The sequence below is a fragment of the Epinephelus fuscoguttatus genome, linkage group LG15 (genome assembly GCF_011397635.1).
Source record: "Epinephelus fuscoguttatus linkage group LG15, E.fuscoguttatus.final_Chr_v1".
Lineage (NCBI taxonomy): Eukaryota > Metazoa > Chordata > Actinopteri > Perciformes > Serranidae > Epinephelus > Epinephelus fuscoguttatus.
Genome location: NC_064766.1, coordinates 27,379,913 through 27,523,471, shown reverse-complemented (window position 1 = coordinate 27,523,471; position 143,559 = coordinate 27,379,913). Strand labels below are relative to the sequence as shown.

Sequence of the window (143,559 nt, the reverse complement as noted above, 5' to 3'; positions counted from 1 at the left end):
GACAGTAGGTTGTCAAACTGCCCCCGAGTCATCCTAAAATATGCCTGGAAACGGCCATCATGGAGGCGCAGCTCCTGGACCAACTGGTGGTACTCCCGTGATCCACCCTCTTTTTTAGAGTCTCATGTACCCACAAAGATCTCCATTCCCCTGTGTCCAACAAACTATTTGCTTACAGCCCCTTACCCTCAATCAGAGCTACAACAAGTACCCTCTGCCTGTCCAGTTTAGGAACTACCTACAAAATACTGTGAAATAAATAAATAAGAAATTAATAAATAAATGAATAAACGGTAGATTAATTATGCGGGAAGGTTAGGGTAAGAAAGTGATGGGGCCTTACAAAGTATTATTTTCTTTAGCTGTTTTAGCTAATGTGTGACCTGCATGCTAGCAATGTGGCTAACTGTCACATTGTTTTAGGTGCAATGAATGAAATCTGATGTTCAGAAAAAGTCCCCTCATTTGAAGCCTCTAGTTTGGTATTTTGGCCTTCGCCATCTTGGATTTTTAGAGCCAGAAGTGACCATATTTGGACAAGAGGACTAAGCTAATGTTAATCCTAATGCTAGCTGCTAGCTTGGTTAGCATGGTGCATTTACAGTTTGTGGTAAACTGTGATAATGCTAATGCTAATGCTAATTTTCGCTAGCTAAAAACAGACTTAAAAGCATTAAAACAAGGTGTACTTACAGGAAAAACTGAACATCTGACTCCGTAGAGAACCTTTAGAACAACTAGCTACATCTGGTTTAGCGCTCCACCAAATTTATTAGGGATAAAATTATGTAATCTTGTGGTTCTTCTGTACTTTCCAAACAATATTGGACCTAATGGGTCAAATCTCAAAAGTGAAATGAGTCATTTCAAGCGGTTGTAATGCTCGGTGCAATGCATTCCTTCACTCAGTGGTCTTGTCCTTGGGTGACTTGAAAGGTGCTTCTATATGAAATATGTTATTATTATCATCATTATTATTACTTTTTTTTTTTAGCACTTGGCCTGGTAATAGGTTGCTATTAGGTGGATATAGCGTCCACATGTATTTCAGTTTAGGAAAGTTAAGTTTCTACCCAGCAACAATAGGTTTGGCTAATTTAGTTAGTCTTAATCTGCTCCAGTGCACGTGTGCAATTTAACACCGGAATACTGGCCCTGTCTGTTGCTGTCATACATGTAGTTTTAGCCTTGCCTCACTAATTTGCAGCGGTGTCTGAACTGGTTGCCATCATAATGTGGCTGTAGCACATCTCTACATCTGTCTTTTTCTAAATATTAAAAATAACATTTTCAGAAGAGAATTCTTTTATTGGCAAAAATAATTAGTACAAAACCAGAACAAACTACAAAAATATCAACGCATCGGCTGTCGGTCTGATGACAATAAGCCTCTGGGGAAATGGTCGTTATTTTTGGGATTTCCAGAGTAGCAAGTAGAGAATCAGGCCAAAACTTCCTGTTCTGTGTGCCGTTTATTTCAGCTAATCTCTTTAAACAGTTGCAGATAAAATAAAAAAACAAATAAAAAGCAAAATTGTCATCAGTCAATAGTTGATGGGTTCCAAGATTGCATGTCGGCCAATGTTTTCCACCTCTCCACATGGACTGCTTACCTCACGGCTCAAATGTGATCCGTCAATACTACTCTGACTATAGCTGGAAACACTTCTGATACCAAAATCTTGAACTGTTGTCTGGAGACATTGCATACATATCTGTGCGTAGAAATTAGTCGGTAATTATATTAACATATCATTTGATCATTTGAACAGACTGAAAATTTCACACATGAAGGAGAAAAAGAATGATACACCATAGATTCAAAGAGATGCCTTACATGCCTATCATTTCCACGTCAGTGTGTGCGTCTGTCTCAGAGATACCACTGGGGGCAGGAGTGACGTGACCTTTGAATCGACAGTCAGGAATGCGGTTGCTCCCAGTGAGGAATCCAGAAATGCAAGACTGCAAAAAGATGTTTGCCAAGCTGCCAACCCAACAGACATACAGTGTTACACACACAGAGACAGCTGACAATAGAGCAGTGTCACAGTTTAATATCAACGTGCAGCTCAAAAAGTCAGCAAAAATTTAATATAATGTGACATTGTTTGCTGTTTGACATGTATATTATAAGATGTCATTTATAGAAGCTGTCTAGTAAAAAAAATGTATTATTGTTAGTATAAGTTGCAGTACCATATGTGGCCACTAGTTAAAGTTGGCATGGTGGTAGACCCTGCCACATACCTTCTTTTTTTATTCATTAACCCCAAAAACAACAACAACAAAACCCTTTAACCTGAGTTCGTTCTGGGTCCTGCAGTTTCAGTGACCACTCTTAATCCTCACACTGTCACACTGGCTGCTTTTACTGCAGCCATTTTAAGTCACTTCTATTTCTAGTTTCATGGGGTCACACTTGCACACACACCTGTTGAATCTTGCACCACCAGCAGTGTGTGTAAACAGATAAACAATTCTACTCTACAGCCAGGTATATGCACATTTGTATGCACCACCATGTTTGTCCATGTCTCTGCCAGAGGGTTTGGATTATTTGATTATATACCTCCAGCTTCATGATGCTGCCTTGGAACTTTCTAACAACATCCACACTGTGATGTATTTTGAGCTCTCAGAAGATGCAGCTTAATTTGTTTTTATCCAAACTTTGTGTCTTTGCTCAGCTGACAGTATCTAGTTTTATTGGGATAAGAAGTCTCCAAGTTTGTGGTCAATAGGAGGGATATAATTAACAAGGCATGGCTGTAGTTTGAAACTCTTATGTGAGTTTGATTAAGCCTGATGTTCAGCGGATAAACTTGCAGTCTAAAGGTGTTTTGGAGCATTTTGACCCAGAAGATGAAATAACCATACCTTAAAGCAGTGGTTCCCAACTGGTCCAGCCATGGGGTCCGGATTTCTCCTTAGTTATTATTTCAGTGTCCACACAATTTAATACATTCAGTGTCATACTTGAGGTTTGCCATGTGGTCGAGCTAGTTTGCTGTCTCTGTCAAGTGGCTGCCCATTAGCAACTCATTCTACGACAGGAAAGGGCACTTGAAAATAAAGGTTTTGCTTCGAAGTTCCCTGTACTTAAAAGTTTTTTAAAAAGTTGGCATGCTTGGAAGTCACTTGCGGTCCATTCAGAATGGACCCACAACCCACTTTTGGACCTCGACCCACCAGTTGGGAACCATTGCCTTGAAGGAATACTTCTCTCACAAAATGATCATTTGTCAGGTAACTCAGTGTGTGTTACCTTGAATTGGTGAAAAAAACTTTTTTCGCATGCCTACATATGGTGAACGAAGAATCCAATACTGGCACACTACTAATGTATTGAAGTCAAAGGGCGCTGCGTTTAATAACAGCAAAACTATATCGAAACATCAGGTAACAAGCTCTCACACAACTCATGCAGTATAATCTAAGTACTTCCCAAACACGTGCATTTTTACTAAAACCATGCCATTTAAAACACTTGTGCATAAACAGTCTCATGTGCTGACAAGTAGTGCAACTGGGTAAGCATGTGCTTGTTTGCAGATGTGTTTTCAGTAGGTTTTAGCAAAAATGCATGTGTTTGGGAAGCACTGGGCAAACGACTGGATGACTTGGATTATACTGCACAAGTTCTATGAGATTTTGTAAACAGATGTTTGCTTTAGAGAAATGTGGCCCCCTTCTACTTCAATTCATAAAGAATTTTCTCAGTTTTTGGATTCTCCTTTCACTTTGAAGGCATGCGAGAAACACAAAGCTGTCTTCAAAATTTCCATGTAACACGGGGTGACTAATTGATATACAGATGATCATACAGTGGGTGAAATGTTCCTTTAATAGAGGCCTTGTTTGCTCTAAAATCAGCTCGGTTAATGCATATTTCTAACTGCACACGTCACACAAGTTTTGCTTATTTTCGTGCAAATGTTTTGTAGCGACTACTATCAATGAGAAAAGCTGCTAAGAGGCTGAGTAGGCTCTTAACTGTGACTCGTTTAAAGAAATCTGCTGAAGTCCAGTGATGCGTTTTATGATTTATTTAACAAACAACTGGATAACTAAAGCAACTGAGATGAAGCAAACTTATGTGATTACATGATTGCGGTCAACAGAAAATATTTGAGTCAAAACTCACCCTCTTGCCTAAAAAAAAACGCCACGCCAGTGAATGAAAAGGTAAAATAATGTGAAACCACACCTGTGGCAATTACTACCTGAAGTGACAGCGACCAAAATGACGTGTGCAGCCAAAACAAATAAGGCCCATTTCCACCGCAGGAACTTCGGGGTAAATTTACGGGGCCGGGGCCGTTGGTGCGTGTCTCCACCGCAGGAACCACCCCCGAAGGACAGAGTTCCGGAACTTTTACGGGGGCTAAACAAGTCCCTGCCTCGGAGTAGGTACTCAGAATGGCCCCGAAAGACTCCTGGTTGTGGCTTGCGGTTACTTGGTGCACATCCCTCTTTGGATATACTCAAAGAGGGATGTGATGTCAACAGAAAGCAACAAAATAGCTGGCATTTTTAAAACTCAGCAGACGAGGGTTAGCTCGTTCATATAGCTTCCTCCGCCATGTAAAAAACCTCATTAAATGGCCCGTGAAAAAAATATTTTTTTCCAGCAGATATCTTAGTTACAACATGATTGAGCTAGCAAAGCAGTTTTGTGTTGCTATGTGTGGTATGTATTCAGTTTTGGGAAATCACGATGTCCAGAAAGCATCAGTGGCTGCCGCTGACAGGGACAGCTAACAGCAGCAAAGCTAACAGCAGGACGTCATCTGTTAAAAGCCTCCCGTTGTCCGATATGACATGAAACTACTCCAGTTAGCTCAATCATGTTGTAACTAAGACATCCGCTGGAAAAAATATTTTTTTTCACGGGCCATTTAGTGAGTTATTACAGACACTGCTAAGGGCTAACAGCTAACGGCGTCTTTACGTTGCCCCAGTAAATGGTCGTGCAACGATTACGTCACATCCAGAGCCTGTAACTTTACAGGAACCTTCTCCTACTTCGCTCTCTCAGCGGAGATACGGTGGTTGAGAGGACCGAGCGAGAGGACGTTCCTGTAGTAGTTCCTGCCCCACAAATAGTACCAGGAACTTCTTCAGTGGAAACGGCCTATAATAAACAGTGAGGGTGAAATACACATTCTGGCTCCTACATGTTTAGTCTGAGCTGATAAATTTTTCACAGATCTGTCTATCTGAATTCATAATTTCTTCTTTTTCTTTAAATAGGAGTTTTGTTTTACCCACAGAAATAGAATGAGAGTACGGACCTTTCCATTCAAATCAATGTAGCAGGATGGTCAGAGCGGCGACCATTTTTATGGGTACTGTTGCAATTGCAGCCACTAACTTCCGCATAAACTTCAGCATAAAGAAATCAACTCACTTAGGTGAGGCTTTGCAGCAACGTCCAAATGAGCAGTGGAGTAGCGCATTTTCAAATAAGAAATCCCTTGCCTTTAAAATATTTTTGTAATTCCCTGTGAGAGTGAGAGCAGATGAGAGGATGAAACCTTGGAGACAAACAGCATCTGTATTTCTATGGTTTGACCGTATAAATATATTTTTGCATCAGCTGATGTTTGAGAATGGAGGTGGCTCTGGTTTCTCTAGACTACTCAAACGTGGATTTGTTGGAAGAGACCTAACTTTAAATCATTCAAAACCGTATAGGTCACAAAATACAGTAATAATTTAAAGTTTCTTTTGTTTAATCCCCTCCTCTTTTTTAACCTTGTAATAATCCTCTCAGTAGCCCTGTCAGTCAAATTTGAAATGATCCTTTGTTTTGTTTGGCTTTAAATTGTCAGACTTCTTATAAAGTTGAGATTACAGGAGGGGTCGTTAAACCCCACCCTGCTGCATTTCTGGGCAGGCTCCAACACGACTCACTCAGCTATTGATTCAGTTAACATTTCAGCCATTTAAGTTAACCTTTAAGGTCTGTAACAGAGGACCGTCCCACAACAAACACGACCCCTCCACCCCCCTGTGTGTCCAAGTGTCTAAAGTTAGGCCGGCCCTCACCCTGAGGCACCCCAGCACCCACTGTAATTCAATCTCAGGGTGTTAGTGTGTGCTCTCAAGCGCATCAGCATATGGAAAGTAGGTCTTTACTTAAAGTAATCATAAGGCAGCCTTCTCGCGGCGACTGCATTTTCATCACGCTCTGATGGCTGTCAAATGTTTAGACTTGCGGTGACAGCTTCACCCTGAGACCAGCGTGACCTGTGACCTCTGAGGAATGGACAAGCCTGGAAACAAAAACAAGCGGCCTTTTGTGCGGGTCAAAGGGAAAACATCTGCTGGGCCGAGGACATGGAGAGAGGAGGGGGGATAAACTCTCGGGGATTCATCATCTCTCTGCCACCTCTGATGAGAAGTGCCTGATGGGAGCATGCAGAAAGCCACTGTACGTCGCATCATTACGACCCAAATCCCCCTTATTTTACCCATTAATGCCCCCGCTGCCTCTGGGCTCAGCAGGAAAAAATGATTTAAAAAAGCCAATAAATAGAATATGAGGGAGAATTTCTTTGATATGAATGCTGCAGTCTTTCTTATCACATCACCACAGGAGCCACTGGTCACAGCCAGCCTTTCATTTCTGGATTGAATTTGAGCCTGAATAAATGATCTGAGAGGAATGCGCATGGCAGTGCCTGTTGAGAAAATTCATTTGAACAATTCTGGCTTTGATATCATCATGCATTGTCAGGATAAATGAGTGTCTGAAATTTTTAACCCCACTGAAGCAGCGGAGTATCATTTAAATTTGGCTGACGGGGTGTTGCCCACTCAGGAGCTGCGGCGCAGATAACAAAAGAAAGCATTCTTGTGCTCTTCCTCCTCTTAACACAAACTCAGCACACGCAGATATTTAGCACCACATTGTTTATTTGTCTTTGTTCTATCTGGCAGGCGACTCAGGTATTTACCACTTCCCTCCGTATCTCTCAGAAACAGAGAGCTCTTTCTTCAGGCGAGTCATCTGATACAGCACACGGCTGTGATCTGGGTAACCACATCCTTCAGAGCAAGTTACCAATTAGCCAAGCATCCCTCTGGAGGGAAATCTCATGGTGTGACTCTATGTGTTACTCAGGCACTATCATCAGGAGGCCTGTTGTTCTGTTAGGGCAGGTGAAACAATACGGCAGGTGGGTGGAGTGAGAAGAGCTGGAGTTGGATTATTTTCCTTTAAAGGGGTAGTTAGACATTTTAGGAAATACACTTATTGAGCAGTTGCCAGGCAACTACAGGAGACTCCAAGATTTATCGCCCCCAGCAAACAAATAGTCCAGTAAATAACACACCTCTGTTCATATACAGATTAAGTATGTGAGATATAATGTGTTAGTGAGAGCTGAGAGTTGGAGAAGAGCAATAGCACTGTCATTGGAGTGTTCCAATACCCATACTGCCGTACTATTTATTTATTTATTTTTTTAATTGAATGACATGCAGCAAAGGGCCACAGGCTGGAGTCGAACGCAAGCCTTGGGGAGGACATGGGGTGCCTGCTCTATCCACTAATCCACCGACGCCCCACTGCTGTATTATTTAGAATGCCTGAAAAATATTTACTGTATATATCAATACATAGTATGTTGAATGCAGTATCCGGTCACATTTTGCATGAATGTGTAAAGACAGTGTTGGAAGTGTGGCCCCATTCAGTCATATGAAAGTTGATCAGTGGCACATTAAGCCAGAAAAGTTCAGGTATAAGGGTGTTTTCACACCTTTTCAGCCCTCTAAACAGACTCAGAGCAGTGACTCAGCATTTTTTGCCCAAATGTGAACACTCCAAGAGAACTCAGACGCCTCTGAAGCGAACTGAACTCAGACCACCTCAGGGAGTCTATGGGAAAAAATAATTTTGGGCCCAATGGCATCACATGACGAACCCAGAAGCTGTTTGGCCACTGTGAAATCGACTTCAGTGTCCGGCGTTTCCAAGTACTCGTTATCTTTGTTGGTTGGGTTGGTTAGGTTTAGGCAAGAGGAGCTGGATTGGTTCGGGTTAAGGTAAGAATGTCAGGTTAAACCAGTCAGAGGCAGAGTAAGGTAGAGGAGGGCAGTTGGGCCTTTTCTGTCCTAGAAAGCCTGCATTTGACCCACAATCCACTGTGCAGTGGAACATACGTCACGCTGATTGAGCTGCATACAGACAGATGACAGCTCACTGACCTTTGACAGATGCCACAATGACTACAGTTAATCTGTCAGTCACAAACAGTCTACACAGCAAAGTAACAACAGCAGAGCTCTCCAGGTGGATCTCCATCTCTGGCAAGCTCAGTGAGAGGCGCTTTGTATCTTCAGGGTACATTAAGTGATGATGTTAAGATCTCTTGCATTCCAGATCTCACACTTTTCTTTTCAAGTAAAATTTTGAGCTTCAGACTGCAACGGATATATGAGTAAGAGTCAAGGCGCAACCTTAAAAAGATACAATTATATGCGTACTCCATGCAAGAGTGCACACTTTGTAAGGGCAGCAGCTGTGTGTGTGTGGAGGGCGGGTGTTAATGGGTTCAACGACGAATCGCATTGCTGATTTATCGCATCACATGATCTGGATATTGTAACGTGGACCCAGAATAGACCCTGCACATATAAAGTTTGGTGTAGCCATAGCAACGCCTTTTATAAACAACAAGCCTGCCAATAGAAGCAAGTGCTGATAGTGGGTTAGCTTCCTACCTTTCGTTTCTAACTGAGGGGGGTCATCAACACAACGTGAATTAGGAACTGGCTCGTTCACTCTAAAGAGCCGGTTCACTCGTTCACTTCAAAGAGCCGGTTCAAAGACTCGGCTCGTTCGCAAACGTCACATCACTAGAGAATATGTTGGAACAGGGAGCCGGAGGAAATAGCTATCTTGGCTGTGTTCATGGGTAACAAAAAGGACAACCAGAAGTTGCTGTGCATGGTCAGGAAAATGTTTGGTACATAACCCATATCTAAAAGATGCAGCTTTTTACACTTCTTTTTGCGTACAGTTAAAAATAAGAAAGAAAGATCATTTGTGAGCTTTAGAGGTGCTGGTAGGCAGATTTTGTTAGAGCCTGGTTTCCGTGGTATTGATTTTCTCATTTAACTCTCGGCAACAATTATGAAATATTTATTTGAGAAACAGAATTGACTTTGCTGTGCATTCATTAACCTTTGGCCTGACACTTAAAATAGGCCTACAGTTATATCTAGCATGTATAAGACAGGCAGTAGTTTATATTCAGCCAGATTCTAGGCTAGTTTACATTTTTTATAGTGGAAAGATTTTTCTTAGTTTAACAATTCAGGAGCACAGACTGCGTGTAAGACTCGCTCCATCAAATATTGAACAGAATAAGATCAGATCTAAACAGTCAAAGCCATGAATAAGTGAAATGCAACTTTTTTAACATGATGTATACAGGACACAGCTGTCTGTAGTGTCCCTCGTGTGCTTCCATAGTTTCACTGCTTTACTCGGGAATTATTGATCTCTGAAATCTGCAGTCACATACATTCACCACATCTGTTGAGGAATGGAGGAATGAGGCAGACTTCAGCTGCAGTTATAATGATCACGCACTAGATGGCAGTGTTCCATGACATTTTATACTCAGTGTGTGTGTCTTGAATTTATCACCCCAGATGCTATACCATTACTGTCACTACTGTAATTATTTAAAATACACTTTTACTTCTGTCACACAGCAGAATTCAGATTACTGACCAGCTGCATGTAAATGAGATTTTTCCAGTAACCAGGTAACAGCAGAGAACATGGACGAATTTCCTGTCTTTCTCCATTAACAGGGCTTCATGTGAGCATGTGTATAGCCTAGTATAAATGTATGTATATGTAACAATTTAAAAACATGATTATCAGTTTAAATACATTAAAGCCCTTACAGGCTTATCTTATTATCTAGTTGTTCGATATGAAAGGTGAGACACCCTAGGAAAATCGGGTTAACGCCTTTAATATTACAGATACCATTATGAAACTTCCCCAGCTGATTACTCGCATTAAGACAAATATTTTTTGCATTGCAATTTAATGAAATGTTATGTTTAAATATGAGAATGAGGGATTATCTAAATAAATATGCACTCATTTGCATACATTTCCAGAACAAAAATCTGAATATTAGCTAAAGAGTTCTTGTTTCATTTTGTTGACAAATTATCAGGGTTTTTTTTTTTTTTACAGAGGGAAGTTTAGATATTTCTTTTTATCACTCACACACATAAATCAGAAAATACTGTCAACAGCCATTAAAAAGATCAATTTTCACCATGTTTTTAGGGATAAGATGTTATAAATCAGACTGTGAGTGATCTATGAACAAACCTGTCTGTAAAATCCTTCAGGTAGAAATGAAACTATAAACTCTGTTGTATGTAAGCGCTACTAAAATGGAGATTTCTGGCCCAAAGTATAAGAAAAAAAAAGTCAATTTTGAAAGTGACCTTTAAAGATATGTTTGTGCGTAAAAAATTAAATTGCAAGATGCACTTTTTGCAGACATTTCCAGAACAGAAATCTGAACTCACATAAACACCTAGAGGCATATTTTGGATGTTTTCTTCCCACTAGTCTGAAAGAGACATGTTATGGAAGCAAAATAGCCCCAAAATCTCAAAACTGATCTGTGCATGACAAAACTAAGTATTCACCTGTAGTGTTTTGCCTTAAACTAACAAAAAAAGTTAGCTTATGTTTCAATATATACCAAAATTACAAAAGAATGCATATCAATATAAAAGTAAATGTTTGGCAGAGCCCTACTTGAGGATAAACCTCACTGTATGAATAAAGCCATGACAGGACCCCATCATGTAGTAAAGACAGATGTTTGTAATCTTAATGAGTGTGTAATTTCCATCTGATAGAGGTCCCAGGCTTTTGGGATCCATGTATTGTATGTAGGAGAGCCTCAGCCATTTGATGCTTACACACTTAAGGCTGCTGTAAGTAATCTATGTCAGATGTATTTCTTACCCCTCACAACTTCGGACATTACCAAAATATATGGGTGTAATTGGCAGTGCATGTTCCACAGTTTCTCTAACATAAGCTGGGATGTGTTGGACCCATTTTAGATACTATCAAATTATTATTTTCCATTTAAATTCCCTCCATGTGTTGGAATTTGTGACCAGATGCGCCCCAGTGCACATGATACGACCATGCTCATCTCTGCTTCCCATCTCTGCTTTATGTGTAAATAGATGCATAGATATAGATAGAATTTCTTGTCTTCATTTCCCATTTGTATTTCTTTTATAAAGTTTTTCATGGGTGGAGGTTTCATGAGTTTACCCCACTCATTGTTTATCATCAGAAAAGTTCTTAGCTGTAAATTTCTGTGTGAAGACGAGGTGTGTGGACGCAGTGTTGAGCAGAGCCAGGTGCTTTGCCACCACCTTGTGTTTGCACAGAGGTGTTAAACGTGGTGCACACGTTAAAAGATTTTTCAAGACTCAGTTTGTGTCACCAAGGGTTAACTGTGTCAGTGAGAAATTCAAATTTCATGTGCTGGTCTTTAAAAGCAGCAGTAATTTGCATTTTAAGCCAACACAAACTGATCTTAGTGGATTTATGGTGGTTGTATGTTGTATGCAAGTTCAAGGAACGGTGGTACAGCTTTGGCTTGTTTGTCCATGAGGTGCTGCCAAATTAGGCTGTTACACACCCACATGGGCAGCTTCTGATAACCCTTTGGATAAAGAAATAAACAGAATATCTGGGTGGTTCAGATAAACACTTATTATTGGAGCTGGAACAAATATTAGTCACAAACAGCTTCGGTTGTAGCCCCATTAAATTATTAATTAATTAATCGATATGAGGCTGATAAAAGTCTCACTTCCATATTGATCATTTTATTAATTAAAATCACATTATTAACATTTTAATAACTAAAAATGAATAAAATAGACCACTTTGCAGGGTCACATAATCACAGAGCATGTTTATAATTATGTCAGCTTATATTCTGAGTCCTTAACCGGTCCAAAAGGGATTCATAAGATGCTATTTCCACCACTGCATTAACCCATTCTTTCAATTCACTGCCTTTGCTGTCGTCCAGTGTCTCAGAATAACTTGACAGACAGTTATTAGACCCACAGTAATAACAGAAAATGCACACTTGGATACGTTTGGTATTTGTGACCAATCCATATCTAGTACTTTAAGAATCCTGTGCAAAGGAAGAACGCATGTGTATTTATTTGAAGGACTAAATCAGATTTTTGGGGGGTATTCTCATAACCTGATCTTGCTGTTTGCACACTTTTCTCTTGCATATTTGTGGATGTTTTTAAACTGCTGATATTTATAAAGGTGTTTAGTGGCGTGGTCTAACCTTTCAGAACAAAACAACAAACAACAACATGTGCGTCATGGTGAGTGTCTCTGACAAGGTAGGCTCTCATTTTGGATTTTGATACAAATAATCAGAATATATTTTAATGATGGAATGAAGCCACGTGACCTAAATAGATGACCCACCCCCACCTTCGGTGTTTCTCATCATACAAAGTGCACTGCATCCCCCAGGATACAGAAACCGTTTAAGGGTTAAAAATACCATACATTTGCCTACTTATATATAAGTAGGGATAAGTAGTCTTAATAAAAAGCTGTTTAAAGTGAGGTTTGTTATTCTCAGGAGTAACCCAGACATTTTCCCTGGAAAGACATCCTGCTTTCAATTTGTTAGACGTCATCTTTCAGCTCTTTGAGCAGCACTGACAAAACGGCATCAACCTTTCATTGAAAGCTTTCCATATTTCAGAGGCAACTATCACAAACCTCAGCACAATCAATCAAATGTGCCTGCATGACTAAGTACCACTCAGAGTTTATGAGTAAATATATTTTTGTAATTTCACTGAGCCTATAACACAGTTTCCAAAGCATTAGAGCAGCTCACAGTTCACAGTTCCAGCGTCTCTCTTGCTGAGACGTACACATTGTAAGAAGCTTCAGACTCAAAGTTCAGGAGAGCACAGTTGGTGTGAAGAATTACAGCGCTGCCACCCTTTAAACAGGATACACTTACATCCTTTCTATACTGGATATATCCGTTCCAGACACACAGTAACAGTACACGCCGTTAAACCTTTGACCATACTCCTACTTGTTTTTGGAAGTAGCTCACAATGTGAGACATGCAATGACAGTTTCATGCTAATTTATTGATTTAATGACCAAACCTGAATTTGTTCTCTCCTTTTATTTATTTATTTTTTGTGTTCTAACTATGTAACTATTAGTTACTATGACATTTTTATTATGGCAGTTTGGGAAAATTAGTACATTGATACCACTCTTGTGTTTGTCTGCTGAAATGTGAAGATACAGCCAGCAGCTGGTTAGCTTAGCTTAGCATAAAGCCAGCTAGCATGGCTCTGTCCAAAGGTAACAAATTCCTCCTACCAGCACCTCTAAAGCTCACTAGTCAACATGTTATAACTTGTTTCTTTACTCTGTACAAAAACTTAAGATCAAAGTGGGATTTATACTTCTGCACTGAATTGAGGCCGTAGCCTGACATGCACCTCCCCAGAAATGTTACTACGCGTTGTCAGTGTTGCCACCTTAGTGACTTTGTCGCTATATTTAGCGACTTTTCAGACCCCTGTAGCGACTCTTTTCAAAAAAGCAACTAGCGACAAATCTAGCAACTTTTTCTGCTGTTATTGAAGACTTCTGGAGACTCTGTCGTGAGAGCACGTACCATTCTTATTCTTCTCAATGAGCAGCAGATGCTGCCATGGACTCCTCTCTTGCCCCAAGCACTCAAAGGCGGCCCAGTCCTCCCTCCCAGCAGCAGTCAGAGCAGGAGGTGTTAACCCCTCCACGTCCAGACTGCAAGTGAATCATGCATGCGCGGAACCGCCGCTGGCTGATCCCGACATGGTTTACAGTCAGGGCGGGATGTAAAATTTTCTTTGTCTAATATAAATCACTGAAAGAAGGTTCATTTGTAGTTGTAAACATATTCAGGGTGTTTTTTTACTCAATTTTTGTGTCTCCCACGGCGTTATTCCTCTCTCCTACAGCAGCCATTAAAATTACATGCATAATGGACAATTATGCAAATTAGGCGATGATGTCATTTAGCGACTTATAGTGACTTTTAGGACAGCCAATAGCTACTTTTCTTACTGAGGAGTTGGCAACAGTGCATGTTGTGGAAATGCAGACCTCCTGTCTATTTCTGTAAGCTGAAACCATTTCCCTCAGTGGAAACAAAGCTTTTATTTACTTTAATTTCAAAGATAAGAAACAGTAAATAGTGAAGACAATAAAGCCTCCACTAAATATCATTTTAAGTCTTGTGTGTGATTTATCCTGGCTTCCTTTGAGTTGAGGAAATTTCCGCTAGTTGCTAGGCTAATTTATACAAAGACTTGTGCTAATAATGTTAGCATGTTGTATTTGTTTGGTAAACGTGTTTAGTATAAGACAGTTGTTTTGTCAGTGAACCCTGTGAGTTGTAAGCCAAATTTTGCAGCATTACTTTTGTTAAATGTTGCTGTTGTCCCTGACTTCATCTGAGTAGAGGAAAAGTCCGCTAGCTGCTAGCCTAATTCATACAATGTAAAATGCCATAGGCTTGTGCTAATAACATTAGCATGTTGTATTTGTGGGGAAAATGTGTCCAGATAAAGACAAGTGCTTTGTCTGTGAATGCTACGAGTTATAGTGAAGCTGATTTGTGTACTTGTGTTTGAAATTGTCTCTATTAAGCCATGTTTAATGTGTCATTAATGTGTGTTTAGTATGTGTTTTGGATCAAGTAAACTTTACAGCATTTCACAGAAAGCCCGCTGCCAACTACTGTTTTTGGGGTTCAGTTATTGTTGTCATTGAAATGAAACCCTCACACAGCTTGTCAGTAAATAAAGTGTTGGGAGTGCTTTTTTATGAAGCGTTGGGATGAAGTGCTCCCCAGGGCCCTGCCACCACTTTTCTGCCAAAGAGAAACCCTATGTGGACACCAACCCTCAAAATGCCTGCCAACCTCAATGACAAGATTCCAGGCTCGCTGATTACTGTTTCCAATCAACCAGCTGCTGGCTGTAGCTTCATATCAATTTGGCAACTCAGCTAGCAAACAGTGCCACAAGTAAGAGGAAAAGTAAGTGTTTTTGATTTTTGGGGGTTGAACTATCCCTTTAACTTCTTTCTCGTGAGGTATTTTGGCTTTCAAAGCTCATTACACAGAACTGATAACAACCTCTGTTTCAGTATCAGCGCCTGGTTTTATATCATGCTCAGTTTTAAGTCTGCTGTAAATGTAAATGAGTAAATATGATTGGATTTCCCTCTCTATTTATCAGAATTATATTTTTATTGCATGAAAACTGCTACAACAGAACTGTGTCAGCCACGTTGGCAACACCCCATGACTGCATCCAAATGTGTATACATAAAAAAAAAACCCTCTTCCTTACCCACAGTGTTTAGAAGTGATGATAAAAACAACCCCCTTCAGATTCAATCAAATCAACACTGTGACTGTTTATTTCTCGTATTTGTCTCTGATTTCCTGCGTTTCTTGGTGCCTTTTTATCTTGGATCTCATCCAGAACGTTGTCGCAGGTTTGGCCATCAACAGTTCCTCTATGAATTACTGCTTCCTGTCAAGATGACGCCTGGCACGACAACAATGCTTGGCAGGAAAAAGTTGTGACTGTTAGTGTCAGGCTCTTCTATTTCATTTTCAATCGAGTGTCTCTCTTTGTGTGTGTGTGTCTGTGTCCTGTGAGACAGAGGGCAGCTTACCCACGTCATTGTGTTGGACTGAGACTTGCGGCATCAAAGAGCCACCGAACGAGAGCGTCAGAAGGACAACATGAGCCATTGTCCTCCTGGCCTGCTGTGCACCGGAAAAGACTGCTCATGATCCCATAAAGATATTTGGGAGGGAGTCCGGTGAGGTCTTTATGGCCTGTTGGTTTACGCAACAGAGAACAGAGGGTGTTGTCAGTGTAAATGTCACCTAATCAATAACATTTAGGCACGGCAAGTTTATTTATGTAGCACCATTTAGACACAAGGCAAGTCAAAGTCCTTTACAGGGGCATAAAAGGACATTTAATACAATCAAGAAAACATTCAAATTACAGTCAAAAGACAAGGAATAAATGAATTGGTAAAGAAAATGAGAAGAGAAAAAAAGGCAAAAACATTAAGGACAATTAAACAAACAAAAAACAAGCAAATAAATAGTTGCAGATTGAACAATGATGTTTTAAGCCCTGATTTCAACGAGTTAACAGTTTCAGCAGACATCAGGTATTCAGGGAGCTTGTTCCACAGGTGGGGAGTATAGAAACTAAAAGCTGCTTCACCTTGCTTGGCTTTGATCCTGGGAATGCTGAGCAAACCTGCCGCCCCAGGTGACTTGAGGGGTCTGGATGCTTCATATCATCCGAGTAAATCAGACATGAATTTAGGCCCGAGACCATTTGGTGCTTCATAGACAGATAAAAGGATTTTAAAAGCTATCCTTTGACATACAGGAAGCCAGTGAAATGACTCAAGGGCTGGTGTAATGTGCTACACCTTCTACAGACTTTTCTACTTTGCTTTCAAGCTTCATACTAATTTTTTAAACCGTAAATGCTAATGAAATGAGGTTTTAAGCTGATTCCAAACATCACAAATGTTTTTGCTGCAACAGTGTCAACATTAAAATGGCTTAATTTATCAAACATAAGGGAATGGTGGAGTGGAGTGTGTGTGCACTAGAGTAAAAGAAAAAGCAAAAGCCATCGGAGGCACCGCGGTTTGGATATGTGAAATGTTGCTGCGTGGTTTGTCGGTATTTCCAGGCAGCAACTATGGATGTATTAAGAGACCTGGATACAGTGCTGGAGGCGGGGTCGCGTTCATTCCTATGAAAGTTGTTCAGTGGCACATAAAGCCAGAATAACTCTAAGCAATTACCTGCATGATCGCCGCTGTCATCGTTGCTCCGATTAGACCTAGCACACTCAAGACTTCTGCTGCCTACTTCCGGTTTAACGCTCTGCTAACTTGAGTGGAGATAAAATGATTTAATCTTGCAGCTCCTCTAGACTATCCAAATGTTATTGGACTGAATGGATCAAATCCTGATAATGAAACGAGTCATTTCGTGGGGGTTGTGACACTCAAAAAAAATGTATCCACTGCATTACAGATGTCTCTTTCACAATGTAATTCCACTATTTGACCATGAAAATTGGCTTCAAAGCCTGACACACAGGAGTGAGATGGTATATAGTTCATAAAGTGTGGGTGTTGGAATGACCTATTTCACATTTTGTACCACTTCCTGTGTCCACTATGTGGCACGGGAGAACACACTAATTATATGTCATGTTGCTGTAAATCAACTGTAGACCCCACCATGTAAATTTCAGGTAAATCAAAAGATAATTGACTGACTGAAGTCTTACTTCCTGTTTCCAGTCGGTGGCACAATCACCATGACACCTAATGTGCATGTAGTAGGCTTTGGGATCGGAGCCTTATAAAACACGTGAAGTTTGGGGCAGATTCAACGATGTATGCTGGAGTTACAAACCACTTCCTGTTTGGTGGCGAAACATCAAAATTGGACTGCTTGCCACGGAGACACAATTTGACAAAAACTGAAGCCTTAAGCAACTTTTGATGTCCAAGGTCTTCAGATGATACAGGCACAATTTGAAGTCGATCAGATTAAATCTGTAGGGGGAGTTTGTTGAAGTATGACCATTGGAAATGGCCAGAACTGCACAAAAATTATATATAAAATTCAAAATGGCTGGCTTCCTGTTGGGTTTAGGGTTTGACTTCAGAGGCTTTTTGTACGTCTTGAAGTGTTACATGAGCCTGCCAAGTTTCGTACATGTCGGTGAAGCCAGCTTCGGGGCCTGCCTCGTCGAAATTTTGAAGGGGGTGCTACTGAACTGTTTTCTTGCACCCCAAAGTTCCATGACTTTTCAAGCACCTTTAGGCCCTCAAAATGGAGGACGAGGAAGAAGAAGAAAAATTCCTAGGATTTCAGTAGGGTCCTCACACCATGTTGTAATAATATTTTGGGATGTGGGCAGTGGAAGCTTTCCTAAGGTCCTAAATATACTAGGTCCAGCACTGACCCAGGGTCAAAAAACATGGGGGAGTGTGTGTGTGTGTTAGGGTTGGTTTGTACTGTACATACATGCGTGCTGGCCACGTTTGTGTCTGTGTGTTGATTAGCTCTGCATAGGGAGGGGCAGCCACCAGAGCGCGGAGATAGCTAAAGGAGGGAGGGGACTGAGGCCAGGACAACTTCCCATCATGGGAAGTGTGTGGCTGGAGTTTATAAATTCTTACCCATGTTTACACCTCACACACAATCTGATCAATTTCCAAGCTGTCAACACTGCTGGTAGGAAACGTCTGGTCAGCGTCGTTAGTGCCTTTGGCTTTGTTAGAGGAAGGTTGCACAACTTTACAAGAAATGGACTGAATCATCAGGCTGCACTAAAATAATTCAGCATTGTTTTATTTGTTCATTTGGCTTGCGCTTGCGAGTGCTGAGGAGGAACGTGCCTGTCTTCTGATATAGAGATGAACTTAGTTTGAACTTGGCTTGCTGCTCGTAGTCATCCTCAAACTTCACCACTTCTTACTGACCCTTTGTGTGGCCATCAGCACCCATGTACAGCAGCGGCTACTCTCACGTCTCCAAGTCCAGCCCGCATGCCCAAAAGAAGATGCAGTACCGCTCAAAGGGCAAGAGCTGTGGCTACTACATGCGCATTGTCTTCTTCTTCTCCTCGCTCATTCAGTCTCTCATCATAGTCAGCCTGGTGCTCTTTCTGGTCTATGGTAAGTCGCAGGACTCGGCGTCCATGTCACGGATTCACGACCTGGAGGAGAGCTTCAGCCGACTCTCCATAGAAAACGTCTTCCTGAGACAGCAGAGGAAGAACCTGACCAACTTACTCAACACCACCCTGACAGAGAAAGCCCGTAATGACTGGGACCTGGTCAACCTCCGCTACTTCTCCAACATCTCAGCCATTCTCATCCAAGATATGGACAGGAAGATGGTGAGAAACTGAGCCTTTTTTAAGCCTTTTGGATGCACGTTCCTGTCTGTAATATTGCCTCTATGTCTTATATGGTATTGAACTGCTAACCTTTCAGCAGCCATAGAAATGAACATGTGGATGTGTTTGTGTCACTGTAAGATAAGATACGGATGAAAGGAAAAAAGATTCAATGTACCTGCAAGAAAAACGCTTTATTTGTATCAAATGACTGCAGATAGTTAGAGATAGAGATAAATAGAGTATTTGAAACCCTTCAACCAGAGGCATAAATATAGACAGTGCAGGCAGTGTGGTTGCACTGGGGCCTGTGAGGTGGAGGGCATGCAAATGATTGAGATTGCAACCTATATTGTCATATACAGGTATGCAATGATGATTGTTGGGTAACACGTATGTTGATGTTGACTAACGTCAAGTCTCTGTTTGATCATGTGACAAGACGATGCAATACCGTAGCTAGTCTAGGTGCAAAATCTGTCAAGGCTGACAAGCTGAGCAAATCTACAAGCCCAGCGAGCAGTCATGTCTTTTAGACTGAAAAGTGGCAGTAAGAAAGGACAAGAGAGGAACCAACAGGAGGCAAAAACTGGACTCCTTTGGTGTGTGCGTGCACTCGGGCCTGTCACAATAGTGTGCACTGAGGTCCGTAACTATGCCATTGATATCAACAGCTTACTAGGTGAGATTCAGCAGTTCAGAAGTTTAGCTGTTTCTGTGGGTGTTTAAATGGGAATGCCACCTAAATTGATAATTCCAGTATTTTCGGAGCCTGATTTTGCAGAGCCACTGACTGTTTTATGTTTTTATACCCAAATGAGTTTTATTCTATTGTAGTGTTCTCAGTTCTGAAACAGAAAATGTACCCAGAGATGTACTCAGTGCTCTCTGTGTCATAGTAATAGTTTGACTTCATACTTGATGACATCACAAATTGGAGTTTTAGCATTATAGTTTTTTTATTTGGAAGAGAGTTGTTAATGTTTATGAACATTTTTGGATTGTCTTAGAATAACGTATGGATTTTGAAAATGGGCGTAGTTCCCCTTTAACAAATCATCGATAGAGTATAAGTGACAATTCATGAACACACCAGAATAATTAAGTTGAGCATGAGCTATTTACTCAAATCATGCAACAGTTTAAGTTCAACTAAATTATTCTGAGAATATAGAAATAATATTAATTATGATTTTATTTATTTAGCACAAAATGCTCACCCCCTGCTGTAATGAATTGTCACATATACTCAAAAAAAGTGTTCTAACAATCTAAAGGGCTTTAAAAGCCTCATATTGGTTTCAGATACTGAGTATATTTACACCACTGATCACTGTCTAAACGTAGTTATATTTATGTCTATTTCAATGTATGGGATTGTAAAATGTAGTTCTGAGATATTCTTTTATAGTTATCAGAACAAGAGGCAACCCAACAAATTATTTTTTAATATCATTATTACGAGTCAGAGTACTAGTAGTAGTGTTGATGTTGACAGTGCTAACATAATAAACTGTAAATGATCAGTTATTTTCCTTGTTTGTCTGATTTCACAACTAGTTTAGACCAAACCACTAAAACATTACTGGCTTTTCTTTCTCTGATACGAACAGCAACAGTGCTACAGCGAGTTGATCCTTTGCAAGAGCTCAGGACGCTACAACTCCCACTGCCAAACCACATGTAAGTATGACCTTTCTAAATGTAAACCCAAAAATAACCACGTAAATAAAGGAAACAGCCGCTATAATGGAAAAGATGTATGTGTTATCCACTTCTTTTCTCTTGTTTTTCTGAGCAGTACAACTCCCTGATACCTGTAACTGTGGGCTGCTGGTTGAACGGCTGAAAGCAAGGCTTGAGCTTGTTGAGTCCAACTTCACGCAAACCACACAGAGGATGAGGATGGAACTGGACCAGACCGCCAAAGAGAGGGACAACCTTAACTTGGAGGTCATCCGTCTGCGGAGGGAAAGATCCACACATGAGAAGGAGGTGGACTTCTTCAGGCAAAAATGCAAAGATGACTTCACTCAGTCTTTGAGTGGTATCTCCAACGTCTCCAAGGCTTTCCTAGACAAGATCTCTTCCCTCGTCCCCTTGCACAGCCCCTTCCACCTCACCTGTCCCAGACAGAGGGAGCACCTGGAGCAGATCCGCACCAACTGTACCAGCCTGTCCCTGGAAGTGGAGGACAAGTTCCAGCGTTACCTGAATAATGTGGGAACACAGGTGTCAAAGATCCAGGGTGAGAACAGCCGCCTGAAGGCAGAGAACTGGCGACTGTCTGAAGACTACCGCTGGTGCAGCACCAACCGCACGGGCCTGATCCTGCAGAACAGACAGAACTTGGACAAGATGCAGCGCAAATATGATGAGGAGAAAGAGAGACTCCTGATAGACAAGATGAGGCTGAATGGAGAGATAGACGTCCTGAAAAACAACATCAAATATAAGAGTAGAGAGGTTGATCACATGAGCGAGCAACTGAAGCAACTCAACATGTCCTGCATGTTCAAGGTAAGAGCAAAAGTACACTAATTACACTGGTGATTTCATGAACATGTTAACAGCTCTGCAGGGGTGTAAGCGTGTGTTTTGTCCAGGCACTTCAGCTTCCTCCCACAGTCCAAAGACATGCAGGTTAATTGGTGACTCTAAATTGCCCGTAGGTATGAATATTAGTGTGAATGGCTGTTTGTCTCTATGTGTCAGCCCTGTGATAGTCTGGTGACCTGTCCAGGGTGTACCCTGCCTCTCGCCCAATGTCAGCTGGGATAGACTCCAGACCCCTCTGCGACCCCTAACAGGATAAGCAGTTATGGAAAATAAATGAATGATTGAGTTCCGAGAACAATCTTGTAAACATCTTGAACAATGGTAACTGTTGATCTTAGTGAAGCTGTTTTCCAGTCAAGGCGGTTAAAATGACAAAAGACAATGAAAGTTTCAGTCAGTGAACTAACCACCAGCTGTAAACAGCAGCAGCAGATGTTACGTACATGCAGAGAATGCTGGTGGAGATTCTCTAAATGTAGTGTATACACTGGCACACAGGTGGTCGTCACATTTCTGTTGACATTAACTATAAAACCTGTTATATGTAATGATCTGTATACATTTGTGCAGCGTTTTGCACACGAATTTGAGCTTTGCTGCCAATAATACTCCATCTGTGCAGTATCAGTAGACACATTTGCTTATATAACACCTGTAGAAATACCAACAAAGCCCGGATCTCAGTGCTTTGAGATCTTAACATCTTACATAAGGTGTATGAGATCAAAGCAGCCTGACAGGTTGTTGGAAATGATCCAGCTTTCAGTGCAGATGAGGAGGTGGGGGAGGGAAACTGTGTGCCAGTAAAGAGGGCAGAGGGGGGCAGTTATGTTAAAGGTGTAGTCAGCAATTGTGGAGAAAGATTGTTGATGTTTAAACTCAATGACCAGATGAAAACACCTATCCTGTCAGTGCCCCATCAGAAGCTCCGCTGCCTTTCTCTTTATACATCAGTGGTCTTTCCTCTGCTCTGTGCATGAGCATGAACACCTGCTGTTGCTGATTGGCTGGAATAATGTTGTGCGGCTCAATCCAAGCCACTTTGTTTCCTATTTACAGAGCCAGGGCTGTGTATGAACACCATTTTTTTTTCAACGCACATGCAAAAAGGACAGCTAGTGGACCATGAGGCGATGGATGTATTATTAGAATAACTGACTGCACCTTTAAATGCCTTTTTGTTGAAGAACAAATTGAGAACCTGGACATGGAGCTTTATGTTTTTCAAATCAGGGGCTTGCATCTTAAAGAAGAACATGTAATTCAATATAGTCATATGTTGTATCAATTTAAAATACTTTGGTTGCATCACATAATGTTAAACAGACAGTTCAACCCAAAACAAAAAATACATATTTTTCCTCTTACCTGTAGAGCTATTTATCAGTCTAGATTGTTTTGGTGTAAGCTGCCAAGCGCTGGAGATGTCTGCCTTCTCTTGAATATAATGGCACTCGGCTTGTGGTGCTCAAAGAAATCGTGAACTCAAATCAAAACCAGAAATCATGACCGGGTTATTCAAGATAATCCGCAGACCTTGTTGTGAGCAGTTTCATAAAGGAACTATTTTCTTCCAAACAAACTATACTCGCCAACCATATCAAGCGCTCATCTACCACTAGCTCACTTAGCACAACTGAGCTAGCTAACGTTATAGGTCAGCTGAGGAGGACGCCATTTATGTTCATCATGAGCACAAGCCTCTCCCTAATCCTGAGTAGATGCACACTTCTTTCTGCAGATTGATACAGTTGGCGGGTGTAGTTGTTAGAAAATAGTTGTGACATGAAACTGCTCACAACAGGGTCTGTGGATTATTTTGAGTAAGCATGTCATGATTTCTAGAAAGAGACATTGCTGTGGAGTTTTTCAGATGTATTTTTGGCGCTTTGAGCACCACAAGAGAAGGCAGACATCTCTACGGCCGATGAATAGCACTACAGATAGGAGGAAAAATATGTAATTCTGATTCTGGGGTGAACTGTCCCTTTAATGCTTTTTTTTTTTTTTTTTTTTTTTTAAAAAAATGGTTAAAGTCAGTTTCCACATATTAACATTGGTCTCATTTTGTTTCAGGTAGGGTTTGGTGGCTCAGCCTCTCGGCCAGGCACACAGTCCCAGTCTGCATGGGGCTCCAGCTCTTATGGTATAAGTCAGACTAGTAGGGTAGGGTCAGGTGGGTTGGGTTTAAACTTAGGCTCCTATGGGTCAGGTATCAATAAGCCATCAACTGGAGCAGGCTCTTCAAGCTCATCCCTCTTTAACTCTGGGTCCAGTAGCTCCAGTGGATCAGCATACAATAAGCCATCAACTGGGGCAGGCTCTTCAAGTTCATCCCTCTTAACCTCTGGGTCCAGTAGCTCCAGTGGGTCAACATACAATAAGCCATCAACTGGGGCAGGCTCTTCAAGCCTGTCCCTCTTTTCATCTGGGTCCAGTAGCTCCAGTGGGTCAACATACAATAAGCCGGGCTCATCAAGCTCGTCATCTGGGTCCAGTACCTCCAGTGGGTCATCAGTCAGTAAGCCAGCATCAACTGGGGGACTTTTCTCAAGCTTTGGTTCATCAGGCTCAAGCTCTAGCTCTAGTGGGACAGCAAATAAGCCAGCAGTGAACACGAAAGTCACATCACCCTTAGGGACATCCTCTGGGTCAAGTGGGTCGAGTGGGGTAGGCGCAAATAAACCAACAACAAATCTGAAAACCCCTACTAGCCCTGGGTCATCCTCTGGGTCGACTGGATCGACAAGTAAAAGTGGGTCAAGCGGCTTATCTTGGTTCGGGTTCGGGGGCAGTAGTTCAGGGCAAAGTAAGACAGGAACTGGAACAGGGAAAGGGCCATCAACTGGGAATAGTTATGGTGGATCCGGATCATCGTTTGGTGCAGGAAGAACGAGTGGAGGTGGCTCAAGTAAGAATACTTAAAGTTTATCATTCCTATTCTGGGACATTTTTTAGTTACTCACAAAATGACACATGCACATCAGTTACTCACCCTGTGTTATGTTGAATTCAGGGATGCCTCCACGGTGAACGAAGAATCCAAAAAAATGAGAAAATTATTGACGAATTGTAGAAAAAGCGGGCCACATGTAACATCTGTTTATAAACTCTTACACAACTTGTGCTGTATCATCAAAGTCCTGTTTATCAAGTCGTATACAAACTCTGTACTTTGCAAACTCGTGCATTTGAGCTAAAACCTTGAGTAGTCTGCCTAGGAGAGCACGTGTGTTGAAACTCTGCTCATGCATTCCATTGAACAAAGTCCCAACACATGTGTTTGCCAGTGGCACCTGCAAGAGAAAGGCCGGGGGGCTCTTAAAGACATTACTGTCTTCAAGAGACTGTGGCATGTTCAATTTTTTAAGCAAGCCTGAAGACAGTGGTATCTTATGAAACTAGACAGCATCCATTGGTACCATGTCAGCATAGCTTGTTGAGAAGGGTGCTAAATAACCCTGCAGTGTCCGGCTACATTTTGGCGAGGGAACAACAGGGATGGCCATTTTAAAAGGGATCCCTTAAACTCTCACCTCAAGAAATCAAAGAAACCAGCCTATTTGAAGACCAAGACATGTTAACTGTACCGGTAATGACATAGTTTTCAACTAGCCTATATACTTCAACAGCATAATGTTATTCCTGAAATTCAGTTATGGCTTTTGGTGTTGGTTTGCCAACCGAGGACTGTCAGAGGCCCCATATGGCCACACAAATTTCTTGGAACTCAACTGGTATTTGCTGTTGTTAAGTGTGGCCCCCATTTACTCCAATTCATCAAGTATTCTCTGTCTTTTTGGATTCTCCGGTCGTCATGGAGGCAGGCAAAAACAAAACATAGTTTTCTTCCCAAATTAGAGGTAACGCGGTGTATTACCGATATACAAATTATCTGAATTTTGACAGTGAAGTATTTCTTTAAGTTAAGGCATGGTTCACTCAGATTACAAAGAAAACTCGCACATACCATTGGTGGTATCCATGCGCATAGTTTTTTGCTTTTATTCACCCAGGTCTTGAGATATCCATCTTTGATATTTATGCCTCTACCCCAATACAATAGAGATGAATGGAAATGTATGTTGTATGTATTTGCAGAAGCAACTTTTTTCAAATCTGTGTCGTTCCTGAATAGTTGACAGGGACATCTGTGATTAATCCAGAGTCACAGGAGCATGAGCTATTGTTTAATTCATTTAAATTTACAGTGCTTTGAAAAGCACAAATAAAATTCTATTGCTCCCATTCTCAGGGATGATGGATATCTCAAAACCTGGGTATATAAAATTTAAACTACTGGCATTGACAGATATAGATAATATGGGTGAACTGCTCCTTTAAAGAACATCATGAGTAATCTGTTAATCTGTCTCTTTGTATATAAGGTATGTTTTTGATTCCAAGCTATATATTACAGTACCGCCACGACTTCCACTTCAGTAGAAAGGCGTATTGTTAGTGTTATGTTTAATTACATCATGGCTACGTAATGACTAATCACTGTTTTCATGTGTTTTACCAACAGTCAGCGTCGCTCAACACCTTAAAGATCTGCAACGCCTCATCAACCCCTCTGGCCCAGAGTGAGTATTCAGTATCTTTTGCTGTAGGTTGTGAGTGAATGTAAAAGTGCTGCTACTGTTCTCTGTTGAACAGTGTGTGCACAGGAGCCGTATTCTATTATTTTTTGTTTTTGTCAACAACAAAAAAATCGTGAAAAAAAAAAACAAAGCCAGCAACACAGTCTGTCTCTCAATACTTGTAGTACATATTTACTACACGTACTTAGTATGTTGCACTCAGCCTCAAACCCACTGGCTCCCACTGATGATGTAAATATTTAAAAACAGGTCACAAATATGCAGTTTTATTTTTTCTTAATGATTTCCTGAAACAGTTGGGCACTGTAGTTTTTAAGCAGCCAGAACTAAATAGTGCATTTATTTGGGACTACTTTCAGATGTGGATTAACACACAATAATACATGACTTAGTGAATATTTACAGGATGATTGCTGCAAAATAAAAACTACAGTGCCCACGTTTATTGTAATGAAGGAACACATCGCCCAGTGCAATGGTATGGCCCATTGATGTGTTTTTAATTGTTTTTGGAAAAAAATTAAGCTTACTGGGAACAGGCCCAGGGGCTGAAAGTGTCGGAGCTCACCTGGCTGTCACCTACAAAATGTCTCTCAAATTAACACAAACTGAGAAACTGCAAAGAGACATAAAGTTACTACAAAACAGGCAAAACAACCACAAAGAGACACAAAATGACCAAAAAAAGACACAAAATTAGCCCAAAGACGCAAAACAAAACCAATAAAAAAAAGAGACAAAACCACCACAAAGTCTTCAGCCCCGTTTCCACCAAATACTTTCAGTATGGTACCTTTGGAACCAAAAGTAACCCTTCAGACATGGTACCTAGAGCCCAGCATTTCTACCTCAGACAGTACTCTTTCATGTGGGTCCAACATTCACTGTATTTCCTCATTACCAGTGACACAGATGGAAGTCTGTACCTCGTTTATCATCCACAGAACGAGGCTGCACGCCAACATTTTCCGAACAAAATAAAACAGGCTGCAGTGAGAGTCTCTCTCCATGGGATATTCAAAAATAGCTGGTTTGTGCTTTTAGTCCTTCTCAGGCAAGCTCAGGGGTTTAGTGTTGCCGGAGCCCACAGGAACAACACTGCTGCAGGGCACTTTATTTTTTCTCCAAGTGAGGGTTCGAATATATGCTATTTGCATAACCCGGTCGAAATTAATATATATGAACACGTGAAGATCCACTCATTACTAAAACTGTATGTCATATAGAAACTAATGGAATGGTCAGAGTTGTCACATAATGTGAAAAGCGTATCGAACTGAACTGAACCGTACTGCTCGGTGGAAATGGGGCTTTTGTGTCTTGCTCTTGATAGCTTTCAGCTTGATAAACTCATTAATCAGCATCAAGAAATAATGTTTAAACTTTTCCTCTCTTTCCTCCTTTTTCCAGAGAGAAACAAGATCTCTCCAGAATGCTGGGCTAGTCCACCTTATAACTTAAAAGAGATTTATCTTCAACTGCATTTATTCTGCACACCTAAATCTCACGTTGGAGTTCACATATTTTATATCAATAAATGTACCATTTATGATGCTGTGACATTTTATACTTCAATATGCATTTAGATTAGGAATTTGAATATCTTTTGCACTTTAGAATGTGAAATGTGAAGTTTGTGTGTTATGATTTGTATCTCCGCAGTATGATCAAGAACATAATGTATTTTTAGACTGTAAATAAAGACAAATAAAACCTTTGTTTGAACGTAAGCACATCAACTGCGCCTGTCTCTTCTTTATAAACAAAGCTATTCAAGATATTATTCCATGCAGACGCGGAAATAACTGTTTGTTCCCGTGTGCGTCACCTATTGTGTGGCTAATTATCTATAAATGACTCCCCAGCCCCTCCTGTGATGTTTCGGGGCAAGATTTACTGGCAAAGCAATTTAATCCCTCCACAGTGTTTATGTTTACCTGCCAAACTGTCAGCAGGCCCACTGAAGCAGATGGGAGGAACTTTTGGAAACACTCTTGTATACATGCTGTTTTTAAAACAATGTGCCATCAATTAACTGTAGAGAACACAGGTATCTACAGACTAAATAAAATCCCAATATATCTCTCATAGGGAACACAAGAGGGGAAAAGATGGAGCTTGTCTTGGTATCTGAGTGTTCTGACCTTTCTGAAACAGCGAAAGTGTAAATATTTTATTTTTACTCTTTGCGTGGTTTTTATAAAGTAAAGAGATGGAAATTAAATTAGAAAAATATAAACGGTAGTTGTTTGAACATTTTTCTTTCTATATTTAGTTTAAATAAATGTTTTAAATATTAAAGTATTAGTTTTAAACATTATTGCCATGGATCATAGAATTTAAGCTCATTTTGAAAAGTACAACATGGTCATGTAGCAGGGAAACAAACCATCCACAGAACAGACAAACATCCTGTTCGTTGCACTGGGAAAGGATGGGAATGTACCTTTAATTCAACAACCACCAGCGTATTGTGTTTGGCGCCAATTAATAAATACAGCACTTAGAGTTGAGCGGAGGGAGCGCTCTTTCCGGTCTAAAGGATATCCTTTGTTTAACATCAAGTGTTTTTCCACATTTTGGATGTGTTGCCCAGTGCAGGGGAGTGACGATATTAAAGGTCAGCTATGGTTGGATGGTTCTGGGAGTCGTTTTATTAGACTGACTAAGACACAGGACGTATTAAAACTGGTTCACAGAGGTCTGTGTAAATGTGTTTCCTGTCGCCTCCATGGATTTTCCTGTCGACTCATGTCATTTCTTTATTCCCTGTGCACAAATGTAGCAGTTGACCATTGTTTTAACCGACACAGTGGACAATGATTGCTAGAACTGAATGATTTATTTTTTACTTATCATTTCACTTGAATTGAATATACTTTTTTTATACTCGGCCTTTCCCTTGGAGGTGCCACTGGCAAACACACGTGTTGGAACTTTGCTGAGTGGATAGCATGAGCAGAGTTCAACGCATGTGCTTTCCCAGGCGCACTACTCGTATGCGGAAGTGTTTTAAGGTTTTGGCGCAAATGCATGTGTTTGAGAGTTTGTGTACGACTTGATAAGTAAGACTTTAATGATGTAGCACAAGTTATGTGAGAGTTTGCAAACAGATGTTTTGATGTAGTTTTGCTGTGGTTACATGTGGCCCCCTGTTATCCCGATTCGTCAAGAAGAAGGTCTCTCTATTCTACTCTAACCCACCAATACTTACAAATTACATCTTATTTCTTTCTCTCCTGCAAAATACAAATTACAAAATAATTAAATGAAATAATTAAATACCTATTTTCAAAACATTTAATTGAAATACTGCCCACCTCTTTCCATACTTGGTCTTATTTTTCAAGTAGGTCATTATTTAGGCCACATGTGCCACTGGGATCAGGATCGTCCATCCATGATTGAGGCTAAATCACAGATTATTAAACTCATCGCTGGTGGTTCTTTGGGGCTCTTGACTCTCAGCATTGTGGACAGCACTGATGAAGACTTGGGGCCATTGTGTCGCAGTCTGCCCGGCCACCTCCTTCCCCGTCCTGATACAGGAAAGGGAACGGGTGCTTATGATTACGACCTCCTTCCTCACCTGGGGTTGCAAGGCTGTGACCTCTTTTGTCCACCGCTGCTAATGTTCCTTCTTTACTGTGACTTCTAATTGCATTTCCTATCCCCTCAGTCCCATGGCTGCCCAGGCTGGTAAAGACATCAGTGGGCAAAACCCTTTCTCCTGTGCAGATACTATAGAGGGGGAGGGCGGTCAGCGCTGGAAACAGCTGGGAGGGAAAATATACCCCAGCACTGATGGGCTTTTGCACAACTCTGACTTTAACCTTGACCTCTCGCTGCAGAGCAGTTATGGAAAGGAAAACAGTGGTCAGTTTAATTGCTTAAAGAGGATGTGTTTGACTTCATGTAACCTGTGTTTGAGCAGACCTAATGTAGCCTTAGTTTTATGGGCAAATCCTGCCGTCCTAAAGTCGCACACGTGATGTCAACATAAAATACTGCAGATACAGCTGATGTTTACTGTAGTACCACATACAGCCTCCTGTTAAACCACATATCCAAAAGTCCCATTCCTTTGTCCCGTAGATGATGTTACAGTTGGAGTTACAAAAAATTTGGTTCATTGATAAAAGCAGAAGACGTTTGCCTACCTAAACATTTTCTGGGGAGAAGGTAATTACAACTCCCAGTGTGTATTTTGACGAGAAAGATTGAGTCATTGATCGTAAAATATTTGCATGTGCACTGCTAACACCAGGCGGAAGCTAAAGATTAAGCTATTGCAAAAACTGATGTTATAATTTCGGCTTAAATTTAAACTCTATTTTGCCGTTTTTGTTATGTTTTGTTTTACAGTTGTAGATTCCAATAATTTTGTTGCATTTGTGGAATATTTTCAGCCAAACTGAGCAGTTAGAATGAATTGAATGAGTGTAATAAAGTAAAATTAGCCAATTAAAAAACCTAAATCAAAACTGTATATTTAATGTATGTGAACTTGTCTAATGTTCCCAGTCATGCTAGTAGTCCTTCGAGCCTGTATTTAGGCATGGTGGTGCTTCACTCTTAGTGCTAACACCAGAGCTTGCTAACATATTTACAATTGCGATGCTAACATGCTAAGATTTGCGAATTAGCATTAAACACAGTACAGCTAGGGCTGACGGGAATGTTATCTTAACATAAACATAACATAAACCTGGAGGGTATCATACGTTTGGTTGTGTGTGTATCTGTCGGTCTGCAGCTAATCTGGCAAACTACTAGACCAATCAGCCTAATAATTTGTGTGCACATTTATGACTGTTTGTTCAAGGACCTTTCCTGGTTGCAGCGATTCACAATGTTGAAAAACCTGTCTTACTGAGCGTTTTATACCGTTACTGACTGCTGACTCCTCACTCCTCTATACCAGCTGGTAGAGGGCACAAGTTTTGCAGAAATCGGCTCGGCTGAAAACAAAACAAGCCTTACCATCTGTTGCAGGCCACGTTTTAACCTCCATCATGGCTCACAAACTGACATTCATAGAAGTTAGGAGGGACAGTTCCACTGACCGTAGTTCTCCATGGTCTGGCTGCGACCTGGTTTTGTAAAGTCTGCCGCACAGCCTCATATCATAGCGGGCATGTTTCAGAAAGTGAGCGTTTTGCCTGCCTGATTTTTTTGTATATTTGGTCATTCCTTCTTGATAGTTGTGCTTCTAACCTAAGTGATTTTTATTAGCTTCTGGGATACTTTTAAAAGATGCTGTGCTGCGTCTACTGGATCAGAATTGTCTTAAACAACTGGGTGGCTGCCTAGCAGAGAACTACGCTCTACTGAGTGCACTTTTCTAGTTAGTATTGCTTGAGGTTAGGTCAGAAATCAAAGTACTGGGTAAATAAAATTGTTAACCTAATTATGCCGGTAAATGAAAAATCAGGGAGTCAAATATAATATTTTGAATATAGATCATACAGTGAATTCACAAACCATTTTGTGACCAATGTTAATTCAGAGGAAACTCCAGTTCACCAACATTTTGTTTGGAAAAATAATGAAACTAAAATGCTATGTTTTTAACCCCTGGTCTGTACGTGCACCTTCAGTATGTACCAAAGTAAAACTAAACAAACTGTAAACAAGAGGCTTTACTGAGGAACCAGTGACATTTTCCTCAAGTGTCATTTGTTGTAAACATGGTGTAAGTCATGAGCTGAGCTGCTGTAAGCCCGAACCAGCTGCAACAGTGTCCCATTTATCTATGTCATTGATTATCTATCACATACTGAGAGCCTTACTGGTGTTACACCACAGGCTGGGATATAGGGAAGATTACACATCATCTAGTCCGCTAAGGAACAACAACAGGGCTAAAGCCACTGAAGTTATTTGGTTTCAATCCCTTGTGCCCTCTAAGACACATCAGTGTAAACACACGGTGACAGTCGTGAGGTGATGGGGAAAACCTGGCTCAGCAGGAGGATGTTCATTCTCTGACCCTGTGATGATAAATATTTACACATAATTCTAAGTGCTATATTGTAGGCAACTGGACGTGTATGAGCAGTTAGAGTTACCATGACCTGGATGACTGAGAACATTTACTCATACACAGTTTGGAGTGGCACCAAAAGTCTGTTTCCAGGTACTTAACAGAGGTTAGAGGTTATCAGTCCTCTTTATTTAGAGTAAAACAGAAAGTAAAAACCAAGAGAATTAGAAATTCCCAGGTTCATTTCAAGGTCACTGATGATTTATGGTCAGCAGACCTGAGATTGTGCGAGGGCATGTGCAAGTGGAGGAGCTCAGACAGGTAGGGGGCAGCCAGGTTGTGGAGGGCTTCATAGGTGATGAGGAGGAGTTTGAAGTGGATACGCTGGGGGATGGGGAGCCAGCGGAGGTTATGAAAGACGGGTGATGTGGTCATGGGTGCAAGAGTGTGTGAGAAGATGAGCAGCTGGATTCTGGATATATAGAAGTATATCAATAAAGATGTATTTGTTTCTCAATCATTTAGGAGAAGCCTGAATGTTGACCTTTAACCTTAAACCTTTCTGTGCTGTACGACTCTTAAAATAATTTAATCTCTGATTTACAGAATTCTTATTCACAATGTAATGCGGGTGGCTGTGGCTCAAAGGCAGAGTGGGTTGTCCACTAACCAGAAGATCAGTGGTTCGTTCCCTCCTCCCTCCTCCAGTCTGTATGCCAAAGTATCTTTGAGCAACATACTAAACCCCAAATTGCTCCCGATGGCTGTTCCATTGGTGTGTGAGACCGTGTGAATGGTAACTGAGTAGCAGGTGGCACCATGTATGGTAGCCTCAGCCACCAGTGTGTGAATGTGTGAATGTGTGAATGAGACATGTAGTTTAAAAGCACTTTGAGTAGTTGGAGGCCTCGAAAGGCGCTAAGTGCACCCCATTTAACAGTTAAGTCAAACGTATAGAAAAATAAAGTTTTTATGGGCTCAATAATGTTCAATCTGAAAACATTGTGCACGCCTCCCTAATATCGGCTGATTGACAGATCAGCTGATAAAGACAAGTCACAACCACCACCAAGTGACACTTCTGAGGAAGGTGTAAGTTTCCGCCGAAACATGTCAAGGTATGTAACATCCTAACATGTCTGAGGTAAAAGAACAACTAAAGTCATTAACAATGTGCACTGTTTTGTTTCGGCTTCTGAGTTGAACATGTTTCCTTGAAACGGTGTGCAACAGGCTTTGAGGAAAGTTTTCTGTCATTTGGTGGGTGTGTCAGAGGTGTTACCCAATCAGCAACAACTTGTATATAAACCAAACTCTAGTACATCTTACCTTGTGCAGGTTATGAACATTTTTTGTTTTTATTTCACATTTGCTTTGGCAATCTAAAAATATGTTTCCCGTCCCAGTATAGACCCTTTGAACTGAATTAAACTGAACTGAATTAAACCCTGTCGTATTAAAAAGTGGTGCACTTGCTTATCACAGCAGGTTGTTCAACGCACCCCCATTTCTGTTTCAATAAACATTGTGCTATGTTTTGCTGGGGCTGAACGCAGCCGAGTTCTCTTTACTGCCTTTTTCCTGCTAAAAGATTGTTTTAGAGGAGATTTTGCTCATTTGATCACAAGCTATGTGTCATAAATATTGTAAAGCAATCCGAGACTGACATTTGTGATCTCTGGCCATATAAATAAAATTGCTTTGTCTTCAAACTGGGCACCTTGGGCAACAGGGGGGATGATTTTCTACTTTAAGGTCCACATCTTGAAACTAACAGACATATAATAGTGGTCAAATTTCAGTGCTAGGGTTGTAATGATGTAGGTTATTAACATTTGAATAACCTGGCAGCAGCTTGACTCTCCACTGGTGCCTTCAAGTGTTCAACTGTCTGCTGCCTCCATCTAGTGTCCATAGCAGTGTATTGTTACTGCATTGGTAGAGTCGGGGGAAATTATGTGAGTGTGATTCAGTGTCTGTCTGGTTCTACTTCTTTTTACAGGTTTAAAGGGTTCAGTAATTTACAAAGCATTAAGTTAATACCACTTACAGATATTTATGATTATCCAATAAATTCACCTTGTCTATAATACTTAGAGGAAGTGAAAGCTTTATGATGTGTGGTGAGCGGCCTATTGGGTTTCCATTTTTGTCTAAATTGTATATTTACTTGCAAAGCCTTATGTTAAGGAAGTTCATAATCAGTCATTATTTTAAAGGGTGTGATTTCTCTTTTCCTCTCTCAGACCTCAGCTTACATTTGAATCCAGTCCACAGTCCCAGTTATCTATCCTCCTGTCTGTCTGCTAACTGCGCTCGAAGCAGTGAAACACCTTCTCCCAACAGACAAATCTGAGGGGGAGCGTGTCCACGTCCTGACATGACAGTGAGAAACTGTGACAGGCAGACAGACGTGCCTTTGGGTGACGGCCCTAGCAGAAGGTGTGAATGAATAATTGATCCCAAGAAATCAAATCAGTGTCTCTCTGACCCTGTTGGGCAAAATGTTTCCACACGAGTTTTTATCATTACTGTTGCTGGAAAATGAGACATGCACATTTAAATACAGCACCATATGGTATTATAAACTCTCCTAGCTATTTACCTTTCAGAGTGTTTGTTTAGAATCTGCTGTGAAGGGGTGGCTGATAGGGCTTGTTGACAGAGTGATTTATTTAGACATGAATAAAGGCCTAAAGAATATTTATATAAGTCTTTGTCTTGTGTTCTGAGTAAAACAGAAAGTGAACAGTTCATTGAAGCAATGGCGCTACCCCACAGGGTTTTATGAGAAACTACAAATATGGGTTACTGAAGTTACAACTTCTGTTGATTTACTGTTGTAGTCACCTGCAAGGCTGGATTACCAACCAGGCAAAGAGAGCAACTTCCCCTGGGGACTGAAAAAGCCAATGATCACTGCATGTCTGTTGGTTTTGGTCATTTAGTTAGTTGCACGTGTTGGAGAATTTGCACCACTGAGGCAGGCGACATTATCATCTGTTAATACTTTAATTAATTGTTTGAAATTTGGGGGAAATATTCTTGTTTGCGTTCGTGCCAAGAGTTAGAGAAGAAGATTGACACCACTCGTGTTAAAGGTCTGGTGTGTAGGATTTAGTGGCATCTAGTGGTGAGGTAGCAGATTGCAACCAACTGGAACTTCTAAGAGAACTGTTGAACTTACAATAATAGTCTTTGTATTTGTTTTGATTCATGTTTAAGTAATGGTGATGACATGTAAATAGATCAATATAGGTAGTATCCACCTTATTTTTCACGGAAACACAGAGGCAAAACAGAACACAGCCAGCTTCCGTTTTTTTGTGCGACACTTCCGGTCCAGCGCTCGTACCACTGTGTAAATGGGAATCGCCTTGTTGTTTGCCTTGCTGAGTTTAGCTATATATATGTATATATCACATTTTCACGTCACTATATCACCGTTTAGACTAATCTGATGTTTGTAAAGGCTATAAACACAATGACTGAACAAACATTAGTATTTTCTCTGTGTAATTAATAACATGGTTATCGTAGATTAGCTGGGCTAACCGTTAGCTGTTAGCCATTAGCTGTGTCTGTAATAACTCACTAAACTCACAAAGTGGCCCGTGAAAAAAATATTTTCTCCAGCGGATGTCTTAGTTACAACATGATTGAGCTAACTGGAGTAGTTTCATGTCGTATCCAACAACGGGAGGCTTTTAATGGATGGCGATCCTGATGTTAGCTTTGCTACTAGTGTTAACGTTAGCGTCCCTGTCAGCTGCAGCCACTGATGCTTTCTAGACATTGTGATTTCCCAAAACTGAATAAATACCACACATAGCAACACAAAACTGCTTTGCTAGCTCAATCATGTTGTAACGGCTGGATGGTTGATGCGTACATGCTCTTTTGGGTGCTACCAGAGCCGATCCGCGCATCACTATGGCTTAATGATCAACTCAGTCAATTAAAACAACCTGTCCTGTGTTAGGAGTGTATGTCGCTGACAGAAAGAATGAAAGAAAAGGGGAAAAAAGATAGAGAAGCAGTGTACACCTCACATATTTATTTCTCACAGTTGCGCACACGCTTGGCTGGCATGCAGAAACACCGTCTGTGTGTTGAGGGTGTGAGCCGCAGCTTCAGCTGCTCAGGTAGAGAGGCTTAGCCCGGTGTGTTTTTTCGCTGATTCGGTTCTGCAGGTTCTCTGCTGGTACACTGGAGACGGGGATCAAGCAGTTTGTCTCACTCAGGATAGATTGTGCTTTTTTGGTTCATAGTTTATGATTGACGTGCGATTTATTCGCGTTTAGAGGGAATAAATTTCCGTTATAACGGAAACGCAGGCACAGTTATCTATACAAAATACACAGACTAACTAACTAACTGATTGACTAACATAAACAACTGAAAATTGAAAAAAAAAAATAGCTTGCACCGTTAGCTCCGGTAAGGGAAAGCATGAGGGAAAGCGGCTGACCGGAAGTCACGCACAAAAAAATGGAAGTTGATCACTATTTACTTCCGTGTTTGAAAATAAGGTGGATAGGTAGTGATGAGCAGGAGGTGTGTGACGGGGGAGGCAAACAGTTTCATGACCGTGTAAGGTGTGGCAGCATGGAAAGTTTGTGGCGTGTTGCACTGAAAATGATGAATGGAAACTTACCTTTGACGAACACTGGACTGTTGAATGGACACTTACCAGTGATGGACTCTGAAACTGTTCAGTGGAACCTTACCTTAGATGAATTATGGACATTCAATGTGTTACCTATGTGAAGGTGAGCACGTGTTAAAATAAATGGGTCACCGCACTCAAAGAAGTCATCACACAACCACGTTAATGGCCCTATTTAGTGCCAGTGTTTGGTTTGTCCATTCTGGACTAATGTAGAAACAACAAAGCAGACTCTATGGCAGAGGATTGGGACGCTGCTCAGCCTTGCGTCCAATTTTTCCCAGTGGCCACTTGCAGTATTGCAACAAAACATCCCCTGCAGCCCAAAAAGCATTTTCCACCTTGAACTGCAAACAAGGTCAATTATGACTCTTTCTGTTACTAGTATTAGATAAAAAGCCAAAGGATTATCATCACTGTTATATCCTGAAAAAATATAATTTTCTTGACATTGACAACTTCTTATTTTACTCTGACGCATGCCTGACATTTAAAATTATTCATAATCTCACACCCCCTCCCCTTAGAGGATGCCTGTCCTACCCCAGCAGTGGCAGTGCCAGCAGGACTAGAGCATCTACTTGGGGTGACTGGGTCCCGCAGTTCAGAAGGACAGCTTTTGGTAAATCAGCTTTTTCAGTTAAAGTAATAAGGAAGTGGACTTCCATACCCACAAACATCAAAGACTCAGGAAGCTCTGTAGTGTTTAAGACCAGCCTCAAGCTTTGGCGAAAGTCAGCACAAAAATGTCAACACCAATGATTACCTTCCATGTATTTATTGTATTTATCATACTGATTTTATCTCACACTGATGGATTTTTATGTATTGTGTTGTTTTTATGTATCTATGTATTTGTTGTTTTGAGGTTGTTGTTTTTTGTCTACCTGCACAGGGACAACAGATGTAAAGTAGCTGCCAGCTAACTCTGGTGCAGTTACTTTTAATTGTGTGCTGTCCCTCTAGAAAATACACAAAATAAACAATAATTAAAAAACAAAAAAAATTATATTCTGATTTTTTTTATCGATGGAAGTTTAATAGTTGTAAAACCTTCTTCAAATGGAGAGAAATGATTTCATCACAATGTAAAGTCTGTGAGCTGAGTGGGAATTTGCAGAATTTGGCCAAAAATAAAATTTGCACAAACTGACCCCCATACATGACAAGAGTGAAAAACGGAGGCTTTTCTCAACTCCAGGATGTTGTCTTCAACGTTTCACTTTCAAACATTCAAACATCAAAGGATATATTTTAAAAATTTAATAACTACTTAATGGTGGTGAGAGGGTCTTTGTTTTCCCATCAGTCATTCAGGGAGGCTTAAGGAAAACTTCAGAAAGGGTAAAACAAACAAACAAACAAACAAACAAAGTCACAACCCAGCCACCCCCCCTCCTCTCTGCCAGTGTTTGGTTTGTCCGTTTTGGGCTACTGTAGAAACAACATGGTGGACTCAGTGGAAGACGACCTTCTCTGTATGTAGATATAAACGGCTCATAGGGTAATAAAACCCAACAATTCTTATTTTCTTATTTTTTATTTTCTTATTTTCAGACCTTTTTATATTAAGCTACAACCAGTGGCTAGTACAGTTAGCTTAGCTTAGCTTAGCTTAGCACAAAGGCTAGAAACAGATGGAAACAGCTAGCCTGGCTACCAGCACGCTTTAGATAAAGTAGAGAGGTTATGTGCCAAATTATTATGTGCAGCAACTTACTATTATCACGTGGCTGAAGTTGGCACCTTATTCACAGCCTCTTATTGGAATTTTCCGGTCCACCTTAAAAGTGTCATTATGCCTGTAGATGGCAGTATTCAGTCTTCTTCCAACTAATTCATGAACTGACGACACTGAAGTTAGCTTCCGATTCGCCAGCTTCCGATTCGGCACTTAAGGGGAAAGTTAAGTAAAAACCAGGATCAAGATAACAGTAAAAAACTGAAGATGAAGAATGACATTACGAATTCACAGACAGTGTGTGAAAACATGGATGCTCCACACAGTGAAGATCTATAATATCAGCACAGTTTCAAGATTAGAGTCACCAATTCAGTATCTGACCAAATGTCTCCCCTTCTGTTCCCGAGATATAGCGTCACAGTAATGCTGACCTTTGACCTTTTGGATAGAAAATGTCATCACTTAATCATTTTATTCTATTAGACATTTGTGTAAAATGTTAGCAAATTAATTCTTGCGTTACAGCCACGAAGATGTTTTATGAGGTCAAGTGACCTTGACCTTTCACCTTTGACCACCAAATTAAATTAATTAATGTCCAAGTGATTGTTCTTAGTTAATGTGAATATCTGAATAAATAAATTGTGTATTAAGCCATGAAAGTAAACACCTGCATAGCTTAGAACTTGACTTTTTTTTTTAAGGTGTTTTGAATGTTTGCCATTTTTAAAATCCAAAATGGCCACCATAGTGAGTTCGAAAACAATGGAAACATCAGTTTTTATATTCCTCATGTTCTAACAATTCCAAAAATGTATAGTTTATAGACTCCCTACGAGTTTAGAACGAAACTACATTAGGAACTGGACTATTTATTAAATGTTGCTGTTGTCCCTGCTTCATGTGAGGAGAGGGAATCTACTCCAGCCTCTAGGCTAATTTATACAATGTAAAATGCCATAGGCTTGCACTAAAAACATTAGCATGTTGTATTTGTGGGGAAAATGTGTCCACATAAAGACAAATGTTTGTCTGTGAATGCTGTGAGTTATAATTGAGCCAATTTGTGTACTTGTGTTTGAAATTGTTTCTATTAAGCAATGTATAATGTGTGTGTTTGAAACAATTAAACTTTACAGCACTTCACAGATACTCCATTGCCGACTAGTGTTTTAGAGGTGTAACTGCAGAGCGACACAGACACACCACCGCACAGGTATAAAAGCTCACAATGACATAGGCACAACATAAATATGTATTTAGAGTCCCGAGGGTCAAGTTCAGATTTTGAGGAAGAAGGTGAACAAGGAAAATCTCATCACTTTCTGCAGTAATCTAGGCTGGACAGGCATAGACTTAGCTGGTGTTTTAGTGATAAGATATACTACTTGCAATTTAGTACGCAGGAACATAATGGTTTACTTTGCATGGACAGTAATCACAACCCAAGTGGTTGTGCTAGTCTTTAGTGTAAAGCCACTGCAGTAGTTTCCCCACTGCTCAGGCTGCGTAACATTATATTAAAAACCCTTTTCAATGTTTAATGATTTCTGGTCAGGAAAGTTGTTCTGATTGACCCTTTTTCTTCTTCTTCCTGCTCTTGAAAATGCCAAGCCCTGACCTATTGCTGTGTAGCAGCTATAATTATTTCATTTCATTTTTATTCTTAATGTTAAGTAAACTCTGCAGTTTTACTTTCAAATCCTTTATTTTTAAAATCTGGAACTACTGTCACCTGTAATCAACCAGAAATATAACAGTGAGAAGAGAATAGTTATAAAAGCCATTTACATGTACTATTAGATTCCTTCAGACCAAGACGCCATACTGACAAAAGGAAACTCATTATGGGGCCAAGCTGTAGTTTATTTTGTTTCAGAGGGTTAGGGGAGTAAATATATGTGGGTATGCTAAATTACTCTCTAGGTTTCCAATAAGCAGGCTAACAGAGTCAGGATTAAGCCAATCTGGTTCAGTCACTCACAGACTGAGTGAGTGAACCAGCTGACAGAGTGAACTGTAGAACTGCTGGTCGCAGCTAAAAACCATGAAGCAAAACACTTCTCTCAATTTCCAACAAGTTATGCATGAAAGGACTCAGCAACTACTAAATCCCACCATTATTTATTTTATTCATCTTTGCTGAGCAAGAGCTGGAGGTCACTGTTCGATGGGGCTAGGAGGACCACGCCATAACCCTCCGGGCTGGGTACACGTTCTCCTGTTGTTATCAATCATGAAGGGTCTTTTGAACCGTTCTTCGTCTGACCCTTCGCCCAGAACCAATCTGCCATGGGAAACCCTACCAGAGGCAAAATGCCCCCGACAGCATAGCTCCTAGGGTCATTAGGGCACTCAAACTCCTCCACCACGATAAGGTGACGGTTCTTGGAGGAGTAGGCCTATTATTATTGCTATTATTATTATTACTATTAATATTGCTATTATTATTACTATTAATATTACTATTATTATTATTATCACTATTATTATTATTACTATTAATATTGCTATTACTATTATTATTATCACTATTATTATTATTACTATTAATATTGCTATTATTATTAGTAATATTACTATTACTGTTATTATTGCTATTAATATTAATATTATTATTATCTCTATTACTATTATTACTGTTATAATATTGCTATTGTTATTATTACTATTGATATTAATATTATTATTACTATTACTATTTTAACTGTTATTATTATTACTATTAATATTACTATTATTATTATTATTACTATCAATATTACTGTTGTTACTATTAATATTATTATTACTTTTATTATTATAGCTATTTGTGTGTGTTTGTAGGTGCATGTGAGGAGCGCCATGAATCCACCAGTACAGAGGGAGCAGTCACATAAAATGCCATCATGGTGTCCAGTTCCATTGCATTGTCGATGATATCCAGCTCCTAATCTCCACCAAGACAGTCTCCACTGCCACCCACTCAACCCTGACAAACTGCATCACTGAAATAAAATCCTGGCTTCAAATCAACTTTCTCCAATTAAACCGCCACAAATCCTAAATTATCATCACTGTACCAAAAGCAGTCACCAAATCCACCCATAACTTCACCCTCAACATTGACGGCTCCACAGTATGCACCTCACTCACATCCGAAATCTTAGCGTCATTTGCGACTAATTCCTGTCCCTTGACTGGCACATCAAACACATCACCAAAACAGTTAACTGGATTCAACCCTGACATCCCAAGTAACTTCAGGCCAATCTCCAACCTACCCTTTCTGTCCAAACTACTGAAGGATGCTGTAACTTCCCAACTGAAACACCACCTCTCTGTCAATGACATGTATGAAACATTCCAATCCTGATTTTGATCAAAACATAGCACTGAAACTGCCCTGCTTAAAATCACTAACGACCTCTTTCTCTCCTCTGATGTCAGAAACCTCAACATCCTCATCCTCCTCAACCTCAGTGCCGCCTTCGACACCATCAGTCCCTCCATCCTTCAGACTTCAGACAGACTTCAGTTCATCTCCATCAATAACTGCAAATCCCCCACTGCTCTCCTCCTCCAAGGTGTCCCCCAAGGTTCAGTTTGGTCCCCTCCTCTTCATCCTGTACCTTTCCCCCCTTGGACACATAATCTGCCGTCATGGTGTCCAGTTCCATTGCATCGTGATGTTGTGATGATATCCAGCTCCTAATCTCCACCAAGACAATCTCCACTGCCACCCACTCAACCCCGACAAACTGCATCACTGAAATAAAATCCTGGCTTCAAACCAATTTCCTTCAATTAAACTGCAACCCATCTGAAATTATCATCACTGGACCAAAAGCAGTCACCAAATTCACCCATAACTTCACCCTCAACATCGACGGCTCCACAGTATCCACCTCACTCACATCCGAAATCTTAGCGTCATTTTCGATTAATTCCTGTCCTTCGACTGGCACATCAAACACATTACCAAAACAGCCTTCTGTCACCTCAGGAACATTGCCCGCCTCCGTCCATCCCTCTCCTCCTCAGCTGCAGGACTTCAAAACTCTCCTTATTACATACAAATACCTGTCTGAGCTCCTCCACTATCACATTCCAATGGCACACTCTGCTCTGCTGATGCCAACCTCCTGTTCCTCTTCCATCAGGAACAAAACACAAATCCTGGGGGGACAGGGCCTTCTCCATCACTGCTCCCATCCTCTGGAACTCACTCCCCAAATCCATCCAAGACTCCCCCTCTCTCTCCATATTCAAAAAAATCACTCAAGCCTCACCTGTTTAACGCTGCTTTTATTAAATCGCTGACAGTTTCTTCTCCTCATCCCTTATTTGTTCTCTTGTTTGTTCCTTGCCTTTGTCTGTTGTTGTTTTGTCCCTGAATTTGTAAATCGTCTCTGAGTGCATTGGAAAGTGCTATATAAGTATAATGTATTATTATTATTAACTCAAGACTGGAACATCCATCCAGTGTCATCAACTATAAAAAGTAAAATGTAAATAAAAAGCCCTGGTGCAAGACGCTACCGAGGGCTGTGTTAGCCTCGCCAGACGGAAAGGCTACATGGGGCTTTGCCCAGTCACTGGTAAACGCATCCACCACCACCACCAGCTATTACTCATAAGTAAAATGTAATTAACCAGCTCCGGTGCAAGGCGCTACCAAGGGCTGTGTTAGTCTCGCCAGACGCAAAGGCTGCCCGGGACTTTATCAGTCCTTCCAGGCACAAAGGTTTCCCAATCACTGGTAAATGCATCCAGCAATATCAACGATAATAAAAGAGTAAAATGTAAATAAAAAGCCCTGGTGCAAGATGCTACCGAGGGCTGTGCTAGCCTCGCCAGACGCAGAGGCCGCATGGGGCTTTACCCAATCACTGGTAAATGCATCCAGCAATATCAACTATAATAAAACGCTACCGAGAGCTGTGCTAGCCTCGCCAGACGCAGAGGCCGCATGGGGCTTTACCCAATCACTGGTAAATGCATCCAGCAATATCAACTATAATAAAACGCTACCGAGAGCTGTGCTAGCCTCACCAGACGCAAAGGCTGCATGGGCCTTTATCAGTCCTTCTAGACACAAAGGTTTCCCAATCAGGGCTGTCAGTCTTCATCGGAGTCGCTGTCATCAGGCCTCCTTGGGTACTGGAAAGAACTCGGCCAATATCTTCTGGGCATGGAGGAGCTGGAGCCGGAAGTGGAGGGTGCAGAGTTCCTGTAGTCCTCTTCTCCGCTTCTGTGTGTGGAGGAGCTGTGGCCTGAAGTGGAGGGTCTTGGCTCTTCATCACAGTCCTCACAGGTCTTCCTCTGCCTCTTCCCACTTACCTGAGGTGTATCACTGTCCTCCCTGCTTCTCTTGGTGGATGAGCTGAGGCCGGAGCCTGGGGGAACAGAGTCTTCAGACCGAGGAGAAACTGGGGGCAGATCTTCAGGATGCTCCACTGGCTGTGCAGGAGGCTCCTCTTCATTCTCTACGTTCTCCTCTTCCTCCTCGCTCATGGACCCGTACCCGGAATCTTCTTCACTCTCCAGGGCTCTCCAGTCCTCATCGTCAAAGTCTAACATGTCATTGTCTTCATCCTCGGTGTCTTCATCATCAAAGTCTTCCTCGTCAGTGTCTTCATGGTAGTCCTCCTCAGCCTCAGCCTCATCCTCTTCATCAGAGGAAACTGGGGGAATGAGGGCATCTAACCGTACATCACCTACCTGAAACTCACCTTCATCATCATCATCGTTGTAGATCCAGATGACTTCAGGGAAGCCATCTGCCGGACGCTCAATGACGACGGACACACCATCTGAGGCGGGGAAGAAAATCAAATACTCAAATTATAATATTGCCGTGACTATTTGCACCCCAGTACAAATAAATCCTGAACTCTACCCCCCTCCCCACACACCCGCCCTACTCCTCAGGAGCCCCCACGGCCCTCCTCCCTCTCTTCACATCAATACACACACACACACACACACACACACACACACACACACATACACACAGTACTAATGGCACTTTAAGGACTTGGACTTTTCTTGCACAAGTTTTATATTTTATATTCTTGATATTGTGCCCTACGAGGCCGCTGGCCAAGTGCCGAAGACAATCACAGCCGTGACGATATCACAGTACAACATCACAAGCTCGAGTGTAATATTGCTTTTATACAGCAGTTCAACAGTTAAATAAGCAAGGCTGATTAGGAAATGTTGAAAAATGAAGACAAAATAGATAATTTAAGAATTTTATTTGTCTTCCGCCAACAAAAATAGTTCCCTCAGGACTCCGCTGTCACCGTTGCTATGTAACGCAGACATGGCGCGCCAGGCACTTACTCTTTATACACGTTTATCTGCATGTTTCCATTAATTGTGCAGCCGGTGAAATAAATCTCTGATGACTGCATGAAGGACTGTCGCTTCACAGGCACAGCCGACTCTGCCTTCTGATCTGACAGTATGTTGCTTATCTCCAAGTCATTGAGCTCCGCTGCTGAAACACTGACAAACCTAGATGTGTGCTCAGATGGATTCAGCTTCTCCTCTCCCTCATCTTCCTCTGATGACCATTCATAGTTCAATTCAAAACTTATTTTAGGAAATAAATCCATATTTTTTGCTGTTTCACAGTGGATGAATTAATTAGCCTACAACGCAACTGCTGACCTAACTGACACTAACCGTTAGTTTTGATTTGATTGTTGATTGTAATCAGCTGTGAGGCGGAGTGATACATACAAAGTGAAATAACCGTGATGTTGTACTCCAATATCGTCACGATTTTACTGTCTCTCGACCAATCAGATTGCAGGGCCGGAACTAACTGTTGTATGATAAAGATTATTCTTATTCTTATTCTTAGCCTTGGCCTCTTAGCTGGGCTATTTTCACCCCTGTATGACATGTGACAACAAACTTTGCGCGTACAACAAACCTAACTGATGCAGACCTCCTGTCTGTTTCTATATACTGAAACCATTTCCCTCAGTGGAAACAAAGCTTGTATTTACTCTTATTTCACAGATAAGAAACTATAAATTGTGAAGACAGTAAAGCCTCCACTAAAATAGCATGTTATGTCTTGTGTGTGATTTATCCTTCAGGGATTTATACTTAGGGATTTATAGGTTTCATATGAACAGAGGAAATCTCCACTTGTCACTAGGCTACTTTATACAATGTAAAATGGCAAAGGCTTGTGCTAATAACGTTAGCATTTTGTATTTGTTTGGAAAACCTGTTTAGTATGACAGTTGTTTTGTCTGTGAATCTTTTGAGTTGTAATGGAGCCAAGTTGTGTGCCGTTACCTTTGTTAAATGTTGCTGTCGTCCCTGGCATTATATGAAGGAGGAAAAGATCCCCGGCCACTAGGCTAATCTATACAATGCAAAATGCCATAGACTTGTGCTAGTACGTTAGCATGTTGTAGCCTATTTGTGGGGAAAATGTGTTCTGATAAAGACAAGTGTTTGTCTGTGAATGCTTCAAGTTATAGTGAAGCTGATTTGTGTACTTGTTTTTCAAATCATCTTTATTAAGCCATATTTAATGTGTTTTAAATCATGTAAACTTTACAGCACTTCACAGAAACCTCCGCCGCTGACTAGTGTTTTGGAGGTGTAACTGCAGAGTGACACAGACACACCACTGTAGAAGTAAAAATGCTCCTGAGGTTGAGGTTGAGAAGATAATAGTTTAGTTGTACAAAATGAGAGTAGGCTACAAATGTTTGCACCAAGGTGGGTATAAGCAGCACACATCACTATAATCTGGTGTACGAATAGCATCTGCTTCTAATTGTACCCGGTACAAATAGCAATATGTTGATATTTGCACCAGGGTGAAAATAGCCCTTATCTTATAATATATTATCCATATATTATAAGGATTTCTGATTAAGTCTCTCTTTAAATATTTTGGATTAAACAAGCAGCAATCAAAATTTAAATTGGAAAACACTACAACATACACATATACTAGGTAAATACAGCTGCACTACATCAGTATCAAAGTTCACCAACACACAAGGGGCTACACCTTCTAACAGTAATATCAAATACTGTGCAGCTCAGCCTCCAGTTTGAACAGATGACAGCATGACAATCAATTAATGCTGCATTATATAGCATCACATAAAGCTGCAGCAACATTGTGATCAATCCACATCACTTCAGTGATGACAAAACGCCCCATGGTTTGCAATAAACAGCGTAAATGTATTTCACATGCGTCGCGCTACATGCGTCATCACGTACAGTGCACCAAGGCTACATAAATCCAAAAAATACCTCGGTGAGCTCTGTGCAGACCCAACTACAAGTTTATAATACAATACCATACTAACGAGCGAAGCGCATTTCAATATTAAATATTGAAAATATGTTTATTTAATATGATATAGCCTACTTTGACACTAAGAGAACCAGATACAAAAGGCTTCAACAATCAAAACAAACGAACTCAGGAGACTGAGCCCTGGTCTGGTTACATCTGTGCGTCCTCACGTCCTGACGTCCGCTCCTAATAAGTGCCATCGTTGCCATGGCGCACAACATGATAACAATTTTTATATTGTTTAAAATTCGGCCCGGTCGCCATCTGTTTTAGTAGTAGAACTGATCACAGATTGTCAAACGTCGATAATTTGATACCCTCAAATAAGCAGTGTTTTCAAATCACTACATTAATTATTAACACATTCCGCACCTGTCCCGGAAGATTTACCATCCTGTCCATCAAAAACATCAACTTACTCGACAAACCGTGCATTAGTGTGATAACTAGAATGTGATCATTAGAAATTAGTGTCTGTTTTCACCAAATCTGGAGTTTCTGACAGACCTAATAACATGCTGTGAACTGTTCAACTTTTAAACCCAAACATTTACACTAATTTATTCACTGATAACCCTTTTAACAATTTCAGAGGTCGTGTCAACCAGTAAAATGCTAAAATAAATCTAGAAGTTGTCTTACCTGGTAGCTGTAAGTCCCTGGGGGCCATCTTCGGGTTTTCCACAAAGTTGAGTGGTCCGAAAGGCTGAAAAGTGTTTTCCAAAAACTTCTGCTTTCTGCTCAAATCTCAGAGTGTAATCTTTCCACAGGTTGGTTCTGGTCCAAATGCAAGTGCAAAGTGAGAGATCACAATGATCTGAAGGCTTTATAAACGTGACCTACCGTTCTGTTTCTATGACATTTGATGTCATAGAAACAACGCGCGTGCGAGTGACTGAGACAGAAAGACTGACACTATTCAATTAGGCCTGTATTTTCACATTTGTTCATATCTCAATTTTAGTTTCAGGCTACTTGTCTCTTTTATGTTTCACTGATTTTCATCAGCATTTCTCTCTCTTTTATGACAGTGTAGCTGCTGCTTCTGTGTAATTACTGTCATTATTAACCCATTATTAACTAAAAACATTATAAATTAAACCATAGCCACCCTTAGCTTTATAATGCAACAAGGCTGTAGCCATAGAGTTAATATTGTGGGAGAACAAATCTACCAGGTGCCCCCAGTGTTGACACTAAACTGAAATAAATAAATAAATAAACAAACTCAAGCTCATTTTCTATTAGTCTATATTTCATATCATTTATCAGAGCAAAGTACATTAATGACTGACACTGTAACACCCATAGTTTTCCATTTTATAACACATCTAAAAGTAATGACAGCACAGTGTGACAGTTACTGTACCTACCAGCAGTTCAGTAACAGCTTCTGCTGAGGTACGGCAACACCCCCTGGACAAACCACACGCAGAACTGCAGCACACTGTAATACCAGAATACCAGTAATAATATTGATAATTAGTCTACTTTATATTCAATCGTAATTACGTTTGCTCGTGATTATTTTAGACAGCAGTACGGTTGTCTGTTGTAGCATAGCAACATTTTTTGTTATACTTGTCATAAATATACGGGGGGCGCTGGAGGGGGCAAAGCATACAGCAAGATAAATATATAGATAAGTGATATTACAGACATCAGAGCCTCCCCCCAGCATTCAACCATCATTTCTTGGTCTTTGAAGTGGCTTCCAGATAATATTTGATATTCTAGGTCCTGCAAAATCAAGGAATGGTGTCCATATATGATGAAATACACCAAATGTACCTCTAGACCAGTATGTCACATATTCCATGGGTAGGAGTGTTGGTGGCTTGTTTGAAATCCATTTCAGTGATACACATTTACGTGCAGCATATGTTAACACACTCAACACTTTCTTCTGTAAACCCTTTGTAGGTGTGGCATTCATAGCAGATGGCAAACTGGATCTAATTCTTGATTGAAAACCAAATTTAACTTTGAAACAGCTTTCAACCAAAACCTCTGAATATGTACACGTGTCCATATAGTGTGTATAAAACCAACCTCCTTGCTACACTTCATACACAGAGCTGACTTCTTGGGGTCCATCTTGTGTCTCAGTTGAAGAGATATGTGGAGGCAATGCAGCAGCATGAACTGTTGTTCCTTTGTCCTTTTGCATATGGACATGTTATGAGCATGCTTGGTCCTCTGCTTTTCATCCTTTACATCCGCTTAGTAATATCATCCGCTGATATGGCCTCCATTTCCATTGCTATGCGGACGACGTCCAAATCCACCAAATCCATCACTACAGCAATCTGCTCCACACTTGAAAATTGCCTCACTGAAATGAAATCCTGAGAGCAAACTAACTTTCTTCAACTCAACTGTGACAAATCAGACATGATCATAATCGGCCCCAGTTCCCTTACTAAAACCATCCAGATGGTTAGCACTGTCGCCTCACAGCAAGAGGGTTTGTGGTTCGATCCCAGGTGTGTGAGCCTTTCTGTGTGGAGTTTGCATGTTCTCCCTGTGGGTTTTCTCAGGTACTCCGGCTTCCCCCCCACAGTCCAAAAACATGCAGATTTGGGGACAGGTTAATTGGTGACTCTAAATCGTCCATAGGTGTGAGTGGTTGTCTGTCTGTGTGTGTCAGCCCTGCCAGGGTGTACCCCCGTCTCTGCCCAATGTCAGCTGCCCCCCGCGACCCTCAAGAGGATAAGCATTTAAAAAATGGATGGATGTTGCAAATTCTACACTTTCTCCATCTCCACATCTGCGCAACCTCTGAGTCACTTTCGACAGCAATGTGTCATTTGAACCGCACATTAATCATATTACCAAAACCGCTTTCTTTTAACCATATTACCAAAACCGCTGTCTTTCATCTAAAGAAACATAGCTCGGCTCCGCCCCTCACTCACCTTCTCCACTGCAGAAAATCTAATTCACGCATTCATCACATCCAGACTCGACTACTGCAATAGCACTCTGGTTCATCTTCTAAAGTCCTCAATAAACTACAGTACATTCAGAACTCTGCTGCCCGTCTCCTCACCCAGTCCCACTCCTGTGACCATATCAGGCCCGTCCTTCAGAACCTCCACTGGCTCCCAATACCTCAACACATTCAGTTCATAGTCCTTTCCTCACCTTCAAAGTCCTCCATAACCAGTCCTCATCTTACCTCACTGACCTGTTGCACCGTCACACCCCCTCCGCAGTCTCCGCTCCTCTGATGCAAATCTCCTCTCTCTACCACACAGGACCAAGCACAAAACCTGAGGGGACAAAGCCTTCTCCACTGCTGCCCCCTCCCTCTGGAACTCTCTCCCCCAACACATCCGTAACTGTTTTCAACTCCTTCAAATCTTTGCTCAAAACCCACCTGTTCAGGCTTGCATTCAATCCCCATCCTTGCTCTTAACTGTGTTTTACTGCTCTTATGTTGTTGTTTTTAATTTGTTCTTTCTGTTTTTTGTAAAGTGTCTTTAAGTGTTTTGAAAAGCGCTATACAAATAAAATGTATTATTGTTGTTATTATTATTACTAAATATCTATCCCTGTAGCTTCATCTATCTGCAGCCCAAGGTCCTGAGCCCATGTTTGCAAGATTGCACAGTTCACTTTGCTGGACTTGTACAGGGCCTCATAACATCGCCTTACTATAAACTTATTGCTTTGTCTTTTATTAAACTGTTAAAATCTTTTTACTTTTTTTCAGTTAGTTGGTCAAATGACATCATACTGTCTCTTTCAAATAAGTTTTTCAAAATTGTAATAGCTGCATTTTTCTACATAGAAAACCCATTATCTGTCATCCCTGGAGGATTTTTTCTTTATTTGAGTGATTGGTGATAAAACACAAGTTCTTTTATTCCCATTTCCTAATCATATCCCAAAGCTTTAGTGTAAATTTAACAATTAAAGTACCACCTGTAATCTCTAATTCTTTCTAATTCAAAATAAATAGGAGACTAGTCAGTGTTAATGGTTTACTCAGACTGAATACTTTAATATCTAACCAGACTAAGAATCTGGATCATTTCATACCCAATCTACCAGACACTGAAAACAGGGGTGGGGCTTCCATGGTGGCACCTAGAACTGTTTGTTCTGGTTATTCTGCATTTATTGATTGTCTTATACACAAAACACTGAGATGTTTATTAAACAGAGCTGAACTCTAACTACTGGGTAAGAGTATAAGATATGGCCGTTCATTGTGAGAATCTATTGTGTTGCTTATTCTGTTAAGACTTCTTGTTTACAACATAGAGTGGATTATTGATTGATTCTAATTTCAATGTTGACACTGACAGTGGAAAATGAAAAGGACATAGGCATCTTCCTTACAAGGGCAAAGGTTTAATGCGGCCAACAAAAGCAAGATGAAGACAAAAACAGGGTGTAACTGTGCAATCTAAAGAAAGTAGTTGTTTGTACCTAACAGTCAAAATATTGAAGAGAGACATCAGTGGTAGCCTTCATTTTTGTTACTTTTGGGTGCTTGCCTGACTTCAGTAGGTAATTTTTTAATTTCTAACATGGGGGATGGACCATTATCTGTGCCCTCAGTGTGGATTTGAGTGGGTATGTTTGCTCAGCTGGATTTGAACTGCCCATGGGATTTGTAAAACATGCCATGTAAAATTAATTTCTAAGAATAAAGGTTTCACAAATCAGAAACTGTATTATAATGAATGTTTAGCCTCTGTAGGATAATCTAGGCCAGGTTTGAGAAGTCTAGGTACAGTGGTTTTTGATCTGGACCTGGTCTAATGAGGTCTAGGTATAAAACAAAAACGGTAAAATCTCCCCTTTAGCATTTTCACAAATAAAATAAATATTTCACAAATACAATAGTGGGTGTCAGGCAAAGTTAATGTCTTACCTAAAATGTCTAAAATGTTTTCACATCAAGAAGTGTCACAAAAAAACAGACAATCAGTGGACAAACAGTCACACTGCACATTAAGGAAATTTCCCCTTAACTTTCCCCTTAAGTGCCTAATCGGAAGCTAGTTGGAAAACGACTGAATACCGCCATCTACAGGCGTAATGACACTTTTAAGGTGGACTGGAAAATTCCAATAAGAGGCTGTGAATAAGGTGCCAACTTCAGCCTCGTCTATTATCTATGTTTTTAGCTTTGGACAGAGCCAAGCTAACTTAGCTAGCCTTTTTCATCCTGTTTCTAGTTATTATGCTACGCCAAGCTAACTGTCTCCTGGCTGTAGCTTCATGTTAGTGTCGTATAATTAATATGAAAGTTTTTGTCTTCTGATCTAACTCTTGGCTCTCACCAATTCATATTTGATTTTTAAATTTGCACACAAACTGAGGTGTAAAAGCAGCAACTTGCAGCTTTATGGGGTTACTAATACTGGGTGTAGTGACTTCCTGGAGTTTCTACTGGTTTCCTCATTCTTTTTCTTCCTGTCGTGTGGGGAACGCCCGCAGCAGCTTCAATCAGACCCTGCTGAGGTCAGGGGCAGACACTATGTCACTGTCAGTCATTTCATATGAAACCAATATGTGAATCATTCTCAGCCATTTCAGTGGCATAGATGGATTTCTGTGTGTTGGCCCCATCCATGTTGATTTATTCATTTCAGTAAATTCAAACACTGTCAAACTAGGTTACATATGATTGGAGAAAGTGAAAGGATGGTGCATCTAAAAATGTGAAGGCACTGAGGGGCATGTAGCAGTGGTGTAAGGCAGCTACGATGGGCCTTAGTGCACGCCTAATACTAGTTACGAGGCAGGCACATACACACACATACATACACACACACACACACACACCATTAAGCGTATATATTTTATTTTAGGGAGCTTTGCAACCTTCTCCTCTTGTCTTTTCTTACTGCCGCTTTTATGTTTAAAGGGCGCAGCTGCTCGCTCGGCTCACAGTTGTGCTCATCTTGTCAGTCTTGACACTGGGTAAAGCCATAAAGAGAACTGAATGTTGGAGGCAGAACCTGCTGATTCTTATGAAAGTTGCTTAGAAGTACATGAAGCAAAAAAGTTTGACCTCTGGGCAAAAAAGCACCTGGATCCTCTACACTGTGAGGCCCATAGAGCAAGAACACAAGTGTGTCCTTTAACCCAGCATCCAAACTGCTCAGTATCAGGCTCATTCATATGAATAAGATGAGTCTGGATTTGGCTATTAGTGAATTTTACAACTTTTAGGACTAATTATTTTGAATAAGGGTTTCCAGTTTTTGTTCTGACAATTGATGTACCTAAAACAATGTCTCTGCTGATTTACAGGCTTCTCTTTCACAGTGTAAGGATATGGGAAAAAGTATGTTTAGGTCCATGGTATCATATGACAGACCCAGAAGTTGTAATTCCACAGATGGCCACTATGTCAAACTGGCTTCAAAGCCCATGGCTGATCTTGCGGTCTTGGTCTTGACAGATTTCGCGCCTAAACTAGCAACTGTATCTTACTGTCTCATCACATGACCAAATTGAGACTTGACATTTGACATTAACATACAGATTACCCAGCAGTCATTGTTATGTCATATATGACAAAAAATATCAAATAAAATAAGAAATTATTCATTTAATTAAATCCTTTTTCTATAGGTTGTTCAAATATGCATTTAATTCTCTGATAGTTTGCTACAGACTATTTTGGAAAAAAAGAAAAAGCATGACAAAGTTGGGGTTGTGTTTTTGAGGGCACATATCAAATGGCACCAATTTAATTTTAAAGGTCCAGTGTGTAGCATTTAGGGTCTGTACACAGTTTCGTCTATTTCTGAAAACGGATATTTGTCTTTGCGTTTGCATCCTTCATATACACATAACCAGCGTTTTTCTCAAAGGAAACAGAGATTTTTAAAAACAGCTTCCAAAGTGAAAGTTTTTAAAAATATCTGTTTCTGTGGAGATGTGTAAACAGGATAGATGGAGATTTTGGAAAACGATGACGTTGCAACCCAGTTTGCGCATGCCCATGAGGCGCACGGTAACCACAACAACAATGTTTGTTGTTAACGTTTTGTTAGCACTTTTGGGACTGCTTACGAGCTTACAAATGAACTTAGCACTGCTGCATCAACATCACCACTACATCGGCGCACAAAGACGTCTGCTGTGCCCAATATTAGTAAGTGCATAGCAGCTAACTATGCTACATAAGGTTAAGATTTAGTTTATCATTGTTTTTATCACTAGTGCTAAGAGGAAAACAAATCACTGTGCATGCGCAGAACGTTCTTCTATGGTGTTTGACGTATGGTGTATCACCACCTACTGGCCTGGCATGCTAATTGCAGCAAAAAGCTGCCATTTTTGCGTTTTCGTATAAACAGGGATATTGTTTTCACGACTGATTGTGTAAACCTGCAACTTTCTTTATGCGGGATAAATAAAAATCCCTTTTTGTTTGTATCGGTATCCAAGGCCTTAGGGGAATGTATTGGCAGAATTAGAATTGCCATGTTTTCGTTACCTTCGAATGAGCTGTTTATATCTACATAGGGAGCGGGTCCTTGTTTTCTACAGTAGCCCAGAACAGACAAACTGAACATTGGCTGTAGATAGAGCCATTCATGTTTTTGTGTTTTTGCAGTTTTGCATTTTTATGTCGACCACCACAGGTTGCAGCCCCCAGCAATGAGCAGCACTGGAGATAAAACACAGATTTTTTTTTTTATGTGAAACGGCTTTATTCAGTATTTTTATTGGTTTTAATCACCGGATGTTGATTGTTGCCCTCTGTGGGCAATGCGGCTCCTGGAAAAACCTCCTGAACAATGAAAACTTTAGTAATTCTAACTGGAAGAACTTTCAGCTGGTTGCTATCTGCAATCCCAACACATTCATATCCCAACTTGTCAAATATTGCTGTTCTGTCAGTGGACTTTCACGTCTACATATGACATGCTAGGCATGGTTACATGCTTTGTGTCTTTTTAAGATACACTTACATTGTCACAGGAAATGTACAGTTTCTGTCCGTTAGATGCATGCAGTCTTTTTCAAAATGCACTTACAACGTTGGTAAAACACCTCATATTTATAGTCATTTCCTTGTGCAACAAAAGCATGTGGTTCGGTTTAGAAAAAAAAATCATGGTTTGGCTCAACATTGACACGAGAAGCGAACACCGGGCTCTCAAGTTGGAAGTCCAGGGTTTGCTGGATGGACAGGCTGCCCATCTTCACCACTAGATGGCACTAAAGCTCCCTAAATCTTACACACTGCTCCTTTAACATGAGTTCCTCAGAATCACTCCCAAGGTCCCATTTTCTTCCCAACACACTGGGTGAGGGCCTACTCTCTCTACAGCCTCCCCCACCCCGCAGGCCCCCAGTACTTCCTGCCCTGTGCATATTTTTACGCCCCTGTCATATAGACCTGCAGCGTCAGATTTGTCCAGATCAATATAATCGTGGGCATGGGCGCCTGAATCACCTGCAGCTCTGCATGTGCAGCTCCAACACATATGTCAGTGTTTATAGACCTGTAGCCTGCGCGGTGTTCCCCTCAACTGTGTCGTCACCACCCAGTCACGACTGGTGCGCGCGTGTACAGCCTATTCCATGATCATGTTCCTCCTCCTCCTCCTACTCTATCAGATACACTAGGGTTTCCCTTTACATGCGACGGCCATGCAATAAAAGCAGAGTCCTCCGTGCAGTGCGGTTTTGCAGCTCCTCCATCACCACCTGGAGTATTCGTGCACCACCACCATGCAAGCGGCGGGCACCGGAGCAGCTGATACCGACGCTACTGTAAACGGTAGCAGCAGCAGCACCGCAGACGTCGACGACAGCGACGGGGCAGGGGAGAGGATGGAGAGGACGGTGCCAAGCGAGCAGCAGGACAGGACCAACAACCAGCAGCAGCAGCAGCAGCAGCAGAAGACGTCCTTATCACCATCCGGAGTGCTCGGTGAGTGTCACAGAAAAACGGTGAGAATACTGACTGTGTCCCGGGAGCGCGCAGCGGGGATGTGAGGAAGATGTGTATTTGTGTTCATTTGCAAAAAAAAGAAAAAAGAGAGATGGGGATAAAGAGATTAAGCTGCTGTGCATGGACAATATGGTGCAGTCACTGACGCTTGATAGACTTCTCTCCACTGAATGAGTCACAGAAGGGGTCAATCGTTTGTGATTGGGTTTTGATGTCGGTGCGTCTTTTCGTTTTCCCGCTACATAGTGCGCATTCCGATTGAGGCAGGCCCGGGAAGAGTCAGGCTGTAGTGGTCCACAGGTGCATGCAGGAGTCACATGCAGCCAGCGGAGGTGCATGTCCCGGCGGCCTGTGCTACACTTTGAAGAGAGTAAAGATTGTGTTGCAGGCTCAGATGTCAGTGTCCGGTTTGTCTCAGGTGTTGAGGACTGGACAGGAGGAGTATCTCAGAGGTGAGTAAGCAGATGACTGGTTATTTTTGGAAATGCATTAAGAGGATTATGAAGCAGCACTGAAAATTAATGTTACTTCTGGGGGCTCTGAGATTACACGTTATGTTCCAGGGCCCCTGTCCATGTCTGCCCGCCCCCCTCCTGAAATGTTGAGTTTATGCTCATCCAGCATTTCTGACAAAGAGGACAGACTCAGGCAGGGTCTGGTCATCTGGGTGTGATCTTATAACCTTTACAGTCTCAACCTGAGCAATGTCACTGCAGTGGTCGCTTTCATTTGCATCTTGACTTCAAGCCAACCAATGTTAACACCCTGGGCAACATCTCAACCAAACTTTTGTGAATCAGGACAGGTGATGTAGGCGTACAAAATATAATATGCTCGTAATGACACTTTCATGCCCTCTCTTATCATGGGTGGATCATAAGACACTGGGCCCCTGGGCACAGGTAGACAAAAGGCCGCACCATCTCTACTACACAGAGTGTGATGGTTTTTCCTCTTTTTTTTCAATTTTTTTGAGTTTTATTTGTTGTTGTTTTGTGTCTCTTTGTAGTCACAATGCATCTTCTTGGGGTTTTGCATTTCTTTATGGTCATATTTTGTCTCTCTGAGGTAATTTTGCATTTCCTTCTGGGCACTTTGTTTCTCTTTTAGCTAATTTCGTATCTTTTTTTGGTCATTTTGTGTCTCTGAGGTAATTTTGTATCATTTATGGTCATTTTGTGTCACCTTTAGGTAATTTTGTGTGTCTTTGAGGTAATTTTGTGTCTCTTTCTGGTCATTTTTGTGTCTTACTGGTCATTTTATGACTCTTTCAAGTGATTTTGTATGTTTTTTGGGTCATTTTGTGTCGCCTGTTGGTAATTTTGTGTCTCTATGAGGTAATTTTGTGTCTCTTTCTGGTCATTTTTGTCTCTTACTAGTCATTTTATGACTCTTTGAGGTAATCTTGGGTCTCTTTCTGGTCATTTTGTGGTTGCTTTGCCTGTTATTGTAGTTATTCTGTGCCTCTTTGCAGTTCCTTTGCATCTTCTGTAGTCAGTTTAAGTCTCTCCCTGGTTGGTATGTGTTAATTTGAGTGACATTTTGCAGGTGAAGGCCAGTGGGCCCATTCAGTAATCCATCTAGGTCTCTTGCATCTGCCTCAACAACATTAGTGCGATTATATGCTTTGTGCCTGTGGTTTACTTGAGCGAGTGATCATCATGCAGATAAATGATTATTCTAGAATAGATATTTAAAGTGCGAAAGAAAACAGGATGTTTTTAAAAACACTTGTTGGTGTTGTGTGATGAACTCAGTCTGCCAGCTGTGACATGAAGTGGAATGCACTATGTTGGATGAGATGACCGTGTATCAAGATTAAAATATCAGATTTACCTTGACATAGTCTTTCGTATAAATTAGTGCACTGATTTTCTGTTTTCTTGTTGGCTCACTGCGACATAAACATTTTTGTTATTACAGTGTGACTGGTTAAAGACTGTGGGCTTTTTGTTGATTGGTTGGTTGAACTTCTGGGTAGATTGATTGTTCAGTAAATTTAGACACTCAGACATTATTGAAAAATGTGATATGAGCCGGACTGGCAAGACATTCATAATGTTGGTAATTCAATAAATGAAACCGAGTGAAAAAATAAAATAATGGATGTAGCCTCTGTGATGTCACGTGTTGGTTTGTGGACTCCCATTTTGAAGCTTGAGTATGGCATTTCGGCAGTCACCATTTTTTTTTATTTTTATTTTTTTGGAGCCAGAGGTGGCCATGTTTGGACACTTGGCTGGAGCTGTGGAGGAGCGAGGGGTGGATTTGACTCATAAGCCCTTTTTACACAGAGATAGTGCTATAGGGCGCTACAGTATGCCAGCATTGCAGCATTGGCCTCTAGTGTGACATATAACATATGCATCAGCAGCGCTCTATAAACAATAACAATGACATGGCATGGCAGCAACATTACCGTCCCTGTTAGATGGCAGCTGATCTCGTCCTCTGTTCGGAGGGTAAGGAGCTCTCAGACCTCATTGTCTTCCTAAAGTGCGGACACTCTCGGCTGTTCTTCTTCTTTGAGTTAGCTGCTAGCTGATATCAACTAGTTTTTAAATCTCCCGTGGCGGGCTGTACGTTTAACACATCATCAAAACGTCACAGCAGTGCCATCCTGGCTGTCCCTGTTACACAGACATTTTTTCAGCACTGTTACTACCTCCATTCCAGACTCAGAGGTAGGACAAGTCTGTAGCCTCTATTCCACGATCATACCTTTTATACATAATGGTAAGGCAGCAAAACGGCATGATATTCCTGCCCCGAACAGGCAGTGTTAAAGGGGCTATAGACTGAAATGACACCCCGTGTGACCAGTGATTCCCAACTGGTGGGTCTTGGTCCAAAAGTGGGTCTCGGGTCCATTCTGAATGGACCACAAGTGACTCACGAACGTGTCAAGTTTGTAAAAAACACACTTTATTTTCAAGCACAGTAAATTTCCGGCACAGAGCTTTTACTTTGAAGAGCTGTTCCTTGCTGTAGAGTGAGTGATTAACAGACAGCTACATGACAGAGACAGCAAACTAGCTCAACGACATGGCCAAACGCAAGTATGATGCTCAATACGTTGGACTGTGTGGACCAGTTGGGAATCACTGCCGTAGACGGCCTGTCATTCAAAGTGGCCCCATTCTTAACTTTGTGTAACTTAAGCTTTAATTAAATCTGAACAGGTGAGTTATATAAAAACTTAAAGCTATAGTTGGTAATCCTGTTCAGAAACACTTTTTGTTATACTGGGTGAAATGGTCCTTCCATCCTGAGAGTAGTCAATACATAATGTTTTCAGAAAAAGGAAAGAAAAAAATCCGACCTCTGTGGCAGCTGCAGGCCTGTAAAAACAAAGAGGACAAACCAGAGTCAACCAACATCGCAGCTTTTGAACGGTGGAGACAACTGAGGGAGCTGAAGGGCGTGAAAAGTGATGCAGAGGTTGCTGTCTTTCTGTTAGACAGGTAATTATTTGTTTTGCTTTGGGGGATTTGTTATTTTCATGAAATATGTAACGTTAGCCAACTTAGCTACTTTTGTAGCTTGTATTAGCCCAATGCTAACATTAGCTTCTCTGTCGGTGTACTGCAGGATGTGCATTCAAGTTTGTGGGGGCGTGGCTTTGGACAGAGCACTGAGGAGAGGGGGAGGAGGGGGTGGAGCTTAGAGGAGGTGCCACTTTCAAATCTTGCTAGCTCTCCAACATTACCAGCTATAGCTTTAAGCTTCTGTACAGTTGTCATGAAGGGGGAATTCGTTGTAAGACCAAAACTGTTTATTGTACCAAGCTGTAAACATGTTTATTTCTGCTGTATATTTGGGTATTTTAATATGAGGGTCTGTGGGGATTGACTGGCTTTTGGAGTCAGCCTCAAGTGGCCATTCGAGGAACTGCAGTTTTTGGCACTTCCATACTAGCTTAATTTACAAGCCCTGGAGGTTGCGGCTTGGTGCTTTTACCGTTACATGCATATTATAAATATCATGAGCAAAGAATAAGTAAGACCTGCACACTGCTGCCACAAAAGTTGAATAAAGATGTTTGATCCAAGTAGGACTGAAATGTTTGTATGTTTGTTTATGGCAAATTATATGTCAAGCCTCACAGCTGATGTTCTCAGTGTTGGACTGGGTCTGACTTAGAAACAGCTTTGTATCATAAATTCCGAAGCATGATTAATTATTAATGATATTTTCTGAAAAATCCATGACGCAATTAAAAGCAATAACAATTGATTTATTGCCTAGCCTAATAGGAGGCTTCATAGATTGCGACCTAGGGCAACGAGGAAGAATAAAAAAGACATCTAGTATTCAGCATATCCAAGTTCTTTGGTCTGAACTAGCTCTGCTGCAGAGTCATATTAAATCATCTCATCATAAATGGGAATGATGTGCTGCTGCCTGCATGTCAGATATATCTACACATCTTGTGGCCTTAATGAGCATTGATGTCAAAGAGACAATCACTTTGAAGTGTTCGAAACATACAGCAAGTGCAAGACAAAGAAAAAAAAGCTGTCAGTGTTGGTGACTTGGCTTCTATTACACCATTATGTGACACACACACTTTGGCACACACACACACACACACACACACACACACACACACACACACAAGCAGTCAAACACAGTTTAATCAGCAGAATTGCTCAGTGATTTATACATCTCATTATATTTCTAAAAGCATCTCCACATAAACTCTGCTGCACAATAACACGGTAACACGATCCTGCTGAATTGTTCCCTGACAGTACATTAAGTGTTTAATACTGAGTTGGCGTGTAGGTGTCAAACACAGTACAGGAAGAGAGATGTGACAGAAGCAGCTCTCTATAGGAGGGATAAGGCATGTTGAAAGTAGGTGATGTGATAATGCAGTTACGCCACAGAACGTGACGTCCTGATCACAGACACGTACTGAAAGAGTGTCACAGGGCGATTTGGCAAACAATAAAGCTATCAGTCACTCACTGCCGAGGTCTATTGTGGCTGTGTGTGACGGAGAGTGCGACTTTTAAGAGCGAGAACCAACGTGTGAAAAAGGAAGCTGCAGAAGTGATGACTGCAGAGCTGTAGTGTGGGGTAGCACTGCTGCGAAGGCCTGCTGCTTTGTCTACGTTTAATGGTTTTAGAGGCTGACTTGAAAAACTAGCTTGTTAATATTTACACTTCACCCGATTTACAGATCTGTTTGTTTACAGCATATGCAGCGCAGTCAACCTTCACGCTGGCAGAACAAATATTTTGAACATTTTGGTCCTTTTTTCTTATCCCCCATCGTCTCCATGACAGAGCAAAAAATAGGAAAGGACGGAAAATATGGCGAGGAAAATACATCAGTGATGAATGGCAGAGCGATGCTAATGACTAACCTGTCATCTGTGTCCTTGATCACCCTGATGAAAAAATATCACCATCTGTCTGTCCCCCTTTTTCTCTCACACGCACTCAGTCTGACCCTCTTTGTCATTTATTCTCTGTAATCATTTTAAACTTTATTAACTCCTGCTGCCCGTCTTTTTTCTTCTAGATAAATTGTTCGGGAAGCGCCTCTTGCAGGCCAGACACTACATTATGTCTCGTAAGTCCTGGCTGAAGATGGTGCCCACTGAAAACTGTGATATCCTGATGACATTCCCAGGTACGTTCGTCCTGTGATGAATCCCTCGCTGTAGAGAGAACGGTGCCTCCTCATTAAGTGTCTTTGGCACTCAGACGCATGACTGGGACTTAAAAGGATCCCTGGGGACAATTAGATCTCATCCATTTACTGTACCTGTATCTACAGATCTGCAGTGTCTTTTAAACTGCGGTTCTTGGCATCAGCGTGTGACTTGGACGCATTTCATCAAACGACACTGAACAAAATATAAATGCAACTCTTTTGTTTTTGCTCCCATTTTTCATGAGTTGAAACAAAAGGTCTGATAGTTTTCTATGCACACAAGCTGCACACATTTGTTCACAAAACCCGTGCTAGTGAGCACTTTGCCAACGTAATCCATCCACCTGTCAGGTGTGGCATATCAAGGTGCTGATTAAACAACATCATTTCCTCCACAGGTGTGTCTTAGTCTGGTCACAATAAGAGGCCGTTTACATGTTGCCGGCTATTTTCATAAATGGACGTTTCACCGTCTCCGTTTTCAAAAAGATCTTCGTTTACACTTACCCGTGTATATATACACAAGAGCATGCCAAGCCTGTAGGTGGCAGTGTAACGAGAAGCTCAAGCCTTCCATGTATCCATTGTCACCATAGCAACATAGGTCGCACTTTTTACACAGGCGCAAGTTCCGGCGCATACTGTGACGTGGGCTGCCTATAACTCCGTTTATCTCCGTTTACCTCAGTTTACATGCAAACGCGCAACCGGAGTTTTCCAAAATCTCCACTCTGGTTGGAGTTTTTAGAAAGATTCGTTTTCAGAGGAGAAATCTCCGTTTGCATGTAAACGAAGGAAGATGTCTCCGTTTATCAAAATCACCGTGTACGTGTAAATGGCCTCTAAAAGGCAGCTCTAGAATGTTCCTTTTATCGCACAAAGCAGTGACACAGATGCCGCAAGGCTGGATGTGGAGGGTCTTAGCTTCAGTGGTTACACATAGTCTGCGGTTACGAGGATGGTTGGATGTACTGCAAAATTCTCGGAATCAACATTGGAGTTGGTTTATGGGAGGAAAATGAACATTTAGTTCATGGCAACAGCTCATGTGGACAGTCCCGCAGTCGGCATGCCACTGGCACGCTCCCTCAAAACATCTGTGGCATCATACTGTGTGATAAAACTTGATATTTTAGGGTGCTGTCAGACCTAGAGTTGTCTTGCTTATGTCCGAATCGGGGACTAATTTTGTCACAAAGTTGTATCATTTCCTAGAGCTGGTTTGTTTTCCTTCAACCGTATTTACAAGTGGACCAGATCAAATGCCTTGCACGAGAAAGCTGCTCTTGATTGGTCAGAATTTCCATGTGGGAAAAATCCAGGAAGTAAACCAAACGTTGAAGAAGAGTACACTTGCAAGCTAAATGTGACACTTTCTAATGTCACAATGGAGGGACAACTACGCAGGTTGATTTTAGCGCTGCTCATCGTGGACTATATTGCTGTCATTGTTCATTTTAGTCAAACCATACAGTTTGAAAATGAGGCGCGGCTCCAACTAGAAAACAGTGTTTTGATGCATTGGATGTGCTGAATGTGCATATTAAGGCGGTACAGGAGGAGGTGCACATTAATAATCCTCCAGGACTGTAATATGCTCATGTTTAACCCAAACAATGTGTCATGTGACTGCAGTTGGTTCAGATCCAGGTCGGAACACATTCTCACCATAAACGAACCGCACCAGAGTTCATTTGTAACCGGACTAAGACCACCTCTTCAAGAAGGTCTCAGTCCGGTTGTTTTGGTGCACACCTGAGTGTGATTGCTGTGTTCACACCTGCCCAAATGAACCGCACTTAGGAGACAAACAAACTTGAGTTTGATTGAACCGAACCAAACAGGGCAGGTGTGAAAGCACTCTTTAGAGTGGCCTTTTATTGTGACCAGTCCAAAGCATCATCAGTCTATGGAAACAAAGGGATAACAGATAGATAGATAGATAGATATGCTGCGTGCAGTTGGCTGAATCTGCTGGAATCAGTCTGGGTTGTCACTCGCCTTCTCAACCTATAGAAAAAATGTTTGTGATATATGTAGACAGGGATTTAATGGCAGTGACCTTTTCTTATCACCAGCACCCCACTGCTTCTGGGCCTTTCTGTCAGGGCCATGAGGGATGGCTTAGGTTCAGCCTCTATACGCAGCAACAAACTCATCATTTCCTGCCTTTGGCAAACATGTAGGGCTGAACCAAATGTCATTTCTTTTGTGTTCAGTGCTTCTATTGATTGCTGATCGATTGTTTTCGAATGAAGCTCAGAATGTCTGTCGTCATATTTTATGTCGTCAAACCCCCTAAAAAATCCTTAAACAAAATTCTCAATTTGAATAAAGTGATTGATTGGATGAAATTAGTTTTTGTTAATTAAATCAACTTTCTTCAATGGATAAATGTAATTTATATTGCTGTTAGACCGCCCCATTAATACAGGTGCATGCCTTCTTTTGTATGCGGCTAGCAGGAGATTTGTGATCGCAGTGAAAATATTGTTTTTTAAAGGCCAAACGCCAACAAATATGGTTTTAAGCAGAGTATTCTGTCAGACAAAATCATGTTGTGAGTTCTGGAAATGATTATCTTGAGCTTTACAACTCTCTCAGATATTGGAAACGCTTGGATCACATGAGTTGGAAACGATCCTATCCTACACAGCCAACACTCAAATCTAATTCTACAAATAGTATTATACAAACAATATTAGTGTAGTCTAAACTTCATCTGCAACTATGCAGAAATACCAAGTTTAAACAGAATGAATAGACATGCAAAAAACTGTGCAGTATTAGAATGTTGATTTAGAATTTGAATTTCATGTTATGAACGAAGCATCAAACATTCGGTGCATCCCTACAAACAAAGCAATTTAAGAGAATGTTGACAAATAAACTGTTGTTTTAAAGTATGTATTTGATGCTCATATTTACCGTGGAACGTAAAATAAACAGTTTTTTCTCCCTCCAGATACAATCGATGATCACACTCTGCTGTGGCTCCTGAATCAGATTCGTGTCGGAATCCCACAAGTCAGCATTCAGGTTCGGCAGCACAAACACACCCAGGCACACGCCTTCTTCATCACGACAACATTTGAGAAGTAAGACTCCCAAACTCACTCTCTGACTGTGCATGCATGTGTGGGCACTTGTGTTTCTGTCTTTGTTTGGACTTATTTAAGTGAAGACACTTAGCTAGTCCTTACTTATCTGAGTGACTGATCAATGCTGGTACTTTATTTTAGGTCTGAGGTCAGAGTAACGGTTAGTCATGGTGATTTGAATATTATTCCTTGATCAGTGGAAACATTTCACGTCAGTATTAAACTGCATCGAGGTGCAGCAAAACTGCTTGATTGAAGTCAAGTTAAACCCAATTTTACAGCTGTAAATGTCCAAAACAAACATAAGCATGTGTGTATTTGTGTGTATATTGCATGCGTTTGGCAAAAGGCAATACATGGATATGGTTATGGATGTTTTTTAAGACTGTTAAAAAGTCTGGCAAATTAAAGAACAGTTCAGCATATTAGAAGATGAGCTTATTCACTTTCATGCAGAGAGTTCAATGAAGAAATTGATACCACTCTCATGTCTGTACACTCAGCATGAATCTACAACCAGGGTTGGGCAGCATAGCGTAGCATAGAGTGGAAACATTCAAAATTCAGCAGTTTCAGCATGTTACATTTGTGTTTTTGCACGGATTAGACAAATTAGTTTTAATGTGTTAATCAGTGAGCTTTAGAGGTGCTGGTAGAGACATTTTTTACCTTCGGTCTGTTTCCAGTCTTTATGCTAAGCTAAGCTAATCAGCTACCAGCTCTGACTTTGTATTTAATGCGCAGACATGAGAAGGGGTGTAAGAAAATACTGATATGCTTGAGTATCGCGATTTTATGTCTTATGATATTGTGATAGATTCTCAAAAACACTGTATGGATTTTGAATGAATAGTTTCATGGCAGTGGTTTATCTTGTGTTGGGTTTAAACCCAATGTAACAAGACATTGCTAGTGTTTGGTAGGGAGGGTACAAGGAGTGCTCTGCTTTAACTGCATAAAAATGTAAACTTTTTAAACTCACATTTTATGCAGATGGTGGTGTGTTTTATTTTTAAAAAATCGCATCATATCGCCTTGCTTACAGAACCGCAATATATTGCAAAATATTGATTAGAGATGGACCGATTTATTGCCTAAACATCGGTATTGGCTGATATTTGCCTTGTTTACTGTCATCAGCCTATTGGCAAATAAGATGACATGGCCGATGTTATTCTATTGTGTCATGCTAATTTTGCGCAGGCTAAAAAGCAGGGCTTGAGACTAACGGCATCCCATCGCCTGGGGACAATAGAAGACATGTTTAGGATGAACAGAGATTCTCCTGAACAGAAGCAGTAAACTCACCATCAGCGCATCAGAGGACACACCCTATAGGTGCCAGTTCACCTCCTGGGCACTGCCGAGGTGCCCTTGAGCAAGGCACCAAACCCCCCAACTGCTCAGGGCGCCTCACCCCCTCACTCTGACATCTCTCCACTTTGTGCATGTATAGGTCCTGTTTGTGCATGTGTGTGTCTTTTGGACCTGTGTGTAATTGACAAGCAAGAGTGAAAACATTTAATTTCCCCTCAGGGAGATTAATAAAGTAAATAAATTTAAACTTCCCTGATAATGCTACATTCATTGTGAACAACAAATCCTTGTTAAAATCAGCAGGAGGAGAGCTAGTTAGCGTGAGCTGTTAGCAGCCAGTGGAGCTAACAGCTAATGGAGAATGCACTGAGTTGATGAGTTCAAGCTCTGTTAAGTTAAAATAAGTATTTGGCGAAGGTAGATTTTAACTTTTTTATGATTAGCGGTGTAACGATACATGGATCTGGATCGATATGATAATGATTCAATGATCAATGATCCAATATCATCGATGCAAGGTGAAAACATCGAAACATATCACCATCTTAAAGATACACCTTCATTTTGAAATTCCCATGTCGCGCTTGTGTTACCATCTCTGTAAAAGTGTACCGTCTTCCAAAACATTAAAACAGGACAAGCAGCTTAATGCCAGGTAGATAATAGCGAACAGCCAAAAACAAAAAAACAATGAGGATATTTACTGAAATCATTGTATCGTGGCAGACTTCATGATATCAGGAAAATCATATTGTCAAAAAGAATCAATGTATTATTGTAGGGTGATGACACTTGTGATTTACACCCCTATTCATGATGTGTTCAAATGTAACCTTGTAAAAGGTAGGCTTTGGCGAGAAACTTTCAGTGCATCCCTTATATTGAATCATAACCCCTCTACCATGATACATATTGTATCGCCAAATACTGCCAATCCACAGCCCCACACATGAGAGACGTATCAACATTTGGTCTCCCAAAATGTCAAACTGTCCTTCAAGCACGCTTCAGAAAATTCTGAATGAGTTATCATCCCGTTACCGTTGTGCGTGTGTCACAGTTTGTTGTGTGCGACTTAATGCACTTAATCTTCCAAACATCTGCAGTCCAGCAGCTACACAGTGTCGGTGCTCCATCAGGTTTAATCCTGCTGCTCTTTTACCCCTTTCTCCTCACCCTCAGCTTACTGCGGGGAGCCGAGCAGATGGGCATGCACAAGGCCGTCAAACCGCAGTTTGGCGGCGGGATGCGGCGCTTTTCCTGCGAGGAGGACAACATCTATGAGAACATAGAGAGCGAGCTCTGCTTTTTTACATCGCAGGTTAGAGGTCTAAACTGTGGAGGGTGTGAGCCGTATGTAAAAGCTGTTTTAATGAGATACATAATGTTACTTTGGTTATTAAAGATTCTTTTTGTCTGTCTTATACTGTTATATTTCAGGAAATAAATATCTACATTTTACTGTCATCTTTTCTTTCTCTCTCTGACTGTAATGTTTTCAGGAGCGTCAGGGCATCATCAAGTACTGGCTGGACAATCTGCGAGCCAAACAGGGGGAGGTGCTCCACAACATTCACTTCCTGGAGGGACAGCCAATCAGTAAGCTGTCATCATTATGATTATTTAATGCTGTTTTTTTTCTCACTCGTATATCTTAAAGCCTCAGTGCTTTGTGCAGGAGGTTTCATATGTAACGTTATATGTCCAGATATCACTTTAGATACCATGTGAAAGTTTCATGATCTGTTCTCTGTAGTTCCAGAGCTGGAAGCTCGAGGGGTGATCCATCAAATGTTTCCTCTCCACGAGCAGAGGATCCTCAACCAGCTGATGACATCATGGGTCCAGGCTGTGTGTGAGAGGCAGCCCCTGGGTGCGAGACTGTTTATACCAAGTCACATTCATTAATGCTGTAAAATAATATGAGTGTGTTGTTAATGTAACTGTTTGAGACATGATCATTTTCTTCTCAGAGTCTAATAAGAGCTGTTTGCATTGTCATCTGCTGTGTAGACGATATCTGTGACTACTTTGGAGTGAAGATCGGCATGTATTTTGCCTGGCTGGGTTTCTACACTAACTCCATGCTGTACCCTGCTGTCATCGGCTTTCTGCTCTGGATACTCGCTGAGGCTGACCAGGTACCTGACACGTCTTCTATAACAAGATTAGTTATCTTTCTAAGCACATGAAATATTGCTGAATATAACTGTGTCTCAGTGCCCTGCATAATAAGACAAAGGACAGAGAAAATTATAAGATAATGAACCCAAGGACAAGACGTGGAGCAGCATCGACAAACAACACGGAGGCTCTGTAGTCGGAAATAAGACAAGACAGCAAACTTTATTACTCCTTTTAACCTTGACAAAGGCAGCGCATAGTGGATCCACTCCTTCAGTTCTTACCTTTCACAATAAAAGCCCTCGACATATAAAATGTGTAACACTTTACTCATACACTCCACTCAAACCTTTTATTGAACAAGTGTTGCCTCTGTTGCAAATTCACATTGCTGCAAATATGAGTAGTTTTGATGTAAAATATTCTTAGGTGAGTATTACAAGTTTTATTCATTACGGCTTCAGAGTAAAGGCCCTAAGACTAGGGGTAGAGGAAAAAAATTGATAAAGCATAGTGTAGTGGCTTTCAACAAAACTAAATGTTTAAACAAGCAAGCAGGGGCAAACGGGTGAACTTGTTCCCAACATGTGTTCTGAGCTGACAAACCAATAAATATACAATACAATATACACATGCTCACCATTCAGTTTTACATGCCAGTACTTCATGCTTTTCGACCAAAACACGGTCAAAGTGTTTGCTTCCCATTCCGCACACCTGACTCTGACTATTAGAATAATATAATCAATTGCTTTTCCAGTCCACTCGATACATTTTACTGCTGCAAAAACTGGCTGGGGTAAAATGAACAGACTGAAAACTTTATCTTATTAGTTAAAACCATTGAAGTTTTTTTCTGGTGACATAATTTACAGTTGAAGAAAGGTTATAAATGGCAATATATTTTATCGGAATACTCAGCATATCGCAACACATTTAAAATCCCAATAATACAGTCCCGTGACTTAAGTATCATGATAGTATCATATAGTGGATCCTATGGTGATCCCCACCCCATACTCAAAGATATAAAACAAACCTAAAAAGTTTTTTTTAAAACAAAAAAAATCTGTAACAAAAAAAAAAAAAATTTAATCAGCGTATGCTCAAACACAAAGAAGCTCAAAGCCAAAAATATTTTCTTAAGCACAGGAGTGACTGAATGATGATTCTGTGTGTGTGAACACTTCATTAATGAAGCTTCCAGACTTTGTTCTAAACTTCAAGTGCTTTCCGTATTGCATACTTTTTCTTTTTACTTTCAGTATGTACTACAGCTGCTCTTAAAATGTATGTACTCTCATAACATTACGCCAGAAAACCATGCTCAGACCAGATGTAGTAGAACATTCTGGTATTTTTGGCATACTGCATTTGACATACTGTGTATTGGGACATACTAAATATTTCTCTGGCATACTATATAGTATGATAGTGTAGGTATTATAACGCACAGTTTGTTTAGGATTATACTGGCATTTATCTGAATCTTCAGACTCTTGAGAGAACAGAGAACACACACAGTTACATGGAGTTTTCCTCTGTTCTCTTGAGTGAAAATGTAATTAGCTTTGTTGCCTTGTTTTCTTTTTAATCTCTAAAATCCAGATTCCAGCACAGATGTTCTCTCGTCTTATGTCAAGATGATGATTTGTTGATTTGGTGAATTTGCAGAAACTAATCAATCAAAAAAAGGAAATATTACTGAAAATCACTGAGATTTTGTCTGTTTTGATGTCTGTGCTCGTACATTTTATATTATTTCCTTTGTGTGCTTTGTGAAGACAAGAACAGAGATTCACAGCACGTAGTACCTACACAGAAAAACAGTACCGGCTTTGGCAACTGAAAACTGCCTGGCACGATCGTACTCTCAAAGGTTATATAAGTATCTTTTGATTCTCTCATGCTCGCTCACAGACCAGCCAGGATATCTGCTGTGTGGTTTTTGCCCTCTTCAATGTTGTGTGGGCGACGCTGTTTCTGGAGCGCTGGAAGAGGCGAGAGGCGGAGCTGGCCTACAGGTGGGGCACCCTGGACACCCCCGCAGAGTCCTTGGAGGAGCCCAGGCCGCAGTTCAGGGTGAGGATTGTTACTGAAATTTGAGCATTGAGCGTGAATGAACAAAGCAGCTGCTGTTTTGCTGTGGTGTACAAAAGGTTTTGTTCACCACCAGCTGTATTTGTTCAGATCTACTCCCAAACATTCACAGTCACTTGTCAACAGAGCGGCAGATTTCTCACCAGGTGTCCTGCATCAACTGTCACATTACATAGAATATATTCTCATATTTCAATATACCAACTCCACTGTCCTGCAGTGTTTGTCAGTCTGGCTGAGTGGTTTATCAGCAAGCAATTGCGCAACTCTACTGTGGCTGGAGCAGCTCACAATACCAGGAAATGTGATCGTTATGTTTACAAGAGGAGTGTGTCTTCACGCTCCACGTGCTCTCAGAGAGGAGGGGAGCAGGCGGCCTCTCTCCCGCCCCCCACCACCTCCTGTAGCATGGAGTGAATAGAAAATCAGGGGGAGGGGATGTGGGTGACCTGTTTGAAAAGGCATGTGGAAATGGGGTGAAATATGCCCGGCTAGCTCAGTCGGTAGAGCATGAGACTCTTAATCTCAGGGTCGTGGGTTCGAGCCCCACGTTGGGCGATAGTGTTTTGGAGAGGGACTTCTAGCCAGAGCAACATGGTAAGTAAGAGTATGACTGATAGGAAAGAAGATGTGGTATGTGGTCCACCACAATCACATCCTGAATGCATGTCAGCTCCTAAAGAAAGCTGAAAAGACAGAGCAGCTATATCGATGTAATACTCCAGACTATAAAAATGATTGTAGCCATGTTGTCACCCACTGGTTTGTAGAATCTTATTTGGAAGCCTCAAATTTGGCATTCTGGCTGTCACCATCTTGGATTTTTGGTTTGGTCCACATTAATTTATTTGTGGTGCACCACCACAACATTAGCATGTGCTGCCACATATAGATTTTCTAGTTTTGGAGCTGCCTCCCTTCCTCTCTCTCAGCAGAGCATACTGTGGGCACAGATGGCATAGCAAAGCATCACGCGCAGTGAGAGCGAAATTCAACGATTTGTTCTGCCTTTTTTTTTTTTGTCAAAGCTACTTTAGATGACACTAGCCCCTTTGACACTGCCAGATTTTCCGCGAATGTTGGGCCATTTTGCCGGCAAGCTGCGAGCGTTTAGACACACAGAGCCGGATTGGCGAGTTGATCGGAGGTGCCCAGTTTTACGCCTCGTAGGGTAGTCATATTGGTGGAATCTTTTTAGTTTAAACAGACCAAGGCGGCCTTCCGCAACAGGAGGGGCTGTTGATGACGCCGCACGTGTGACCCACTGGCGGCGGATAAACAGGAAACAGCTGATAGCAGGAATTAGCGAGCAGCTAGTGGCAAGAGGGAAACGCAAACCTGACAGACACTGTAGGGGCAGACTTACGAGAGAATCGCCAAAGGACTGACCAGCCGCGGCTTCCCTCCAACGTCATTGTTTATGCCACACGCTGAACTACACGTTTTGTTACTTGCTCATGGCCCATAGCCTCAAACCTGTGTACCAGCTGCACAATAAATTTTGCTTTAATTACCTCCGCAGCAGCTGCTCCTCTAATCCATCGATCCAATGCTGCTCCGATCAATCTGACCACAAACTGATCGAAGGAAGGTTTTAAACAGTCAGAAAAGGTTCCACTTGCGCTGTGTTCATGGACCTGCAAAGACATCTGACTTTAGAGAAGGGGCACAGAGTGATCACAAAGGAATGCACACTAGGAAAAAAAAAAAAGGTTTGCCCCGTGGACATCAGCTACCGCCACACATAGAATCAATTGCTGTGGGAAACATGAGAAGTGACCATAGTTGGACGAGATGGTGGCGATAACCCCAACACTAGATGCTAGTTTGGTTAGCACTGTGCATATGCACCTATGGTTAACTGTGATAATGCTAATGCAAATTTTCGCTAGCAGAAAACAGGCTCAGAACTGTTGGAAAAAATGTACTTATCAGAAAAACTGAACATCCAAGTCCTTAGAGGGAGTTTTAATACAAACGCTGAACAATACTTTTTAGGGTGACCAAAATGTTCCTATTAATTTGCGTGACCTGAAACCCCACTGATACAGCAACAGCTACAGATTTGGCTTACACCTTTACTCTGTGAATCTAGGGTAACAAGACATTCACTCGACATGATCAGTGTTGACACCGTGGTAGTGACCACCTGTCACTTAAAGCAGCCATGCCATTAATTATGAATAACGTCAAGCCTTATTAACATTTAAACAGGCAAGGTAAGGTAAGGTAAACTTAAATGTCCTTGTGAGGCAATTTGAGATACAGACCATAGTCATGAGTACAACAAAACAGACAGTACAATATGAATACACAGAATCCAGCATCACCTACTGTCAGGGGTAAATCATGGACAATTAGTGGTCACTGCTGGTTAAGATAAGCGATAGACGAGACAAAGGACGATCTGTAATGCTTGGTGCTACATTTAGGGAGGCAAAACCTCTGGCCTGATGGAAGCCTCTGAAACTCAGTTGTTGAGAACAAGTGTCGCACACTCTGCCTCCATCTGCATTTCTTTTATTTAGTTGACGTTTTGGCCTTTGGGTCTTCTTCAAGGTCAACAAGCTTGTCGTTGACATTTCGGCCTTAGGGCCTTCTTCAAGATCAACAACCTTGTTAATCTTGAAGAAGGCCCTAAGGCCGAAATGTCATCTAAATAAAAGAAATACATATGGAGCCAGAGTGTGCAACACTTGTTTCCTACAATCAAGTCTATTGCTAGTTTTTGGTATGTGTTACTTTTATATTTTAAGCATCTGAGACAATAGACAGAGTTAATATTATATACATACTGACCCCTGGAAATTGTTGTGAACAGAGAAATTAGCTCTAGAGACCAAACCGTGTTTGCAGCAGGCTGTAGCATTAAGGTCTATGGGGACTGACTTGCTTTTGGAGCCAGTCTCAAGTGGCCATTACAGGCACTGCAGTTTTTTGCTTTTCGGCTTCATTTTTCAGCCCCTGGAGTTTGCCGCTTGTGTAAAACACACCAGACAACCTGAAAATATAAATTGGTGTTTCAATTGTAATGTCAGATGTTTTCTGAAAACTGACATGTAACCTGAGACGCAACAGCAAAAGCAGAAATGCAATCAGGCAAACGAGCAGTGATTATGGATTATGGAGCACATTTTGCAGAAACGTTTCCGATCCATTTTCCAGTGAAGATGATTACAATCATGCACAAAACCAAACATCCCTAATGCTCTCCCTGGTTTCTGGTTTTTCCTCTGCTGTCCCCACAGGGAGTGAAGCGCTGCAGTCCCATAACGGGTTGTGAGGAGTTCTACTACCCACCTTGGAAGAGAGCTCTGTTCAGATGGCTGGTCAGCCTGCCCATCTGCCTTCTCTGTCTCTGCTTTGTCTTCCTCGCCATGCTCCTCTGCCTGGAACTGCAGGTTTGAACAGATAACACAGCAGAAATGGAGCTGATACAGTCTGGAGCTGATAAATGGGGATGATATTCTATAAATGTAATTATTGTGAAGACTTAAAACCCAAAAACATCAATAAAAACATTTAATCAGCACCAAGACAGAAAGAGTGGAACTACAGTTTATCAGAAAAACTCAAGAGGTTAAACAAAGCACATCCAAATACATCTTGCCAGTTCATATTAATTTAATAGTCTCTTAAAAATAGCTTTGGGAATGGATATGAATGAATAGGACTTATTAAATATTTATCATGATTCTAATGCACCTTGCAGGAAGTGGTGATGGAGATTCAGGAGCTACCTGGTATCACAAGATTCATTCCTAAGATACTTCTGGCCATTACTGTGACCATATGCGATGAAGTGTATAAGAAGATCGCCTACTGGCTTAATGACATGGGTAAGAGACACCACATGAACTCTCCAGGCACAAAATATTATCTCTGTGATATATAATAAAGGAATTACATTACAAGACATCAGATTAAAATGGAACATTTTTGCCTGTGATAATAATTATTGGGTAGGCACTCTTTAAGTATGTATGAGTATATTTTAATGCTGGCTGAATACTAATGTAGGGAGCTTTTAGCTATGAGATTCCTGTCCTTTGCATTCTCTATGAGGCAGTTAAAGGAAAAGCAGTCATGTGGTCACTGTCATCCAGCTGCACATTAACAAATGCTTCCCTTTATTTCGTCATCCAGAGAACTACAGACTTCAGAGTGCCTATGAGAATAATCTCATCATCAAGATGGTTTTTGTAAGTCACGCATCCTCCTCTGTTTGTGGCAGATTGGAGACGATTCATCATGACTGAGCATCTGTTTGACTTCCTGTTTGATGTGCTGTGGTTGTTTTGCAGTTTGAATTCATCAATTCGTACCTTAGCCTTTTCTACATTGGATTCTACCTCAAGGACATGGAGCGACTGAAGGAGGTAACAACAACAGTTGGCAGAATCACAAACAATTAGACGAAATATTGGCATCAAAATGACAATATGTAGCTTGTGCTGAGCTGTGGCGACTGGGGACAAAAGTTGCAACTGACTGCTTGATAAGCCTCCTACCCTCCAAAGCTACTATGCCCCTTTTTACACAGAGATGGTGCTATTGGGGCGCTATTAAGTCCCTTCTCCATGCCTTTACACAGAACCAAACAACAGCAGTATCATTACGCTCTGGTGTGTGATTTTGCTTAGTATACCGGTATGGCAGAACAAAAACAGGCGTGACAGGCTTGATGTTTAACACAGCAGCGTCAGTCTCACGTGTGTTGTCGGCAGCACTTTATAAGCAATAACAATGGTGCTAATGTGGTAACACCAATTATTTATCCTCTCTGTTATATCCTCCTGAGACCTGAACTTTTGTTTGGTATGCATTTTTAATTTCTCCTAATTATTTGGGATCAGTAAGACCTGTTAGTATAAAAAACTAAACATTGTCAACAATAATAAAGTCACAGTGTCCTCAAACAAGACATTAATAAAGTTGAAATGTCCTTTAACAGGTTGAATATTCCCCAGTACTTTCTAATAAACAGCGTCTTAGCTCGTAACTGTTGCTAAAATTGGTCAAATTTTGTATTGGCATATCAAACTACAAACATTTTTAATCATAAATAAACAAGTTTCAGTCACTAAATTTGATCAGGTTTTGGACCTTGTCCACTTTTGTGATGGCATTGGCAGCAGACTGACTTGGCAGAGATGGCTGCCATCTTGTTTTTACATGGATTAGTGTATTGTGGTCTTACTACCACCACATGGCACAAAAGAGTGTCTAAGAATGAGGACAAGAGGTCTGAGTTAAGTAGAATGAGGTATAAGGTCAAGTAAACAAAAAATGTAATGTCCTCATACGAGGACACAGAGTCTCAGGAGGATATGGCAGCTTATCTCCTCTGCTCAGAGGGGTAAGGAGCTCCCAGACCTCATTGTTTTCCCAATCTGCGGACATTTTCAGCCACTGTTCTTCTTTGAGTTAGCTGCTAACTGCTATCATCTACTTTTTTAAACCTCCTGTGGTGGGTTGCACACATCACGTCATCAAAACATCACACCCATCCTGCCCATGGTCCCATTCTGCTGGCTGTCCTGTTTATACAGACACACTTTCAGTGCTGTTACTACCTCCTGTGGCAGCTTAAAGGCGATTCATCTCTGCCCCCCCATTCTGGTGGCATAATAGCGTGACATTCCCACCTTGAACAGGCAGTGTAAAAGGAGCTTATGTCTGCCTGGTAAGCTTTCCACTGTCACATGGTTTCTTGGTCATTTCAAAACAATTGGTCCTTGATTTCAGACAGAGGCAGATAGAAGCAGTCTTCTCGATTTTGGTTTGAATGAAGCTAACGTTAGCTATATTAGTTGACTGGAAATGCTGCCTCTGGTGGACTATTGATTTTTCCAGCTGACTCATTTCAAAACAAGAATCTTGTAAACAGGCTCTTAAAGGGATAGTGCACCCAAAAATAAAAATTCAGCCATTATCTACTTACCCAAATGCCGATGGAGGCTCAGGTGAGGTTTTAGAGTCCTCACAACACTTACGGAGATCCCAGGAGAGAGGAGGTACACTTGGACGAGCAGTATGGAGATATTTTGTGGTTTTATGTGTTTTTGGATGTTTGAATCTGGGGCACCGTAAGCCTGCATTAGGTGGAGTTGTGCTGCTACCCCCTCTCCCCTTGGATCTCCTCAAGTGCTGTGGGGACTCTAAAACTTCACCTGAGCCTCCCTCAGCATATGGGTGAGTAGATAATGGCTGAATTTTCATTTTTGGGTGCACTATGCCTTTAAGTACACACTTAAGGCTAAAGCTGCAACAGGCCAAAAGTCAGCATCCTCACCAGTTGGTGATTCATGTAGACCAGGGGTTTGGAACTGAAGGCCCACTTCTGATTATCAAAATATTTCCAAGGACCACCTTCCCAAACAAATGATAAAAATGTTATGCTAGTGTCAGCTGTGAATGATGACTTTCTGCTGTGTCTGCAGCCTGTCCCTCTTTACTTGGTAAATATTCTTTTGGCTTCTCAACACATCCCAGCTGCTTAGTGTTTAAGTGTCTCTGGAGCTTCTACGAATTTAGCGCCTCATTTGACAGCGCCTCAGCATCACTGCCTGTCATTATGAATCCAAATTGAATGCATTTAGGATAACATTTCCTCACCACACACTTTAGCCAAGACCACTAGTTTAGAATCTCTGATGTAGAGGACAAATAGATAGCATCGATCTTTCATTGCAGTGTATAGCAAATTGGTCCTAGCATTACAAGTATGACAAGGAAAAATGTGAGATAATTTCATTATTACCCTGTTTGGCTGCTAAGCTTACCTACTTGTTGCGTACTCATAATTTCAAACATTATTTTACTTTTAATGTTCTAAGAGAAAAGGCTTTTTAAATGCTGCTGTGTAATGCTATTTAAGGTAATGTCGTAGGAGTCGTCCAAGAAAGAGCAGTATAGAGCTCCTAACATTACCCTAAACATGGATAGCATCCAGGTTCAGCTACACAATAATAAAATACTACACTGTACATAATGCTATTCAGCTACTACAGTTGGTTAGCTAGTTAGGCAGCCCACAATAGCATCTTAAAAATCAAAGCTTGACTGTGTCCTAAGGAACAGAGCCAGTTCCACTGAGTGAAGCATAAGACTTATTCCCATTTCTTTTGGCCTCATGTGTCACTGAGCTCCAACTTTTGTTGGAAAGAACAGGGCTCTGCCTCAAAAGGTGTATCCAGTTCTCTTTGGTGGATGGTGGACATGATTGACATGATTGGACAGTCACTGTTCTGGGGGAGGGTGTAGCAAATGATGATTACAGAAAAGTGGAATTAAAATCAGCTACTATACCAGACCATGTAAGGCTTCAGCAGCAAAACCCCTGAGTGTTTTGAATAGGTGCATTTTATCACTAATCAATTATACTTTTCATTTGTAAGAGGAAGAATATGATATTTCGTCTTTGAAGAGTTACACAGTACACCTTAAATGTCATGTGGTGTGTCACATGCTGTAGGTAACGGGGGATCATGTCAGGTAGTGACCTGCATTTGTACTTTCAGTCAGACTGAATATCTACATCAGATGTGCTTGTTAAACACTTTTTGAATGTGTGCATGTGTTTCCTGTTTTGCACTTCTCACATTCAGCACAGTAACAGATGTTGTCCTGCTCTTCACAGATGCTAGCCACTCTACTGATCTTCCGCCAGTTCCTACAGAACATCAAAGAGGTTCTCCAGCCTTATCTCTACGAGCAAAACAAGCTGGGCGTCTTCACCCCCAAAGTGCTGTGGGAGCTGCTCCAGACCATCATACTCAAGTACGGCCGCCTGGCTCTGGGAAAGGCCCAAGCCTCGATGACAGGCTACTCCTTCCTGGGTCCCAAAGGGATCCCCGTCACTCACACTGCTAACGGCAATCCAGAGCAGAAGAAAAGAGGGGATCTGAAAGCTGGATTCAGGCTGACGGAAGAGGAGTGGGACATGAACGACAGCAATCTGAAGCAACGTAAAGTCAGCTTCACTGAGAAGGTTGACTACCAGGATGTCATGACAGAAACGCTGCCGGTGGATCGCAGCTGCCTTGAGGACAGTCCTACACTGGTGGAGGAAGGGATGGATCCATCAAGCATTTTTGACAGTTGTGATGAGGACAGCGACTGTGAATCGCTGTCTCAAGTATGTGGTCGATTTGTTATAATAGTTTATGATTATGGCTTCTTTGTCTACTTAAAAAACCCCACTCCATCTCAACCAGTGATTTTGTTTGAAATGATACCTTTCCACTTTTTTTAAAGAAACATAAATATGTTTTTATGCTCAATTCTTTCCAATACACCAGGATTACATGTTTCCCTGATGTTAGCATGTAGCGTCATTTAGCAGAGTAGGCTACATAATATAAACACTTGCAGTAGCGTGCCTGGAGCAGATGGCCATCTAAAGAAATCTGGCCAGCGTTGAAAAAGCTGTTGGAAAAAGATTGTTCAGAACGATAGGAAACTATAGCACTTTAAGTAAAACAGAAAATACAGAAAAGCATAATAGGTCGTCTTTAAGTGATCATGACTGTGGTGATTGATCTAAAATCATCCAGGTAGTACACTGACAGATCAAAATGGAACTATGTGTCTTTGTAAAGGAAGCACTGTAAACTGACGAGTATTCCACTGTGTCCTCTCCAAAGGAATCTGAGTCTCTGTGTCAGAAAAGAAAGAACGTCAGTGAGGAGAAAGAGCATAAGAAGTCATGGATGGATCCACCAGAGGAACCCAAAACTGTCACTTTGACCCAGGCTGAGATTGAGAGCTGCATGCAGACATACGAGGTGGGACTCTTAATTTTCTGGGAGTCTAATTTTACTTTTCAACCTTGCATCACACAAAATCATCTATATTTCATGATGTTTCACCGTGACAGGATACGCTTCAGGACTACCAGGAAATGTTCATCCAGTTTGGCTACGTGGTGCTCTTCTCCTCTGCGTTTCCCCTGGCGGCCATGTGTGCTCTTATCAACAACATCATCGAGATCCGCAGCGACGCCCTGAAGCTCTGCACCGGCCTGCAGAGACCCTTCGGACAGAGGGTGGAGAACATCGGACAGTGGCAGGTCAGTGTGGTTTTGTTTTGGGGAAATGTCAGAAGAGCCCGCCAGGCTGCTTTGTTCACAGTGAGGGAATCTGACAGCCTGTAAATATCTCTGCTCTCTCTTTCTCTCAACGTCAGACTGCAATGGAGGCCATGGGTTTGATAGCCATTATAGTTAACTGTTATCTGATTGGTCAGTGTGGGCAGCTACAGCGTCTGTTCCCCTGGTTGAGTCCTGAGATGACCATCATCTCCATCGTCTTACTGGAGGTACGCACTGCGCTGTGTGTGTGATAAATGCAGGTTTGTCCATGAAGAGTTGAGTTTTAAAGGGACTAAAGCCCCGTTTCCACCAAACAGTTTGGAACCTAAAGTCACCCTTCAGACATGGTACCCTAGCTTTTCCACCACAAACAGTACCCATAAATGTGGGCGGGGTTGTTGTCACTCACTGCTCCGTCCAGCACTCGCTGTAAATCTGCACCTTGTTTATCGTCCGCAGAATGAGGCTGCGTGCCAACATTTTCAGAACAAAATAAAACAGGCTGCAGTGAGAGTCTCTCTCAATGAGACATCTAAGAATAGCCGGTTTGGGGCGTTGGTAGCTTAGTGGATAGTGCCAGCGCCCCATGCATAGAGGTGATGCCTCACTGCAGCGGTCGCAAGCTCAACTCCGGCTTGCAACACTTTGCTGCATGTCGCCCCCCCCCCCCCCCCCGTCTTCCCATTTCACACAGTCCTATACATTAAAGGAAAATAGCCCAAAAAAATAATCTTTAAAAAAAAAAAAATAGCGGGTTTGTGCATTTAGTCCTTCTCAGGCAAGCTCAGGGGTTTAGTGTTGCTGAAGCTCCATGACGCTTTTTTTTTTTCTCTCCGAGTGAGGATTAGATATATATGGTTTCTATAACCTGGCCGAAATTAATACATATAAACGCTTCAAGATCCACTCATTACTAAATGTGGATGTCATATAAAAACTAAAGTAATGGTCAAAGTTTTCACGTGGAATATTTAAGGTGTGCTAATGGATTCAGGTCGTCAGCTCATGCAGTGAGTAACATGACAAGTTAACGTTCCACCTTAAAAGTTGCCATCAGTCAGCCCAGTGAGTTAAGATATTTTTCTCAGACTCCAGCTGCTGTGAGAGGCAGCAAAACATCCTTTCATTGTATAGTTACAGTTTACTAATTAAACCCTCCACAGTATGAACAGTAGTTACATGAGCCTCAAAACCAGCCACAACTCAGCCCTGAGCAGAGTGACCGTCCTCTAATGACCAATCAACAGACTGCAGTGTTCACAGCTCCACCTTTTAGTACCAGATCTGTGTGCTAGGTACCCCAACAGAGGGGGGACCAAACATGGGGACGTTACAGAATGGTTACATTGGATACCACCCTGAACTGAACCATACTGCTCGGTGGAAACGGGGCTGAAATGACAATTTATATTATATTACTAAAGAAATAAAATGTGCATGGCCTGCTCTGTTTTGTTGTGACTTCTTAAAACCTTCAGAATCTGATTTTTTTTTTATCCAGAGGTTCATTATTGAACACAAAACCTCACATAACTTTTTGGTATGTGTGTGAGTTGTGTTGTTTGGTCTGTAAAAAAAACAGAACAAGAAACAGAATGTGATTGTGACTTGATGTTAACCGTGTGTTGAGCCTGTCCCTTTGTGGTCTTGGTGGTTTACAGCACTTTGCAATCCTCCTAAAGTACATCATCCATGTTGCCATCCCTGATATCCCTGGCTGGGTTGCAGAAGAGATGGCCAAGCTAGAGTACCGACGAAGGGAAGCTTTCAAGGTATAGTTGTGTCATAGCTTGAAAGACCTTCGGCCAACGTAAGGCTTGCTGCTGGCTGCACTCTGTGCAGTTTATATTATATCTCTATATACGTACCCCTTTGTGTCATGCAGCCTGTTGGTGTGGGTTGTTAAAAACTGTGCAGTAGTGCAGCTTTTTCTGACTGCCCAATGGAAAAAACTGTATATGTTTCTTTGTCTGTACAGTGTTGTTATCACATCAGTGGCCTTTATCTCAGTGGTGTCTTAATCCTCTCACACATTGTTACCGGTAAATAAATTGGATACTGCTAGTGATTTTCACTATAAACACATGCATTTTGATCAGTAACATTTTTGTCTCGTGGATATTAACGCATGCCATAGCAATGCTGGAGTAGATAGGGCAGAGGGCAGTGCAGCAGATGGTGGTATACAACACATATGGATGCCAGCAGCCATAAAACTCAACAGCAAAAGAAGAAGATGGGGGTAGGCTGGATGTACGTGTATGTGGCTGGAGACAAAAAAGACAGACAGACCTTTACATGCTTGTTTCTGCAATGCTGCAGCTTCCACGCACAACACAGCTGTGCCGACATTTTCTCTGAAGTATCAGGAGGCTCTGAGTTGGGAAATTGGCAGTACAGATTTCCTGAATATCAATCCTTGAGTCCCATTCACACGACTCCATGCAGGAAATGATCCTGAACGTTTCAGAGATACACTGCATGTGTGAAAGAGGCTTTTGATGAGTCTTGTTGAGATTAAAAAAAAAAGAGCCCATCTATGAGCAGGAGTCAGCATATTTAGTGTAAACACAGCTTGTTTGTGTGAGCTCTCTGCTGGAGAGGATGACAACTAGGGCACAGAGGCACAGTTACTCTATGTACACACATCTAAAGATAACTGCTAACAACGTTACCTCACAGGATAGATAGATAGATAGATAGATATGTGTTACAGCTGAAGGCTATTGAGATACAGTTTTCTTCTCTCTTTTCCTGTTTCACTGTCTTTTTCTGTCCGTGACTCTTCCTCTCTCCTCCTCTGTGTCTTCATTTAAACACGCCTCCCCATATAGAAGCACGAGCAGCAGGCCCAGCAGCACTTCCAACAGCAGCTCAGACGCCGGCGTGAAGAGGAGGAGCTCCAGCGTCAGGCTGAGCTGCAGGCCGAGGCCCGTCAGGAGAGCGACCACAGGGCAGACACGCAGCACCAGCACCACCACGACAAAGCACCGGGGAGCAAGGCAGGGGACAAACCCAAGAGACCCAGCTCTCTGCTGGGGAACAACAATGTGATGAAGCTGAAGCAGATCATCCCTCTGCAGGGGAAGTTCTCCTCCAGCACGTCTCGCTCACCAGCTCAGTCCCCAACAGGAGGTGAGGCGAAGCTCCCAGGATTTCTCAAGTTCTTGAAGTCACCTGAGATGAAAAAGGAGCCAGCGGTGGCAGCTGGAGCTCCAGCCTCAACAGTGACCTCCTCTGTTCCCCCTAGTGGCCAGGAGAGGTCACAGTCCCCCAACAGGACATTCAGTCCTGGGAAACTGTTCAGCTTCAGCAAGTCAGAGGGGACAGTGGTGTGTGTGAATGGGACACAACCACTGCCCCAGCCTGCTAACGCTCAGCCCAGCAGGGGCGACTTAAACACATCGCTGGAGGAATTACCTTCCAATGAGTCAGAAAAAGGAGAATCAAGACAATTGACTGATTTAGAAAACTGTAAGAGTTAATAAACGTTCCACCAATGTAACATGATGAAGAGCAATGTACAAATGTTCAGGCAACATTCAGAGACACACCTGTACCGTAAGAGAACACATTAGTCACAAGGACCACATGTAAAGGTCAGCGAACTTTCACTCTTGATGCAACTTACTTCGCACAAGGTATTATACTGTATCCATTAACACTTGATTATCTAACTTCCATGTAAAATATGTACAGTAAGTGTAACTGCTCGAATGGGGCTTGACTAACCTTTACTTAAGGTTAAAATACTGCATGACTGCCTGGTTTTTAACAGCACCAGAAGAGATTATGTTGATGTGGAGGATCTTTCGTTCCAAACCCAGATCATTAAAGGTCCAGTGTGCAGGATTTAGGGGGTGTATTGACAGAAAAGGAATGTAGTATTATAAGAATGTTCTCTTTAGTGTACAATCACCTGAAAATAAGAACAGTTGTGTTTTTGTTACCTTAGCGCGAGTCATTCATGTTTACACTACGGGTGGATCCTCGTCCACAGATAATCGGCATGTTTTTACAGTAGCCCGCAACGGCAAACCAAACCTTGGGTCTAGATAGAGCCATTCATGTTTTTGCGTCGGCCACTGTTGTAAGTAGCCCCTCCATGACACGCAGTGTAGAAAAAAACTCAGACTTTTTTAACGTGAAACTGCTTTAATCAGTGTTTTTACCAGTTTGAAACACCAGGTCCGTTAGTTTCGGAAAGGATGACACCTCTGCGGATAATTCGGCTCCCAGTAAAAACCTCCTGAACATCTGGATCATAAGTTATCAGAGAAAAAAGGTGAGGCTAGCGGCACATCTGCAACAAGCCGAAACAGCATCAAAGAAACACTAATTTTAACACAATACCACTTTATTCAGTGTTTTTACTTGTTTGAAACACCAGGTTCATTTGTTTTGGAGAGAAGGAGACCTCTGTGGATAATTTGGCTCCCAGTAAAAACCTCCTGAACGTCTGGATCTTAAGTTATTAGAGAAAAAAGGTGAGCACATATTAGCAAGTGCTAGGCTAGCAGCCTGTCTGCCACAAGCCCAACAGCATCAGAGAAACACTAATTTGTAACGTGAAACTGCTTTATTCTATGTTTTTAACAATTTGCATCAACAGGCCCGTTTGTTTTTGAAAGGAAGAGACCTCTGTGGATAATTCGGCTCCTTGTAAAAACCTCCTGAACGTCTGGATCTTAAGTTACAAGAGCAAAAAGGTGAGCACACATTAGCAGGTGCTGGGCTAGCAGCCTGTCTGCAACAAGCTGAAGTAGCATCGAAGAAACACTAATTTGTAATATGAAACTGCTTTATTCAGTGTTTTTACTCGTTTGAAACACCAGGTCCGTTAGTTTTGGAAAGGATGACACCTCTGCAGATAATTCGGCCCCCGGTAAAAACTTCCTGATCGTCTGGATCTTATGTTATCAGAGAAAAAAGGTGAGCACACATTCGTAGATGCTGGGCTAGTGACACATCTGCAACAAGCAGAAACAGCATCGGAGAGACACTAAATTATAACATGAAACTGCTTTATTGGCTGTTTTTACCACTTTAAATCACCAGGGCCATTTGTATTGGAGAGGAAGAGACTTCTGCAGATATTTTGGCTCCCAGTAAAAAAAAAAAAAAAATCCTTAACATCTGGATCTTAAGTTATCAGAGAAAAAAGGTGAGCACACATTAGCAAGTGCTAGGCTAGCTGCACATCTGCAACAAGCCCAAACAGCATCAGAGAAACACTAATTTTAACACGACACCACTTTATTCAGTGTTTTTACCAGTTTAAATCACTAGGTCCATTTGTTTCGGAAAGGAAGAGACCTCTGCGGATAATTCGGCTCCCAGTAAAGTCTTCCCAAACGTCTGGATGTTAGGTTACCAGAGAACAAAGGTGAGCACACATTAGCAACAAGCAACAAGCTGAAACAGCATCGTAGAGACACTCATCTGTAACATGAAACTGCTTTATTCAGTGATTTTACTGGTTTGTTGTGGAAAGGAAGAGACCTCTGTGGATAATTTGCCAATAAAAAACTTTAAGAACATTGGATACTGAAGAAATTCTAACCTGGAGAGGTTTCAGCTGGTTGCACACTGCAGTCCTCACTGCTAGACGCCACTAAATCCACCTAAATCGTACTCACTGGACCTTTAATGGACACAAACAGCAGCTTCCTATTCCAGGTTTGTTTCTCATCCTGATGCCTGTATTGAATGCATGTTGCATCATGTGCATGCATTACGCGTCCATCATGTCTTTTTCAGTTGTAAAGCACTTTTTAAAGCCATCGTATTCTTCTGCAATAGGTCAAATTATATTCACTGTGACCATAAAAAATATTCTATTTTTCTTAACTTTGATTTTCTATGAATTATTTTACTACATAAATTAGTGAATGTACTTCTATGATGCAAATAAATCTCACTTGAATAAACATCCATCAAGAGATAAAGCATTGGCTGATTTTGTTAACTGTAAAAATGTAATGCTGGATTGTGGACGTTTGCTGGGTTGGTTTGTTTCCTTGGATTAGGACATGTATGAACACTAACAGCTGAAAGAGAACATACACACTCTTGCATAAGTACAAACCTATGAAGGATGTCTTTGCCAGATGATCTTTTCCCCACACATCTTGCCTCTTACCTGTAGTGCTATTTATCAGTCTAACTTGTTTCACCCCAAAAAACACTGCCATTAACTCGGAGTTGTAGCTTTTACTGTATGTCATAGTGTAATCTATACAAGAACAAGATCTGAAATTGACAATACATTTATACAACTCAAAAGCAAAGCATTTGACAATAAACACATTCCAAACTTAATTAGGTGACGAAATACAAACCATATAACAAAAGTAGAATTAGCGAACTCTTCTATGAAGAGCCGGGAAAACAAAACTGCACATCTCTGTTTTATAGTCATACTCGAGAACCTTACAGTGCATGTTCTACTTGGATAAGCAGCCTGACTGCACATAAACTCTGTAATCTTTGAACAGCAACATGTAACAAAAGAACAAAAATGTACATTTATAGACTCAACAGAGAGTCGTGCCAAACATTATTGAAAATGTGGCAAATACAATTTGTGAGGTTCCTAAAGGTGCAAAGCAAACTCAGCAAAATGCTTTAGTTTGTATTGACTGAACTCTGGTTTGCATCCCTCCAGGGTTCAGGAACAAATTGGCTAAACAAAATCAGATGACAATATGGCTAACCTGGGGAAGACATTACAGAGCAAGTCGCTGTCTTGTTACCTGATAAAAAGGGTCAGAACAATCACAATATACATACTGTACAAATATACAGGACTTGTGAAGCTTTACGACAAGTGTCAACGACTTTATGAGCAGCAAACAGAGGCTGGTTATTTAGCCCTGCTGTCACAAGCTTGTGAATCCAAACACAAATTTCCACAATATTGCTTAAGCTTTTGAAGAAATGTGACTGACAGCAGTCCATACGGGTAGCCTACACAGCAGTACAGCTACATTATAAATTTAATCAAAACTGTAGTCATCACCTGTTCCACAAAATACTGCGCTAATCTTGCATTTCCAAAGACACACATGCTGCTCATAAAGTGGTGACCTCAACCTACCGAGCATCAAACTTAGAATATGGCTACAAAATCTGCAGATCACTTTGTACAAAAACACATCTCATTCTCTTGTATGAGTGTATTGGCTTGAATGTATCTTCACAGACATACTAATATCCACTCAACTCAACAGTGGTTCATGTCTTCACCTGAAACAACAATGTAAACCGAGGGGTCACTCTAAGACATAGTGAAAACACACTCGCTTCCATTTAAGGCAACAAATCATCTCTCATCTGGAGGAAACAAAAGAACATTTCTTTCAGCACTCAACTTTTCCTGCAACAACAGCAAACCCTGAATGGATTATTAAATCTAAGCAACACTGCAGTGTTATTTTCAGTTACTGTAATGACAGTAATCACATAAAGAATGAGCTAAAAATAATATTTTAGGACCACTGTCATTACGTAATTCAAAACTAAAAGTTCTTAATGGAGTGGGAGCCACAAAAGATGGCATTAAACACTTAAATTAAAACATGCATATCTCAGAGATGGTTTCAATAACAGCTCTAAACAGCACTAAACCCTTAAATAGCAGCATAGGAGCTGCGTATTTTTTTTTTTAAAAAAATGTGAGCATAAGTGAAGAAAGAGCAGGGGGGCTGAGGAATAAGGAGGTAGATGTATGTTATTTTCAAACTACAAATACGGAAATCTGAGGCAGAGGTGTCTTGGAAGTAAAAATACTGGGTGAAAGTAGTAAATTGAGGAATAAAGTATTTGGTTAATGAGGGAATCTGAAGTCAAATGCAAACATTAAGACCAGTGTTTATTTAGGATTAATGTCATGCCGGTTGTGGTGTGAAATGTGAAATGTATGGATCCGTGTGTGCTTCAGTGTCAAGGCCTATATTCTGCATCTGTGTGTGCATTTTTTTTGTTTGTACAGGTCAGTCTCTGCTGGGTGTGCAGCAACAGCACAGCGATTCATGAGTCGTCATTCAGCTCCCGGCTGTCTGTTCTGGCAATTTTCCGCGGCGGCGCCGTGTTCTCGCCCTCTCCTTGATCCTGCTCTCGCTTTTTTGCTGCATTCTGATAAAGTAAGAAAGACACATTTAACGAAGCACAGAACAACTGGATATCTGCTCTCATAACCTTAACAATTAGCACCCACTGTCTCCTGGATTACATTAACTGTGTTGAAATACCTTTTTGTCCCACTGTTGATGAAGATATCGCAATAGGATGTTTGTCTTCTCTGTGACAATGACTGAGGAGAGACAACACAGACACTGATTGAGACACAAAGTTAAAAGATGCAGGGAAGAGAGAATGTAACTGAAATCAGCTGCTCCCATCCATAGTATTAAACTGATAAACACGCTGAGTAATGACTACACTGTCACGATGGAACTGAAGGTGATTTCCACTAATCAAAGCCTGAAAATGACATCATTACTAAGCAAAGACAAAAGCTGACCTAAGATACACCTACAATGTATTTAATCTACTGTGACAGACAGTGAACGCTGCCCCCCCCCTGCTCTGTGAACATTTAAAAGTCAATGCACTTACTCTGCTCTGATGGATATTCCCGAGTTGGAAGATACACCGATGGTCGGCGGTTCTAAAATGATATTGAGACACATGTCAGTCTATAAATTAGCAGGAATTATCTGAATAGAAGAAGTACTACCATGTGACAACATTTCTTGTATTTAAAGAAATACTTCACTGACAAAATCACCATTTCTTTATCAATTAGTCACGTCAAGTTTGTTTTTCTCACATGCCTCTATGGAAAATGGCGAATGTATTGATTTATTGATTGACAGGGGACCATGTCTAACAACAGCATATCAAAGCATCCGTTTACAAACTCTCAGACAACTCGTGCAGTATAACCCAAGTATCATTCCTCCAGTCCAGTGGTGTAGTGGAGGGTATTCACAGGTATAGAGAGTATTCCCACCTCTTTTTCTGGCCAATACAGTATACCCATTTATCAGCCAAAAAGTCAATGGAATATATAAAAGAGTAAACCCACTTCCTACTTTGTTACTTACCCATCTACTTAGTAGCAACCAACCTCATCAACTACCACTACAAGACTGATCCAGTCATGTACTTATACCTTTAACTGAACTGAAAGTGAAACTTGTCTAGGCTTACTTCAAAGCCAAGCTCTAACACCAAGATTTGGACTATACTGTGCGACTTTGTAACCAGATGTTTTGTTATAGATTTGCTGTTGTTGTTGTTGTTGTTGTTGTGTCTGCAGTTATCTGTAGAGGCATGTGAGCAGAGCAAATATTTCCTCAGGGTTTCAAGAGAACAAGGCATGACTATTTTACAAATGGTCCTTTTGAGGGTTAAAGACCGACATCACATTCACAACATGATAATTTGTCTCAGCATTTTGAGAACTAATAAAATGACTTACTGATGCTTTACATACAGAGTCTGCATGGAACCTGCTGAAGTTGTTTTTGTTGTAGACAGGCAGCCCCTTCAGGAAATCTGACTGTGAGCAGAACAGAATAATATAACCAAAAGTATCAACCAAGGCCAGACACCACAGCCATACCTGGGTAATACAGTAGAACTCCTTCCATCTACATTTAACGCGACAACTTTGGAGTAATGTGGTCTAAAGTGACAGAGTACTTGAAGTGCGTACGTTACTACTCGCCACCATGCAATATGTCTTTCGAAGCCGATTACAGCCAACTTATATCACTTATATCTAAATAATTCAGCAAAGAGTACGCTGTGAACCTACCTTCTCCATTTCTGTCTGTCCCGCTCTTCGTCCGTTAACCTGCCGGAGTGAAAACGAGCAAATGCTACTGTTTTAGCTAGCTAGCTAACGTTAATGCTAGCTACTAAGCCTTGTTGTCTTTGTCGTACCCGTAGAAACCGGTTTGTTTACCCGTTCGACAGCTTCTTGCGACCGCTACAAAACATAAACTACGTATAGCTTCGATGTGAACGCATCACGCCACTTCAATTACCTGGAGACATCAACTCATAGTACAGTAACGACACCCAAACTAAAACTGAACGTCCTTACGAAGCTAACTTGCTACTAGTTCATAACTCCATTTTTGTTGTTCGTCTGTTCGGGGGCGGTTACGTTTCGAGATTCGACGCACCTGATTGGTTGGGCAGTGGTAGGCGCATGAAGACAGAGGACAAGCTATGCGCTGATTGGCTAGAAAGTGATTATGTAACAGAGCAATCCGCCAATCCGAGGGGGGTTGTGGCATGGAGCTCTGATGAAAACAACACAAGTACTTTCCAGCATGTCCTCCTCTCTGTACATTATGTATCCATGCATCTCTCAGCTGCTGCTAACAGCTGGGGGCTGAGCTCATGGGCCAGCAGCTTAAAATATAAAAAAAATAAAAAATGTATTTGACATTGCACCTTTTACAGAAATGAAATTCGCAAAGTGCTTCACAAAATACAGGATTTATAAAAGATCTGAACAATAGCAATGCAACTTTTACTCAAGAACTCTAAGTTATTGACATAAAAACTATGAGTTATGCCATAACATATTACTATTCCGGTTATTAATTAAATGTTTTATTTGTATGTCTATTTACGTTTTAAGTGTTGTGACGTACCACAAAATTTCAATTAAAAGCATAGTCTATCTATCTATCTATCTATACACACATATCCACATATGGGCAGCAGTAGCTCAGTCCATACGGCCGGTTCAAGTCTCCTTACTGACCAAATATGGAGCATGGACTGGTAGCTGGAGAGGTGCTAGGTCACCTCCTGGGCACTGTCAAGGTGCCCTTGAGCAAGACACTGAACCCCCGACTGCTCAGGGTGCCTGTCCAAGGCAGCCCCCTCACTCTGACATCTCTCCATTTAATGCATGTTTCGCTCCCATTTGTGCATGTGTGTATTTGACAACGGAGTGAAAAAATTTTAATTTCCCCTCTGGGATTAATCAAGTGTATCTGTGTAACATACCTTACATACCACTTAATGTGCAGTAATATTTATAGGCTATACTGTGCAATACCTTTTCAGTAAATATACCACCCACCAAGTATGTATTTCAGTTCCCCTGAGCAGCTATCAATCATGGACATACAGTATCTGTACAAATGAAAGGTGTGTACAGATTATTTTATCTAATTTGTAGTTCTGTAATTGTTTATTTTATCTTTTTTAGCATTCACTTTTTCCTCTTGCTTCTGACTCTTGAGCTGCTGTAACGTGCACATTCCTCCTGTGTGGTATTAATGACATCTTATCTCTTATCTTCTCTAACATTAACCTAATAAACCCACAGCTTTGTCATCAACAGTAGATGGCAGCAAACTTTGAAGGTCAAAGCTTAGTCGGCTGACACACGGGTGTGGTTTAAGTTATTTAACTGGGCATTTAAATCCCTGGCGGGAATGGAGACAATAGGGTTGAGTGAGCTCTGATATTTTCGGTTGACCGTCACGTCGGATCACTGTATTCTAAGTCTTTATTTCGTTTGCTAAAATAAAACCTATAAAACTGTCAAGTGGACTGATTCAGTGAAGGAACGAGTCACAGATGCGAGCCCACTTAAGCCCACTCTCAGCGGCCTTTTTTATTGATAGCAGTCACTACAGCTACTTTTTAAAATCACAAATTCAAGTACATGTGAATTCTGCAGAGGTGTTTTTTATTTCCAAATCAACCAGAATTGGTGTTTTCATTTGAGAACAACCAATCTTTATAGACACATTTTGTCTTAGAATCAAATGACTTCACTTAAAACAATCTATACATCTGATAACATTTAATGATTATGAACAAAACTTCATGGATCAAAAGCAACTGCATCAAACTACCAGGCTTCTTTTTACCCTAAGGTAAATGCAAATTGTTTGTCAAAGGCCAGTTTTCATTCTCCCACCCGTTATTAATGCACTAGGAGAGCCACACCCAACCCACCCAGTATCACCAGTTAACCCATTCCACAAGGTCTTTACTGAGCACCCTGAGCAGCGCCAGCGTTTCTGAACCAGTGTCTGTTTTCTTGTAGGTTTTCCAACAGGGTCTGTCAGTGTGTGAGTGATTTCCGTCCCTTCAACATGCGCCGTAGAACCACCTCGATGCCACCTCGTGTGCTCATCCTCTTGATCCAACCGTGGGTCCTCTTGCGTTTGATATTCTTGGGCTGATACTCTGTTCCCCGTTTCTTTGTCCGTACCTGCTGGTATTGCCAAGGAAGTTGTTGGAACACTCCTGAACCCTCAGCTTGTGAAGACAGCGGCCCACATCTGGAAATCTGAGGTCCCGCAGCTGCTCTGGGCACAATCCAGTTGCTGAATAATCTAAGGTGAGTGTTGCCAGTTACTGCGAGGTTCCCTGCAGGGATGCTGCTGACAGATTAAAAATGTTATAAACAAATGTTCTTTAAAGAGTCAGTGTGTAAGATTAGAGGCATCTAGTGGATTGCAACCATCTGAGACTTCTCCCGTTTAGAATTCCTACAGTGTTCATTGTTTAGGTTTTTACTGGGAGCCAAACCACTGCTGAGGTCTTTTCTAATCTAACATATTTCATACACAACAGTAAAATTACATCTGCATTTCTCCATCATTGTTATTTTATAGTTATGTCCTTTTGTTGTCTGTAATCTTTTTGATTATTTCTTGATCACTTAAACAATTAATATTCCTATTATTACTATTTGACTGGTCATTAGACACTTTTTGTGTATGTATTGGGACATATTAAATCTTTTTCTGGCATACTCTATAGTATGGTGGTATGGGTATTGTAACACACAGCTAGTGTTTGGTTTGTCCGTTCTGGGCCACTATAGCAACATGCTGGTGTGACATGGCAGACTCCATGAACCAAGACCCGCTTTTATGTACATATACACAGGTCATTCTAAGGTAACTAAAACACGGCAAATCTTGTTTTCAGGTGATCATACACTAAAGAAAATACATTTATAACATTATACTCCACTTCTGCCAAAATATACCCCTAAATCCGACACACTGGACCTTTAATATCAACATTATGCCACAATTACAACAAGTAATGTACAACAAGTTGTAATACATTTATAGTGCTGCTACTTAAAGGGGACACCACTTATATTAAGAATTCAATTATGTTATTTCTAGGGATTCATGATAATATCAGCACATTGTTGGTATTGGCCAGCTTGAAATCAGCTATCAGCTTTTAAGTGAACCACCATAATTGACCAATGTGCTTTTACTTATTTTGCACAGTGAATGAACAATGAAAAGTATTGTATTTCATGTCTCCATCTGCTGGTGGGCCATCATGATAATAGCATGCATGCACAATATGATGTTAATTCCACTACAGAAGAGACCTGATGATCACTAAAATAAGGTAGGGGGAAAAAGTGGACATATCGGTTATCGGTCAAATGAGTTGTTGCATATAGAATAACTGCCAAAATTTCAATATCGTGCATCTATAGTTACTTCCATGGCCTTGGAGAGTTCAATCAATATTTGTGAACATGAGCTACTCCTATAAAAGCCAGAAACAAAAGAAGAAAGTCTCAAACTTGTGATGTCAAAGTGTATAAAATCTGGAGCTGCTTCATAGACACTGACACTGGGAGCCTGACAGAGCGCCCAGTTTTATTCTGCTGTAGTGTTCTCAGTTCTGAAACATAAAATGCACCCACATACCCAGAACATTACCCTGGATACTCTCAGGGTCATCTGCATCTTTCCCAATTGTCTGTGGAGCAGCTCCAGAGTTTATACTTGATGACATCACAAATTTGAGTTTTAGCTCTTGAGTTGTTCATGTTTATAATATTGTCTGTCTTAGACCATAGGAAAAACAAGTATGATTTCTTTTAAATGAGCCTAGTTCCTCTAGTATGGAGTAGTATAATGCATGACTCTCATACCCTGGTGTCCACTATATACACAATGATGATATATACTGAAAACACATTATAAGTGCTACTTTAACTCACACTAGAAGTATTATAAAAACAACAGCAAACACTGCCCACAGATGTAAATCAATACTGTCGTTCATAATACTTTGGTATATAATTAAGCTATAATTTAATTAGCATTCACATAGTAGCTAGCTTCCTGTTTGATTAACTAGCCACGCTGCTAACGCGTTGCTAAGCTAGCTTACCACTGTTAGCATCGTAACCAAACATTACTGGCTCTGCCGTTTAGCTAGCATGAAGCTACGTGAACACTGTTACCTGGTGAAATTGGTTATTCCACGCAGTCGGGAAAGAGACGAGCGTACAATGTTCATCTTTAGATATTTACACAGTTGACACAGGCATGAGACCACTGAATGTCACAGCTCTGCCGGCCTTCTGCCTACAAGAAGCAAAGTGATTGGCTCAGACTTTTCAGCCAATTGAAGCGCGTGTTGCTGGAGAAACTGTTACGTTTATTCCCTAAGTAACGCCTTTCAGGTTGAACTCTCAAGCAGTTTACTAATCGACCCAACATCCTGTTTCACCTGTAAATTGTTTATTTGCGTGGATACCAGCTCCAACTCTCCCGGGTGCTGTTTGACATTAGTGTCTGGCAGACGGGATACACTGAACGAGGTAAGAGATGGGATTGGTGTGCAGCCTGAGAAAAGCTCTGCCTGAAAGATCGTGCTCAGGGTGTAGGGTTTCCGCATTATGCAGTTTTTCCCAAACAGCTACAGCACATGTTCTGATACACTGTTAAAATTCTCACTTTTGTAAACATGGCAACTGCTGTCAATACTGATTGTCATCTCAGATCAGTGCAGCACAACAGTTCTTTAACATGCAACAGGCCCCACTCACATAATGTCAAAATACATTCATTAATCAGTGCACCACTGCTACCAGAACACCAGTTTCTGCATAGGCCTACCTTACAGTATGTACTATTAGCAGCTGAACCTCAAGAGACTTTTGCCCTTTGCCAGGCCGCCATTGTAAATAAGAATTTGTTCTTAATGACTTGCCTGGTTAAATAAAGGTTAAATAGAAAAAAATAAAATAAAAGTAACAGTCACCAGAGTCAGATTAAAGCTTTGATAACATTTTACATTACAGCAGATATCTTCATGCAACAAATTACATTCTGGAGTACTGTAGAAATAATTAAAAAACAATCTGTAAATCCTTTCCTAATGTACATTCTCGACGGCTCGCGTCATGTACAATTATAGGAATGCTTTATTTTTACTTCACCTTTTCATGTTTATTTTTTTTCTCTCCTGCTCTGTGATACAAGGAATTTTCTTCAGCGCTCTTTGGAAAGTCTCCAGTTCTTCACATGAATAAGAATAATCCCGTAACAACTTCAGTTCCTTCCTGAATGCAAGTTTTACAGATGTAATGCACTTGGACATGCCCTTCTTTCCTATATATGTCTGCTTCCCTATATGTCTGCTTTTGATTCTATAAAAAGATTGCACTGAAGTGATGTAGGATGGAGACAATTGTAATAGGCCTACATCAAATCAGTTTTTTTGTATAAAAAGATTAAGTAAATTAAGTCAAGTCAAGTTCAACTCTATGGTCATTTCCACATACAGAGTACATGGAAATGAAATTGCCCTTTCTCCCAACCAAAGTGCCATCATACACGGACATACAAGTACAAAAATATAAAGATAAAATGTTTAATATATATTTATAAACATCACACATCACGCATATATACATATTCAATTGTTTTGAATTTTATTATATATTATATATATTATATTATAGATACATTAATATTATAAATCACAATTTGCCTCAGAGGGCTTTACAGGTTATGACATCCCTCTGTCCTTAGACCCTCACAGTGGATGAGGAAAAACTGAGGAGGGATCCCTCTTCCAGGACCGACATATGTGCAATAGATGTCGGACAGGAGCAGGACAGAGCAACATAATACATTTACAGTAATCCATATGACAAAATTATACATAACGAGAGTCAGAGACTGAGAAAGAAGCAGGTCAGACACTAGTAACAATAGCTGACAACACCAGTAGCAGTAGGAGGCATCAGGCAGGGCCACAGCAGCAGCACATTCAAGACACACCATCCAGGCGTATCTGCGTTACAACCTTCTCTCTTGAGAAGAATCCCTACATGCATATACGGTATATACATATACAGATAAATAAAAGCACACGTAGAATGTTAGGACAGTTCCAGCAGAGCCCTTGACTAGGAGGCATCTGGTTTTTAAAGTGCAGAACAAATATGAAAAATAGATATATATTAAGAAAAAAAGCCTGGGGAGCGGGGTAAGGGAGATCAGTGGTTTCAGTGGCAGCGAGGTGATCCACTGTAAAACAAAAAATCCTCCCAAAGATTTCTTCTTTCTTTCACACTATCAGCTTACCTCGGTTGGTTTTGACTGCGAAGGACAAGTCGTATGTTTCCTCCTCATCTGACAATGAGGATGAACATGCGCTGATCCTTGGACTGAGGTCAGAGCTCTTCTTTGAGGCTCTGTCTGCGTCATCGTGGGCCTTTCTTTCACTCTGCCTCACTTTGACACCCTCAAACACCACACTGCTGGGCTCAGTGGTGCTGACGTGATCGCTACCCCTGATCTTTTTGTTGGGGCGCTCTTCATCAGCCTCCTGAGCCTTCCGCTTGCTCCCCCTCACGCTTGCACCTTCATATATAGCGAAGTGCGGGGTGTGGGTACTATCCTCAGTCTTCACTTTCTTCCTGGAGGGCCCTTCATCGGTGCTGGCCTTCCTTTTGGCCGTCCGCTCTTTGACTTCTTCCACAATGTTGTGTCTGGAGTCATTATCTAAAATCAAAGGAAAAACAAAGTGGAACACCAATTAGTTGATGGCATTTAGTGTTGTGTCAATAATTGTAACAAATGGCCTTTGTATTAACTCACAGCCACTAAATTGTTGGTTCTCAAGCCCTCCACCCGTTTCCCAATGTGTCACAACATATTAGAATTGTGCATTTTCTCTCACATGCTCACATGTGTGTGACTGCACGCAAGTGACCATCACCTGCCGAGGCCATATACTGAATGTGGGCAGTGCCTGACATGACCCTAAAAGCTAGCTTGCTAATACACACAGTGAAATATGATGTTATTGAAACATTTTACGTCTTCTTATGTTACATGCCTGTCTCCTGGCTCACTGCCAACCAGGCAGCGTCTCTCGTGTGGGACTGCTTGTATTTGTCAGGACCAGTATCACATAATAGCCTATTGGCTGGTTAGACATGGCAATCAATAAATGTTTCTTCCACATGTACATCTTTGATATTGGTTGAGGCTGCAACTCCATGCGATCTGAAGATTCAAATTTGCTTTGCCACCGGAAGCAAATGGGTTTTTTCCCCCTTTGACTCAAATTGAACTGAAGTGAACAGACGGTGAATATTTGCTGGTGTTAATTTTGCCAATGTGTGCTTGTGCCCTAAATCTTTATCTACTGTATGTTCCCTTCTGATATATTTGATAGTTTACCTTTCTAGGTGTTTGAAATTTAATTTCTTGATCCAAAAGAAAATCACAAAAACTGCCCACAATTAATGGACCCATGCAAACTGGGTGAGGTGCAATCATACACTCATTCACAAACCTGACAGGTTGGAAGCCATTTCTCTAAATCTCATATATTTGATCAGGATGAGAGGAAACTGACTGAGTTATTTTAGTTACCAAGTCAAGAGTTACTGTCCATCCCTCTTTTTTGACACTCACCTTGATCCTCTCCAGAGGCCAGAGCGTGAAGAGTCTTCAACTCCTGTGCAGATTTATCAGCCATGATGGTTAAATGCCGATAAAATGAAATTTTTCAAGGAAATAATTCGTAACTAAGTAGTTAACAGTTGTGTAACTCGAATGTTGGTCTGTGTGCGTCTGACTGTTATGAGGTGAACTGGTCTTATATACCTGACTAACAAAGAGATTCCGAAATGCAGAACATTCCAGGTTCAATTCCACTGCCAGTTCCAGCTCTAATTCCAATTTCAAGTCCAATTCTAACGCCAATAATGATAACAGTTACAACAGCAACAATAACAAAATTGATAATAATACATTATTAATATAATGTTATGACCAAACACAGTAAAGGTCCTTCTCATAGAATCATACACTGAAAGTTTGGAGGAGCTGACTAAATAAGTCGACACAAAGGTGTGACTGCTTACCAATGTGAAATTTCACAATGACAAAATACACCAAATACAACTATTTTTTCTCAACGTTTTTTGTTTGTTTGTTTTGTTCTTGTTTTTTATTGTATTAATGCTTCTTTGTGTTTAAATCTCTGTACTGCAATAAACACTTAGAGCTTGAATAAAAGGGGCAGCAGGACTAAGTGCTTTCAGGGTGGCCTTTAAGACCTTTTCACATTACAACAAGCTCAGTGAACAGAAAAATTAAGCCGTCTACAATCCAATACAACAGCCCTGTAATAAATACTAACCTTATGACGCTCATAATATTCTGCTGAGTTCAAAACTTTGGTTTGAGACCATGTTTTGTCATATCACATTTATATTCAAAGAAGCGTTTTGTCACTTTTCAAGTGTGAGAAATAAGTCTTTTGTATGCATGAATATTAGATCTTTAACTTAAAGGTCCAGTGTGTAGGATTTAGTTGTGTGCCAAGTGTGTTGGAGAACTATGTTGGCTGATGCAAAAATATGAAAATGCGAATGACTTCATAGAGCCAGTGTTTCATTTGTCTGTTCATTTAACAAAGCAGAGTCAACAAATTACATCAAATTGGGCACTTATAACAGTTTGCTTAAGTAGAATAAGCCACACCAACAACAGAAAAGGAAGAAACAAACAGATAAATATGAGTAAATACCACCTAAGTAAAAATTAAGTAGCACATTAACTTAAGAGGATGGTAGACTTCATAAAATTAATTAATTAATTCATTTATTCTCCGTAAGTGCTTATCCTGTTAGGGGTCACAGGGGGGCTGGAGCCTATCCCAGCTGACAGTGGGTGAGAGGCAGTGTTCATCCTGGACAGGTCACCAGACTATCACAGGGCTGACACATAGAGACAGACAACCATTCACACTCACATTCACACCTACGGACAATTTAGAGTCACCAGTTAACCTGCATGTCTTTGGATTGCCTATACAAGACCCACGCTGACATGGGGAGAACATGCAAACTCTGCACAGAGGGGCTCCTCCACCCCGGGTTCACACCAGGAACTCTCTTACTGTGAGGTGACAATGCTAACTGCTCCACCACTGCCACAGTAATTGGTAACTGTTAATCCTTACGCTTAAAGATTCAGTAGATGCAATGTCCGTCATTAATTTTATCCATTTAACAATGGCAGAGAAAAATCCTTGAAGTGCCAGTATAGCTTACCAATGCAAGACCAATATTTTGTTATATGTACCTGGTGGTAGGAGAGAAATGAAAAGTTCACCTGCTCCCTCGAAAATGTAACTTGAGGATTACCTTTGTTTCAACTCAGAAAATAAAGTTCATAAGATTGATTTAACTGCAATGTTTTTTTAAGTTGTAAAGTTGATTGACCTTCTAATCACTTGTTGCTCCAACTTGTTACTGTGAGTTAACTCAAATAATTACTTGACATGAGAAGTGCTAAAAACTTTCCTTACCTCATCAAATAAATGCACATTCCTGCATTATTCCACATTGCTCAGCAGACCCAGAACACGCTGGAGGGACTACATTTCCCATCTGGCCTGGGAATGCCTCAGGGTCCCCCAGGAGGAGCTGGAAAGTGTGGCTGGGGAGGGGGATGTCTGGGTGGCTTCGCTTGGCCTGCTGCGCCTGCGACCCAGCCCTGGATAAGCAGATGAAAATGGATGGATGGACAATTACATGACTTGCTATTTCAAGTTAAGATGATTTAAATTGAAAAAAAAAATACATTTATTTAAAATAAAAAAAAATAAAAATAAAAATTATACATGCGCTTAAACATTTCATTTGGTTTTGGTAGACTCAAACAAGCCTTCACACCCAAATATCTGTGTTTCCATGAATGGTACCCTCATACCTTGACATACTTCTCCATAGTCAGTGTCTCACATACAGTAGATGTCAGTCAGCACACCAACAGTTTGGAGAATTAGGCAGGAGTCCAACATGGAAGCCGAGCAATGTCATGCTGTAGATGGGGGTCAGACACAAAACATATTTTAGCCACCGGGAAAAAAAATTCCCACCTAGAAAAATCAATATGCCATATTGAGAGTATGTTCACCACTTTACCAACCAAGCCTGTTCCTACAGGGAAGCCATTAATGTCTTCAGTTCCCATCTATGCTCTCATCAAAGCCACCACACTCTGTAACCAGCAGTCATTCAATTGCTGAACTATACATACAATTTTGTTTGCCAGTTTACCTTAGCTGTAGGTCTTCTGCAACGTGCTCTGCCATGTTGACAGACCAGAATAACTCTCTTTGTAACACAAATGGGGGCATCTTCAGAGTAGTCCTCCACTCGCCAAAGTGGTTTCAGTTTACTGGAGTCTTTCAAGTCATCAGACCTAAGATCATAAGAAAGGAAAGGAAAACTCTGTCAATATCTGTTTTATCTAATGAGATACAGTTTTCAATCTGTTCATCTTACATCAATGATTTTATCACAGTAACATGTATCTAGTGGACTGAGAAGGCAATTGATTATATTATTCTAGTTGTCTAAGGTTTAATTAGGGTCTGGACAGCTAAGCTGCCAGGACACTATTGTAATCCTAGGTATTCTTCTTTCTTCTTCCGAGGAAATCATACCTCCCATGGGTGAAAACTCACCAAACTTTGCACAAAGGTCCAGTCTCATGCCAGATATCCTCAGCTGTAACCTCAAGCCAATAGTCCTGATAGTGGCGCTACAGCAAGTGTCTAAAGTTCAAAACTTTGAAAATTCATAACAAATCAACCATACGTGCTACAACTTCACAACTTTCATCAAACTGTAGCCCCAATACTGAAGAAACTTTTGTTGATTTAAACCTATTAAAAATTATGATGTTCATCACTCTTTTTTTTCAAAAACTGTAAAAGTTCTTAAACCTATCTCCTCCCACAATTTTTGCTCAATTGGCACCAAACTTGCTACAGAGCATCTTCAGACTGAGATTTTTGATTTATCAAAAATTGAGCCTACAGTGCATCAAAATGTTTGACTGTAAACAGTACTGTAAACATATACATGCAAATTCTTGCTAAATAAATCTTCAATGTTCATGAAAAAATGACAAAATTCTAGAGTCATGGTAGATGATGTGTGGCAAATTTCAGACTTTTATCTCAAAAACATCAAAAACATCAGTTTTTCACTTATGGAGCAAATCAATCATTGTTACAAACAAATTACCAACATCTCCATGCTGTCTAGATGCAATATGTGTATTTTCAGATTTTTGTTTCGATAACTGAATTTTTTACAGTGGTTTCAAATCTGCCTTTCCATGCACGGATGGCTGCTGTCCTACACAGCAGTGAATGGCTTACTCAATTTGTGAAGCCACTGTTGAGTTGCTACTTGCCAATTAGCTCAGAGTGGTAGATGACCATCTTAGGTTCTAGAGGTTGTGGGTTTGAGCCTCAACTGGTGCAGAATCCACATTGTAATGTAAATGTCATCTTGTGCTCCAGCTTATTGCTTAAAATTGCCTGAGCGTGACTGATCACTGTGCATCATCTTCAAGTCTTTTTTCTGCTAGAAAATCTGCCTTCTCATGCTTGAAAATAAACCAAACTGTGCACAAAGATCCAGTGTCAATACTTCAGTGTGGAACCATCTGAGGCTTCTCACTTTGCACATAGCTCAACTAGTTAAACATCAGTTTTTCACTTATGAAGCAAATCAATCATTGTTAAAACAAATTACCAACATCTCCATGCTGTCTAGATGCAATATGTGTATTTTCAGATTTTTGTTTCGATAACTGAATTTTTGACAGCATTTTGAAATCTGCTTTTCCATGCATGGACGGCTGCCAAACCTGCACGTCTGGCTTAGTCAGTTTGTGAAGCTACACATGAATTGTCACTGACTAATTAGCTCAGTGAGATAGAAACTGATTCTTAGTCTCAGAGGTTGTGAGTTCAAGCCTCAGCTGCTGCAAAAGGCAGATTGTGTTGTTGTCTTGTGCTTGTTGCTCTGAATTGCCAGCTATAATTTTGTTTATTATTTCAATGCCATTTGGTCTTATAAGAAAACATGCAGTGTGGTGTGTGGGCTGATGTGGGAGGACATGGTAATTGGCCCAATTGATTTTTGAATCCTGGTATTAAAACACCGGTGTGTTCCATGCATAAACATAAAGCAGCAATTGTTATTTACATCTGCTGCCAGAGTACACACTTGTTTCCCTCGCAGGCTCTCCGCCCCATAAACGTCACAGCTGGCATTCCGTGACAGGCACCAGGCTGTCCCACTGTCCCACTCGTGCCAATTTGTTGATGTGGAGTTCAAGGGTAACAGAGGGACGCAGCGCATCTTAATCTAATTGGTTAAAGGTCGTTTCTGCCTTGGGTGACGCAGCAGCTGCAGTAACACCATCTCAGGTGTCAGGTTATGATGATGAAGGTGATAGTGTGCCTGCAGCCTCATCGTGGTCACGTGCCCGCCTTTTGAGATAATTAGCTGGACTCTCATTTTTATAATTTCTGTCACTTTCCCCGACTGCAAGCACGCGCACGCACGCACGCACGCATTTTGCTTTTCTATCAGCCTTGGCAACAAGGAAACAACCCTCTCCCATTGGCTTCTTCTGGGTGTGCAGCTGTCTTCTATTCGTCCTCCTCGCTGCCACTCAGCAGCGAAAATGCCCGAAGATTGCTGCCGCTGCTGCTGCTGCTGCTGCGGAGACAAGGGCAGCAGGGCTGGGTAGGGTCTGGCCTGAGTGCGCAGTGGATGCTGAGAGAGACAAAAAAAGCAACATTGCAATCGTTATGGGTGTCTTACTGAGATGCAGTCTCCACACTTTCACGGATGCATGCTTTATCATCATCATCTCAAGCCTCTCCATGTTGTGTGATAGCAGTCTGCTGAGGCCAAAAACAAGCTCTGGCTATCTTGCAGCATCTCTAGCGTAGACAAATTGTTGCACCAAATGCAACGTTTTCTCACCTCGGCCCGCGTCGTCTGGTGCAGATTCCTGATCAGCCTCCATCATCAGTAATTCTGCAGGTAAGGGGTCGATTTTTATTGCGTTGTCGTCTAATTAGCTGCTGTTTATTGTGCAGCGCATTGTCATCGGCATCGATCAACAGCTGCACGGTGATTGCATGCATTTGTTGTGTGACAGAGCAAAAATAATAGATATATCAATATACATATAACCTTTTTCAAATTATAATGCGACACTATTAATCAGGCCTATGTGTAACACTTGTGCGTTTTCGTAAATGATGTGCGTCAAATCATTAAAATACTACTGCGGTTGTTGCCTCGATATTATGACTCATGTTTTTCTAGAACCAGCAACGCTATTTGATATTTGTGCATTAGTGCTTCTTAACAGAAACTAGATGATGATGGTGGATATTTGCAAATATAGGCTACGCATTTCATGTGCAGACTGCGTCGCACTGTACCGTGTGATGTGAAAATAGAGCAGCACACTATGTACCAAATGTGTGTTACTATAAGACTTGGCCGACACATCAACCTACATATTCTGCAATGCAGACAAAAAAAAATCCTCATGGATGAGTAACCTTCAGCCTGTGTGACTGTGGGGTGTGTGGGTGTTAGACACTTGGTCCCCTCAGCCGTATTCAAATCCTGGATGACCGTGGTGATGGATTGTAGGTCAGGAGGAGAATCCCTGGTTTGGAGTCACTGGGCTCTTTGCCAGCGCTTATGTGGTTGGCTTTGTGTTAATGAGGTGTTGTGGCGTCTTAACACCAGAGTCATTTAAACTGTTAAACAAGGTGACATCCCACCATGTTGTCAACCACCACCTCTTAGGACTAAACCTTTACCTAATGTACCACTTGTAGCTGATGTGCTACAGCTGATTGGATCATAATGAAATGACAGGCTTCAAAGTGGAGGAGCCATCACAAATAGATGGAGAGATAGGTGGATGATAGCAAGGACACAGTGCACAATCAATACATCAGTGCTATACTTGGATGTTTGTGCAAAGACATGTCTCTCTGTCAACACTCACTTGGCTCATGGGTGTAACAGGTCAGCATGAACCCTGCTGTGCAGATGTACACTAGTAAACCAGCTCCATGTGCCTTAACCAAGCTGTTGTTAAGGTCCTAAAGGGACAGTTCACCCCAAAATCAAAAATACATGTTTTCCCTCTTCCCTGTAGTGCTGTTTATCAGTCTAGATTGTTTTGGTGTGAGTTGCAGAGTGATATCAGCCGTAGAGATATCTGCCTTCTCTGCAGTGTAATGGAACAGTGTGGCACTCTGCTTGTGGTGCTTGAAGTGCACCTAGTGCACTGAGCCGGCTAATATTACAGCTCCAGCCTCTCGTCCATGAGTAGATGCACTCTTCCTTCTGCATGTTGATACAGTTGGCAGGTGTAGTTCAGTAGAAAATAGTTCCTACATGAAACTGCTCACAACAAGGTCTGTGGATTATCTTGAGTAACCAGGTCATGATTTCTGGAAAGAGACATTGCTGTTGAGTTTTTCAAATGTATTTTTTGGCACTTTGAGCATCACAAGCTGAGTGCCATCTAGTTCCATTACATTCAAGAAAATGTAGTGTCTCCAACACTCTGCAACTCATAGCAATTTAGATTGATAAATAACACTACAGGTAAGAGGGAATGTGTATTGTTGATTTGGGGATGAACTGTCCCTTTAACTTTGATTTTAACCAAGAAACTGTTACAAATGTAGATTAGATTAGATTTGACATTATTGTCCTTGCACTGAGCACAGGTACTGAGAAAACAAAATGCAGTTTAGCATCTTTCCCAGATCCCAATCTGATTGAGCATCCGTGGGACATGCTGATACCCCACCTCAAAACCACAGGACTCAAAGCATCTGTTGCCAGACACCTCAGGAAACCCCACCTAGAGGTCATGAATCAATCTTCGACAAGTCAGAGCAAAGCCTAATCCAAGGAGGACCCACCATGGTTCAGGGATGGATCAGGGGTGCCACTGGGGTACCGGTTTGTCCCACACATCTTGATCAGATTAAAATCTGGGGAATTTGGAGGCCAGTTTTATTTATCCATCTATTAATTTATTTTAGTCAAAATAAGCTCTTCTGTGTGAGTCCCCATTTTTGTTGTTCAAAATCTTTGAACCTACCGCTGAACCTAACACTGTCTTTAAACTAATCTAACTTTCTAATAACCATATTCCTTAGGGTTGCATGATATTGGATTAATTGCCGATATTCGATATGCCGATTACCAATATCGATATATCCACTTTTTTCCCACACTCCAGTCTTCTGTAGTGGAATTAACATCATATTATGCATGTATACTCTTATCGTGACGGCCCACCAGCAGATGGAGACATGAAATACAATACTTTTCAATATATAAATATAGTATTTTGTCTCTCTGCAACATCTCAAGATGGCTAGATGTTCTGCAGTCTTATTAATTATCTTTAGGAGGAAGCATGATCGAAGCCATGATCTTAACTACATGTGATATCACATGAGCTGTGAAGTGAGATCTGCCCTGCAGGCAGTAATGAACACGCTGGCTCTGTTCCACTCCGTTTCTGTAACCAGGAAACAGTAATGCCTTACCATGTCGATGTGACTCTTCCCACTCTGTTTCCTAGAGATAACCAGCCTGTGCTCGTATGAAACGTGAGGACAAATGATTCTTTATTTGCACAGCTGCCAGAATGCAGTTTTGCTGCGGCTGGACCTGAGCATGGAAACAAAGATAGTTTCGATCCCTCATCTCTATTGGAAGCATCATAGCTTGGAAAAAGTGCTGTCATGCTGTTATGAGACATACAGTTGGCAGGCATGTACACAGTCATGCCTTATGACTGATGTTTCCTGTTTATATATATATCCTGGTTCTGACCATGTGAAAAGGGGGGGCGGGGTATTAATAGCAACTGTCTCAACATGTAAAAGGTCGGTGGTCAGTGACATTGAAACTGTGGTGCGGCACGAGTATTGTTTATATATTGTCTGTTTATGGACTTGGACTCCCTGAATGTTGAGCTGCTTCGTCACCCAGGTGAGTGTGTTCGTCGACCTTCACAAAGAGCTGCGCTTACACTGGTTATGGCATGTTGAATTTGCATAGCAGTATGGAGTCTGTTAAACTGAAAGCGTCCTCACTCTTGGCGTGTTTTATTTTCACTCAACACTGACTGCAGTTTGATGAAAGGATAGAGGACACGGTTTCATTGTGACTGCGTTGCTAGGAAACAGCTTGGGTCCAGTTTTTACTGGAACCAAGCTGGGACCCAATTTCTCCCTGTTGAGCTGTTGACATTTCCACAGGAAATAAACCTGTGGAAATGTTTTCAGCGAGAAACAAATGTGTTGTGTGAAGGTAGAGAAGCTTTACAAACATGACCTATTTTTCCATGTTGTACTTTTTATGCATCATCTTTTTCAAACTGAGCACCTGAGTGATGATCTGCTTTGTCTGTGTGATGTTGTTTATGCAGGGAAGCACCATGCTCACCAGTATCACCGAAGGCATACTGTGCTGCCTGACTGGGAAGGCTGCCAGTCTGGTCTTGCCCCTGGAGTCGTCAGAGCCCTCTGATGGTTTTGAGTTTGTGGAAGTGAAACCTGGGAGGGTCCTGCGGGTGCGGCACATCGTCCCCGAGCGTCAGCCTGTAGTAACGGAAGAGCAACTTGCGGGCAAGGAGAAGATGGATGGCGATGATGACGACGGCTCTCCTGAGGATCAGGATGAGAGCAGCACCGGAAGCAGTGTCCACTGCAAAAGGAAGATCACAGTCTACCGCAACGGCCAGCTGGTGATTGAGAACCTCGGTGATGTGTTGCACTCTGAGATCCTGCAGTGTCAGGACGGGGATCTGGAGCCGTGCAGCACAGTCGAGGTGGAGCTGGCAGACTACAAAGAAATGCCCTCTTCTCCAGACCCCAACCCCATTCCTCCTCCAGTTCCTCCATCCATTGGGGAACAGAAACCGGCTCCACCTCCACGCCGGCGCCGGCGCAAGCCAAAGCGTACAGTGCAAATCGACTCAAAGAGGGTGATCTCAAGCTGCAAGGGGACGCACTCGGACGTAGCGCTGTTCTTCGTGCATGGTGTGGGAGGTTCTCTGGACATTTGGAGCAGCCAGCTGGACTTCTTCTCTAGGCTGGGTTATGAGGTCATAGCCCCCGACCTGGCGGGGCATGGAGCTAGCATCACTCCACAGATTGCAGCAGCTTATACTTTTTACGCCCTTGCAGAGGACCTTCGTGCCATCTTTAAGAGATATGCTCGGAAACGCAACATTCTCATCGGCCACTCTTATGGGTAAGATTTGTGACATAATTTGTGATAAATCACTCACCATATTGATTTACCTATCTAGTTATTAACGTGTTATTAACATGATGTCCCCATCTCATTGTGTCTCTTACAGTGTGTCATTTTGCACCTTCCTGGCCCACGAATATCCCGATCTGGTCCATAAAGTGGTTATGATCAATGGAGGGGGTCCCACAGCTCTGGAGCCCAGCCTGTGCTCCATCTTCCAGCTGCCGTCCTGTGTCCTACACTGTCTGTCACCCTGTCTAGCCTGGAGCTTCCTCAAGTAAGATCTGCATTTGCATACTGCCTGAATAAACAGCATTGCTTGTTGATGTCAAAACAGAGAAACCTTATAAAGAACATTCTCTCTTCTCTGACCTTCAGAGCTGGATTTGCCCGTCAGGGTGCCAAAGAAAAGCAGCTGTTGAAGCAGGGCAATGCCTTCAATGTGTCTCCGTTTGTCCTGCGAGCCATGATGAGCGGCCAGTACTGGCCTGAGGGGGATGAGGTCTACCACGCCGAGCTCACTGTGCCCATCCTTCTGGTTCATGGCCTGTGCGACAAGTTTGTGCCCATGGATGAGGACCAGCGGATGGCAGAGGTAAAGTACTTCTACATTCGTGAATGCATGCTGATTTATCATGTGATATTTAGAGCTACAGTGGCTGACTTTCATGGGAAACACTTTTTGTCATAAAAAAAATCATGTCTCTCCTCCTCACCGTATTGCCTCTAACGGCATTTGCTAGAATCTACCATGACGCAACGAAAACAACCAATCCAAGGAGCCAAGGAGTCTCTTACGCAGCTGTCAGTCATGTCAAACACATCTCGTAAACTGCAGTCAAACAAATATGAATCAAGATTCTGTTACTCCATTGCCTGTCTTTCACCTCAAATGTTCTCAGAAATATATTTTAGTGTACTGTTTAGCTGTGAAATGAGAAAGTTGGTCGAGCCAGTAGGTGGTGCTGGTGCTCTGTAATACATTACACAACTGATTACTTGTAAAAAGTGAGTGATATTAACTCTTGGCCAACAGATTCAAACCCAGAACTCTCCAGCTGAGAAGTGACAGTGCTAACCACTGCACCACCTTGCCACTTAGGGATTGAACTGATCATGTCAGTTTTTTAATTGACCAAGTAACCACACTATGCTCAACTGATTAGTTCCCAAGAGAAGTACGCATTGTCTGAATGCAGCTCAGCTCAGCACTCTCCAGTCCCATGAAACAAACATTGACTTTGGCCTTCCTGCATAGATGCTGACACAAGCACATGTTGCAGTGCAGGGATTACACAATATCTTGGAGTACTTCCTATGGTATTTTTTTTATGTCGCAGTTGTAACTGTTAACAAATATGCAGGTATATACGGGTAGGGGAGACTGTAGCTGTGTCTCAGCTCAGGGGCTGCAGCCTTCGAAGGCCGCATTTGAAGACTCATCGGTGCAGCCAAGGCTGTCCCATTTTGAAAGCTCCTTCAAATGCGGCCGAGAAATGTAGCCCTCTTTACCAGAATTTGGGGGATGCAACAGATGAATCCCTCTTGGCCCAGCCGAGGTTAACTAACAGTTTTTAACTAAATAAATATATGTATATTTAATAACAGTGTCTTGGTCCATGATTTAGGGCTAATTAACTCACTAGCTCACTCCTTTCATCAAGCGCAGCTGGTTGCTAGGTAACAGGAATGCCAACGGGTCAGGGCGAGAACAACTAGTGATGCCACCAGGAAATCCTCAGCAGACCAGAGCGTCCCATTTTGGAGACTGTTAGGTTTGGTTGATGCGGCCTTCAAAGGACGTGGCAGTGATTTTAATATTTTAGCATTTTATAATCTTATTTGTGTATGTAATTGTTCGTACTGGTGTTTTACATTTGTGCACTTGTTATATTGCTATATATTTGTGTCATTCTTTTAATTTTGCGCATTTAATTTGATTTGATCATTTATCCATTACTAATTATTTTACTTGATGACAAATATACTTAATTAAAATTAAAACGATATGCATGGGTTTTATTACAACCCTTCAAAATCCTTTTTTACAGTGCACTGTTGAGTTGTGAAATGAGAAAGTTTGTGACCAGGCTGCCATGTTGAAAATAGTGGAGCGGAGCATCAAGCTCTACCCACTAGCTCGACCAACTTTCTCATGTTACAGCTAAACTGTACACTAAAATATAAATAAATAGTTTCTGAAAACAATTTAGGTGAGAAATAAGCAATGCAGTAACAGAATCTTGATTCATATTTGATCAGCGCTGACTAGTTTGACAGTTTGATTGTAGTTCATGAGCAGTGATTGACATGATTGACAGCTGCATTAGAGACTCGTCAGCTGTGATTGGTTGTTTTCTTTAACTTGTTGTAATATTTGCACTGTACTGGCACCCACCATAATATTCTGCATTCATTTTGCCTCCCTTTCTAGATCCTTCTGTTTGCATTCCTAAAAGTCATCGAGGAAGGAAGTCACATGGTCATGATGGAGTGCCCTGACACTGTCAACACCCTTCTCCACGAGTTCTTTCTATGGGAGCCCGACATGTCCAGAAAAGACAGCAGCAAGACAGCAGACACAGCTCTCAGTGACACTCTCCACACGCTGAGAATCAATAAAGCTATGGACAAATAACCACGCAGGAGTTTAGTTTTGTTACCAAGTAGAAGGCCTTTTTTGGCATGTGTTCTTAAGGCTGCTCCCAGGCTGAGAGCTGTTATAAGCAGGGCCACATCTTCAGGATGCAGACGGCCACTGGTGCTCCAAGATAAAGCAGGACTTAGGCATGGTGTCGACCAGGGAATGATGGAACGGACATAAAGACGAGAGGAATGGATGCAAATACACAGTCAGTTTGTGCTTCGCTTTTTGATACCAGTTTGTGCTCCATCGCGTCACGTTTGCAAAACGACACAACACCTGGAGGACTATGTCCATTCGTGATTTGTTCATGAAACGTATCTGGCGAAGAACTGACTACCACAAGATGCAAAATCCATGAAATGGTGTGTGAATTGCCTCAACTTTATCTTAGATATTCTGTAAAGTACCGCAGAGCTTCTGTTCTGCCTTTACAAATTGGTTATTACGTACGGTAGGCCCATTGTACTTCTGCTCTCAGTGGGAGGACTGGCGAAATTAAGGAACTACAGATCTGATTCGCCAGTACGATGGTGAAGGACACCTTACGTGTTGATGATAATAGTTTATTATCAAATACGGACTGACTAGTAGGTTATGGGTTAAAAATCCTAAATATATATCGATGTACATGCAATATGTAATTATTAATTACACCACATGCATACATGAATGACATTATGCCGTAGGAGAAACATGGAGATCCACTGTGTATCTGCAATCCAGCCACTACAATGTGCAGTGTACACCATCTCAAACATAAAGACTCACAATCACAGCTACTGTCGATATAATTGGCTCATCTCTTTCCAAAGTACAGAAACATATTTTCCATATATTGAACTCTAATATAAAATCTAAACCCAGAAAGCTACGTGTGTCTATGTCAAGCACAATATAACCAATTCATCGATTTCATAGCTGCATGAAAATTAAGTAATATTCAACGAGAGGTTCATTTTGCAAGAACAAACTAAAATGGATGCCAGAAGGTTCTCCTCCTTTATTCTAGCAGCCATTTCTGCAGTAGTATATAATATCCTAAGGATACAAAGTACCGAGGCCTTGCATGAGTCCAGAATATGAAAAGGTGTGAGAGTTGTGTCAGACAATGTATTCTCATATTGAAAAATCCCCCTGTGCACTTCTCTCTAATCAAATGAGTGTTCCTTCTAATGTGTAAGTATTATTTTTGCCTTTATTTTGAAATAACAGCAACTGCCATAACAAACTGTGGTTGTACCGACCGCTTTGAGCTGCTGAGTGTGTTCCCCTACTACTCTCCAGTCCACCCTATTTATCTAATAGTGTCAGACAGAAAGAAGGAGCGAAACACGATGCTCGCTGAAAGACATTCATTCATGGGTGCTGCTTTGTCTCATAGTGGGACAGTAAGGTGCGGGTAAAAGCACAGTCTAATATGCTCCCTGACAGTGCGTCTCTGTTAGTTGGTGAACTGTTTTGAGAAGCAAATGGTGGTGGATTTGAGACTGGGTGTCCAAAGCTTAAAATCAAATATGAGTCAGCCAAAGGAGGGACGTTTGTACAGACTACGCTGGTCTGTTATGCATTTTGACAGAATGCTGATACAACATGGCTGGTCTTATGCAACTGGATCAAAACAGAGAGAAACAGACTGGAACTAAACCGACTTGGCACTGACATCTGAAAAATATTATATATTCTCTATGGACTTTCCAAAAACCAACAAGTGCTGCTGATGCAACGTACTGTACGTCTCCTTTGGTGTAAAAGGTCAGTAAAACTGTATGGACTACAGGGTGCACATGTACTTCCTCTTATAAAAGTGTGCATATACAAATTGTCAGTGCTCATATGTGCTATATCTTTTTGTGGTTAACAAAATGTGTTAATGTTATTGTTGCATTTATTCATGGGAATCATATGCACTGCCTGAATGTAGATGCATATAACATTATATAGCCTATCGAAACCGTTGGATTCAGTGTATGAATGTGCCTTTCCTGGCATGAAATAAAAACCGATGTTCACAGTCAACATGATTTTGCGTGTTTTTGTGTTTGCAGTAATATAGCCTGTTTTTCTTCAGTCACTGTTGGATATAGTAATAGCGTAACTGTAATTTGACAAATTTCATTTATGTAGTCTACACACACAAAAATACAGGTTTTTTTTTTTTTTTTTAAAAAAAAAGATATTTCAGCATTGTGATCATTTCATGAGGACAAACTGTTAACATAAGTCTTGCAGCTTGATGCAGGATACAACTGAATTAGTATAATCAGGTTATCTTTCCTATTTATTTCTAAAAAATGCAACATCTTTACTCATCCTCAAAGCAGTAAACCTAATTTAATAAATTCCACAAAAATTCCATGTGAACGTTGTTAGCTCTTTTCTCCAATATTTATTATTTAAAGCTGAGTAATAATAATAATAATAACAGTAACAATCACAATAACAATAATGGTGATGTGTTTTTTATTTTAGATATTTTCATTTATTTATTTATTTATGTACGTATTTATTTATTTATCCTCAAGAAGTATATCTAATTTAATAATTTCCCTAAAAAAAATCCCATGTGAACACTGTTAGCTCTTTTCTCAAATATTATTATTTGAATAATAATAATAATGATAATAATTTTATTTTTAGATATTTTTATTTATTTATTTATGTATTTATAAATGTATTTATTTTATATTTATTATTTGAATAATCATAGGGATAATAATATTAATAATAATAATAATAATGATGATGATAATGATGATAATAATAATAATAATAATAATAATAATAATAATAATGGTGGTGTGTTTTTTATTTTTGATATTTTAATGTATTCATTTATATATGTATTTATTTATTTATTTATCCTCAAGAAGTATACCTAATTTAATTAATTCCCCATAAATTACATTTGAACATCGTTAGCTCTTTTCCGACAATATTTATTATTTAAAGCTTGATAATAAAATAATTATAACAAATAATAAAAAATAAAATCATAATAATAATAATGATAATAATGGTGTGTTATTTTTATTTTATATATTTCTATTTATTTATTAAGCTTGTGATCAGAAAGATTTAAAACATTACCAGCACATCAATCTGTTTGAAACAAACATAAATTCTGACTTACCTAAAATGTTTTCATTAGACCAAGTCATTTTCTAAATACAAGAATATCGCAGCATCATAAAAGTTACCTTTTTCAGCCATTACAGAAGGATGAGATTTAAACTCATGTTTTCATGCGTCATATGACGAGACACCCGAGGCGAGCCTCTGATTGGCTGAGCGTGTCCCATGCGTGCTGTGGTAAACAAAATCCGTGATGCGTGTACATGCGTAGAAGTGGTAATGGAGGACAGTGATCTGTTCACAGGGGTTTAGTTAGCAAGCTGTCTTCTGTCTCTAATGTTCACAACTGCTGTTTCTGTTGATTACGAGGTGTTTACAACTCAGAGGAGCACCGTGTGACTCAGCCGAGAGGAGGTGGTGAGTAACGTTGTGTGCATGCCGAGCTATGGCACCGCCGTCCCTGACTGTTAGCTTCTTAACTCACAATGCTAATGTGAACGATAACATAGCCGGAACTGCTCAGGAGCTAATGTCGATGCTAAAGCTCGGGTGCCGTCTATTTCCTGGGATATATATCACTGACTTAGCGAATTACTGTTTCACTTTTTGTATTGCCTATTAATCTCAACTTGAACAACTGTGGAGCGTCGCTATTAGTAATAAGTTATTTTTATAACATGCTAAGTTTTCATGAGGACGGTAACGTTAGCTGTTAGCGGCCGGTGGTGTATCGACACGAATGGTTCGGCTATACTCAGCTACGGTGTAGCTGGTATTCCCATCTTATCGTCGTGCTAGCTAACAGCTAGCAGCTAGCTGTCTTGTGATTACTTTCCCATGTGAGACAACATAAAACCGAGATGCCACTCCAAGTAGCAACGTCAACCATTTATTTGCACCTCAATGCATGTACGTAACGAGAACAATTTAGGACTCCATTACGAGTGAAACCATGTATGCTATCAGGCTAGCTAATGCTATGCTACATGTCAATGCATATTAGTTACACGAATTAGCTCGTGTTGCTTTAGCAGGCTAGCAAATGAGCTAACGTTAGCTGTCTGGAGTTCAACAGTAGATCGAGTTAAAGAGACGCGGGCTGAACCAATCAGGGGAGGCTATAGCTTTTCTCATGTCAACACAACGCGATATACAGCGGGGACATGTTTAACTTATGTTGTGCTCCCTGTACTATTCAGTACCAGAGATATAAAGAATATGACGATGTAGGAGACATTGGCATTGTGAAAGTGCGCCCAATTAAAGATGTATTTAACAGCTGTCACCTATGTTACCAAGTGGTTGGTATGTTGATGTGTTACTTTCAATAGTCAGTGAAATCTAGAAATATAATTGTGCTGGAAGTTAATGTTTGTTTTTATGGTATCTCATGACTGAATAATGTCTCACTTTTAATATGCATGTTTTTAATATTCAGTAAAGTTACAGGGGTGCAGGCCAAAAAAGTCAGGATCCAGTTAAAGATGCCTGGCTGTGGGTTATAAAAGGAATAATGAAATAAGTTTCATATTATTCAACCTGGACCCAAGTGTCCCCTGTTTTTGTGTCTAAGTTACTCCTAGGGAATAGCTATTTTTAGACGTGGTACAGTATTGAGGAGAGTGCTGCAGCCAGCAGTGGGAAACAGGCCATAGTGTAACCACTCAGGGCACTGTCCCCCGTCAGTTTAGTTGAATTAAAGTGCATGTTTTTGCCACTGACAGGCTCAGATTGCTATTATGAGTTTCTTACAACATTACAGAAAGAATTCCCTACAGAAATGAAACATTTTCCACACCTTTCGCTGTTCTGCTTTGTGTCCAAGTTTTGCTAAAGGAGAAGTCTCCTTCTAATAATCTCGCAGACTTTTCCACATTGTCGAAATGACAATGAAAATATTTTAGTTACATATCAGAAAGAGACTTATCGTTAGCAAAACTTGGACAAAAAACTGCCGGAACAAGCAAAGGTTCAGGAAAACGTTTCATTTCTTTGTAGGGTTCTTTCGTAATATAGTAAAACATTCAAAATAATCTGAGCCTATCAGTGGCAAAACATAGCACTTTTAGTGAAAGTAAATTGAGGGGGGGCAGCTGTCGCTTACATTGCAGCCTGTTTGGCTACAGAGCTCTCATTCAATACAGGACCAATTTCAAAAGTTGTTGTTCCCACAAGTTACCCACAGAAACTTGGGAAAAATAGGGTCCAGGTTGAAAAATACTGGCGTTAACCTTAAATTAATATATCACGTCATAGAATCACACAGTACGTTTACATGCACGCAGTAGTTGAGCTAAGCTCATAGCTCGGCTAGTCAGTCAAGTCGGATTTCTCGTCTTGTCTGAGTATACATGCAGAAGAGAAAATGGAATTTCTGACTAAGTATGTCTGACTCTGCCTCGATAGGCGGCGTGTGTCCTTTTTAATATAGTGCGTATTAAATTGGTTCCGGTTCTTGTTCAGAAACTTTTTTAAAATAAATCCACGTTTGGCGTTTTCCGACCATCCATACACTTCAAAATGTTTAGCTCCTTTAGCTGTCGCAGCATGAATGTAGTTTCCTCATCTGTCCAGTAGTGCGTCTCCTGTTTCTCAGTCACCATGGTGTTTGTTTATTTTTCCGGGAGTTGCTGAACTGCTGCTACGTTACCTCCTTCTTCTTCCGGGTGAAACCCCGTAAAAGAAAAAGTGGTGCATGCGCAGAATGCCGAGTGTGTCTCCAGTCGGACTAAGTGGATACATGCAGCAGCAGTTCAATTTTCAATCAAACTATCTAGGTGTTTTAGTCGAGCTACGGATAGTCCAATTTCAGTCGGACTAAGCTGTTAACGTGCATTTAAAAGTCCAGTTTCAGTCGGACTAAGCCACGAATTTGATTTTCTCAAGCTGCATGTAAATGTACTGACAGTGTCTCCATTTACAATCTGCAGGAGCTGCCATTGAGTTTTGGGATGGCGTCAGATGCGGGTTCCCAAAACCATGGTTCCAAGGGGATCATGACGTTTTACCCCACTGCTGAGGAATTCAAGAACTTCAGCCGCTACATTGCATATATCGAGTCCCAGGGAGCACATAAAGCAGGCCTGGCTAAAGTAAGTGCTGACACACTACAGTCTATATGGGATCATGTTTAGTGGGCAGGTATTTAAAATTAAATACTAGCAATGGTACAATCCTCAGTGACACATTTCTGACTGCTATCAGACAATTATAATGTTTGATATGTTTTTTTTTTTTTTTGCTATCAAATTATGTAGACATCTGTTGTGTAATTTCCATCTCTCCATATGTTGCACACATATTCACACCAGCTTGTCAGAAAAATAAATATATTCGTACCTCCAAAGCTTCGCTGGTGAATCATTTTGATATCAAACAGTGTTAAGAAAACAGAGTAACTCAATGTCTGTGTTCCTCCTCCAAGATTGTCCCACCAAAGGAATGGAAGCCCAGAGCCTCTTATGACGACATAGATGATTTGGTGATCCCTGCGCCCATTCAGCAGCTGGTGACAGGCCAGTCAGGCCTTTTCACACAGTACAACATTCAGAAGAAGTCCATGACTGTGAGAGAGTTTCGCAGGCTTGCCAACAGTGACAGGTGAGAAGTGCAGAAATAAAACACACGGATCTGTTACATATGTCACTGAATACTGTCAACTGCAGATTTATGTCATTTGTACTAATTAATTCTTGTTAATGCCATTTATAGGTACTGTAGTCCACATTATGATGACTTCGAAGACCTGGAGAGGAGGTACTGGAAGAATGTGACATTTAACCCTCCCATATATGGAGCAGATGTTAATGGATCTCTGTACGACCCCGTGAGTTGACATTTCTTGGACGTCGTTGCTGTGGGGAATATTTATTAGTATTGATGGGTTTTCCAGTTGCTGTCTGTGTATCTGTTGACCTGATATATAAGAGATACCAATGATATTACTGTGGTGCTTATGATGGCTTCACGTCTCATCTGTTGATCTTGTACTATCTGCTCTACTCCTGCAGGAAGTTAAAGAGTGGAACATTTGCCACCTGGACACCATTTTGGATACAGTTGAATGTGACAGCGGCATCACTATTGAGGGAGTTAATACACCCTACTTGTATTTTGGCATGTGGAAGACCACCTTTGCATGGCACACTGAGGACATGGACCTCTACAGCATCAACTACTTGCACTTTGGGGAACCCAAATCATGGTAAGGACCCGTTTTTTTCTCAATCAGATGCACAAGTAATGCTTTGCAGGGTTCCTACACAGTTTGAAAAAGTACAGATCTGGATATGTGTGGAAAACAGGACAGTATGGAAAAATAACTGTTTCCAGTCTATTGCCCCTTTTCTGTTTCCTAAAATAAAAAATGTAGAATTTCTCAAAATAAGTTGATCATAAAAACAACGCAGTGTTTTTCATGGCGTTTGAAGCAGGCAGCTAGCACAGCCAAAATGTTTACCGCTATGTGAGAGTGCAGGCCAGAGTCAGCTTGATGTGGTCAAAAGCAAGACAAGAAGTACAGCATGTGACCAAATGCACACTCCTACACAGAGCTGCCTCTGCGTCTGTGCATCACAGCTCTGCAGAACTGCTCTGACACAGTCAAATTACTTTGAAAGGAAATGCAGCACTATCTTTGAGTTGCATAGGTGCTCTGTATAGCATCACAAATAACCCAATATTAAGCTTGTCTGAAGAGTCATGAATTATGCAGTGATGTCATTATCAGTAAAGTAAACAGACTATTTTGTCTGTGTAGGGAAACCTTTATGGCTGTGTTTGTTGTTACCGTGGATACAGTGAATAACCAAGGCTGCACAGATGCTCTGAAAATTAAAATATTTAACTTTTAACTCATTTTGCTTCCTATTTTTAAACACAACTACAGAATATGGTACATGTTGCACCGGTTAGTTTACTTCCTTTTTGGGCAGAGATGTTTGATACTGGAATGTTGTCCAACTTCCTGCGTAAGAGTGTGGACTGAAAGGTTACAGTGGGTCAAAGCAAGTTCCCCAGGGTTGGTTATTTTTACTCAGATGTCAAATAAGGTCTGAACCAATCTACTGAGAAGTCTAGAAATTTTAGTCTGGAAATTTGTGACTTTTTCCAGGGGAGTAATGCAACATAATCTGACAACACACTGCACAGTATGTGCATAAATGCATGGTTTCAGTTTACTGTGACTAAAAAGACTTTTTTGATCATTTGCAGGTACTGTGTACCTCCAGAGCACGGGAAGAGACTGGAGCGTTTGGCTACAGGTAGAGGAATATTTGCTGTCAGTGCATTTAGTTTAAGGCTGTTCACTATCGTGGACTTTAGCATCTGTCTGCTGTCTCTTCTTCTAGGGTTCTTTCCTGGTAGTTCCCAAAATTGTGAGGCCTTTTTGAGGCACAAGATGACTCTCATCTCTCCCTCTATACTGAAGAAGTATGGCATTCCCTTTGAAAAGGTATGAGTAGACTTTCTTTTCTTTATACCCACTTAACAAGCCAAATGCATAAACTGCAGTTACTGATTATTTTATCACCTCTCCTTTAGATTACTCAGGAGGCTGGTGAGTTCATGGTGACTTTCCCTTATGCCTATCATGCCGGTTTCAACCACGGTTTCAACTGTGCAGAATCCACCAACTTTGCCACAGAGAGATGGATTGAGTACGGCAAGCAAGCAGTTTTGGTGAGGACCGCTAAATGACAGCTTAGAAAACCATAGTTGACCCATGTTGTCATGTCATCAACTGTGTGTGCAACGCTATCCACTGTAACATTCGCCATTTGAATCATACGCTCTCCTTCACTTCAGTGCTCGTGCCGTAAAGACATGGTGAAGATTTCCATGGATGTATTTGTGAGGAAATTCCAGCCGGATCGCTATGAGCAGTGGCTGGCAGGGCGAGACGTGGTACCCATCGACCACACGCGGCCTACTCCGGAGGCGAAGGAGTTCCTGGGGGAGTCCTTTAATGACATCACCAGCAACAGTAACTCCATGGAGAGCTGTGGGGAGGATGGAGAGCGGAAGAGGTGGGGCATTTATTACACAAAACAATGTCCTTGTGTATGTGTGTTTTTGTTTAAGTGGTTTATACAGTGACATGTTTAAGTACATGCTAAGGGTGATTTATTTCTCCCAGAACACTCATGGGCATGTCAGCTATGGAAAATCTAGTGACGACAAGAGACAGACATCTCTGTGACCTTGTATGCCTCTGTAAAGCGGTGCACACAAAAGCTAGTTCTGCCATATTGTGTAAAAGGAGCTGTAAACCCTGTTCGAAAATACCTACTCTAGAATATACAATATCATTTCTAAGTGCCATGTACTATTAGATTAACGACTACTGTTAAGTCTACTGTTTCCAAACCTTTGCCGTTTGTCTGTCTGGTCCTCAGCACCACACAGAGGATAGAGACCAAGAGACACAGAGTGTGTCTGGAGGTGCCTGAGGAGGTTGTTCCTAAGGACGAAGATGAAGATGATGTGGAGCAGTATGAGAAGCGTCCAAGGCTAAGCCTCATACCTCCACGCACAGCGTCACAAGATGGCAAGAGAACTAAAGGTATTATCACCTGTGCATGGTGTTCTACTTTTCTTTCATGCAGCTAGGTATGTAATAACAGTCGTCTGATGCTGAAAGCAAAATCTTCTAATCAGAGACTTGTGGTTTAATTTACAGGCCCACCAAAGTTGGTTGTCACCCCAACCAAGCTCACTTTATTGGATCCATTTCACAGGGGCTTAACCCAAAGTAACAGTGATGTATGCCGCCCCCCACATTACACCAAGACTCGCGCACCTGCAATCACACCTCAGTCCCAGCACAGAAACGGACATCTGTCACTTTCAGCGTCGCCTACGTGGACGGGAACCACTGCTCAGCCTACCCGCAAAATGGGGGTCGCCAGCCTGCTGTTCCACAGGACTCTGAGTCCAAAAGACACTCTTCAAGTGCACAGCTACACGCTAGAGAAGCAGCAACAGCCTCACACACAGCTGCAGGTGCACAGCTACGCCAGAGAACATCAACCCCGTCATCTCCAGCACAAAACCAGTACGCCATCACACACACAGGTTCAGTCCTTGCCCCAGGCACTGAGCTGTGAACGGAAGGAGCCACAGCCAGAAACCACAATTATTCTTACCAAAGCAGCAGTGACTGAATCAGAAGCACATAGTCTTGTGGAGCAGGACCAAAAGGAGGACAAACCTGAAATAGCAACGCCTGTTGTGACTCCGATTGAAGTGGAGAAGCCTGAAGTTGAACCCACCAGCACGTCTACTTCCTCTGAGACTCAACCACAAGTCACAGAGATGAGCCCAACAGAGATGGAGGCCCCCAAGAACAGCAAGAGAAAGGTCTGAGTTTTGTTTGCACTTTTGTATTTCTTTAACATAACGGGCATGAAGACAACACTAATACCAAAGATGCAACAAGTGAAATGAAATGTTAGTCATTAATCGCTCTCTGCACACTGTGACACGCGTGTAGGAGCACAGGTTACACTCTATGCTGCATGCATAGTCTTTTCTGTCGCCTCAAAGGGACGGTTTGGATCTTTTGAAGTGGGTTGTATGAGATGCTTATCCAAAGTGCGCTCCCAGGGGGCGTGCCCACAGCAGCAGCAAAATTTACTTTAGCCATCTAAAAATAATCATACATCAATATTTTCGCTGCTACACCTTGCTGTCAGACCGCCCCTTTCTTTTGGCACTACAATTTCTCAACCGTAAAACTTGGGTATACCTACTAGGATTGCAGCCGTGTATACCGATTTCAGTGTATACTATGATTTGAAAATCGATGGTTGTTATGTTGTGTGCATTTTCTTATTTACAAAACTGAAAAACAAAAAAACTCACCTTTTATTTTAGTTATTCAAATGGAAGATTTTCTCACATCCTTCCATTTGAAAATGGTTTCAGATGTCAGTTATAGTAGTAAAACGTTCGTTCGACCAAAAGTAACTCTTCCATTTTCATTTCTTTAAGGATCATTCTGACTGCAATAGTAATTCTGTTATACCATGAAACCATGATGTTTTCTGAGACACTTATCGTACTGTGAGAATCTCACACCGTTGCAACCCTAATATCTACGCACCTCTTTCTTTTGGCCCATTGAATCCCGCTCTGTAAGTTCTTGTTATGTATACTCTGGTTCGTTAAGGCACCCTCTTGTCTCAGTGGACTTTTAGCGACTTTCTTGTATTGATGTTTCTTCCATAAACCACTGAAAGTCTGAATGAAACAGCTGATCTGCAGTGTAATACAGTGAGCAGCACAGTTGCGCTTACATGTACAAATCTGGACGTTCTACAGTTGAGAAAAGGTAGCAAAGGAAAACTGTGAAAATATTCTAAATATAGCTTACACTTAAACTGATACTGATTTATGTCAGGTAGGCCTTCATTTAGGTAGCTAAATTACATTTTGCTGCTGCCCCTGTCCACAGCAGTATATTACTTAGCTTCTATAACTGGGGGCTTGCCAACCACCAAACTGTATGTAACACACAGACTATGGATAAGTACATCGTGGAACCCCACTTCAAAAAATCCAGACTATCCTTTTAACACCAAATCATTCAAAATGGCTTGTAATCACTCTTATAGTTAGTGCTCATTAAAGTGTCTTACTTATGTGCATGTATGTACTAATGGGAAAAACAGCAATAGGACTTTTTGGTGGCTCTGTACTGGTGCATTTTCCTTGCATGATGTTTGCATACTAATCTCTCTGATCTCGGCCTAATGACTAACTCTACTAACACACCTCTGTAGTGGCAGAATGCACTTTATGAGGCATTATTTCTGAAGTCTGCCCTGAATGTTCAATGTCATTCATACTGTTCAAACTACAGAGTAAACAATGCCCACTTGTGGATAGTGCCATTGTCATCCAGAATGACACCCTTCCTGTCAGGAAACCAGACCATGATGAAGAGAAGAAGGTGATCGCTCAGAGTTATCACCATGTAAGTACTTACCAGCTCTGACCAAATTCTGAAAGGGATCTATGGACCCAGTGCTTATATGGAAGTGTATGCTTACCAGTACAGAGCTCCCAATATGTCTCATAGTTGGGAGACTTCATGGACACTGATGTTATGTTCATTGCTACAGATACAGTGTAGGCTCTGTTTTAAAGTTTTGTCTTGCTGTACGTTTCTTGCTCCAGCAGGTGGCAGAAGAGCAGTCATACTGCAAGTCGGTTGTGAAGAAGCAGCAGCAGGCACAGCTCTGTAATCTGCCGCGTCATCACCCTCTGATCAGAGAGGTGCACAGTGATGATGGTACGCAGTTGTGTAGTTCACTTGATTCATGTAGTTTTATATAATATCAGGTCTTGTTCTAATGACATTTTCTACCCATTTTATTCTGTTTCTATTATCCTCTTTTCACGGCTTAAACTTTCTTTTCTGATCCTTCCACCCCATTTCCTTAAATTCTAATGCTTCCACCTCCATCTTTCTCCTCCACCCCATTGTCTTGTCTGTAGACATGTACATAGATACAGAGTTTGAGCAAGAGGAGAAAGAGGAGTGGGCAAAGCCGCTAACGCAGCTGTGGCAGTGTCGGCCTTATAGCCCTCAGGCTGAGAGAGAGTACAACAAGAAAATGGGCCAGCAGGCCCCCTACTGCTCCATCTGCCTGCTCTTCCACACTCAACATCAGGTGACAACTACAAGCATTTAATGCTTTTATGATGTTACTTCTGTTATTTTAAGATCCTTATTACCAGTATTCTGCATCCATATAGAATAGACAGTCATAGTCAGCAGTGTTTCATAGAAAATTGTGATGTATGGCAACCCACCTCTGAAGCAGACATAAAATAGGGCGTCCAGAGAAAACTGTGTGATGGACTATATGGATTTGGATATAGATTTAGGACCAGAGAATACAAATTTTGAATGATGTTAAAGCTCAAGTTAAACACTGGTGTCATTATTAATGCTTTATATAAGTTATGGTTTATTGTTGTTTAGGGCTGTAACGATTAGTTGACTTATTGATGACTAATCGACTATTAAAATAATCGGTGACTATTTTAGTAGTCGACTAATCGGTTTGAGTCATTTTTCATAGAAAAGTACTATAAAAGTACCCCAAAATACTCTTGTTGCAGCTTCTTATGTTCAACTATTGGCAGCTTTACACACTCTCCTGTGATGGTGAACTAAAACCCTTTGGCGTGAGTACGAAACAAGACATTAGATGACATAATTTTGGGGTTTGAGAGAGACAGACCAACATTTTTCAACATTATAACAGATTTTTCGATAAAATGATTAGTCGACTAATTGAAGAAATAATCGACAGATTAGCCGACAATGAAAATAATCGTTAGTTGCAGCCCTATTACTGTTGCAGAACAAGCAAAAATGTGTCTTTTTTTTCTATTACTGTTGCTTATTTACAAACAAGTTACATATTCTTTCCTAAAGATTTTTCCCAGGTTAGATATTTCTTAAAGGAACAGTTCACCACCCTAAAAAGAAATAGTTCCCCCCCCTACCTGTAGTGCTATTTATCAGTCTAGCTTGTTTTGGTGTGAGTTGCTGAGTGTTGGAGATATCGGACGTAGAGATGTCTGCCTTCTCTGTAATATAATGGAACAAGGTGGGGCTCTGCTATAAAGAAAATAGCTCCTACATGAATCTGCTCACAACAAAGTCTGTGGATTATCTTGAGTAACTGGGACATGATTTCTGGAAAGAGACATTGCTGTTGAGTTGAGTTTTTTTGGCGCTTTGAGCACCACAAGCTGAGTGCCATCTAGTTCCATGATATTACAGAGAAGGCAGACATCTTTACGGCCGATATCTCCAACACCCGACAACTCACACCAAAACAGTCTAGATTGATAAACAGCACTACAGGTGAGAGGAAGAACTGGTATATTTGATTTTTGAGTCAACTGTCCCTTTAAAAAATAGCTAACCATCTTTGTGTCTAAGTGGAACAAATGTCTCGTGGGCCATTAATGTCTGAATTATGTTAACAGAGCTCTGCATTGATTTAACACTGAACAGGTTTGAATGTGTCTCAGCCTTTTCTAGCTGAGGATTGCATCCATTAGATATTCATATGACAAGCCGCTGGACTGTTTTCCCTTCTTTCCAGTCTGAGGCCAATTCTGGGAACTCCAGCGTGATGTTGGTGAACCGTCCAGGGGGCCGACAGTGGTCCAAGCCACTCATCCCAGAAATGTGCTTCAACACCCAATCTAACAAGACAAACGATAGTGGAGAGGGACAGCTGTCCAACCCTCACGTAGCAGAGGATGGGACCAGTCGGCTGGTCAGCTGTACTCAGTGCTGCGTCCGCGTACACACAAGTAAGACCCTTTTCTCTGATGAACATGTGTCTGTGAAAGTGTGTGTTGGTATTAAAACTTCAGGAACTGTTAATGTAAGTTTAGATGCAGATCCTTCAGATTATTTGATACTTGTTATAAAACCACCACTCAGTTACATCACAAACAGCTTCACTGCAGACCCTAAACTGATGATGGATGAATACGCAATCACACCTGTGCTGCATTAAATAATTCAGCCAGCAGCACCAAGAGCTCTCACACAGCATTTGCATATAATTTGTCTTTTCCAATTATGTTTTTATTCCGCTGGAGCCTGGCCTGGTTGTTTTATTGACTGATCACTTCAGTTTCATTTTTAAATATGAAATTGTTTTCAAGACGAACACACATTAACAAATATGTTGCAGGTGTTGGGTGCCAGTTAAACTAGGGCTGTTGCAATAACTGCAAGATTAAAACACAGCACTATTGATGACTTAAATGCAGAGGTTGGCAAGCAAAAGCCGCAATGTAGCACAGGAAGACTTGCACACAGAACAAAAAAGTGACAGTGAAAATGCATGCATAGTAGGGATGTGCCATATCCTGTCGTTCACAATAATGCGGGTATCATTTTTAATATCATTTGAAAAATTCACAATGTAACGTCAAACTGTTACCCACGGCAACAACAAGCACAGCTGAAAGCGAAATTATTACTGACTCCGCAGTGGTTCCATAAAGAGGAGCAGCTTCAGTAGTGTGGAATAAACTGTGGCGTCCTGAATGTTTTATGAACAGCCCCGGACTTCTCAGACTCTTAGCAACTTAACACTCAGAGGGAACTCATTCAGCGGCTCCTCTGGCAGCAGCACAGCGTCTCTCCCTCTCCTCTCTCGCCATGCGCATGCAGGTGTCAGTGTCGTCAGGTGATTTTGTCATAAACCTTTGGTGATGTAAACCTGCGTGATGCTCGTGGTTTGACCAAAAAAACTACATATACAGTACAGGCCAAAAGTTTGGACACACCTTCTCATTCAATGCGTTTTCTTTATTTTCATGACTATTTACATTGTAGATTCTCACTGAAGGCATCAAAACTATGAATGAACACATGTGGAGTTATGTACTTAACAAAAAAAAGATGAAATAACTGAAAACATGTTTTATATTCTAGTTTCTTCAAAATAGCCACCCTTTGCTCTGATTACTGCTTTGCACACTCTTGGCATTCTCTCCATGAGCTTCAAGAGGTAGTCACCTGAAATGGTTTTCCAACAGTCTTGAAGGAGTTCCCAGAGGTGTTTAGCACTTGTTGGCCCCTTTGCCTTCACTCTGCGGTCCAGCTCACCCCAAACCATCTCGATTGGGTTCAGGTCCGGTGACTGTGGAAGCCAGGTCATCTGCCGCAGCACTCCATCACTCTCCTTCTTGGTCAAATAGCCCTTACACAGCCTGGAGGTGTGTTTGGGGTCATTGTCCTGTTGAAAATAAATGATCGCCCAACTAAACGCAAAATCGGATGGGATGGCATGTCGCTGCAGGATGCTGTGGTAGCCATGCTGGTTCAGTGTGCCTCAATTTTGAATAAATCCTCAACAGTGTCACCAGCAAACACCCCACACCATCACACCTCCTCCTCCATGCTTCACAGTGGAACCAGGCATGTGGAATCCATCCGCTCACCTTTTCTGCGTCTCACAAAGACACAAGTGTTGGAACCAAACATCTCAAATTTGGACCTCATCAGACCAAAGCACAGATTTCCACTGGTCTAATGTCCATTCCTTGTGTTTCTTGGCCCAAACAAATCTCTTCTGCTTGTTGCCTCTCCTTAGCAGTGGTTTCCTAGCAGCTATTTGACCATGAAGGCCTGATTCGCGCAGTCTCCTCTTAACAGTTGTTCTAGAGATGGGTCTGCTGCTAGAACTCTGTGTGGCATTCATCATCTTCAGTTTTTGCAATTTTCCGGACTGACTGACCTTCATTTCTTAAAGTAATGATGGCCACTCGTTTTTCTTTAGTTAGCTGATTGGTTCTTGCCATAATATGAATTTTAACAGTTGTCCAATAGGGCTGTCGGCTGTGTATTAACCTGACTTCTGCACAACACAACTGATGGTCCCAACCCCATTGATAAAGCAAGAAATTCCACTAATTAACCCTGATAAGGCACACCTGTGAAGTGGAAACCATTTCAGGTGACTACCTCTTGAAGCTCATGGAGAGAATGCCAAGAGTGTGCAAAGCAGTAATCAGAGCAAAGGGTGGCTATTTTGAAGAAACTAGAATATAAAACATGTTTTCAGTTATTTCACCTTTTTTGTTAAGTACATAACTCCACATGTGTTCATTCATAGTTTTGATGCCTTCAGTGAGAATCTACAATGTAAATAGTCATGAAAATAAAGAAAACGCATTGAATGAGAAGGTGCGTCCAAACTTTTGGCCTGTACTGTATGTCATCATTTAGGATTTTTCAAAAAGAAGGAAATCACATGTTGATTTTTATTTATTTATATATATATATATACATTTATATATATATATATCTATATATATATATATATATATATATATATATATATATATATATATATATAAATATTTATATATATATATATATATATATATATATCCCAGGGGACATTTTTTGTATTTGAGAGCTGTTTAAATGTGTAATTTGTGGTACATTTTATTTTGTTGAACTATTAATATTGTATACAGAATCTGAATCTCACTCTGAGTTACTGTTGTTGTTCACAAACTATAGACAAACAAACTTTGTTTAGCTTTTACTGAATATTTGAAGGCAAACTGTAAAACTATCACTTATTTTGTTGCAGGACTTCTTTTAGGGCCATATGTCCCACCCCTAGTGCATAGATTGCGAACATTTCAGTCCATGTTGGACTTCCCTCAGTGCAGACTCAGCAACCTCCACAACCACTATGTTCATGTGTGTGTTTTTTCTTTCTCTCATAAGGCCATAAGTGTTTGTTTTTTTTTAATTCTTTGCAGTGGGAACACAGCTTTTTTAAACTATGCTACGAACACCAGCAGCATGACCTTCTTTTTCTGGTCGGCGATAGTTGGAGTTCAACTTTGGGTAAAATGCTGCGCTCGTCACTGTCACCTTTTATCCGGCCATCTAATCTCAGTGGAGTGAAAAAAATCCCCCTCTTCCTCAGCCATCACATCCAACTCAAGGTGTCTGCGGGTCCTTAAAGCGTCTTAAAAAACTTCCTATGTATGTGCTTCAGCTGTCCCTAAGCCAGAGCAAGTACTTTATCTTGTGCCTGCATTTTTACTTTCTAGGATATTCCACATTATTACATAGGTAAAGAAAGACTAAACACACCTGTTGTGTCTCATTGCCTTTCTTTTTAAATCTGATTTTAAAACTGTGTCGTCTTTGTCATATAAAATAATCTAATAATAGCTTTATAACAAAGCTTATTTGTAAAGGCAAAAACAACACACAAAAAATGGCGGTAATGCATATCTTGCTGTTAAGCCAGTTTAATCACCGCAGGGGAAATTCCTTCACTGTGACAGCCCTAAATTAAGCCCTTGAAAAAAATAATCTCTGCACTCAGTGCTCTCCTGCTCTCATTCCCAGTTCCTCTTTTATTTTACGTGTGCGTGCCACAATGTTTTTACTGCAGATGGTCTTCGTTATCTTTGATTCTAGTGTTCATAGATATCGTTCATGCTCTCATAAGATAACAACCAGCGTGGGGAATAAAACCACAGGGTGCACACTGTTTATTTTTTTCTGAGAAAGGTCTCCCCCAGTTCTCTTGAATAACCAGCCATATATGAGGAAAAAGCACGTTGTGAAATGAAGCATGTGAGCGGTGAAGGTGTGACATGTTCTTTTCTGTTCCTGTTCAGGTTGCTATGGTGTGTCCGGGGATGAAGCAGAGCTGGATGACTGGCTGTGCGCCCGCTGTGAAGCTGATGCCATCACTGAGGTTAGTTCATTTGGTTACCTGTGACAGATAGCCATTTTCCTTTATTCAAATTATTTGATTTGCTCATCACACTGATAACAGACCCAACACACACAGCTGCAGGTTTGTTATATCCCTGCATTAGGTCATCTTGTATCTTAGAACATTTGGTGACTGTTCAATAAGGTCAACAAGTCGGTGTTACTCTCAGGAAGTCCAGCATCATGAATCACGTTCTAAAGTTAAGCGCAGTGCAAGCACATAAGTGGTTGAAAAAAGCCTTATGTGGGGTTTATAGTTGTGCGCAGACCCTACGCACGTCGCCTGCGCCGTTGTGAGCATTTTTACTTGTGCGGTGGTGTGTCTTTGTCACTCTGCAGTTACACCTCCAAAACACTAGTTGACGACGGAGGTTTCATGTGAAGTGCTTTAAAGTTTAGTTGATCCAAAACACACATTAAACACACAATAGAGACAATTTCAAACTCAAGTTCACAAATCAGCTTCACTGTAACTCGCAGCATTCACAGACAAACACTTGTCTTTATCTGGACACATTTTCCCCACAAATACGTAAGGGTTAATGCCCAATGAGGTGTCCATCATCAGGAATTAATGGACGACGTGGAGGACGGTTGCTTCCGCATCGTCCATTAATTCCTGATAACGGACACCTCGAAGGGCATTAACCCGCTTATACCATCGTCACTTACCAAAGCAATGAATATTAAATCAATCATTTATGCTTTAATGTGTTTTACAGTTAAAATCATGAGTTTTTCACAAGCCACAGCTGAGCAGACTATTTAATCTCTGTAGTTCACAGGCGTTACCATGGAAACCCGCTGTGGCCGCAGCGTAGAGAGCATAGCGACTCTGATCAGTGAAGGGAAGTGAGATGATGGCTAAACGTTACGTGATATTATTCAGAAGATGATTATTTCAGAAAGCCAGTGCACTTCTTACCGCTTGTGTGTTACAGACTCTGGTGGTCAGAGGATGAAGTGCAAAAAAAATAACTTGAGATATTACTTTCATGATTCATAGGCGTTCATTTATAGGCCCAAGAAAATTTGTTTCAAATAATCAACATCCAAATAGTAGTCAAAATCATTTTTAATTGCAACAAATAATTCATAAGCATATAGTAGTCGAGATTAAATCATATAAACACATTAACAAATTAACGATTGTTTCCTATTTAAAATTAAATGCTACATTACCATTAATAGTGAAATTTGAGGGGTGTCGGTGGCTTAGTGGTAGAGCAGGCGCCCCATATACAAGGCTGTTGCCGCAGCGGCCCGGGTTCGAATCCAGCCTGTGGCCCTTTGCTGCATGTCATCCCCTCTCTCTCTCTCCCCCATCACGCTTACCTGTCCTGTCCAATAAAGGCAAAATGGCCTAAATAATAACTTAAAAAAAAAAAAAAAAAAAAGTGAAATTTGAAAGTGATATGGGTATGTCCATCATAGTGGCATTTGAAGGACAGAGATTGACAGATTGAGCACTGCTTGTTCGGATATTTGGAGACGACAAGATGTTGCTCCAGTCTCGTCTCTCCTGCGCTGACGGAGCCCATTAAGCCTGCAGGCTGCTCTCACACTGATGTCCCGTGACGGTCATGATCTGACGAGTTTCCAGGCCGGCGTCAGAGAGCCGACCTACAGCTGTGTCCGGAGGCTGTGATTGGTGTAGACCCGCGACTCCTTGTGCCGTTTATCCCTTTTCTTTTCATTCTCTATCCTCTCTTCTTCTGCATCCCAGTGATGAAAATGATCAAATTCACCAAATAAATTAAATGAAACGATAAAATCACTCATGATGCCCGTTGTAATCCGTTGCCTCTGCTCTGAGTCTCCATTGCTATAGTTACAAACTAGCAGTTGAGCCAGCGCAATAATTTAGAACCTGTCATCAGGCACTTTGACTGGAACGTCTTTTTAGCTGTCCCATAACACCTTTTAATGGACACCCTGCAGCTAATCAGAACTGAGTATTCACCCAGACCATGGTATAAAACATACAAACAAATTTGTCTCTGTTACAACTCACATGGTTCACCGACAAAACAGCTGTCTTATGCTAAACACGTTTTCCAAACAAATACAACATGCTAACGTTATTAGCACAAGCCTATGGCATTTTACATTGTATAAATTAGCCTAGCGACGAGTGGAGATTTCCTCCTCTCATATGAAGCCAGGATAAATCACACACAAGACCTAAAATGCTATTTTGTGGAGGCTTTATTGTCTTCACTATTTATTGTTTCTTGTCTGTGAAATTAAAGTAAATAAAAGCTTTGTTTCCACTGAGAAAAATGGTTTCAGCTTACAAACATAGACAGAAGGTCTGCGTCACTGCTACGTGTACTTACATTTCTGGGGAGGTGCACATCAGGCTACGGCGTAGGCTCGATTGGTGTCAATTCAACACAGAAGTATAAATTCCCTGTCAGTGCGCTAATTTTTTTTATTTCTGGATCAGTAAAAGTAATTCTAATTTTCATGATGATTAAAGAGAATGCATTGGCCTTACAGGTGTCATTTCTGCACGTGTTTGTTTTTCTGATTAAATGTGCTAAATATTGAAAACCTTTAATCTAAGAACAGCTCAGGGTGAAAACCACATGGTGGCACATGATGTGACATCAAGACCTCAATACTGAGGAAACCGCTGCATTCACCGCTCACTTCCTCCGATGATAGACCAGTGCCAACGGTTGACCGTCGCTGTCACCAGTGTGTGATGACATAACACAAACTTTGCTGCATTATTCTGAGTATCGTCATGTCTTTGTGTCACTGTTACTGAGACGCATCAAACAATAATCCATGTTCATATATGTACAACACGGCAACACATCAAAGTTAGCCCGCAGTGAATTAATAATAACAAACTTGGCTCTCTGTGCGACAGCTTCCTTTGTTCTCAGACAGTGAGTGTTTTCTTCCTTTGTGTGTCCATGTTCAGGGAATTTGTTTTCCCCCAACTTTGTGTTTAAGTTTTATCTTTAAATTTCCGTTGCCTTCAGCATTCCTGTCTGCGCAGAACAATAGATTGTTGTGAAGCATGCAGAGAATGTGACCTGATTTGGCACAAACACCTCTGACCACCAGTGGGAAATGGTTCACTTTATAATTCATGGTGACACCTTGGTGGGCTCCACACTGTCACTGTTCTAAGTCGGATGAAGTGTTCTCATTAATCTTTATTTAAGGATCTCAAGGATTATAGTCATTTAGACTGAATTTCCCCTCGGGGATTAATAATAAAGCATATAAAAAAATTATTTCATGTCAGAAAATTGAATGCTGTGAATTTTCTCAAGGGAGTTGTAGCAGTTCCTGGTGTTATTAACTCGGCTAAGAATGAGAGCGGGGCTCAGGAAGCCCCCAACAAGTTCTTTTGAGGGTTTTTCTGTAAATTTTTGTGTATTTTTCCATCGTGCTTTGTTCAATATCTGTGAGGAAAGGTGTGATGTCCTGCAACTAATGTGGCAGGAAGGTCTGAACAGGAATTAAAGCCCGCAAACGACATATGTGAAAGTCGTCAGTCAACAGCAGCACTTTAGAGTTGAGGTGAACTTTGATGATAGCAAGGCAGAGTGACCTTTTTTGGCTCCAGATTCCCCCTGTACACTTCACACCCTGCCAGCATCCTTCTTACGGATCCTGTTCTCTTTTGTGTATTTATGAGTGCCACTCTGTCTCCGCAGAGTTGTATGTTTGAGGGTTTACCAAAGTGCAGTCAGGCGTCCCTTACAGCTGCCGTACCAGGTACGCAGTGGATTTGTGAGAAACAAAGGATTAACAACAGATTGGGCTTTATATAGCTGATACCTATCAGTGTGATCCAGTAGAGGAGGTGAAGTTACCCCAGTTTAACCTATAAATACGCAGTAGAACACCATATATCCAAACATCAGGATTTAGATGAGGTAAAGATAAAGGAGTCCATTGCTGTGAGTATTTTAATAAAAAAACATGTTGTTGTGTGTTTCTTCCTCCAGGACTGCTGTCTGTGTTCCTTGAGAGGCGGCGCTCTGCAGAGAGCCAACAATGACAAGTAAGTAACACCAGCAGACAATAGTGCTGCAACCATAGAGCTTTAATTTGTGGACCAGAAGTTGTATTATAGCAGTTACTCAACTGTGATGTTGTTTGGGTTATTCTGAGCTGGAGCCTCATTCGAAAAACTTCCCAAGTCTGAAATCCTGTCTTACTTTAGTTTAGGATGACATTTGGGATTTTCATTAATACAGAAACATGATTCTCAACTGCACAAGGAAATAAATCTTATCTATTCTTATCTTAGGATAGGAATTTAGCTGTTACACAACCGTACTAATTCAGGGATTCCTATTTCATTCCTTTAAGGATCATTCTGACTGAAAATCGACCCTTTGCTAAGTCCCACCCCTGCACGCAGACTAGCCAATCAAAATGTAGCATCGGGCCAGCTCAGACCAGGGTCAGACAACAACACAGCTGTGCTCCATTGACTCTAGTACAGTCGTTTCAGATTTCCTTCATTTTCAGGCTGGTTTTGTGGATTTGGAGCTAAATGTTGTGCCTGGGGCACGTCGTGTATTAATGATACTCGTTACCTGGAGAGGTTGGAAAAAGATATATGTTTCTTCCCTGTTCCAAAACCAAAATGAAACCCTGAAAAGTGTAGGGTTAGCTAGCTAGCTACTGAAGATATAGCCTACTGAATGTATACACATGCTGTGCGCAGATGAACGTTGTTTGACTTCCCCGGAGATCCCTGCCCATCCAGTGGTGGAGGTCCAGGTGCTGGCAGCAGCACAGGGATGAAGCCAAACACTGTTCATCTGCATGCACTGTGATGCCACACAGCTGGTTCGATATCAGCAAAGTTTCCCTTTATATTCATTGTCTTCTGTGGTGATCAGCAGTGATGTGGTAGTTCACTTTTACACTGTGATCTGTAGCCTATAGTTCGGCTTTAGCTTCTAACTATCTTTGTCTTTTTAACCTGTTGTTGCTGCTGAGTCAGTTTGACATCCTGGATATATCCTTCAAACACAGACTGTAGACCCCTCTGTCTGCTCCTCTCTGGAATCACTCTTCCATTTTTCCAAAAATATGATAATGTTTCTTCAGGGAGTGCCGTTAGTTACAGTGTGGGCTCCATGCTTACTCTGACAGCTTGTTGGGGCGGGGCTTAGGGAAAGGTTAATTATGTGATGCTGTGATACAGAGAAACTGCCAACTCAAATTTTGAATTTGATTGACGTGCTACATCCGGCTCTAGAGAGGCCGACGAGGAAGCATCGGGCTCTGCCTTTTTTTTTTTTTTTTTTTGCACCAATTTATTCTAACTAAGGAAAGAGGCAGTAATGTGCACCTTCTAAACATAGATACAGGCATGACAGAGTGATTGCCAACTGAGGAATCAACTTCACATTATAGTAAGGATTACTTAATGTAAGACAGGAGGTTTGAGAAAGGACAGGACGCAGCCATGAGTGTAGGAGTTGCTCCTGTAATAGGAAGATGGGATTTTTCCTGTCTGTGAAACTTAATACAGGCCCAGCAGTTAGAATATTTTTCTGTAATGAGGCCCCTGGTCCCAAATTTAGAGCAGCAAAATTTAGCACAAGAGTTCAGTGTGCAGTGAAATGATGTCATATGAAAAAATGTCATATGGAAATTAGATTAACTGGACATTAGAGTGAATGTGGACACCAAAGAGCCAGTAGTCATAGGGAGAAAGGGAGTTTGGTTTAATGCTGCAGACAGTAAGGTGGTTTTTGGTTGGACTTTTTAGTCACACTCACTAGTGCAGCAGCATGAGGGTATCCCTGAAGACATTGTGTGTTCTAGGATGTGCCATTGCTTCTTTAAGATGATGGGATCTTAAATAAGTAGATGATAGAAAACCCCATTCAGCTTACCCAGTGCCACATTCTCTTTCTCTCAGAAAATATGCTCCTTCTAATTTAAATGTCTTCATGTCATAAACCGTGCTCAAAAGTGCTCGGGAAGGATTTATGATGTTTACAAAACATGGCAGACGCAGCATGTTAGACTGGTTGGGACACAACAGACCCACACCGACCATTCACTCTCCTGTGACCGCATTAAGCCTGCTTGTTTTTTCAGTCTGTTACTGCTGAAACCCATCTGCTGGACCAAGCCCCTCGAGCTAAATGCACTTTAAAAATGCAAACACACACACATACAGAGAGCAGATGTAAGTGCGTGTGGGTTTTGCACACCCTCAGCCTGTGGTAACATTTTATCCCTCAGTGTAGGGCACAATGAGTGAATGTCAGTTTAAATGGCAGGAAACGCCTATAGACAGAAGCAATGTTTTCCTGTTCAACAACTGTCTCGAATGTGACAGAGTAGGACTCACTATCTTGCTATGTTTATGCAGACTAATTCACTCTATCACTTGTGGATCCCCTTTTATGAATGGGCTAGTACAGAGTTAACCATAATAAACTGTTTTTAAATGTGTTGGATGTTCAATAGTTGTTCATGTAACCACTTTGTGAACATTTGAATATCAGTTCCAACATGAAATGCAATAAGAAAGTAAACGTGTTTATTTTTCTTAAATCATCAGTGACTAGACTAAACAAGTCATAACATTTGACAAGAAATAAATACTACTAAATACTTTCAATTTATGGTCCATGTAGTAGCTTTTTGTCACGAACTTCTGTTAAAATCCCAATTGAGACTCATATTCTGATTGTGCTGTGTACTTGCTCCTGAAACTTGAACAGTATTGACATCCAGAAATTGCCACGTTCAGAATAAGGTCTCATTGGGAATGTGCTGTTTACATGACCTCTTTCAAATTTGGAATATTGTCGTATTTTGTCAAATGGAGGAAACAGAGTTACTGCCTCAAGGAGGGAGTTCAAGTATCTCAGGGTCTTGTTCACGAGTGAGGGTAGAATAGAGCGTGAGATGGAGCAGCAGTTTGGTGCAGTGATGTGGGCGCTGCACCGGACCATCGTGGTGAAGAGGGAGCTGAGCAGGAAGGGGAAGCTTTCGATTTACTGGTCCGTCTACATCCCAACCCTCACCTACAGTCATGAGCCCTGAGTAGTGACTGAAAGGATGAGGTTGTGGATACAAGTGGCCGAAATGTGATTCCTCCATGGGGTGGCTGGGCTCAGCCTCAGAGATAGGGTACGGAGCTCGAAGTAGAGCCGCTGCTCCTTGGTGTCGAAAGGGGTCAGTTGAGGTGGTTTGGGCATCAGATCAGGATGCCTCCTGAACGCCTCCTGTTAGAGGTGTTCCATGCACGTCCCACTGGTAGGAGGAGGTCCCGGGGCAGACCCAGAACATGCTGGAGGGATTCCATATCTTATCTGGCCTGGGAACACCTTGGGGTCCACCAGGAGGAGCTGGAAAGCGTTACAAGGGAGAGGGACGTTTGTGGCGTTTGCTTAGTCTGCTGCCCCCTGCGACCTGGCCCCAGATAAGCAGATGAAGATGGATGGATGGTGGAAATATTAGTGGACATGTAAAGAAAACTATCTTTCTCAGGAAATGAAGTTTGAGAAGATACCATAGAGATAACCATCTCCATTAATCTCTACACTATGTCGGTCTATGATTATGATGGCTATCTTCATGACAACTGAGCGAACACAAACTGCAGAGGATGAGGGACTGTGTGAGATGCAGTTGAAAGCTCTAGAAAAAGCAAGTGTGGACAGTGACAAGATTAATTTTTGGCACACTGCTGTTTCCAAGATAAAAAAATCTTTCATGCAGAAGTTTAAAGTCATGGCTGTTATTGTTTGTTCTCATGGATTATACATAGACATCCAACCAGTCCCAGTCCCAACCACAAGCTAATGTGTACTTGTTTAACTGTGTAACATTTCTAGAAACACTGTACCCTGGACATTGAATTGTTTGCCTTTCACTCAGGTGGGTTCATGTGCTGTGTGCCATCACTGTGCTGGAAGCTCGCTTTGTCAACGTCACTGAGCGAGGCCCCATTGACCTCTCTGCAATCCCACTGCCCCGGTTCAAACTGGTAAGACTCAGTCCAGTCACAGCAGTCTGCTCTATGTGTTTACAGTGATTTAGATCAGGAGACCTGTTCCGTAGCAGTTCCGTTCCGTAAAGGTCGTAACACTTGGTGATTTTATGTGCCGGAATTTTGACATCGCGCTGGAGTTGCCCTTCCTCTTTACTGTGTTCTTTCTAACCTTTGCCAGATTTTGTATCTCACTGTTATCATGATGCCAGTCTGCTTGTTCATGGCATTATGAATCAAGTCTGTTATTCCACTGCCAAATACCTTTGACCCATAAACAGACTGGATTCTTGGTCAACAGAGTTATACACTGATGGCATCTGTTTGTGGTTCCCACTAAGGACGCACATTTTACCACAGTGAAACTGCTGTGGCGCCTGTTGACTGTCCCTACTCTGTTTTCACTTCTCGATCCGGCCCCTGAGTGATGAATGCTGTTTCAACTGCGTAATACAGCTGTGACGTTTTTGAAAAAAAAAAACTGTGATTAAAAACTGAATTGCCATGACACACCAGAGCTAAGGGTTCACTGTAAAAAGTAATGTGTGAGGCAGACAGTATATTCTTACCTTCTGTTTTTGTGTACGAGTCACGTACACACAGAAGTAATGCTGGACTTACAATAGTCGGCCTTGTCTCTATTGTTATGGGTCTTGATCTCAAAGGACTCTTTCTCAATGGATCTACCTCTAAATAAGTGCAAATGATGTCAGAACGCCATTAAATTATCCAGAGGAAGTTGTGTAATTTCCTTTTTCACATATCTCTCTTCCAGTTCGTGTCTGGGTCTGCCTGCGTTTTAATCCCTTTGATAACTTAAAAAAAATGTTTCTCCCTCTCATCCTCCCCACTTGGCTTGTTTCCTTTCTCCTCCTTTCCTTCCTCTGCACTTCCTTTACTTTAACCCGCCACTTGCAACTTTTCCTCTTGACCCACTATTCCCCCCTCCACGCCTGTCTTTGTCACCCTGGTAGAAGTGTGCATACTGCAGGAAACGGATGAAGCGGGAGGTAAAGGGCTGCTGTGTTCAGTGCTCCCACGGGCGCTGCTCCACGGCGTTTCACCCCACCTGCGCTCAGGCAGCTGGCATCCTGATGCACCCAGACGACTGGCCGTTCATAGTCTTCATCACCTGCCACAGACACAAAGCTCCCATCATGCCTGAGGTAACCTAACAGAAACACTGTCAGGGCATCAGTAAGGAGTTGGGTGCAAATGGTCATATGATATCTACACAAATTATCTTGTGAAGCTGTGTTTAGATTTTGTTTTTGTTTTGTTTTTTAAATGAGGATAATGGGAGTATTTCTCAGCCCCTCCAGGATGTTGCGATCACAGCAATCAATGCAAATTCAGCCAATCCCAGTGAATTCTGCTCAGCCTTGCGACTTCGTTCAATTACCACAACTTCACCGCAAATTTGAATATTTAATACACGTAAAATCTCATTTTATTGTAGAATTGTGCGCCACAAATATGTGTAGCCAACAATCTTTTTTCCATGAAGAAAACGAGACGGTGAAGAGCTAAATAGATCTTGATGATAAAAACTAAGATGAAATCTATGCTTCATTTTCACTGACGACATAAGACATAACAAAAATGTTAGTGGTTCAGTGGTATTCATTGTCTTAAGTTTCTGACAATGACTTTCGTCGTTGTTTTATCTCAGACATGTTACGATGTTATATACCTTGACATGTTAAGGTGGAAACTTCCGCCTTCCTCAGAAGTGTCACTTGGAGATGGTTGTGACGCGTCTTTATCAGCTGATCTGTCATGGTATGTAACATCCTAACACACGTCTGAGATAAAAGAACAGCGAAAGTGATCAAAAATGTTAGTGGTGAACTATTGGACACTGAGAGTGGAGAGCGGACGTACTTGTAATTATCTTCAAATGCCTCATCAGCGACAGACTGACAAACTCCATTAAATAGTCTGAGACAAGAGCTGTTGGTGTGAGTTGTGAGCTGTAATTCAGCAGTAAATATTCAGCTGTGTGTGTCTGACTGTGGAATTCTGTGGAAGACACTGAATGCTCATAATAGGCTCAGAATCTGGGACAGTATCACATTTTTTTTATTTTTTTTTTTTACAAATTTCACTTGCCCCCGCAATTTAATCGCAAAAACCCCCCAAACAAACAACATGCACCTATTTAAAAAAAAAAAAAAAAAGCTGCTGTTAAAATCAGGCATTTCAAAAAACAGCCTGCGAAATCCTGGAGGGACTGATTTCTTATAAGATGAAACCAAAATCACATGATACACACTCACTTGTTCTTTTTGATCTCACTGCTTAGCTTGGATTAGCTTGTTTTATCTGAGAGGGAAGCTGAAATATTCTGCTCTGTTTTGAGAACTGACACGTATGTTGGGGAGAAAAAGAACATTTCACCCTAACTGACTTTTGGCAGGGCTTTTTCTGCCAACAAATCTTTTTGGAAAGCCCCTCTGTTTTGACTGAAGCTCCTGTACTGTTCTGTTTCACATATGGCACCAATGTTGAAAACCTAGGCTGTGGTTTTTCCAGTTCCTCATTGTAAAGAAAGTTTTCTTCCATGGAATCATAGTTCAATGATTTCAGTAGCAGGAAGGTTGCTTACATCAGCAGCCCCGAACAAGGATTCATACCAAGCTCAATATAATTTGGTGTCTGACTTTGTGCGTTACATGCTCTAAGGATCAGATAAATGTAATGGCATTTGGCACGACGGACACATAGAAGTTTCTGATGTGCCACGTCTTTTTATTACCTCTTTTTTTATCTGTCTTTTTTATTGTTATTATTTATTGGTGTGGAAGGTCAATGTACCATTTCAGAAGCCGCGGAACCAATTTCGTTGTACAATGTGCAGTAATGTTGAAGGCACTCTCTTGGATGTTTACGATATTAATTTAATTATTAAATGATATATTTTGGGCGGGGCAACACAATGGTTTGAGTTGAAGGTGTGAGAAAGAATAGTATCAGTAACATTGTTAACACTGTGCTACATTACAGAGAAACACAAAACTGTGCTAATGAACCTTCATTAATATAGGCCTATATTTTATCTACAAGTGCACGTCACACACTGAGCGAGCCGTCTGTTAATGACGCTGTGGGCTAATGGGCATGTAGCTACTTCCATGCTTCAGATGATACGTCATGTTTGTTGTCGACCAATGAAGATGAGTTTACATATCACCTTGGGTTTGTCCTTCACCTTCTCAAAATGATCCCACACTTTGGATTTCCTGCCCGACATGTTGTTAACTAGCCTGTGGAATAACCGCAGGTGCCAGCCCTGGAAATTAGGGGCCGTATCATCACCTATATACCTGAAATCCTGAGTTTCTGGAGAAAGATGGCCGATTGTTGAGTCTCATTCCCAGGTCGTCAAATCGAGACGACTCTGGGTTGGTAGTCTGACCAAACTGACCGACTATCAGGGAGTGAGACAACAATGATCCACCTTTCTCCAGTATCACACACTGCACCTCAAGTGGAATTTAAACCTTTTTACTAAGTGTAAAGATCTCTCTGTGTTACTGTACAGTAATAACAAAGAGGATCTTTGTGAAGACTCTAATTGGCCGTGCATCTTAACTTCCAGCGCTGGTTTAGTCAGCCGTGCAGCTCAGTGATAGTTTGAAGACCTTTTTTCTAAGTGTCTGACCAAATACTGTTAGAGTCATTACAGTAGACCAGTCCTGTCTGCGTTATCTTTTATAGACTTGTGCTGTTTATTTTGCTTTACAGCTACTTATCTCTTGAGTGGCTGTAAAGGCTGTCAAGTGATAAGCATTCAAATGTAACACTCTGTTTCTGTCCCCACAGCGCAACAAGGCCTCCATGCGCGAGCTGACAGTCGGGCAGAAGGTGATCTGTAAATCCAGAAACTGCCGTTACTACCACAGCGAGGTGGTGGAGCTGACCACAGCCACCTTCTACGAGGTGGTGTTCGATGATGGGTCGTACAGCGACAACCTCTTCCCCGAGGACATCGAGGTTAATAGAGTTGCTTACAGTCATTAATTACTGTCATGTGCAAAGATGGAGAGGGACGAAGTTTAGTAGCACACAGATAAAGATAGTGAGACTAAAAATGTGTCGGCTAATTTCAGTTTCCTCATCTAATGCACATCATTCGCTCTCTTTTCAGAACCGTGATTGTGTCCGACTCGGTCCACCCGCCGTAGGTGACGCTGTTCAAGTGCGATGGACAGATGGGTTGATATATGGAGCCAAGTTTATGGCGTCACACTCCATCCCTATGTACCTGGTAAACCCCTCTTCTTATCTGTCTGTCTCACTAACATGCATAGGCTGCATCTAAAAGGCTTGCTCAGTTTCTATAAGCCACATGATGGAGTTATGTTTCTCAACCTCAAAATGTGTGGTCTTATGTGTTGAAAGTAAAAATGTTGGGGCTCATTAAAAATGAATGAGCTTGCTCATCAATATGTGATATCTTACAGTGAAGTGCTTTTATGTGGTCGGGCTGACTATGCAGTTTCTCCTCTAATTATGTTTCGGTGCTCTATTAGAGAGAAACAATGACGTGTTGTTTTATGATCCAGTTTAAAGGCTGCGTGGTATTTTTCAGCCTCGACCCTGTTTTCCCGTGTTTCTCTGACTGAGTGACTAATGAAACAGTTGTTTTAAACTGGTCCAGTATTGAGCGAAAGGGCTGCAGCCAGCAACTGCAAAACAACCTTAGGGTTGCAACGATATACCGTGAAACTGTATACCGTAATGTGGAAATTGACAGTTGTCATACCATGTACAATGTGTTTGCTTATCTAGTTTTGGGGGGAAAAAAGCAGCCAGATGGAAAATCTCACCTGTACATTTCTTTTCCGCCATGACTTTCCGTCAGACTTTTTACCCATAATTAAATTTAACAAATGGTAATAAATAATAAAGCTTATTCAATCAAAAAATCCTTCAGTTTTCATTCCCTAAAGGGTCATAACAGATAATTATAACAGTTTTGTGGTACCGTATACCCAGGAAACCCTGATATATTCTGAGATGGTTATCGTACCGTGACATACACATACCACTGCAACCCAATCCTCAATGTACGTCCACTAAAAGTGCTTGTTTTTGCCACTGACAAGCGCCAATTGTTATTTTAAGGGTCTGACAACATTCTAAAAATGATCCCTTCAGAGACAGATGTTTTTGTTATAGAGAAAGATGATTTTTGTTTAATCAGAAACAGACCCAAAATCGGCAAACACACCAGACTCCATTTAAAGAAACGGTATTCAGCTCAACTCAAGACTCAAGACACAACACACACGTGCACACATCAGGGAGAGCCACATCAGGGGGACTCAAAACGCTAATGAATAAAAGTAGGTTTTGAGCCTGGACTTAAATGAGTCAGTGGTGGAGGCGGATCTGATTGGGAGGGGGATGCTTTTCCACAGTTTTGGGGCAGACACAACAAAGGCACGATCACCCCCGAGCTTAAGTCTGGAGCGTGGGACAGCCAGGAGCCCCAGGTCAGCCGACCTGAGGGACCTTGGTGTAGAATAAGGGGTTAGGAGGTCTGCGATGTAGGATGGGGCCAGACCATTAAGGGCTTTGTAAACAAACTGGAGAGCCTTTGGACACATTCACACTGGCACTATCTGGTCCACTTTAAATTAACCCTGGTCCGCTTCCATGGATAGTTAGGGGCCTTTGCAGTGGTGTGAACGCTCATTTGAACTGTGGTGCGGACCAAACGAGCGAACCCTCGTCCGCTTGAAACTGGGGGTCTTGGTTCACTTGCAAGTGAACCCTGGCGCGGTTCGCTTACAGTGGGAAATGCAAACGGACTATCCAGCGAACCAAAGAGAGGAAGAGGACCAGTGAAGTGAACGTAGAGCGCAGTGCATTTTGGGTAGAAAAAAGCAAAGCCAACAGCGCCAACCGGGAGAAGAAGAGGTAAAAAAAGAAAAAGTGGAATATGTCTCATGGGCAGACGTGGAGTAGTAATAGTAGTAGTTGATATATGTTCATATCGCAGTTGCTGACGTAAGGGAATGGATTTCCGTTTTCGGTCCTGGCCAATCGATGAGCCGGGTTTTCTTCTTCCTCGTGCATTTTTTCTTCCTGGTCAGTGGTCGTTGTGGGCAATACCGCCCCCAAATGAGCAGCTGTTTTAACTGCGTGACGTTGTTCAGGTGGTTTGGTCCGCTTTAAAAAGTGCAGTGTGAAAGTGAACCGAACCAAATGAAGGTGTGAAATTTTTCGGCATTCCCCGCCCAATTGAACCAAGTCCCCCAGACTATCCTGGTGTGAATGCGCCCTTAAAGTCAATTCTAAACTTCACAGGCAGCCAGTGGAGAGAGGCCAAAACAAGTGTGATATGGTCCTTCCCCCAGGAACCTGTGAGGAGCCTGGCAACGGCGTTCTGATCCAGTTGGAGGACTGACTATTACCAGTGTACAGAGAGTTACAGTAGCGTTCTGTCATTGTAAAACACACTTCATTCAGAGTAGCCAGGAACAAAATAAAAACCCCAAAAGCCATGTTTGTTCAACAACACTGGACCAGTTTCAAAAATGGTTGTTCCCATGAGTCACTGTGATACAAAAACATACAAAAATAGGGTCCAGGTTGAAAAATACTGCAGCTAACACGTGATTTTTTGCAGTGTGTGTGTTAAAATAGCTGTGTAATGAAGTAATGGTTGAAAGCAGCATTCATGAACATACATGTTGGTGAAAGGAATTTTCATGCACATCTGTATTAGTGGTTTCACTATCTAGTGTGTGTGTGTGTGTGTGTGTGTGTGTGTGTGTGTGTGTGTGCGTGCGTGCATTCAGGTGGAGTTTGAGGACGGATCCCAAATCTCCGTCAAGCGGGAAGACATCTACACTCTGGATGAGGATCTGCCCAAACGAGTCAAGTCACGACTGGTAACTAAACAATCCCCCATTTTATCACAAAGTCTCTGAACCAGTTCTGCCATGAAAATGTGTCATGAAGCGTGCAGAGTGCGACTTGTAACACTTGAGATGTATAACGCCAGAAAGCACTGATTTCTGTTTCTGATTTTTCCGTCCTCAGTCGGTGGCGTCAGACATGCGTTTCGAGCTCTTCTCAGAGGAGGAGGTCCAACAGAACTCCAAAAGGCAACGGGTGATCAACTCTCGATACAGAGAGGACTACATCGAGCCCGTCATTTACCGAACCATCATGGAGTGATGTCCACTTCAGCTTTCTCTCTCTTCTTCCTGCTTTCCCACCTCCTCCTCATCAACTCATCACAGAGAGCTGCAGCTCCAGATCTTTGTTTCTCAGTCTGGCTTCTCTGTTTCTGGCTACTGCTGATAGGAACGACCAACCCTCCTCCTCCTCCTCCTCCTCCTCCTCCTCCTCCTCCTCCTCCTCATCATCACCTTCTTCTTCCACGGCCTGTCGGGCTACATATTTATAAACTACGGCTGGGACTTTAAATGACTTTTGTGTGCATTGAATAATATTCTTTGACCTGCGTCTCCCATCACACTCGGTAGATTGTGTTCTCTTCCTCCATTTCATTATCTTTTCTCTTCTTTTTCTCAGGAAGAAGCCATCAATGAATTATTAAATGTGGAAAAGGTTGGGCTATCTAACTGGGGCAGGATTTATTTTTTATTTCTCTACCGCCACATTTAGCAGCTGTCAAGGAAACATTACACATTATACAATGGACTGTTTTTCTACTCTGGTGACATCTCTTCTATAAAAGACCTTTTGCTCTTGATTTGCAGATTTATGTTATTTTCATAACTATTTATCATCATA

General features: G+C 41.3%; 6 protein-coding genes and 1 non-coding gene across 16 annotated transcripts; 5 read left to right on the top strand and 2 right to left on the bottom strand.

The window, feature by feature from the left end:
- The first annotated feature begins 18,397 nt into the window (after nt 1–18,397).
- On the top strand, nt 18,398–28,003 carry plvapa (plasmalemma vesicle associated protein a). The gene is made up of 6 exons (XM_049599035.1): nt 18,398–19,110; nt 20,724–20,793; nt 20,912–21,630; nt 23,746–24,580; nt 26,198–26,255; nt 27,684–28,003. The coding sequence occupies exons 1-6, from the start codon at nt 18,715–18,717 to the stop codon at nt 27,715–27,717; spliced, it is 2,112 nt and encodes a 703-aa protein (XP_049454992.1). The 5' UTR covers nt 18,398–18,714; the 3' UTR covers nt 27,718–28,003.
- A 27,350-nt stretch (nt 28,004–55,353) lies between these two features.
- On the top strand, nt 55,354–85,331 carry LOC125902565 (anoctamin-8-like). Of its 5 annotated transcripts, XR_007451112.1 has the most exons (20): nt 55,354–55,858; nt 61,413–61,523; nt 64,513–64,645; nt 67,148–67,286; nt 67,468–67,564; nt 67,722–67,838; nt 67,979–68,106; nt 70,010–70,171; nt 73,438–73,590; nt 73,902–74,028; nt 74,336–74,391; nt 74,494–74,568; nt 77,832–78,329; nt 78,838–78,978; nt 79,071–79,262; nt 79,379–79,510; nt 80,945–81,055; nt 82,118–83,568; nt 83,674–83,770; nt 83,896–85,331. XR_007451112.1 is itself a non-coding variant. In XM_049599019.1 (18 exons), the coding sequence occupies exons 1-18, from the start codon at nt 55,657–55,659 to the stop codon at nt 82,766–82,768; spliced, it is 3,225 nt and encodes a 1,074-aa protein (XP_049454976.1). In that variant the 5' UTR covers nt 55,354–55,656; the 3' UTR covers nt 82,769–85,331. The 5 variants fall into 5 exon arrangements, 1 of the variants encoding a protein (XP_049454976.1); XR_007451110.1 differs by having other exon boundaries at nt 83,674–85,331; XR_007451111.1 differs by having other exon boundaries at nt 82,118–83,770.
- Nucleotides 70,675–70,747, top strand: trnak-cuu (transfer RNA lysine (anticodon CUU)). Its single transcript has one exon. It is a non-coding gene; the product is annotated as a tRNA-Lys (tRNA).
- Nucleotides 85,332–85,481: 150 nt separating the features above from the next.
- LOC125902604 (DET1- and DDB1-associated protein 1-like) lies at nt 85,482–89,470 on the bottom strand. Its single transcript, XM_049599089.1, has 5 exons — nt 89,110–89,470; nt 88,771–88,851; nt 87,903–87,954; nt 87,536–87,597; nt 85,482–87,419 (listed from the first exon to the last, which is right to left on the bottom strand). The coding sequence occupies exons 1-5, from the start codon at nt 89,116–89,118 to the stop codon at nt 87,315–87,317; spliced, it is 309 nt and encodes a 102-aa protein (XP_049455046.1). The 5' UTR covers nt 89,119–89,470; the 3' UTR covers nt 85,482–87,314.
- A 1,437-nt stretch (nt 89,471–90,907) lies between these two features.
- On the bottom strand, nt 90,908–93,689 carry mrpl34 (mitochondrial ribosomal protein L34). Of its 2 annotated transcripts, none has more exons than XM_049599086.1 (2): nt 93,562–93,689; nt 90,908–91,714 (listed from the first exon to the last, which is right to left on the bottom strand). In XM_049599086.1, the coding sequence occupies exons 1-2, from the start codon at nt 93,615–93,617 to the stop codon at nt 91,393–91,395; spliced, it is 378 nt and encodes a 125-aa protein (XP_049455043.1). In that variant the 5' UTR covers nt 93,618–93,689; the 3' UTR covers nt 90,908–91,392. The 2 variants fall into 2 exon arrangements, with proteins under 2 accessions (XP_049455043.1, XP_049455044.1); XM_049599087.1 differs by having other exon boundaries at nt 90,908–91,711.
- Nucleotides 93,690–102,105: 8,416 nt separating this feature from the next.
- Nucleotides 102,106–111,417, top strand: abhd8a (abhydrolase domain containing 8a). Of its 2 annotated transcripts, none has more exons than XM_049599058.1 (5): nt 102,106–102,489; nt 105,932–106,758; nt 106,868–107,038; nt 107,140–107,356; nt 109,196–111,417. In XM_049599058.1, exons 2-5 carry the CDS (start codon nt 105,941–105,943, stop codon nt 109,397–109,399), a joined length of 1,410 nt encoding a protein of 469 aa, XP_049455015.1. In that variant the 5' UTR covers nt 102,106–102,489; nt 105,932–105,940; the 3' UTR covers nt 109,400–111,417. The 2 variants fall into 2 exon arrangements, with proteins under 2 accessions (XP_049455015.1, XP_049455014.1); XM_049599057.1 differs by lacking the exon at nt 102,106–102,489 and adding an exon at nt 105,315–105,492.
- Nucleotides 111,418–112,730: 1,313 nt separating this feature from the next.
- Nucleotides 112,731–143,161, top strand: kdm4ab (lysine (K)-specific demethylase 4A, genome duplicate b). 4 transcript variants are annotated; one of them, XM_049599014.1, is made up of 23 exons: nt 112,731–112,897; nt 115,411–115,572; nt 115,905–116,080; nt 116,192–116,306; nt 116,491–116,684; nt 117,695–117,744; nt 117,832–117,935; nt 118,025–118,162; nt 118,289–118,509; nt 118,879–119,045; nt 119,163–119,842; nt 121,347–121,460; nt 121,667–121,778; nt 121,985–122,160; nt 123,613–123,826; nt 127,685–127,764; nt 131,759–131,814; nt 135,672–135,780; nt 136,758–136,949; nt 139,609–139,779; nt 139,934–140,053; nt 142,596–142,688; nt 142,840–143,161. In XM_049599014.1, exons 2-23 carry the CDS (start codon nt 115,432–115,434, stop codon nt 142,975–142,977), a joined length of 3,561 nt encoding a protein of 1,186 aa, XP_049454971.1. In that variant the 5' UTR covers nt 112,731–112,897; nt 115,411–115,431; the 3' UTR covers nt 142,978–143,161. The 4 variants fall into 4 exon arrangements, with proteins under 4 accessions (XP_049454971.1, XP_049454970.1, XP_049454973.1 ...); XM_049599013.1 differs by having other exon boundaries at nt 121,664–121,778; XM_049599016.1 differs by lacking the exon at nt 121,347–121,460.
- The last annotated feature ends 398 nt before the right edge of the window (nt 143,162–143,559 follow it).

Excerpts from the sequence above, each read along its gene's own strand:
- plvapa (XM_049599035.1), top strand. The coding sequence starts at position 18,715 with ATGTACAGCAGCGGCTACTCTCACGTCTCCAAGTCCAGCCCGCATGCC. Across the intron at positions 19,111-20,723 it reads AAGATATGGACAGGAAGATG|CAACAGTGCTACAGCGAGTT; the intron begins GTGAGAAACTGA and ends TGATACGAACAG. Across the intron at positions 21,631-23,745 it reads ACATGTCCTGCATGTTCAAG|GTAGGGTTTGGTGGCTCAGC; the intron begins GTAAGAGCAAAA and ends ATTTTGTTTCAG.
- LOC125902565 (XM_049599019.1), top strand. The coding sequence starts at position 55,657 with ATGCAAGCGGCGGGCACCGGAGCAGCTGATACCGACGCTACTGTAAAC. Across the intron at positions 61,524-64,512 it reads TATCCTGATGACATTCCCAG|ATACAATCGATGATCACACT; the intron begins GTACGTTCGTCC and ends TTCTCCCTCCAG. Across the intron at positions 79,263-79,378 it reads AGAACATCGGACAGTGGCAG|ACTGCAATGGAGGCCATGGG; the intron begins GTCAGTGTGGTT and ends TCTCAACGTCAG.
- LOC125902604 (XM_049599089.1), bottom strand. Across the intron at positions 87,955-88,770 it reads ACTCTGTATGTAAAGCATCA|AACCGCCGACCATCGGTGTA; the intron begins GTAAGTCATTTT and ends ATATCATTTTAG. Across the intron at positions 87,420-87,535 it reads ATCAACAGTGGGACAAAAAG|AATGCAGCAAAAAAGCGAGA; the intron begins GTATTTCAACAC and ends TTACTTTATCAG.
- mrpl34 (XM_049599086.1), bottom strand. The coding sequence starts at position 93,617 with ATGAACATTGTACGCTCGTCTCTTTCCCGACTGCGTGGAATAACCAAT. Across the intron at positions 91,715-93,561 it reads GGAATAACCAATTTCACCAG|CAGCATCCCTGCAGGGAACC; the intron begins GTAACAGTGTTC and ends TTAATCTGTCAG.
- abhd8a (XM_049599057.1), top strand. The coding sequence starts at position 105,469 with ATGTTGAGCTGCTTCGTCACCCAG. Across the intron at positions 106,759-106,867 it reads CTCATCGGCCACTCTTATGG|TGTGTCATTTTGCACCTTCC; the intron begins GTAAGATTTGTG and ends TGTCTCTTACAG. Across the intron at positions 107,357-109,195 it reads AGGACCAGCGGATGGCAGAG|ATCCTTCTGTTTGCATTCCT; the intron begins GTAAAGTACTTC and ends CTCCCTTTCTAG.
- kdm4ab (XM_049599013.1), top strand. The coding sequence starts at position 115,432 with ATGGCGTCAGATGCGGGTTCCCAAAACCATGGTTCCAAGGGGATCATG. Across the intron at positions 116,685-117,694 it reads TTTGGGGAACCCAAATCATG|GTACTGTGTACCTCCAGAGC; the intron begins GTAAGGACCCGT and ends GATCATTTGCAG. Across the intron at positions 119,843-121,346 it reads CCAAGAACAGCAAGAGAAAG|AGTAAACAATGCCCACTTGT; the intron begins GTCTGAGTTTTG and ends TTCAAACTACAG.